The following is a 144,179-nucleotide window of genomic DNA, read 5'->3' as shown; positions in this document are numbered from 1 at the left end:
AGATGTTCCTACTGCTCTTATAGCTCAGGAAATTCCAAGGGTTTTGGGAGCTATGAGTCAGGCGCCAGGGACTAAGACCAAATATATATTTCTTACTATAAATCACAATCTCACAGGTGGTTAGGAAGAAAAACTATGTCAAGCAGATGGACTAGCATGTGGCAAGTTCCAGAGATGAGAGAGTCCATTATGCATGAGCAAAAGGGACAGATGTTCAGTATGGCTGCTGTAGAGAGAAAAAGTGGCAAGAGAAAAAGCTAGAATGGCAGAGAGTTGATATGGTTTGGGGGTGTTCTACGCTATGCCGATGAGTCTATGCTCACTTAATAAAAATAGGGAATCAAAATTCTTGTGAAAGTGGAGTCAACTGACTAGATATTTCCCAGGGTGAGGGGGTGGGGCATGGGAAGGGGACATTTTGGCTGCTGTGAAGACAGTAGTGTGACAGAGCAAGGCTGAAGGCAGAGAAATCACGTAGTCTATATTAGAGATGGTTGGTCCTCAAGCAGCATAAGTGGGATAGGAAGAAAGGAATGGGGCAGTATTTGGGGGGTAAGCTGGTCAAGACTTAGTGGCTGACTGTGTAAGAAGGTTCAGAGAGAGGGAGATGATAGGGTGTAAAAAACACAAAGGGGCAAAGAGGATTATGGGAAAGGGAAGTGTTGAAATAAATGCAGAAAAGGAAGCATGATGAACTCAGTTGGAGCCTAATAAAATTTGAAGTATTCCATTAAGCATTTAAATATACATACAGAGAGGAATCAAAGAGGCAGATGCCGATTCAGTACTGTCCTCTATACATGGTAATAGAAGCCATCGGAAGAGACAAGAGATCACCAAAGGAAAATACAGGAGTGAAGAGTTAAGTCACTGAGGACAGAAGAGGGGGGTATCCCACATTTAAGATGGTCACATCGATCCTCACAGTGAACAACGATCTCTGTGCCATTAATAATCTGCCTGTACTTCTCTTTGGCATTTATCATGTTAGCCCTATAAAATATTTGACTTTTTATTTTTGTTTTATTTGTTTTCCCCACAATTCAAGTGTTTATCAAGTACCAGATAGTATATGTATTATCTCTCTTTTTGCTCAGAACAGATTTGAGAGATAGTTGCTATGATTTTTCCTATTTGGCAGAGATAAGGCTACGCGTTCTTCAAATCTCCTCCCGGGATATCCAACTTGACCTAATGTTGCAGCTAGTCTTATATTTGGGCAGGGCCACACCTGCTACTGGACTGAATTCTATCCAAAGAAACATGGGTGGATTTGATTTACGCTACTTAGAGGCCTGGTCTCTAGAAAACCTCCCTCATGACACTCCAGGCTCTCTTTCTACCTTCATCTGCTATAGAAATGAAGAATACAGTGATGCATTCCAAGGCTCTTGTGAGATGTTGGAATTTCAGTCCTAAATAGGTTCTTGGAGAAGAGTGACCCCAAAAAAGTCACCTGAGCAGAACACACACCAGAAAGTAACGTAGGTGAGCAATATTTTTTTTTTCAATGACTGAGTTTAGGTATCGTTTGTCATAGCAATTAGCCTAATGCATCAATTTAACAAACAACAAAAAAAGGAAATTAAATTTAGTAAAATAAAAATTATTTGTTCCAGGTGACACAACTAGTAAGTACCTTTCCTGGAATGTCGATTTATATATTTGAACACACACACACACACACACACACACACACACACACCCCACCATACCTTACAAACTTCCATTCTAAAACGCCCCTTTCCTCTGAACTCCCATAATCTCAGAGAACAGAGAATGATGTCTCACCCATGGGACAAAGGCCACAAAAATGTATGTTAAAAGGAGCTGTAGTGATGTCATTCCCATGCCACCCGACGGGTCACAAAATTATGTATAGAAAATGGTCCAAAAAAGCATTGCTTGGGAATTTGCCGCTTAGAAAATGAATGTCTAAAGGCAAGCACACTAAACCAAACTTGGTTTCTAGTCTTTTCCTCCCATTAACTCATGACATTGTCATGAAAAAATAACATACAAAGTAACAGCCCTCCAAAGCCTCCCCTTATGTTTAAGAATTCTAGGACTAGGCTCTTTCCACAGTTTGGCTATTGTGGACATCTAGGACTACAAAACACTGAATTTTTAAAATCCCTTAAGAAAATTTTGTTTAAGTTACTTATTTTTCTTCAGCAATTCCATCTTGCAAACAGCACCATCCTTAACTGGGATTTTAGAAGAAGAAAAGGAATCAAACACCAGAAGTACAGGAAGAAGCAATCCAGAGAGCAGTGCAATAAAACAAAAAAGTTAATTTCCTAACAGGGCAGCTTTGCAGGCTTTGTTGCCTATCATAGTTAGTAATATCATCATTAAAATCCTATTAGTAGCTAAACAAAATGTTCAGAAGCAAAATAATCGAACAGGGCCTTTTATATGTGCAGAATTCTTCATGATTTGTTGTGAAATGTAGCACTCAGTACTAGGAATTAGGTCTGCAATTTGAAATTTGCTGCAAAATTGTCTAAAGTAACAACGGCGATCTGTTTGTCTACTGCAACAGACGTTATTCTGCTTGCTGGCTATCTAAATAAAGTTGAGAAATGTATTAAATAGGAAAAACAGAATGAAGATGAACTCCAAATAAATCAATAAATCTTCATCTATATACACAAACATAAAACAATTTCCAATAAAGATTAGTTGGCAACCTAAAACCTACACAAGCAATATTTGGATTTGGCTACAGGATAACTTACTTTACAATGAAATTAAGGAAAATCTTAATCATGCCCAAGCTAAATTAAACTGGATCAGTCTAGCATACTTATTCATGTCATCATAGTGAACGCCTAAGTCCATGATGATTAAATCATACATCCGAGTTTGAGCAGAGAGAAAGACAGAAAGAAAGAGAACTTAATCAAAGTCCCAGCACGAATGCTTGTGCTTTAGAGGAAGGTGAGAGTAATCTAAGTAGGAGAACAAGGAAAGTTCCTATTTAATGTGTAAAGTTAACTAAAAGAAAGCGTGTTATATACACGCACACATAACATAAATATTTAATATTTATTATTACCTACGTTGAGACTTAAAGAGTAAAACATGTTTTTACTCCCTTATACTTTAAACCCAGAACTCATTCAACTCATTTTTTAAAAAAATTTCCAACTAGAGAAACCTATTTTAAAATCATAGCTTTGGGGCACCTGGGTGGCTCAGTCGTTGAGCGTCTGCCTTCGGCTCGGGTCACGATCCCAGGGTCCTGGGATCAAGTCCCACATCGGGCTCCCTCCTCGGGGGGAAGCCTGCTTCTCCCTCTCCCACTCCCGCTGCTTGTGTTCCTACTCTCGCTATCTCTGTCTCTGTCAAATAAATAAATAAAATCTTTTAAAAAATAAAATAAAATAAAATCATAGCTTTTGTTACAAAGAACAAATCAAAGAGGATACATTTTATTTCAGGTTGAAGTTGGTGGACAGTGTATATTTGCCTCCTAGCTCAATAACCCCATGGCAAGGACCAGCACACAAACCACAGCTGGTCCAAACTGCCTCTGAGATTCCCGCCTTCAAATATACTCATCCAATGATTCCCATTTTATCTTTTTTAAGTAAAGGTTCTTAGGATCATAAAAAATAAATACGCCATGAGTTTGTGGACTGTTTTCTTCTTTTTCCTTTTGGCTGGTTCATGCTGTGTTAGTGGGATAATTCTTTATCCAAAGCGCGGGCACTCTGGTGCCATCAAGCCGTGATGATTTTTGCCTTATTGCATTTAGCAGCGCTTCAGTATTATGGCTGCTACTTCCTCAGGGAACAGGAGGGGGTTGGAAAAAAAAAAAAAGGAAAGAAAGTAAAGACAGAGAGAAATAATCATTGGAGAACATCCTCAGGGAGTGCAGAAAAGCAAAAGCCAAAAAAAGTAACAATGTACAGTGTTGTGAAAATTGTGTGAACCTGTTACAGGGGGATATATGCAGAATTTCAATTATTTAAGACCCTAAAAAGAGATTTTATTCATTCTGCTTTTAGAGAAGAACCATCTGCAAATTATTTTTTTCTTCCTCTTATTCTTTTTTTCCCTGCCATCTTACTTTCAATCTTCAACATTAGATCCAGGTAACTAAGGTTATTCTGCATTATTGTATTGCTTTTTTATTTATTTGTTTTGCCGCAGTTCATCTAGTTATAAATGTCAGGATGACATATTATAAGTGGATATCACAAAGTCAAGTGAATTGTAGACAGTCTTTCTGTTTTCAATTTACTTCATCTTTGCAATGCCAAATAACGCTGGGTTGTGGCTTTTTCCCCCCTAGACATCCCCGAAGATGGATATGGCTTTTGGGGGATTGGGCATTATTAAAAACTTTTTTAGAAGAGTGAAATAAGGATTGCCGCAACTTGTCCAAATTTTAAAGTTGGATGATTGTCTAAAAAGAGAGAGACTACAGTAGTTAAAAGTAGAAAAAAGTTCAAAGTGTGAGGAAGCACAAAGAGCACCCCATATAAAGTTAGTGAGCAAAGAGAACTCTAGTTTCAGCATCAGTAGGAAAAAATGGTTGTTTTTATGTCTAGTAAGCAAGTTTTTGATTTTTGTAGCTCCTTAGATGTGAGGGTGGTCATTTGTCTATGACACAGGAGAGATCGAAACCATCGAACCCCCATGGAGCTGTGTTAATCTTTGTAAAGGCTAACAACATGGTTTCAGTGGAAGATAGGGAAACAAGTTCTTCATCTTCAAGATGGGTGAGCTTTTGACAAAGATACAGAATCACAATGTGAACAGCAAAACACAAGGAAGTTTAAGTGCCATCTCCCATCCTCCTAAGACCCAGAGGAGAAGAAAGGGGAGGATCCTTCCCAAAAGAGCAGAGTTAAGCATGACATTTTCTTGGCAATCAAACCAGACTGACAACAATGAGGTGTAGTGGTGAAGTCTTTATAATGGGCTGCATGTGCCCAAAGAAACAGAGTTTTAGCTTGTTCGCTGTGGAAGGACTGATACCTCTGAAGCAGGTCCTCATAGATGCTAAATTGTATGGACCAAACAGATGTCCCATTCCTTCATGCTGACATAAAGACAATGACAGTGAGTGCTTCTGAGAATGGGACTAGCTGTGTGCTGTCCTTCCTTAATGAGGCAGAAGAAACTCAGAGTAAGCCATGGTAACACTTAGCAAAAAGCCAACCTTACATTGCACACATCACACTAGTACCTAAAGTCTAATTCATGGCATATCTATTGATTTTCTGGTCAATATATTCAGGCTGTAATTAATTTAGAGGTGTTTCAGTCACCAACAAAGTGGCATCTTCTTAGGAAGCCACAAACTCTATAAAAACAGTTGTTCCAGAGAATGCTACCAGTAGGAGAATGAATCCATACTTAATAAGGAAGTTAAGAAGCCACAAGAATCTTTATAAATTTAAGGATGCTAAATGAACTGCATAAGCTAAAGTCTTAAAAAAAAACCCTATATCAAGTTTCACATGGTATTTATCTGCTGCTTATCCTCTGTTAATAGAAAAGCATTCTCATTTTATAAGAGAAGAAACAGATTATCTGAGTGCTCTCATAAAAATATCTCATGTAATAATAATATGTTAGAAATTCTTGAAATTCTACATGGTCTCAGAATCAGGCCTGAAAAGAATAGAGTCACCAATATTCAACTCCCTAACATGTACCCGATACTAGAGAGCTGGGTGTCTATTAGGGAGATCCTTGGATCCCAACCCCAGCTCTCCCTTCTATTTGAGTGACCTCACTAGGTATTTCAATCTCCCTTGGGCCCTGGTCTTCTCATTTATAAAATAGGGTAAACTGGATGCTTCTTTGAGGGTTGCTGGGAGGCTTACGTAGAATTGTATACATTTTCATTCTATTTTCATTCCATTGCTTCCCAGGCATGGAATAAAGAGCAACCAGTGGTCTCACTTAGTCCCAGTGTTAGTGTCCTGATAGAAGAATAATATTCTCATTTTTGAGACATGGATGCCCGGGGAGGGTGAAGAATGTGGAAACAATCCTTCACAGAAATCTCAGGCCAACTGAGAATTACAATAATTTTTGTGTTCTGTTGAAAAAATGCAGAGTTGAGAAGCCAATAAATATATAAGCTTCTTGCTGTTGTGAAGAATTCAGCATGCCACCATAAACTGAGGAAAGTGGTTTTAGTTTTCAGTTTGTATAGTACCCCCAACAATTTAACATGGTCTACAGGGAAAAGATGAGCCTGTGGTTTTATTTTCATGTATTAATTAGCTACTTTATAATGATATAATCCACCTGAAAGACCTCTGTATATAGTAAGAGTGATAATGACAAAGTACTAAATGTGTCACTAAAAAATGCACTGCCCAGAAACACTGCAAAGTTTAAGAAGCTGATTGCATACTTATGATGTTCCAGGAACTGTTCCAAATGCTTTGCTTGCTTTATTTTATTTAGTTCATACTCCAACCCTACAATTGGGGAATATTTAGTCAATTATATTAAATCTTTTCTGGTGAGTTATAGAGAAAGGACTCCAGTGAAGGCAGCCTGACTTCAGAATCCATAGCCAATCCTCTAGGCTGTATGTATGACCTAATTGCAAACGGTGCAGAGGGGAAAAAGATGTAGCTCACGTCAGCCATAGGTATTTATCTCTGTGTGGAAGGTTTAGGAACTACTTTTAGGACATGGTATATTTTAACTGATGTTACACCCATCACTAAGATGAACACAGTACTCTAACAAAGAAGTTGAAGAATACTGAAATACTTAGAAATAGTTATTACAGAAAATATGCAATAAATTGTGGTGTGTGGGGGAGGAGAAATGAGCTGTATTTTAGCAAGCCTGCATTGTCATGGAACTGTAGACTCTTGATTAGCTCGACGGAACTCCAGAGAGCAAATAATTTGGTCCTCTCAACTTTATAAGTGAGGAAGGAAACGGAGGCACACAGAATAATGTAACAGTAAATGTATCTACATTTTATATTATTTTTTTTAAGGATTTATTTATTTATTTGAGAGAGAAAGAGACAGCATGAGCAGGGGAAGGGGCAGAGGGAGAGGGAGAGAAGCAAACTCCCCGATGAGTGCAAAGTCCCACGAGCGGCTCCATCTCACAACCCTGAGATCATGATCTGAGCTGAAACCAAGAGTTGGATGTTCAACCAACTGAGCCACCCAGGCATCCCCCTATATTTTTATTATTAATTAACCTTTCTGTTTCACTGCTCACTGAGTGGCCAAGCTATATAGCCAACGTTAAAAGGTGGTTAACTGTCACGCAGGGAAGGTCACTGAGAAGAGACAACATGCACACTAGGCTCCAGTGGTACTGAGTTTACTTACAGCAAGAGGAGAGAAAGTGTACACAAGATGCAGCTCCTTGCAATCTGTGCATTCCCCAGGGCCAGCATATCCACCCCAGCTGACAAAGGAGATGTGGTTGCACATATCCCACTTTCCGCAGAAGAACCTTGAACCCTCTCGCTTGGGGTCTGAAATACAGAAAACTGAGGGTGTGCCTGAGGGCCACTGACACAATTCTAGGGATCAGAAGTTTGACATGAGTCTCACCGGGCTAAAATCAAGGCGTTGGCAGAGCTATGTTCTTCTTCAAGGCTCTAGGGTAGAATCCATTTCCTTCTCTCTTTTCACCTTTTAGAGGCCACCTACATTCCTTGGCTAGTAAACACCTTCCATTTTCAAAGCCAGCAATGGCTACTTGAATCTTTCTCCCATCTCATCACTTTGCCACTGAAACCCCCATCTCCCTCTTTCACTTATGAGGACCCAACCTGGATAATCCAGGATAATCTCCCAATCTAAAGCTCAACTGATTAGTAATTCCATCTACAACCATAATTTCCTTTCGCCATGTAACATAACATATTCACAGGATATAGGGCTTAGGATGTTGATATTTGGGAGATGGGCCGTTAGTCTGTCTTCCACATAACTCATACCCAAAACATCCAGATAAGGAAAACCTCTAGTCTCTCCAGAAACAACTCAGAGAGGAAACTGGTCTCTGAAAATGGACTTAGCAGAATTAGCACAGTTTTGCCCAGGGGTATCACAGAAACCTGAAAATGGCCTTGAGATGACCTTATACTCAATGACACTGAGATTCTGGAGAAATACTTTATTACCTCTAATCATTGTTCACTCTGAAGACAGGATAGACAGACTGATGAGGAAGAAGGATTACTCTAATCCAAAACTTTCCTAAAACATTCCTAGGAAGATTAGGATTTCCGACTCCTAGACTCATCTCTCAATCTATAACACATACACTAACCACAGGAATTGAATGTCTAGCTCTCTGTCCCAGGGCTGTGCATGTAAAAAGGGTGTATATCTCAAACATAAAACATAACAGGAAATTTGATCAAGATGACTCAAGGTAGATGGACTGGCAATGATGCTAATAATGGCATCTATGGTATAAAGTAGGAAATCGATGAATGTATATAAATTAATCAATGAGCAAGTCATTATCCTGTATATACAAGGATAATGTTCCTAAAACAGCAACAAACATTCGGAGTCCAGATAGTAGGAACCTGTAAGAGCCATTTGTGGCTATAATTAGAAATCCAGCTTGCTGGGAGGTCAAACATGGTCAAGAAAATGAACTAATCAGCAAAGACTAACTCATGAGACAATGATAAGGTTAAAACTCTTTACATTTTAGTCCAAAAATTAAAGTCCCGTAGAAGACTGAGTAATGCCTCCCCCAAAGATATCTTTGTCCCAATTCTTAAGACCTGGAAAACATTACATTATATGGCAAAAGGGACTTTGCAGATGTAATTAAAGGTTATAGGTTTTGAGATGAGGAGGTCATCCTGGATTATCCAGTATACTCAATCTAATCACATGAGCTCTTAAAAGTAGACAACTTTTCCCTGTTGAAGTCACCCCTTAAAGGGGTGATGAAGGAAGAGGCAGGAGAGATTCCAAGCGTGGGAGGGACTTGACATACCACTGTTGGTACTGAAGATGGATGAAGGAAACTGCAAGCCAGGGAATGTGGAGGTCTCTAGAAGCTGGGAATGTTGCTAAACTAGCACCTAGCAAAGCTGGGGAACCTCAGTCCAAAATTGCAAGTAATCGAATTCTTCCAACAACCTGAATGAGCAGGAAATGGATTTGCCTCTAGAGCCTTCAAAAAGGAACAAAGGACTGCCATTGACTCAGTTTTAACCTGGTGAGTGGATTTTTGACCTATGGGATTGCAAAATAATAAATCTACATTGTTTTAAGCCTTCAAATACATGATAATTTACTAGAGGACAACTCAGTCCTCTAATAAAGTAGAGTGCAATCATTACCTTTATGCTCTGGAGCAACAACCATGCTGTCTACATGGATAATATACATCTATTTACTCATATGTTTGCTAACTCTTCTCACTCCAAAATTGTATGATCCAAGATCAGCCTTCTCATTCAGGAGTGTGTGGGTCACAGTTAGCTTTCAGAGCAGGAAGGATTCATTCTGAAAGACCCAGGTTGTCTCTACCATTTGATTCAGAGAAAATCGGCTGATATTAAATGCAGACTTGAAGGTAAAAATATTTCACAAATGGATGGTTTCTCCCTACGTGGTGTGTGGACAAGCAGGAGCATCCCCCTGTTTTAATTTAGGAAATCCTTGCAGATAAGTAGCTGAGTTTTGTTCCATTCTTTTCCCCACTCCACCCTCCTTGCGTCACTTACCCACAGTTACCAGTTCAGGGACTTCTTAAGTAGAGGCCTGGAATAAATTGCACCGATTTTCCGGGTCTAAGTGATGTCTACCTGGGTGACCCAGGGTTTTAAAGTGAATAGTTACCTGCCAGAATGTTAGAGGTGCTCTGCAGATTCATCCTGGAGGACACCGCATTACAAAGAAATCAAGCAGAAGGAACTTCTACTTAAACTGAGGTTTTGTTTTAGTCAAGGTATTTTTTCTTGCTTTTATTACAATCAAGCCTTCTTATGTTATGAAATAGGAAATAAAGGATATAATCACAGCTAAGCTACTCATGGCAGAGCTACCTTGGTCCAAAAATGATATTGGATAGCCCGCTATTACGGATCTTAAATAACTGACTGCAAGCACATTACTTACACTCCAGTGTTCTGGTTTGCAGATGATGCTAAATTGGGAGGAAAGGTCATCCCTGAAAAACAATCCTCAGGTAGGAAAAGAATTAGCTCACTTAAATACCTGGGCTAATAGACAGAAAATTCAATGCAGATAAATGCAGAATAATGAGTCTCGTAGAATGTAATAAAAGGACATAATATCTCCTTAATGGGATGGTACTACAGCATATTGACCTGAAGAGAGATATGAGTTATTTTAATAAAAACCTATATTAAAGATTATTCAGCTCCATTATTATTTAAAAAAAAATGCAGTGTGTTTTGTTAGACCTCACCTAGAGCAGCATATTCAATCTAATCACTGTACGTACTCCAAGAAGCATATTTAGAATGAGCCTTAAAGGGGCGATTTGTAGAACAAGCTAAATGAAGGCACTTCTCAGAGACCGAAGTTTGAAAGCAATTATAGGGAAAACTGACCACTTTCTCTTTGGTGAGTCAGACATGTTAGAAAAGGTTGGAACAAAGGGGTGTCAGGCCTGGTTTAACAAGCATATTGCACTGGGAGGACAGAGGTGAGCTGCTCATTAAATCTGCCTCTTGTTCTTCAGGAGCCACTTTTATCAATGGTCTGATAATTCCATTAACTTCTTCAGCAATTACAAACCCTGGATAACAAATACAACACAGACACTTTGCTCTGACAGTTTGGCTTGTTTGGGGCCGGCCCACTTATATTATTGAGGCTCTGGAATCCAGACTTTAAGATTTAGCCAATATCAAATGAGACCTTTGGGGGATATAAGGCTTCTTCTTTCAGATCTTCTGTCTTACGGGTGTCCGGTTTAGATTTAATTCACCTGCAGATTTCTGGAAAATTACATTAGAGAGTGCAGGCTGACAAGTATCATTCAAGATCAAAGAATGGAGATAGATATAGACAGAAAGACAGAGGATGTGGAGTGATTTGAAAGCAACCCTCAAAGATAGGCATGGATTCTCTGGCAAACATAAAAATGATCTTTCATATTCAAAGGGTAAACTACATTGCTAATTATACAACTGCCATTGCAAATAGGTGAAACTCTCTATCACTTACCTAGATAAGTTAAAATGTGCTCTCAAGTACATGTCAGACAACTAATATCCCCTCATATTTGTCTTTCATGGTGCATTTCACTCTTTCAGAGGTTCCTGGAGGAATTAAACTATTATCTTTGATAAGCAAATTAGTATAATGCTTGACTTCAGACTCGAATTGAGTAGACCTAGTTTCTAATCCTGGATTCTGTGGTTCTAGGTCACAGCTACTCACTTTCAGAACTACTGACATTTTGGGCTGGTTGATGCTTTGTTGGCCTTCTCATCATTTTAAGATGTCTAAATAGCGTCCTTGGCCTCTACCCACCAGATGCTAAACCAGCCCCTCTTCCCACTACTTACCTGAGAAAACCCCAAATGTCTCTAGACATTGCCAAATGTCCCCTCAGGGTAAAAGTGCCCCCCATTGAGAATTATTATTCTAGGACTTTGTCACATACCCTCTTTAAAAGTCAGTTTCCTCATGTGTAAAATAACAGATTTTGCCTACTACCAAGTTGTAGTCATATGTCCAAGAACTAGGAAGCAGTCCTGTGATTCTCAAAATGAAGAAACAGAGACTCCGAGTGAGTAGTTGACTTGTCCAAAGACTCACCAATCTTCAGTGGTAGACTTGGCGTTCTCACCAGGTATGTGCAAAAAACAATGAAAGGGGAATGGATCTATGAGACATGAGGATAAAAGCATTCACATTACGAGCCTCACCACCCTCTGTGCGCCTTATCCAACAGACCTAAACCTACCATGAAGGAATCACTGTGGACAACCTATTCCAATAATCCTCAACTTGAGGATTATCCTGGTTTACTTTCTATTTTCTTCAATATATGAATATTTGTCGAATCTGAGCTGTGGATTGGTTTACATATACAGAGGACAGTTTTGAGTACAGCTGGAAGAAGCCCTGAACGAAGGGACCAAGCTGAGAAAAATGTGTGTGTTGTACACTATGCACGCTCTGCAAACAGTTAAACAAAAATAAGCCATAGAAAAGGAAAGACTATTTTGTTTTCCACAAGCTTGCAAAATTCTGTATTTTCTTCTCTTTTAGAATTTTTTTTTGGAAAAACTTGTCACTCACCATGAGACTATATATCCTACCACAAGGTTTCTCTAATTTAAGCAGCCTATCTTTTACCAAACATTAAACAAGCCATAAAACAGGAACTTTGGAACTTCAAATGAAGCTGTCAGAGATTCTTCCTGCCATCAGATGATTTGCAGCTGTGTGACTCATTTGTCTCTTTATAAGAACTCAGGGAAAGAAAAAAAAGATTAGCATTTCAATTCCTGTCAACCGCTGAAACTAACTAGGCCTGAAGACATGCTGGCTTCCCGTGCCAGTGCTAAGATCTCCTGAAAACAGGTAGCAAGGTGGGAGGGACTGATGAAAGGAAGGGATGTGAGAAAGGAAGCATCACTGCTACTGAATGTCCTTGTGATAAAAAAACACCAAGTGCGTACATGAATTGTCATGCTCCGCTTTGCTCCACACAGCATGAGGACAGACTGGCTAAGAGCAGATAAGACCTGCTTCAGCCAGCGAAAAATGAAACCGTAGAAGATGACACAACATCTAGGATGGCACGGGTGTGTACTGTCTCATCACAGCCCAACGTATCTCCCCATCTACCGTTCTACCCCTCGTCTAACTCAAGTCACACCATTCCGCTGGCAGTTCTCAAATGTCTACACTCCATTTATACTCAATACCATTTCCTATGTGATTCTTTCGGCCTACAAGTCTTTTGCCCCCTCACCTCCACGTTATGAACTCCTGCTGGACTTCGCATAAGCAGATAAATGTTACTGCTGAGGAACAAACCCTGGTTCATCCCAAAAGGACACTTAGTCTTTCCTCTGTGCAAGAAACTACAGCTGAGAAACAATGATGAGCATGACAATCACTTCTACAAAACAGATGTTTCATCAATGTTCGCTGTCTAACTGAAAAATGAATGACGAGATGGATAATGAGCCTATTTTTTCCTGTACTAAGATATAATCTCTCTCAAGACCTAGAAAGACACACGTACACACTTACAAACAATTCACATGACTTCCTTTCTCAAATAGAGTCATGCTTTCTCTTAATCTGACACTACTGTTGTTCAACACATGACCTCTGTCCTGCACCTCCTGATCCCAATCACGTAGTTCCATTGTATCTGGTAATGTTATAGTATTTCTTATACTCAGGAGGTAGTTTTCATTTTTAAATAGTTTCAATACTAGAAAAAAGAAGAAACAATATAGTATCCCAAATCATAAGATATTATACAAATTCTTACATATTTATATAATATAAAAATTTCACATATAGTTGTAGGTCTGTAATGAGAACAGTTATCATGTAAAACAGGACATGAAGAGATATATTTATTTTTCTTTAAAACTTAAAATTGCCCAGATTAGATAACCTTACTAAGTGGTATGTGTGGTTGAGAAGAGAATTGATCCCAACATGAACCCTCCCCCCTTTTTAATGTGTAAAGGTTTCAAGTGGGTAGGGGTTTTTTTTGTATTTTATTTTTTAAAGATTTTTATCTACCTATTTGTGAAGAGAGACAGCAGGAGAGAGAGAGAGCAGGGGGAGGGGCAAAGGAAGAGGGACAACAGACTCTGTGCTGAGTGCAGAGCCAGACGCTGGGGCCCAATCCCAGGACCCAGAGATCAGGACCTGAGCTGAAATCAAGAGCTGGTTGCTTAACCGACTCAGACACCCAGTTGCCCCTCTAGTGGGTAGGTTTTTTAAATTTGTGGGGTTTTTATTGTGCGTCAGTAATTCTCATCTTCAAGAAAGACCTTTGGTTTTTGGTGTTTTCCTTGTGTTTTATTCATTAGCATGAAAATAATTTGAGCCCTTCTTTATTCAAAATCATACAAAAATATAATAATAAACACAGCCAGATGGATGAGATGTATACTGATTTTCTGGTTGACTTCATAGAATTCTAAAATATGAAGGAATCTCAGAAATTATCTTCATCCATAAATGTACTTTGCAAACAGGGAAACCGAGGTCACCCACAGTAATCTAACTAGATAATGGCAGAGACCAGATCACAACCAGGGTGGGTTCTCAGTATTCAGTGTCTCAATATTTCCACATGATCTAAACAGTTGGTGGGCTTTCTTATGCTGAGGTCTTCTCAGCAGCCCCATTCCTCCATGCTGTATACCCATTCTCAGGGGACAGTGCTCACAGTTGCTTTATTCCTAAATATACTAACTACAGTGTCAGATGCTAGGCTAGTGCTTTGGGCCCAACTCGCCAATTCCCTTAGTAGCACCCTTTCCTTCCTCTAAGGGATCTGGTCTTGCCAGGGGTGTCCCAGCCAAGTCTGCCTTTAATTAAATGATGTATGGATTTTGTTGAAGCATGCAAAATTCCTTTGTTCTCTGTCTCCACTGCACTGGTATCAATTGTCTGACCATTCAGTCTGAAGTCTCCTCCAGAGGAACACTTTTTCTCTATCAAGGTCAGTCTGGGGTGAAGTCAGAACAGGTACTAAAACATCTGAAGTCCTTTTACCCTTTCTTTTTTTTTTTTTTTGATTTTATTTATTTGTGTGAGAGAGAATGAGAGACAGCATGAGAGGGAGGAGGGTCAGAGGGAGAAGCAGACTCCCTGCCGAGCAGGGAGCCCGATGCGGGACTCGATCCCGGGACTCCAGGATCATGACCTGAGCCGAAGGCAGTCGCTTAACCGACTGAGCCACCCAGGCACTCTTACCCTTTCTTTTAAAACCACTCTTAACATAACTCCAGAGATTTTATTCATCTTCTTGGTCAACTTAGTGATATTATTTTGGATCTGAGTACTAGACATCATTTAAGGGATAATCAAAGCACTAGAACAAATAGCACCACATTCCAACCCCCCTAAAGTGATCCATCAAACTCAAAATTATAAATATTTTTTCCTGGTAACATTTTGCAGTGATCTCTCAGACAGGAGTTGTTTTTTTTGTTTTTGTTTTTTTTTATAATTTGGATTTAGTGATTTGAGAAAGCAATGAATATTAGTTGTTTGAAGAAAAATTTAATTAATTTATTTATTTATAAAAGATTTTATTTATTCATTGACAGAGAAAGAGACAGCTAGAGAAGGAACACAAGCAGAGGGAGTGGGAGAAGGAGCCAAAGGTAGACACTTAACCTGAGCCACCCAGGTACCCCAAGAAAAATATTTAAAACAGTATATAGGGAACTTTCGTCCATATGCCCAGTCACTCCCCATCCCCACAAACAGGCAAAACTATTATTAGTTTGTGTGAATATCCTTCTAGAGAATATTTAGGCAAATAAGTGTTGCAAATATAATATGTATAAAATATATATACATAAGTATATATTTGTATGTGTATGTGTATTATACATGTGAGTGGCATACATATGTTTTTTGTTTTCTCACAAATCATAGCACATCTTACACACTAGTCAGGTTAAATTAACCTATCTTTGATATATTTCCCCACTAGAACCTCTTTATTCTTTTTCTTGTTTTGTGTTTTGTATAATTGCATGCTATTTCATTATAGGGATAACCACAACCACGTGAGATTAACAAGACCAATCAGAAAGGTATAGTAGTCATGTAGGTGACACATGATGTGGGCCTAAACCAGAGAACCAAAGCCCACTCAGGAAGCAGAATCATTACAACTCAGTGGCTGACTAAGCTGGGGGTCAGGGAGCAGGGGTGGGAGGAAGGACTTGGGATAATGAAAGAGTGGCCTTGGGGAAAAGGTATGTGTTTGGGACACACTGAGTTTGAAGCACATCGGGATAACCAGGTAAAACATCCAGAAAGCAGATGATGTAAAGGTTTACAACCTGCAGCAAATTCAGGGCCTAATGTCTGCTTTATGATGTCTTCTGCGTTACTGAGCAACCATCAGGTGCCAAGCACTGTGCAAAGCACTTGCATGCAGTATCCCAATGTACAACCATAAAAAGAAGATGCTATTAGGGGCGCCTGGGTGGCTCAGTCGGTTAAGCTATTGCCTTCAGCTCGGGTCGCGATCTCAGGGTTCTGGGATTGAGCCCCGCATCGGGCTCCCTACTCAGTGGGAAGCCTGCTTCTCCCTCTCTCACTCCCTCTGCTTGTGTTCCCTCTCTCACTGTCTCTTTCTCTCTGTCAAATAAAGAAGTAAAATCTTATTTTTTTTATTTTTTATTTTTTTTTAAAGATTTTTATTTATTTATTGAGAGAGAGAGTGATAGAGAGCATGAGAGGGGGAGAGTCAGAGGGAGAAGCAGACTCCCCGCTGAGCGGGGACCCCGTTGCAGGACTCGATCCTGGGACTCCAGGATCATGACCTGAGCCGAAGGCAGTCGCTTAAACAACTGAGCCACCCAGGCGCCCCGCTAAGAAGTAAAATCTTTTTTAAAAAAAGATGTTTTTATGCTCACTTTAAATATGAGAAAACTCACACGTCAATCTTTTTAAAGTGGTCAGTCCTGCGGTTCATGGCCAACCGCGGGCAGCCAGGGGTATCAAAATGATGTTAGAGCCACGTTCTTCTAATGGTAGTCATATACATGAGAGAAGCAATTTTTCATAACAAGCATTAACACTAATAGGTAACTGTTAATGTACTATAAGGCAATTTCTAGGCATTGTTTGACTTTCAGAAATCACCTTTATCTGGTTGTCATAGCACAACTACGGCGGCCCCTCAGATACCTACATGCCACAATTACACTTAGCTTTGCCACTCCCTTTTTAAACAGTTTTGGACAAGACTAATTCAAATACCATATAAATTACCCATTTAAAATGTATGGTTCAATGGTTTTAGTACATTCACAGAGTTGTAGAACCGTCAACACAATCTTAATTCCAGAACGTTTTCATCACCCTCAAAACAAACTCTATACCCATTAGTACTCACTTCCCATTCCCCCATCTCTGCTTTCTCCACTCTAGCTACCCCTAAATCTATACTCTTTGCCCATTCTGGACCTTTCATATAAACCACAGAATAATACATTTCATATAAGTGGAATTGTATTGTTCCTGTGATGGACTTCACTTAGCATAATGTTTTCAAGGTTAATCTACATTGTAGTATGTATCAGCACTTCATTCTGTTTTATGGGCAAATAGTCTCCCATTTTATGTATATACCACGTTCTATTTTTCCATTTATCATTTCATGAACATTTAGGTTGTTTCTAATTTGGGGCTATTATGAATAAAGCTGTTATAAGCATCTGTGTAAAAGTTTTTGTATAGACATATATTTCCACTTATCTTGGCAATATAAACAGGAGTGAGTGGAATTTCTTGGTCACACAGTAATCCTATGTTTAATGTTTTGAGGAACTGTCCAACTGTTTTCTAAAATGGATGCACTATTTTACAATCCCATTAGCAATACATGATATTTCCAGTATCTTTGCCTTCCTACAACACTTGTTATTGCCTATATTTAAAATTATAGTCATCATAGTGAGTGTGAAGTCATAGCTCATTGTGGTTTTAATTTGCATTTTCCTAATGACTAATGATGTTGAACATCTTTTCATGTATTTATTGGGCATTTGCATGTCTTCTTTGGGGAGACATCTATTCAGATCTTCGGTCCATTTTTTGTTGGATTTTAAATTTTATTGAGTCATAAGAGATTTTTTTAAGTATGTTTGATACAAGTCCCTTATTAAACATATTTTGCAAATGTTTTCTCCAGTGCTATGGGTGGTCTTTTCACCTTATTGATGGTTTTGTTTGTGGCCCAAATGTTTTAATTTTGGTATAGCACAATTTAATTTTTTTCTGTTTTGCTTGTGCTTTTGGTATCATATGTAAGAAGATATTACCTAATTCATGAAGATTTTCCCCTATGCTTTCTCCTAATACCTTTGTAGTTTTAGTTTGTACATTTAGGTTTATGATTCATCTTGTATGTATGGGGGGTGTCTAAGGAAGGGGTTCGATTTCTTTTGCATGTGGATGTCCAGTTGCTCTTGCAGCATTTACTCAAAAGACTATTCTTAACCCATCGAATTTTTTGGCACTTTGCAAAAAAATCAATGAACCATTTTTCCCACTTCTTAATGGGGGAAAAAATCTTAATTCAGAATTTGTTGTTCTATTTCCTTTTATTTTGTGAACTCTAGTGTGACTCGTAGCATTTTAAATGTAAAGTAGCCAGTTTATATACCCTTACTCATAATTAAAGATCCATAGTATTTTACCAGTTATGGTACGCACAATGATGACCCCCAAAGACGTCCACATCCTAATCACCAGAACCTGTGAACATCTTACTTTACATGGCAAAACAGAGTTAAGATTGTAGGTTCAGTTAAGGTTGCTAATCAATTGCCCTTGAAATGGGAAGATTATCCTGGATTAAATAAATGACTCAATCTAATCATGTGTCCTTAAAGTGGAAGAAGAAGCAGAAAGAGGATCAACAAATACAGTGTGAAAGGGACTCAAGTCACCATTTCTGAGTCTGAAGATGGAGGAATTAGGCCACAAGCCATGGAATGCAGATCGTTCTAGATGCTGGAAAAGGCAAGGAACTGGATTCTTCTCTAGAGCTTCCAGAATGGATCACAGCTCTGTTGACAGTTTGATTTTATTTTATTTATTTATTTATTTTTTTTTAAAGATTTTATTTATTTATTTGAGAGAGAGAGAATGAGAGAGAGCACATGAGAAGGGGGAAGGTCAGAGGGAGAAGCAGACTCCCTGCCAAGCAGGGAGCCCGATGCGGGACTCGATCCCGGGACTCCAGGATCATGACCTGAGCCGAAGGCAGTCGCTTAACCAACTGAGCCACCCAGGCGCCCGACAGTTTGATTTTAAACCAGCGATATATGTGTGGAAATTCTCACAGAAACATAAGATAATAAATTTGTACTGTTTTAAGACACAAAGTTTGCAGTAATTTTTTATGAAAGAAATAGAAAATTAATACACCAGTATTTTAGGCTGAGTAGTTGTCTTATCTGTAGAACCATTTTCCTGGCCTAGAGTCCTTTTGTTCATGTAAAGACTGACTAATTTCTGACCAATTAAGGAGCATTGTACTGCCCTCCTTATTTTCCATTTGGCTTTCTCTCACTAAAGCAAAGTGAAAATCTCCAGGTCTGAGGCCACATTCAGAGAGCTGAACTGCCTGCCTTGCTGAGTAGACAACAACTCCAGTATCCTCAGCTGCTAATATTCTGCCACTAAATCTACTTTAAAAAACATAAAAAGAAAAATAGTGGCACACTAAGGAAAATAAATGTTTAGATGAATTCATGTGCTTTCCACTAGAGAGGATAATAATAAATCTGCTGGGCAGTACAAATTGCCCTCCAAGTTTAAAGTCACCTCGTCATTCCCAGGGAGATCAGCTGAATTAATGGTCAAACATGTTAATAGAATAATGGAGTGTCCTTAACCATTGCTAGAGGAGGAAGGAGAGGGGTGTACTGGATGCTTATTTTATGGCAATTTATGTCAGTGTAAAAGTTATAAAGATTGCCAGAAAGTAAAGGAGCATGATGTAGAATCACTGGAGAAACTGTAAAATCAATATCTCTAGGGTTTTCAACACTGTACTTGGCAGGTCCTTTCAAATCCATTGCCTGCCTGATATTTTATGTATGTAACTGGCAACGGTAATGGTGGATGATGTTCAACTCATGGAGTTGGCACCAAATCAATCATCAAAAATGAAAATGCATATGTCTCTCTCCATTTTCTATCTGCTTTCTCAGATGCTGTCTGAGATTAGATCCTAAACCCAAGAGAAAGTTATCCACAGCAAAGGCAGATATGATGGATTCTGAAAGTGTCTAAATAGGTAGAAAAATGCAACTAGCACCATAGGTTTTTCTTGGTTAAAAAATAGCAGTTTATTCAAATGGTTGGAAGGTGAGTTTTAACACTGAGACACTACTTGGCTTCCATGATTTTGGAATATATTAAAAGGATAAATATATTTTGGTAAAACTGTGGGAAAATGGAAACATGATTACTGAGAGAATATACACTGGAAAATCATCTGTGAAGTCAAAATTGGTCATTATCTAATGTGATCCATGAGCATGATCTAACCCACTATATGTAACTAAGCAGAGGCTTCTTAGAGTTTTTATATATACCTGTGATTTCCCAGTAAACTCTTTGGAACCATCATTTTGATGCTGCAAATTTATATTAGTGGTAACAAATTCCCTGATGTTCAATCCCCCAACTCATCCACAGGTTCTATAAACCTCTAATTAGCTGCATCAAAAGCATAATAACTGCAAGAATTGCTTGACTTACTGACACATCATGTCATATGGGAAACTGTTTTCTGGAAAAGAGAATCTGGAAAATGAGAATCTGGAATAGGTGCTTTGATCAGATTAGATTTGAAATCAGAGATGCTTATCTACCCATGTGAAATACGACCCTGGTGGCCAACTAAGGACAATGATGAATCAATTTTCATTATTGCATATGGGTGCTGGAATCAAGCATCTAAAGAAGGCAAGACTTTAGGGCCCAAGTTGTGATTGGAATAGAACAATTTTGTGGAAATGTGACTACATATGAGTACAAGGACTATGGAACTGACTGCACTGAAAGTTTGCAGACAAAAGTGATAAATGTGGGTATTTAAATTATCAGGCTAACACATGGTCAGAAGGGCAAAGAGCTCCTTTCTTTGATATAGAAGGATCTCTTATTTCTTAAAGCTTCAAGGTTAATGTTTCTGATCATCGCACTCGATGTTTGGTCTTTCCAATGGCTAAGTTACAGCATAAGTCAAAAGTGCAGCAATGATAAAGAAATTGTGGGATCCTGAGAATTGGAACTAGGGACATTTTGATAGATTCCACTGCCCGTGTTTGAGTATTTAGAAACCCAAAATCCTATATAGTTGCATATTTTACCAGCAAGGCAGTTCCTTCTCTCCTATCTGAGGAGTTACCTCCCCCTTGCCTGAAGCCATTTATTATCCAGAGCCAAGGAAAGTGCTTTGCAATGATGTGCCAATTCTTCCCAAGACCCATCAGATCTTACTGCTATCACACTGCTAACTTGACTGAATTCCTAGCAGAGGCAGCTAGACATGCCCGTGGCTTCCCAACAAACTCTGGTAACCACCATTCCAATGCCTGAAAAGTGGTACCAACTGCAGCAGCTTTCCTCTTGTTCAATTCCCCTCAGCCCTCCCAATGGCTGCATAAATCTCTAATTCTCTTTATTAAAATACATACAAAGTTTGACTCAGAAGGAATCACTATCCAAATGGAAAGAATCACAAAATTTGTATTTATATTGGCAGAACCTTGCTGAATATGTGTGGGGATTGATCCTGAAGGTGTAAGACCAAGGATAATGAAACTGTTAGATCATGTCAAATGTATCAATATATGTGCACTGACCAGAGATTCTGGATTTGGTAATTTAACCTAAGGAATGAGAGATTTTCACAGATTTTGCTTAGTTGATTTGCTAAAATCTAGATTCATAACCTCTACACTAAGTACAGCTGAGAGACCAGAACTTCCTTTTCATACTATGGTAAGAGGAACCTAAACACTCAGAGTGGAGTGTTGGGGTTGGATTACATGTGGTTGCTTATCCATCCCCTAAATATGCACCTTGGGAAGACCCAGAATACACACCTTTCATCACAACATTGAAAAATACATTGGGGAGGACAGCACAAACACTTCTAAGTAGCTTTACAGAAGCTGGCCTCTGAAAGCCAGGGCTGTTAGATAGAGATGGTAAAACTGAAACAGACTTTCTGATTCCTCAAACTCAGAAATTGAGAGTTCAATGGCAGCAGTGAACTGCCAGAGACAAGATGGGTCTGGCTACTGTAATAGAAAGCAGGATTGGAGAACCCAAAATGGCTTAACCACAAAGATCTCTTAATTGGGTTACTGGATTGTGGTGTTTTCAGATCAAAATAGATTGGAAGCCCTTTGAATTCACACTATGTCTACATAAGTAAACATCCCTAGGTCATGAACAGAGTCATATTCCCATAATAGACTTACAATCTTTCATCCCATATCAAGTCTTGAGTTTATTCACAGATCCAGAAACCTTTAAATGAGGAGATAGGATAGTTTCCTTGAGAAAAATGACCCCACAATCCTACCAAAGCTATAAAACTATTTCTTAGCTTTCCCTAAGGGACCTTTGACTATTGACCAGGATAACTCTGCACCGAAGAAAGGGAAACTCCCAGAGTTTTCAAGGATTACTAGCTCTGAATTGAAGATATTTTGGGGGATGCAAAATCTACTGTATTATACCAGCTAAGGAAAGACTATGGAAGTCAAAGAGGGAATGAAATTTTCAGTTTGCCTCCCTCTGGACAAATGGTCCAGAAATGTATTTCTCCATCCTCTTCAAAGTTAGGCATGGCCACATGGCCTGCTTTGACTAAGAAGATATAAGTGGTATTAATATGTACCACTTCTGGGTAGAAGACTTCAAAAGACAATGTGTGATTAGCTGTGTTCTCTTCCCATGCCACAGTAACATGAAACATTTCAGATGATGTTTCTTCTATTAGCCTCAGTCCCAGAGCAAGGGCATCATGGAGCAGATCTCCCACTAAGTAGAGATGAAAATGTATCATGGTTAAGAAATACAGCTTTGCTATTTTAAGTCACTAAGATTGCTTGTTAATGTAGCATAACCAACCCTGTCCTGACTAATAGACTATGAAACATGATTCAGTTACTAAAGAGAGAGGAAGATATGCATCCAACATGGAGATATCCAAGGTAAATAAAGTTTAAAAAGTACATAAAAATGTATATGAATAAAATGATCTATCAATATTAAAACAGGCGAACATAGAAAAAATGTAACAAAAATAATTTTTGCAATGGTGCCTGTTTGTGTGAGATATGTAACCGTATATGTATAATAAGCACACACAACTAATTCACAATACTGCTTAGCTATATGGAGAAGTGATGCTTCCAGGGGCAGGGACAGGTGGGAGGATGTGAGGAGGATTTTCCCTTTTTAGTCTGCATGTTTCTCTACTGTTCGACAATAGACATATCTCGCATTACTTTAAAAATTAATTTTAAAAGTATGAACTCAAAAAGAGGGAGGATTTCAACCTTTATGACGAACATGATAAAAACAAGAAAGGCAAAAAAAAAATAATAATAATAACCATATTTAAAGTACATTTTTCTCTCCTCTGGGATCTCCACAGGGCAGGTTATTATAGCTGAAGTAAACCATAGACACCAACTCGGCCCAAGCATGTGTATGAAAATGGAGAGTGGCAATACCAGGTAAGTTCCAGTTGCAGTATTTTCTTTGAGCAAAATTGGTGTCGTATTTTCCTGTTCCAGAGACATGCCCCTCCCAAGGGTGCTTGGCTCCATTCTGGGCAATTCCTTTCTATTTCGTACATCAAAGCTCATTTTTATTCTTACTTGGAATACTCTAACTCCACTGTTATCAGGGAAATATTGTGTCTGGCTACAAGAAACAGAAACCCAATTACTGCAAGTTAACCAAAGAGAGCTTTTATTTTACTTCTACAACTAGAACCTTGGAGGTGGGCAGATTAAGTTAGTACAGTTGTTTGAACAGATGATGGAGAGAGTAGCTACTCTGCAGCATATAACTTTTCCCCAAGTAGTCTCCACTTAATTGGAAATTGGTTGATGCACCTCTAGCTTCAGAAAGGCATTTCAGGCAAGAAGAAAAGAGCCACAAAAAGTAAACAGAATTTATACCAAAAAGACAACACTTTCCCAGAAATACTGAACAGATTTTCTATTTCCATCTCTTTGGATTTATTTATGCCACATGCCCTCCACTCCCCTCACCATAAGCAGGGAAAACTGGACACTCTGGTTTATTTTTCTGGAAATAATACTGAAAATGGCAAGGTTTGTGTTCTGTTTTGAAGGAAGGAGGTGATAAGGACTGCATTGTTACCTAGCGGTATCTGCCATCCCTTACCCTCTCTTCATCTGAACTCCTAACTTGAAGTTCAGTTTTGGTTTAACATCAGAGATAAAGCCTTCCCAATTTATTGCTGACTCCACTGATTTAACCCTCTTGATAATTCTGGGACAATTATTGTTTGTTGCTCACATTTTGTGAATTGTATACTGCAAGGCAATATTACTTAAATTTATTTTGTCTCCATACTGCATTGTTAACTCCTAAAAAAAAAAAAATAGGTATGCCTCAGTAAGTGTAGAGTTCTAGGCATAGGAAAGTTAACATTAGGTTAATTATCTAATGGATGACCAGGGCAGAATAAGTAGTTGAGGGAATTTCCAAGTAATAAAACCAAGCTTACTGGATGCATACGTTAGATTTGGAGGCTTTAAGCAGTATTTTATGTATAGGTTGTGTACGGTAAAATATATTGATTTGTTTTGTAAATCATTCCCCTTGACATCTTCTGATGACCTCCAGGAGCTAGAATTATGAACATGAGTAGCAAAAGTGGGGAGAAAACTTATATAACAATTTAATCTAATTGCATGTATCTAGTCCCTGATATATGTAAACAGAGAGTATGCTGGGTCCAATGTACAAAGCTGAGAATTGTTCAGAGGAGTCCAGAACATGTGGTTGTCAACGGTACACTGAAGCAAGGAAATAGTGTGTCAAGGATGGAAAGACATGCTAATAGAAGTACAGAGAACACACTCATTCTCCCCCCAAAAGCACTGATGTTTAACAGAATACCAAAATAATACTCATCCCTTGTCCTTCAGCATATTACAGTATGGTCCTGATCTTCTCCCAGGAGAATGGGAAATAAACTTTACTAGTATATTTCCTCTTCCCTTCAAATCCTTCAGAAAAATGCAGCCTTTTTTTCACAAAGACATTAAGGCACTTGAGGAAGTCATTCTGGTCATAAAACACAGCCCCTTCTTTTTGGCATGTTTTTAAACATTGTTTATGCAACTAAAGATTGGAAGCCTGTGATGTTACTCTTACTCCACTTCCCAATTTCTGGCTCAATCCTTTTCTTATTTTGATATTTTTGGTAATGGTGGTTTAAATACGACTAAGGAGGGAGTGCAGAGGAGGCTGACCTTTCCGCCCTGTCCTGACCTCTCACTTTCCATCCAGGTAAGTCTAAATGTGTAGGTCCGAGGTACTGCCAATACTGAAGAAAAGGACACAAGGAGCTTAAGACCTGAGGTGAGCAGACTGATAACCAGGAAATCACTAACTTTCTGACTGCTATATCATACAAAGGTGACTTGCATGAGAAACTCATGAATGGCAATTTGTTAATTTCATAACCATGCTGGGTACCCAAATGATTGTGCTTCATTCAAAGTAGTGGTTTTCAAACCATTTTGCTGTTATCATTATGGAAAACATTTTTTTCCAAATGAAATTATGCATCGCAGCTCCAATATAAGCTGTAAAAGCAGATCTCCTCTATTTGAATCGTAGCGGGGAGACACACAATCCCCCTGCTGCCAACTCTTTGCTCAGGGACAGCCTTTTTTACTCTGGAAGGCAATGAGTAAGGTGATGATATAAACTGAGTTACCCAATAGAGCTCTGGTTTACATCTGTGGGTCTGGTAAATTTATAAATAGTGCCCCATCTCACTCCCAGAATTGACCTAGTTTGAGCAATAAATTATATAGCATTCTTATCTATGAGGTATCTTAGGGGAACCTTGGTGCTTAAGGATTCATCTGGAAAACCACTGGTAAATTGAAATAACTACAATTTATTTGATATAAAGAAATAACTTTGGATTTACTTATTTTAGCATTTAATATACTTATTACGGGGAGATTTGGTGAGTCAAGTCATAACATGGTATTTTTTTTTTTTTTTTAAAGATTTTACTTATTTATTTGACAGAGAAAGACACCGCGAGAGAGGAAACACAAACGGGGAGTGGGTGAGGGAGAAGTAGACTCCCTGCCGAGCAGGGAGCCCGATGTGGGACTCGATCCCAGGACTCCAGGATCATGACCTGAGCCGAAGGCAGTCGCTTAACCAACTGAGCCACCCAGGCGCCCAACATGGTATGATTTTTATTGACAGCTTCAGACATGTGAATGTCAGTGTTTGGACTTTCTAATGAGTGAAATATCAGTATCCTTGGTAGCAATAGTGCCTCTTCTGCTAATTACTCCTGTGAAATTGAAGAGTACTTTGCATATCTGGACCTGTCTCAAATATTCTTTTATTCTGTGGAACTGGACATACATTTACTTAGGAAATCTACTCTGTTCCATTTGTTGATACAATGATAATAATCAGTTCTTGCCTGTTCCGGCAGATTTCAGGAACAATTTGTATCACTTTGCAACTCTTATTCCCACAGATAGGGAACAAGGGATTGATAAGAGAAAGCAGTCCCCCAGAAAGTTTTCTCAAGTAGTAATTAACTTGAGTGTTGAATGCTGCCAATGAGATGCATTTGAGAACAGAGCTGGTTTTCTTCAGACACTTATTTCACCTGGCCTGACGCTGAAAAACCACATTCTATTGAATATAGTTAATGCTTCTCTAAATGTTTCCCAAATGCACTGGTGGAATGCTACAATGAAAGTAGATTACTTTAGAAAATACTGCTTCAAATAACCACTTTCTTAGGCAATGGCGTAATGTGGGCACATTAGAAGAACAAACAGGAGAAGGACTTTATGTAAATCTTATCTGGCCACCAGTATGAGTAGTCATTACCTTTATAGATATGGTTCCTCCATCTAGGAAAAGGTGATCCTCAGGCATAGTCCTTTAGTGATGAAATAAATTCTAAATATGTACATAAAATGAAGACCCTATAAATCTGATCACCAAGTCCAGGAAAGAATCGAATCCCCCAGGCTTTGAAGCATATCAAGTGGCCAATGTCTGAATGCCACTATGTAAGCATGGGTCTAAAATTAGAGAAGACAGACAATCTGAGGAAATAATTTTTAAGGATACCATTCAAAGGACGTGATGAGCTACATGGGAATATTTCCAGCCAGCAGTGCTCTTTACAATCCAATGCATTTACAGAAACCATTTTGGCTGCTGGGTGAGAGTATCTACCTCTGGAGTCATTTGGAGAGGCCACCATAAAAACTTCTGAAAATTGTGCATACCAATTATTATAGGAACATAGAAATAACTACTTTTATCTGCAGAAAAATTTCACAGTTTGCATAAATCTGTATAGTTATTCAGGTTTTCAGTCTCAGGGCATAAAACTGAGAAAAAAAATAGAGGAAGAAGTAGGTAAAAATAATTACTTCTAAATGTTTTTTTATTATACTTTTATGTATTTGTTTGTTCTTTTTATGTTAATCACCTGCTTTTAGCATAGCACTGGTTTCTATGTATTAGATACGCAAGAGAAGGTAATGACAGAGATTCTCCACCAGTCAGAATAGACTAGATTAGGCTGAACTAAAATTTTCAAACTGTAAATTTCAAACTGTAATGACAACATGTTTATTTCTTGTCTATAGGTCCCTTAATGGTTTGACTAAGATCTGCTCTACACCTCCTTACTTTGTTACCTCATCTACTAAGCAGGCACCGCTTCTAAACCTGCTCAGGGGGAAGAGAGTTCTGGCTCAGTAGTAACAAGCATCTCATCTACTCAGAGCTGTGTCTAGTCACATGCCATTACCAAACGACAAAGAGTTCAGGAAGTAAATCCAAGCATATGATCAGATGGCAGAGTGCTGGAAATAATAAACAGCATTAATGATAACCAAAGTCTATAACCTTCTGGTCACAAAATATTCGTATCACATTCCCTCCTCAGACAAAATATATTTACTTCCTTTCCAAGTGGGACAATCCAAAAGGTCTCATTTCAGGATCTTATGGAATGTGACATTAATAGTACATCAGGGGTGGGTGTGTAGGTGTCTTTAATCAGGTCCACTTGATTAGGAAACCTATGTATTTGAAAGATGAGTTAATTGCTTCTACTGTGTCACAAACCTTAATGAAAGAGAAATAAGGTAATCACAGAAACAATCCATTTACAGAAAGGGAAGACACACAAAACTATCTCTGGTCTGCAGCACTTCTAAAATCCTCTTGGCAGATATAGTGAGGACCCTATTTTGTGAGCGGGAAATGTAACCACTCCAGTACAGGAAGTATCTGCTCATAATTCATTAGCACATCTTGTGCCAAGGCCCATCCAGCCACAATGGGGACAGAAAGTGAAAATTCCCTTTGTGCTTGAAAGGTAGAGAGCCAGAAATCCTTGATGAACAGATTTCCTTTCTTTAATATTTGGCAAGAGAAGACTAATAAGACTACCCTAGGGACATAAAATCTAGATTATCACTGGAGGCAGCGGAAGATCACTCTAGCCTAGTGATCATCACAGGGCGTTTCAACCCTGCCTCAGCTGCTCCTCCATATTTGATGATGTTGGTAAATCAGATTCACTGTTCCAAAATTTTGTTTTCTTATCAAGAGGGGACTTACTTGTCCCAGAGGCCAAACAAGGAACATTGATTTTAATAGCCTTTGCTTCTAGGAATACAGAGTTAACTAAATGATTCAGGAAGACTTCTAGGAGAAAAGTCTTGTTGATCAATTTGTAAAATCTGATGGGGTAAAGTGGTATTTCCCTAGGTTAGGTCCCTTCCCACCTCTCTCTGGGGCTTCCTTTATCATTCTTCCCATCCCAGGCCCTTTCCTTTTTTTCCACAGTTTCTATAGAGATAGGAGACAGCTATGCTCTGTGTCCCTAGAAGTTCTATTCTTCTGAAGAGGAAATGCTTTCATTAATAGGGCAGGCCTGGACCCCAGTGGCTCCTGTGTACAGATATTAAGAGGAGCATCTCTGCCAATGTACTTAGGCAGAACAATAAAGCATCTTTACAGCCCATACTCACCAGAGCCACTATTGATTCACTGGCATGTGCTCTCTCAATAGTAAAAGGCTGCCAGGATTTACTCGCTCAGCTTTTCCCTTTCCTAGGCCGTCATTATTCAGTGTAAAACTCCTTTAACCTGGTGGAGTTGTTGCTCTTGCTAATACTGTGTTAGCAAATTATTGATCCCAATGATGAGAACAGGAATCGTTTCTTCTGTAGCAGGATGTGCAATTGGATCTACATTCTGCCCTGGTTAATTTTCTCTATAGATCTTCCAGGGGGGCTAGACAAATGAACCATTAAAAAGGGGTAGGGGTGGGAGGGAGCTGCCTGAGGTTGATGGCACATTTGAGCTAAATCCCAACTTTATTGGTGTTTTTCAGCTTCTATTTGAAAACTTATAAACATTGCTCTTTGGCACTTTATGATTTTGTTTTGTTTTTGGTACCTTTATTTGGCTTGTTTTTAACTTTCTCTGATGGCCAAGGAGGAATTTTCACTTCCGAGCTTCTTCTGAAGTTGAAATCAATATAACCAACAATTTAGGGAGGTCTTTATTATAAAGGCAAAACAAGGTCACTGACGTCTTCAGTAAAAAGGAAAAGAAGGCAACACTGGTATTGACAGTTGTTAAATTTCAGCCCTGGTGGTTGGAATTTAGTGACACCAAATCTTCATTAAGATTTAGTGTTACTTCATCACCTCTTTGCCTTTCACCTTCCCATTTTCATTTCAGATAACCACTGGGTGACTATTAATCCAATTATATCTAACAAAGATTCAGAGTGTCTTCTGTGGTCCTAGCCCTGTGGATCCCAAAGAAGATCTAAACAAAATAGAAAACTGAGTTCAGTGGTCTCTCCTGAGGCTTTAAGGATGACATATATATGTTTTTTATTTGTTGAGAAATGAAGGTTTAAGAGAGAAATTTGAAAATAAATTTTTCCAAATTTAACCAACCGATTTCCACGCCCCCCCCACCCCAGCATACACTCTGGAAGTGAGAGCAGAATCTCTTATTCATTGTATTAGAGTCCACAACTAAGTTTTGGGTGTGAAATAGTGCATGACTGAGCTGAGAATTCAAAGAACACCGTAAATGAGCAGGGGGCGGGGGGATACCCATTCTGTACAAAAGTATTAGAAGGATGTTGACATGTCAGATGGCACATTGCTTTCTATTTTCTTTCTGAAATGTACTGAAGGATATCAAAATCCTCAAGGCTAATTGTTTATTTGTTTAATATGGGTTACTGACTTAAATATGTTTCTGAGTGCAAGAAAGAAAATTTGTATCTCCAAGGTCCCACTTGAATTTCACATCAGGAAGAAGTGCTTAGTGAACTGTTGACCTTATACTGCTCATTAGGTAAGGAAAATAATTAAGGAAGAAAACTTTCACTTTACATTACACAGCATATGACAGGATATGTAGGATATTTTATGTAAGCAATCTTCTGTCCCAGGTTATAAATTCCAGAGACAGTTACTCTTCTGAAATGAAATTTAAGATTTAAGTGTTCCTTTATCAGGCAATAGCATACAAAACTTGATTCTCAATTTGTGCACATATTAGAGGTTACAGAGATAAATGCCCATTTCCTGTTGAGATGATAAACCCTTGAAACCATAGACCTTGACTTCTCATTTCTGTATTCTACCATAGCAGTAATTACTGTGGTTTATTCAGTATTTGTTTTTGGTAGAGATGGGACTTTTCACTAACAGTTATTAGAATTCTGGTTCCACACAGTACTCAACTGACATCACTGGATCATCCAACCTTATTATTGGTTTATCTTTCTTGCTCTGGAGATTGAATGGAAAACTAGAACTGAGAAGAAAACAGTGGGAAGGTTGGAGGAAAAGAAGAGGATGTTGGGAGAGAATTAAGCTATAGTCTATTTTTTATGCTATCATAATACCATTTAATATTTGCATTATTCATTTATTAATGACTGAGATTTGCAGAGTGCCTCCTATGGGCCCAGTACCATAGTAGATTCTGAAAATGTAAACAAAATACAAAATTGAGTTCCAATGTCCACCATGAGGAATTAATGATGGTTATTAATTTGAACTAGAACTACAGAAAGGAAGACTTTTTCTGGATCTTGAGGGAAAAATTGTAAAGCTACTATTTAGAACAGACAATATGTGAAATATATAGGTATATGTGGGTGTATACATATATATATATAAAATTAACCTTGTGAATTACTTTAACAAAATGCCCTAAATGTATTTTGATGCACATCACCAGTTTTCCTATCCTAGAAATATTAGAAAATATTTCATATTTAAATATTCTAATCAGTGAAGTGACATTGATTTTTTTCCCCTATTTTTTAGTAAAATAATGTTTGTATTCTCTTGGCTTTACACTATGGTTTCTTGGAAAATTTTAAAACCTAGAACATCCTAAAATAGTCTCTAATGGATGTCAGTAACTACAGAGAAAGTGGTTTGGATGTAGTATCTTTGCTGCTGAGAAGACCATTAATGTATAAAATCAAAGTAACATATACTTTATGAATAATAAATAAGCAATCATGGGGCACCAAATCTGATCTTAAAAATAAAGCTGTGGATGCAAATACCGTAATTGAAATTCTTACAATCTATTTATGTGCATTCATGAAAAGGAGTGAATACTCTTTCTGCCCTATCCCAACCCCTCCTTCTAACTAGAGGCAATGAATATATCACTTGTGAGGCTTAGCAACTGAGGTTTAGTAAAACATGCTTGATTAATTTTTACTGAGATTTCCAAAATAAAATGAGAAAGAAATCACCCCTTCATTATGCCAGAGAGGGGAAAGGGATCTTGATGTTATCTGACTGTATCCAACTGATCAAATGACACTCAAGCCAACTCCAGAAATGGATTCCTCATATGAATTGAATTTCCTTCCTGAAGATGAGAATTCAAGCATCTCAGAAATTCCAGAGGTCCAGCCTTTTTATCCTACCAGCAAAAAAATAGATGAAGAATACCACAACAACAACAACGAAAACACTCTGTATGGAGATGACAAGGCAGAGAGAGACCCACAGTTTGAAAAACCAGCAGCTGCAGTGAGAAAAATATCCCCAAGAATTATTACTTCGGAGGTCATTATTAACCTTGAGAAGATGGCATAGTCATAGATTTATGATGGGAACGAGATATTTGGATTATTGTTATTTTATAAACAATTTAAATCTCTACTATACTAATAAATTAGGTACCATGCTCTTCAATTGCTTTGATTCAATTTGATTTTTTAAAATATTTCAATATAGTTATTAGTAGACAATATTAGAACTCAAATTCATAACTCATTATTGCAAGACTGCTTCCTGAAAGCATATACAGCCAAATATAAGGCAAGAATAGAGGAGAGAGATAGTGTTCAAGCTTTAACAGACTTACTGTTTTCAACTTTCCAAATAATTTTCCAAGCTTCTAAAAAGGAGTGCATGAATTTGTTTCTCTCCTTTAATAGCTATCAAGTGTTGCGACATTTCTATATATGCTGTACTCTACCAAATGCTGGCAATGTGGGCAGTGTGGAGGGATATGAAAGTTGAAATGTGGCTCCTGTCCTCAGAGGAAGCAAAAAATCTAAATTGGAAAACAAGACGAGCACCTGTATGTACAATAAAAACACACAATATAAAATTTTAAGGTTATTTTTTTTGGCAGAGATTATAGATGTTTTATGATTTTCAGGCTAGCTGAAATTACTATGGAATAGGAAATACTCAAATAAGCAATAGAGGTGGAGGAGAGAACACTCTTTGCAAAGTCAGCTTGGAATTCCTGCTAATTCTTTAGGGTGGACATTTAAAAGAGCTTCTTAAAGGAAAAAACTGAGGTACATTCCTTCTGATTTGATTCTACCTGCTTTGGGTTTTGATTCTGTTTACTTTAGGGACCTAATTTTGGACCTTTTCTTACATCTTTTCATATTTCCAATGCCACTTGTTTTAATTTGTTCGTTAGACTCCTGATCCAAGATCAGGTTACCTTTAGGAACCTCACCATTGGTAGTTACCAAGACCTTAACTTAAGTTGGCTTGCACTAAGAACAAAATTTGAGATAGAAATTTGCATCCATAAGATTTATTGGGGAGTACCACACAGGGACTTCCCTTTTATGCAATAGAGGAAGAAGGAAGGATAGGCAGAGGGAGAAAATGAACTGTGATGTCCTTTCAACAAAAGCCTCAGATAATCCCATAGGAGCTCTGAAGATGGTGGCCCTTAAGAAGTGTCCCGCCCTTTCAGATAATCCCATAGGAGCTCTGAAGATGGTGGCCCTTAAGAAGTGTCCCGCCCTTTTGGGAAAGAATTCCAGGTCTTTGAATCCTATCATTCAATGGATGTGGGCTGTCCCAGGGAAGGATGTGAAACTGAAGGAAGCTCACTTTGATGGAGGACGATTTCAGGGAAGAATCCAAATCTGAATAATCAGCTGCTAACGGTTATGACAACTGGAGGAATAAGTGTGTCAGGGCTGAAGGGGAGAACTGGGTAAAAAGTAGATGGATTGCTACATGTGCATTAAGAGCACTGAGCCATTTGGATCATTTACAGATGGCTTTTTCTAGATGGTCACTCCCTGAGAGATGAAAGATGTATCTGTCTTTTTCTCTGTCATCCTGCCAGTTTACAGCTATAATTGGCACATAGTGGGTGGGCTCACTAAATATTTATTGAAATAAGTAAATTAATTAACAAATGACTAATCAATATACAGTATTTGTGGGCTGCTGGCTTCCAAGGTGGAAACTAGAGGATTTCCATAGAATCAAGTTTGCCAGCAAATCAAAATAAAGGACTAGATTTTTGTATAATAGCTCATATATTTTGGAAATACCTTAGTTGAGTACCTACTATATGCCCTCAACTGAGTAAATGAAAATGGTATAAGACACGATCACGCAGCAAATGCTAAGAGCTAAAACTGAGATGCATTTTGTTTTCTTTTTAAAAAAACAAAGAGATGCCTTTGTTTACTCCCTGAGAGTAAAGAGTTCCTCTTGATATTGCCCTTTTCCTATTTATTGAGACTTTGCATCAATATAATTTCTGATACATTTAAATGTCAAATGATAGTAAATGGATGAAGCTGTGAAAAAAATGGCAAAGGAAACTTTACATCCATGTGTGAATTTGAATAGAGGATAGGCAATATTTTAAATGGAGATTTAATGTGGGTTAGCACATACACTGACATATTAATGGCCATAATGCCCTTAACTCAAAGATGTAGTTGGGTAGGAAAGGTACATTAATTTAAGTGGGAGGGGTATCAGTTTCAATCCAAAATATAGAAGTTGCCCACATGCTATAATGGTGTTTACCTTCACCAACAAAAGAACAAAATGAAGAGAAACAGGACACTGAATAGAGACAATAGATCTGTGAAACCAGTCAGCCAGTAATTCAAACTAGTAGCTCAAATAAGAAGATGAATGGAGGTTGTAGCTTTTACCATTAAGGAACCAGTTAGAGTTCCATTTGGTGCCAGAACTGTTCTGCCAAAAAGAACTTTCAGTTCCAACTAGCTCTGTCAGTCCTCCCCATAGAAACATTTTTGGCTTACACACGCAAACAAAGTGACGATGAAAGTTCGTTCCAATGACCTTGTCTTTGAGATGGTAGTGACACATCATAGAAGAATTAGAAAGTTACACTGGGGTCTGTAATGCTGCTATAACCCGCTGGGAGCCGATCCAATGTGGGTGAGATATTTCCTCCACCGTGCTCTCAGAGTGACGCACACAGCTAATTGTAAATATCTCATACAGAACTGCCACCTGCTTTCCTGAGTTACATCATTCACAGTTAATTTATATTCAGGTGGCACACGCATCATTTTCTCTTAATTTCTACATAACAGTTCCTTTTCTTTAGTTAGAATCAGCATTTCTCCCACAGCGTTTTGTGAAAGTACAGCTTTACTATACATAACCCATACAAAAGTCCCAGAATCCATGACAGATCTATTAAAAGGAACATAAATAGTAACAGAGAAGGAAGACTTCCCAATGAAGACAGACATTTAAAAAATACCTAGATTCCTGGTTTGAACACGAGGCTGTCCCTTTAAAACAGAAATGCCACCATTTCATTATGTATTCTCTCAGTGTCCTGGTTGTGAAGGGAGGGCTGCGACGGGGGTGGGGGGGTGGGGGGGGTGGAATACAACCTTAAATTCTTCAGAGCTGTCCTGGTTGGTTTATCTACTGTGATTTACTGTTGTGATTGTTGAGTAGCTGACCACTGATTTTAACACTAGGGTATAGAGGAAACAGATTGACATGGGTTTCATTAAAATTCAAGAAACTCAACTCCATAGAGAGCACGACTAACTTCCTTATACATGACAGGAATCCCCACAGATGGTACTTCACCCTTGCTAAAGGAATTAAGTCTACCAAAAGAATCCCTGTCTATAAGCAGCCAATTCCCCAAATCTACAGGCTCATCTGCACAGATATTCTTTATACTGTCATTCTTAAGTACCTTAGGGTAGCTCTGAAAGACAGGGGGCCGAGAGGGAGTAGCCGCTGCTGCCTTCACTACCCCTCAAGCATGCTGGTGGCATGGGGATGATGGGATTATAAAGTAAACATAATAAAACACAAGACCAGGGCATCCGGTGGACAGAGTCTATTTGCTGACTCCTCTTTGCTGGAAAGAGCTGAAGATGAAATTCTTATTACAATTACACAGAATCCCTGCACCAAATTGGCAGTTATTAAACTATTAGGCAAATTCACAAATGAGTATTGTATTTGGTTCCTGGTCCAATTAACTTCCTTTCTTCTTTTTCTTCTTCTCTCTCTCTGCTCTCTGGCATTATGTTCTTAAATTCCACATTTCATCTTCAAATATTTAAGTTGTCAAGGAAAAAATAAACTAGTCATCACACATTCATTATAGTGTGTCAAATAGGACACGGAGACAGCTTTTTTTTTTTTTTCTGTCCTCTGCTCTTGTCAATCAAAAGCACAGTAATTAAATGGGGATGGAGATGCTTTCAAATTAAGAACAAAGGAGGAGGCACTTAATAGGAGGGAGAGAAAAGTAATTAAAATAAATAAATAAAGGCTCTAGCTGTGTCTATTGTCCTCAGATGAGCTGTCCTGAGCTGTGGTTCTACCAGCTCACCCCCCACTTCACCCCCTCCCCATTCACTCCAAGTTTCTGCTGAGAAATCAAGGCAGACAGTGTATGTAATACACACTGCTCAGTGCATTCTGGGAGTTCAGTATAATGCCATACACTGGAATACAGTAATGACATGTACTAAATTGTTCTCATTTTCCAGATTAGACATGGTTAGTATATGCTGAAAGACATATCCATTTTGCATCCATACAGTCATCAACATAAAGGCATTCCATAGTCATGCAGTTTTTCTTGGATTAGGAATATTGTGCCACACCTATATAATGTAAAACATAAGTCCTCATCCCATTCGCTGCCACCCAATCATGCCTCCTTCACTGTGGCTCAAGTTATCGTGGCAAAGAGGCAAAGGAATTTATCATTCTTCTGCCAGATTTTGAATTTCCATCACCATCTCCCTCGGCCAATAAATCTTTTACTGGTACGTCTTTCTCATGAATGTTCTGGAGTAGAAAAGAAGAATATTCTCTCCAAGTTTTGGGATTCCTGGCAAATAGGGACTACAGGTTTCTGTCCTAGAGAAAGTAAATGTGACAGTTATTCACAGAGGAAACCCTGGTTTATAGGATTGCATTAGAATCACTCTTGGTGTTCATTGGTGTATGTATATATGAACAATGTAATGATTTCTCTTTATCCTAACTTCAACATTACATGTCAGTTTTTTGTCATATGGATATAGCCTTATAATGCACATTAAGATGTTTATCAAAATACGTACTTTTTAGTAAAACAATTTGTATAGGAGGGGTCTGAAGTAATTATGTACATGTACTTGCATCCTTTTCATCCTTTTCAGACTCAAAACTCAGAGAACCCAGGAATCCTACTACAATCTTTTCCCTTTAGAAGAAAATATGAACAAAGTGCTGTCTTTTCTCTAATTATTTGAGAATATAGTATCAAATGATAAGAAGCCCTGGCACAGGGAAAACTTACATTTAAAAATATTCTAAGGACACCTGGGTGACTCAGTCAGTTAAAGCGTCTAACTCTCAATTTCGGCTCAGGTCCTGATCTCAGGGTTGTGATATCAAGCCCCGTGTTGGGTTCTGTGCTGAGCCAGGAGCCTACTTAAGATTCTCTCTCCCTCTCCTTCTGCCCCTCCCCCCATTCTCTCCCTCTGTAAAACAAACAAAAAAACCCCTAAAACTAAAATGTGACATTGCTTAATTAATAAAGTCTTTCTTTTCTTACATAAAGTAAGTACTAAAAATGCTTATAGGAATTAAACAGAAATCCTTGCCATTTTTGCTTAAGTACTACAAATTCACATAGGAATCGATGTTAAAAAAAAATGGTTTCGTACTATAGCAAACTACAGCACAATCTCTAAGCAATAATGCATATAGTGCAATATCTTACAAAACAGTGGACTGAACATAAAACTATTGCTAACAGAACTTTTCATTCCTGTGACACTATATTAAGGCCAATTAGGAGATTGGGGATGGGGCCCAATTTTGAATTGCCTTTCTATGCTGTAGTTATGGTACTTTCATGCCTATTTATCTGGGTAGTTATTTCCCCTGACAACCGTAAAATGAGTTTTTTACATAATTTTGTGAGAACCATGTTATAACAATGAATTAGTAACTCCAAGATTCCAAGTGGATATTTTGCAGCTTTATTACAAGGCTTTGTGTCAGAATTCTGGCTAGCTGGGGCCTCTGGAAGGAATGGCAATTACATAGATGGATTTGCAAACCTGTCCTTATTGAGCTCAGTACTAACTCCAAATTTCTCTCACTCCTGCAAACAGCCCAAGTTTGAAGTCAGCAAAAATTATGGTGAAATTTTGGTTCTTTTCACATGAAGCCCTATAATTTTCAGGAAAAAAAGGGAAGTGATCACATAAGTACATCTGTGACTATAGTGGTTATTCCCCCTAGCTCAGGGTATATTTAGAAACAAGAACCTTATCTTGAGAGTTTCTTGCCTCTGCCTTCAAGGACAAAAGAGAGAGAGAGAGAAAGGATTATCCTGAATTTTGAGCACGGTGTCACCCCTGCCAGAGAAGTACATCTCTAGAGCTACTGGGCCAGAGCGCTGTCTACCACTGAAGTAAGCATGTTAGGTGCCTTCTGTACATCTTCTCTGTGCAAAATGCAAAGTCATTTTTCACAAAGAGGGGTGTGGCTGGATACAAGTTCCAATCAAGGGGCTTAGGTATTCTTATGAGGGAAACATTTAGAACATGACCAGAGTCCTGATGTTCTGCTTGAAGGAAAATTCTCAGGCTTAGTGTACCACAGAGATATTCATTCTCCAACTGAACACCAAAAAGGTCAATAAAGAAGTTAAACAAATTATGGTTGACTCTTATTATTTGTAGTACTTATGTTCCATAGAGTTGTTGCAAACCCTGAATTAACAAAATACTGAACCATATAGGGTTAGGTTCCTGTGAATCTCTGGTCACAGTTTCATCAATCAATCAATACATAACCTTGTTTTGTGTGTGTTTCTGTAGAAGGACACCTTATTTAATACATATTATTAATTCATTAACATTGAAATCATGGCCATGGCATCGTAACTCCTAAATTATAGTTACATGCCTAATAACTAAATAAAGCTTTTCTGACGCACATATTCTCTTTAAGACACACTATAGCCTTCTGGCATTTAGGAACTCTACACGGCACTTCAGTCTATACTAGGGGGCCATTTTAAACAGAGAAGTAACCAACAAAAGGTACAAAATGAAAAAAAAAAAAATGTGGTACTAAAAAGACCATGAAAAGGACACTTGTTTACAGCATGAGAGCTGACACAAGAAAGCAGACTCTTGTCTTGTTCCACTCACTTGGGAATGTGCTGATTGAGTGACCTGAGTTATTCAGCACCCTGCACGTGCCCACAAATGACCACAAGTGCAGCAAGTATTAATCTGGGGGTTAAGGACAGATTAAGTGACTAAGTAAATTCACGAATACAGAATCCATAAATACAGAATCCACAAACAATGAGGACTGACCATATATTCTTATAATCTTTCAGTCACCCCAGCCTCCATCTGGATGTCAATTTAACCTTGTGTTCTGTGTAACCATGTCATCCATAAGTAGCAAAAATAACAAAGCCACTCTCTTACAGCCTGTGTCTCAGTCATGTACCCCCCTCCCCACCAGCCACACATTCATTTTCATTTCTTTGTATCTATACCTCCCCAAACAAGCAATACTCTTCCTGGCCTCTCATTAGACAATAACACATCATAGCATTTACATAGCAGCTTTATTTTGTTCCCTTTGTAATGACAGCAGATAAATGGGCAGGAATCCTGGGGTCTTCCAGGAAATCATCATCTCTTTTAGAACTAGAAACTGTAAAATTATTGGAAAGTTGAGGAAGAGGGAATGCAGGAGTGCTGGCATTCATGGCTACATGGGTTCAGGGTGTAGTTCTAGGGCAATGAATCCCAGGACAGCTTGTTAACGATAGAGCCTTTGGAAGCAGAAGGAACCCAGGGGTTGGTTAGACCCTGGTTTCATGCTCTACCTCTAACATGGTTTCAATTCTCAATTCTCAGATGGAGAATGTACACAGACCCAGTCTGGCGAGCTGAGGAAGACTGAGGCAGGAGAGATGAGGAAGACTCTAACTTTCAAGACCTCATCATTCTATTATTTCTGAAACTTAAAATTAAGTGAATATGATTAATGATGGATTTCTTATAGTCTCATATTTCCTATGGGTACTTCTCAAATCTTAACTCATCCATGAAATTAAATGCATATTGGGGAAACTTTATGATCTTGTATAGTTAGACCATATTGGGGAATTTCCAGATTCACAAAAGCCCCAAAGAAGGAATTATATGATCCATTTTCTACTCCAGGTCTTTTACAGGAGTGCTTTGTAGATGAGCACTCATATATAGTGTGAGAACCCCAATTCTTCTAATGTTTAATGTCCTCTTTGAAAGAAATTAGGTACTTTATGATCAGCCTCTTTCCCTGAGAGGTCCACTCATGGGCCTCTCAGGTATTTACAAGGAACTAACTTTCCATAGGACTTCTACCATCTACTGAAGTTTAGCAACTTGCATACATTCCAAGGCAAGGAGGATCCATCTCCATGATTTGAGTAATAAGCAAGTTCTATTTAATAGTGTAGAAGCAAACACAGAATTATCAGGGTTCCTAATTTAGGTTAACCTTGAGGACACTGTTGCTGATTGAAGACCATATGTCATACCAGAAGTTCTCACTGGGGGTTACAGGATCAACATAAAGTAAACATTCAGACAGAGACAACTTCAAATACTCTGAGGATTTCTAATTTATGGAAAGAATCTCAGGCCAATCCACATTATTTAAACACATCTTGTGAGATCATTTGCTCCTAGGATATAATATTCACAGTTTTAGAATAAAGATCATATCTCTTGGAGCTTGAGTACAAAACCATTATCCCTTCATGACTCGATGACAAAACAAAGCAGTGGCTACTGTGCTTCCTTCTCTCTTTCCTTCCTAATTTCTTGCTTTGAAAGTTGGAGGAAAAGTCAAGAAGGAAATATTTAGGCACTATTTAAAAAATAGATTGGCGTCTTTTGATCTTTTCCAAAATAATAATAAACATTGATTTGCTTTATTAGCCTGTCCTAAAAGAAAATGTGTAATCAATTATTTCCCACAGGATTTCTTCACTTGTTTTTAGATGACAATAATATTCCCAGGATATAGTATGATATCACAGAAACTTAGACCCTTTCCCTTTCAACATTTTGAAAAAAGAGGCCAATGTTTAAAGGAGAAAGAGGTGGGTAAAAGGGAAGAGAGAGCTACTGTTGTTGGCCCATTAGATAGGAAGTATGATTAAAGCAATGAACATGAATGATAATGCAAGGATAGAGAGGCCTTAGGATAAAGTGTTGGTACATTTCAGGACATTCCATTAAGCTTACAGAAGTACATAAACCAAAATATTTCAGTGAAAACTATTCTTCCCGGAATGAATCTTTATATAAGTTAGACATAAGCACTATCTAGTTATAAATTAGTCATTAAACAGGGGGTGCAAACTGGCAGACCAAAGACTGAATTTTGTCCTAGCAAAACAGTTTTATTTGAATTTGCTTTATTTGGGAGTTTTGTTATCCACCCTACTGTTACTGATTTCCTAACCAGCATTTCCTTTTACATTGACCAGCTACCTTGTTCGTCTGGACACTGGAAGCATTTGTACTTACAAAACGTGGGTTAACACTATCAGGCAGGAAGACAGGGAGTCAGAATTAATCTTTACAAAAGCATATAATAAAGTAGAATAGATTTTCCTCTCTGGTGTCCACCTTCTGCCATTATGTTAAGAATTCTAGGAGAGATTTTTGATAAATCTTAAACTATTAACAAAGGTCAAAGTAGCGATACTGTACAAGTAACATTATCCACAGTCATGATTTCTGATGAGTTGGATGCACTGATGCAAAGGAAAAGCAGAACAAAACCTCACAGTACTCAATTTTTAAGACCAAAGTTTAATTAAGAAAGAGAAAGCACTTCATGTGGAGAAACTGAAGAACAAAAGAGTTCCTAAGCTCTGGAATGACTTTTTGGGTTCAATTTTGGGTTGCTTTAAAAATCTTGCTGTTTTATTTTCAGTAGTGGTTGGGGTTGGGGGCATATTATAGTATTTTGGATGGATGAGTTTTGCAAAGTGCCAGGCAATAAAACATCTGTTATAAAACATGTGCTATAGCTTTAAGGTATGGACTGAAATCAGTCAGTATTGTTTTGAAGTGAGAGAATGAATGTCCAAATAAATGAGCACAGCCTGCTTATTATTATTTTAAAGAACCATTTAATCTAAATAATTTACTTTCCCTATAAATTGCACATTTTACAAATATATCACCATTGCTGCTATTTAAAAGTTTTCTATTATTCTATGGGATAGAAAACATGTATATATTATACCCTAATCCTCCTAGTATTTCACTGACTGGACATATTCTTGGAAATGGTACAAAGAAGATTCTAAACTTATTCATTTAAAATATATTTTATTTCAAAATACTCATTGAAAATAGACTGTAGGTGCCAAATTGAGCTGGGTGACTTAGTGAAATAAAAGGAGTTTAGTACATCATCAATATCTCTAAGAATTTGAAAATTCTTAGAAAGGACAAGTTTTCTTCTCTTTTTTCTTTTTTTTTGCATAAAGTTAAATAAAAGAGAATAGTGTTCAAAAGACCCTAGAATCCAAGGATAATTTATCTAATTAGAGAGGAACAAGAAAAGCACATGAAGCAGTAGGAATAATGTAATAAATATTAAGGAGGGGGAAATTAGCATTTCATGAACATGAAGCATATCAAATATATACTAGTGTCGTCAGGCTAAGCTGTGTTATAAAATATATGTATATATGTATGTATGTGCATATGAATATGTTATGTATGTGTAGGTATATGCAATTTGTGTATATGCATACATGTGTGTTTTAATATACACATGGTAAATGTAGTAACATATCTATGTATTATATGTATGCACAAATATACATATATAATGTACATATACGTGTATATATGTATGTATGGGTGTGTATATATCTTTATGTTATAAAGATATATACATACTTACCTTTATGTATGCACACACATACAGACTCACACATACACACACACTATATATATATGTATGTCAGGGGTTTACAGTTATAAAAATTTGTTTCTTATTCTGCCAATAATCACTGAAGGACTAGGCAGTTCTCAAAAGCAGATGTCCTTCTTGTGATAGTCTATATCCTAGGTTGTTTCAATTTTGTGGCATCTTTATATTAACACATCTTTTCAGACTAAGGGAAGGAAATATAGATAATGACATAATGCCTCTGAAATGTTCACCAAGAAATAACACATGTCACTTATGCTTATATTCACTGACCTAACAAGTCATATAGCCATTACTATGGTCAAAGAAAGATACCTGGAAGAAGAGGACACCTAAACTTTACTGATCACTATTTGTATCTACCACATCACTGGATTATGGATTTGTACATTTTATACACTATTCAATGCAAAGTCCATGCTAGTAATAATGACTATCAATCACATAATGTTGGTCTAAGGAATTTATGCACAAAATTTCAACTGACACTCCAAATGTAGTATCAGTTTTGGTTGTTAACAATGTGGTGAAACAGATATGCAAAAATACTTCCTCAAAAAAACTTCAAACAATTCTGGAAAAAAATGTTTTTAAAAGGATGTTTTTAACTGTATTCCTGAACCCACTGAAAAATAAAGGAAATTCTTGGAGACCAGAAACAGAGAACAATTACCACTGGAGGGTACCAAGAGCTAGTGAATGGACTGAGGAGCATTTACAAATCTCTTACGGTATACAAGTAAGTTTTAACGAGCCATTGGGGATAAGTGACATCATATATTTTCAAAAATCTGCAAAATCAGAACTGCAAACTAAGATGACAGTCATTGGAATTATCAAATAAAAATGTCATATACATCTGTCTAATATGAGGGCATCAAAAGTAGTTAAGGAGCAAGAAATTATCAAAAATGGTGAGGTGGATTTAACACAGAATCAACTTCTAGATGAAATTCATAACTGAAATTAGGCACTAAATGGATGATTAAACAGATTAGACATAGCTGAAGAGGTAACTGGGGAACTGGATGATACATCTGAAGAAATTGTCTAGAATGCAATCAGCGATGTGCTAGCAATACTGCTTTTCCAAAAAAATAACCTTTGATTTGCACAATTTGCCAATTCTAAATGTTCTCACCATAGCCATTTTCAAACCAATGATGGTTTAAAAATGGCTCACAAAGTTTCTGAATATTTAACAACTGGCTCTTGAAAGCTGGTATAAGGCAGTTTTATTATACCACCAAATGAATATAGAGAACCAGCAAAAGGGAAAATATAAAAGAATATAGACAGATGACAAAGTGAGAAAGAATAAAATATATCTAAAGAAATTATAGAAGAAGAAACTATTTTTAAAGATAAAACAGATAAGGAGTTTTCATAATAGATGATACACTGTGTTGTAATTCAGAAAAAAATGAATCCCAAGTACAATAATTTTTTTAAAAAACCCTGCAGAATCTAAAAGAAAATAAAATATCCTAGAATCAGCCAGAGAGATCACCTGAAAAGCATGTTAATTATACTGACAGTTAACTTCTCAAAAACACAGAAAGCCAGATAATAGTAGGTCAATATATTCAAAGTACTTATAAAATAATGACCAACTATGGTACCATGTTCCTTCCTTTCAAGCAATGCAGAGACTGTATTGTACAGTTCTGTTACCTATTCCCCCCTTGCATTAAGTGAACAACAATAGAGAGTGGAGCCCTCTTACATCTAAAGAGTAACAGTAAATTATGGAGAGAAGGAATATGGAGAAGGGGATCCTTAACATCTGTGCATTGAGTCTGAGGCAAACTCTTAAGTAGCCTGTGTGCAAAACTGACCAGATTTGGAGCGCCTGGATGGCTCAGTCAGCTGAACATCCAAATCTTGGTTTCAGCTCAGGTCATAATCTCAGGGTTGAGAGATGAACCCTGCCTCAGGTTCCATGTTCAGTGTGGAATCTTTCTCTCCTTTTGCCCTTCCCCCTGCTCACACACACACACACCCAAATAAATAAGAAGGAAATCATTAAGAAATAGCCTGACAAGAATCAACACAATGAATGCTTTGAGAACTGAACTACAAAGGGGAATAGGACCAAGGATTCAGATTGGTCTCTGCAGGACACAAGTAAGGTAAACCATTATAGCACTGCATAAACTTGGAAAACTACATTAAAATCCAAACCACAGCCCATAAAATGAGCCAGGATGTGCACTCTAGACCTAAAATGGCAGATAACATGCTAAAATAGATGTCAATGGGGAATAAACTCCCATAGGAGTCAAAATGTCCAGGAAAAAAAAAATTTAAACTGCTCATTATACTTAAAACTAGGTAAATCTTAGCTAGAATGAGAAAAGGCTATCAACAGACAGAAATGCCAAGATAACACAGATGTTGAAATTTTCTGACAAGGACTTTAGAGCAAATATCACATAAATACTCCAACAGGCAACCACGGACACTTGGGGAAAAAAATGCAAGTTCAGCAAAGAAATAGAAGTAGATAAAAATAAAAGCCAAATTATATTCTGGGACTGAAAAATGCAGTAACAAAAACGAGAAAGAAACACACTTAATGGGCTCAAAAGCATAACACAGATAACAGAAGAGGCAGTCAAATTAAATATAGATTGATAGAAATGATTCACTCTGAACAGAGAAAAATATATTTTTACAAAATGAACAGAGTTGAAGAACCTGTAAGGCAGTAGCAAAAGGTCTAATATTTATATCATAGGAGTCCCAAAGGAGAGTCAGGGTTGAAAAATTATTTAAATAATTATAACTGAAATTACTATAAAGTTGATGAAAGGCATAAATTCACAGATTCAAGCAAATCCCAATTGGGATAGAACTAAAGAAACTCATGACTTATCAGAATCAAATTTTTGGGAACTAAAAAAATACCTTGAATGCAAACAGAGAATCAACAAATTGCATATAGGTCAAAAATAATGAAATAACAATAGAGTCCTAATCAGAAATTATGGAACCAGAAGGATTGGCACAATGTTTTGCAAGCACTGAAAGGAAATAAAACCACTGTCAACTCTGAATTTTATATCCAGCAACAATACTTTAGGAAAAATAAGTGGAAAAAAATACATTCTTAACTGGAAGAAAAATGAGAGAATTTGTCAGCAACAGATTTGCTGTAAAAGATTTGCTGGGGGCACCTGGGTGGCTCAGTCTGTTAAGCATCTGCCTTTGGCTCAGGTCATGATCCCAGGGTCCTGGGATCAAGTCCCAATATCAGGCTCCCTGATCAACGGGGAGTTTGCTTCTCTCTCTCCTTCTCCTTCTGTGTGTGCTCTCTCTCGCTCTCTCTTGAATAAATAAATAAAATCTTAAAAAAAAAAAAAAGATTTGCTGAAAACTGTCAGAGAGAAAAAAATGGTGAAGAAAAGGAAGCTAAGGACATTAAAGGAAATCTATACAAGTCACAAGTATTTATGTAAACATAATAGAAAGGAATTATGAGCAAAGAACTGATAAATATCAGGTAATGATAACAAACTGATTATATACAATAGCAATAATGCTTAATTTATGAATTTAAAACACAGAATTCAAATAGCAAACAAAAGGAACAAATAATTTGAGAAGGGTAATCAGATAAGGCTCTATCTAGCAGTTTTATTATTCTGAAAAGGAAAAAAATGTTGACCTCCCTTAAACTTTATAAGTTAAATAAGAATATTAAAAGTGTTAGGCAAATCATTAAAATAATGGAAACAGACTATATAATGTCCATATTATTAGAGGGAGATCATGGATAAGACAAAATGTCAAACAATCTAAATCTAAAACAGACCTTCTCAGCTGTGGGCAATGTTGCCTCCCAGGGAACATTTATTCGGCAATGTCTGGAGACATGCTCTATTGTTGTAACTCGTAAGGGACCGGGAGGAGTGTTGCTACTATTGACTACTGTTACTAGGTAGAGGCTAGAAATATGCTTAACATCCTATAATGTACAGGACTGCCCCACAATAAATACTTATCTGGCCCAAAATACCAACAGTGCTGAGATTGAGAAACCCTGATCTACAAGGAGAGAGAGAGAGAAATTGAAGGAAATAGAAAGGACAGTAGTAATAGATCTGAACATAGCAAGATGTAATAAAATAAAATTTTAAAAAGTCAGCTGTATAACAGAAGTAACACTAAAAACACAATAACTCAAGAAGAAAAAAGATGGAAGACACCATAAATTTTCTATTACTGATATGACAAAATAGAATTTAAAGCAAGAAATATTACTAAAAAAATAAAGGGTTAATTACATGATGTTAGGAGATTTAATTTTCAAGGATGATATATAATCCTAAACTTGTAAGAATCTAATAAAAACACCTCAGAGTACATAAATATTATCCAAATACCAGGAAAAATAAGAAGGAAAAACATTCTGAGATACATTAATCCCCCCTTTTTTTATTAATATTATCAAGCTGAAAAAAGGAATAAAGAACATTTAAACAACACAATTCAAAAGCTAGCCTACATGCTCAGAACAGTTAACCCCAAAACTGGAGAACAAATAACCTTTTTAAAATACACCTAAGGACAGAGCAAGTTTCAAAAAATCTCCCATACCCCCTACAAAAAATGATCCCTGATCACAATGTATAAAAAAATGATAAAATGATGACATAAGGTACTATATACTTGAAATTTGCTAAAAGAGTATGTTAAGTGTTCTCATCAACACCCCCAGAAGAAAAGGCAATTATGTGAGGTGAAAAATGTGTTAATTAACTTGACTTCTCAATAACTCATTTCTCAACAACTCATTTCACAATGTATATGTATATCAAATCATTACATTGTACACCTTTAAAAAAATCACATTGTACAACCTAAAACTACCTTACTGTGTCATGATCATTACCATTTTCCGTGGTTGTTCTTCTTTATGTATTTACTAGAGCTGGAGCCAAAGTTATAGTCTGGTCCACAAAACTTTCTGTGATAACTCCCCCACATACTTTTTCTTTCATGCTCTCCTTAACTATTGGTTATATGAATTAAACTTTTTGTTGTTGTTGTTTTCCCATTCTCCAGTACTATAAATCTTATCTACATAGCCATGGCTCCATCTTAATCTCAGTAATTACTTTTTCTCAGGGCAGGGACAACTTCTAATACCTCTTGAATCTAACATAATACCTATCCCATCATAAAAACTATGTTAATACAAAAGGAAAGGGAAAGCAAGGAATAAAGAGAAGAAGGAAGATGAAGAAAGAGAATAAAAGGAGAGAAAAAAAAAAAAGCAGAGAGGAATCTGAATCCAAGTGATTTTATGTGGATTGAAGTATTCTCTGCAGAGTCAAGTCCAACTTTGTAGCTTTCCTATATGAATACCACACTTCGAAGATGAGTGATCATTCTCACTCTCCCTGTAGAAGCATCCCTCCTTATTTTGAGGAGAGGGAGAGTCTGCAAGCCTTTGTTACTTATTATACAAAGAGAGACATTACAAAGGCATAACGTAGAGAAAATGAGTTTGGACTGGATCTCTCTCTCCTCCACGGCTGCCAGCAGTGGGGAAGGAAAACAACAGTATTATAAATGTGATTTTATTGTCCTTTTACTATTAGGCGTGTAGCACATTTGGTCCCAACACTTACCCAGATTGTTAGTAAATGAAAAAAGAGAACCATTCAAGGTTGGGAGGAATCCAATCAGGCCTGTCATTAGAAAAACACATTACCTTTGTGCTCTGATTCCATCAAGTCCCAAACATTGATTTAGCTGAAACATAGGGGGAAAAAAGTCTAGGGCTGGGTTCTCATAGTTAAGGGGTATAGACGAACTGAAATAAAATTGAACACTTGTTTTTTTCCTTTATGATACCATAGACCTGGCCCTATGTTTCCACAGAACCGGAAAAAGCCCTGGATAAAAGTATATAGAGCCACTGAGTTGACAAGGAAATGGAAGCTCAAGTTTCCTTTATCAATCTCAAAGTCTGTGTGATGCCATTTCCCATGGGATATGTGTTTGACTATCTTCACTTCAAATCCATTTTCCTTACTTCCAATAAACCTAAATAAGAATAGCCACTTCCAGTAAGCCTTGGAAAGAACTCTCTCTATAGTTATGCTCATTGAAGTTCATTCCAGATGGTTTATAGAAGGGATTGTGTGGCTCCTCTTTAGTTTATATACTTGTTTAGGAGAGATGTCTGTTCTCTGTACCCACCTTTCCTAGAATAGTGCTAAGCATATAGCAGATGCTCAAACATCCTTAGGAATTAGTCCTGGGAATGAAATTTATGATTTTAAGAGAGGAGAATTATACCATGATCAGAGGTTGGAGTTCTAGAAAAGTTGGCCTCTGGGTTCTGATCTTATAGCTCAAAGATACCTTCACAGAACTGCCTCAATTTTGGGGTCTCAGTAGCCTTATCTATTCATTAAGTTTAATTGGAGATGCCTCAGGTATTTCGCAGGGCTTTAGTGAGTAAGAATCAAAAGCAATAATTATTGTTAAAATTTTGGTGAATTATAAAGTGCTATACAGAGGTAAAAGAATAAGAACAGCGATACTAGTGGTAGCAGTCACAAGAAGAAAAAAAATATTATTAAAGGGAAATAAGAAAGAACCTGAAAAGACACATTTAAACCAATCAGTGAAAAAAAGCTAGAATCTATCAAAAGTGACTATTTCATTTACAGCCAAATAGCTTTAAAAATATTTGAAATTGAACACCATAAAATTTTGAAGAATTGAATATAAAATGCCATTTGTCATTTCTATACAAGAAGCCACATTATACTAAGTCTCTTTCAAACCATCATACACAACAGAATATGCGGTAGAAAGCAGGACCTGTTCTTCATTGACTATCAGAAATCCTTCAGTAAAAGCCCGTTCAAAATGGGTTGGATCTGCATCAATGTCTGAAAGGATCCTAAAGATCAAGGAGAGATCTATGAAGACAGGTGACTGTACTTCTATATCCTTCATGGATATGAGCCTATAAATCCTGTAAAATAAATCAACCAATATTGTCATAGAAAAGAAGTTTCTAAAGTTCAAAATTCTAATTATTTTGTGAAGTTTTCTATATTCTGAAATGTAACCATTAGTAGGTGAGAACTTCTGTTAGTTTCATTAAAGATAGCCATTGTTTAATTTCTGTAACTGTCTAGTCCAAAATCTGGAATATAAACTCAAGCACCTGTGTGTATGTGGTTTGCATTTAATGACTAGGAAAAGTTATATAGTAAACATCCCAAGTGGCTTTAGTAAGATGTAAAGGTTTGATAGAGTGACACAGAAAGTAACAATTAATCTCTTCTGCACAGACACAGATTGCATTTCCTTCTTCCTAACAGTAAGTATATTATTGTTAGAAAACAATATATAGAGTTTTCACTTTCCATCATTGGATGATCCACAGATCAGAAAGATCATCTCAATATCCAATGAAAATTAACATCACATATTTATTGAGAATTAACTCCTTCAAATTATAGGAGTGGTTAGAACCCTCTCAGTATTATATTGGTACAGCTACAGCTAGTGCTTATGAGAAAACTGATGAAAATCCAGAGTATGAATTTGTAATAATCACAAAGAAAGAACTGAGAATCTGAATAAGCATCTCATAAAACCAATTAGGCTGGTAGAGTACGTTAACCCAGGAAGGAGAATGAAGAGGATCAGAATCAGGGCAAAAAGATGTTAAGACCCAAGTACAAACGTTCCTGTTAGTCTGACTTATCTAAGGATTTCATCAAATCTCTAGTGAAAGATTTAACATTTATTAGTCAAAATCTCCTTGTACATTCAAATGTACACTTTGAAATGGTGAGTTTTATGTGAATTGTATTTCTCAATTAAAAAAGTCTTTATTTACATTATCTACAGAAAATACACATAAGTATATAAATATATTTAATTCATAAGTATTTTCAAATTGAGATATGTAATTCCTGTAATATAAAATTATATATAAGTATATATTTACTTTTTATCATTGTAAATGAGTGAGCCTGCATCATTTTAACAAAAATCTATAGTATTCACATAACTATAATTTTTCATTATTGTAACAAGTATCATTTTATCAATATAAAATTTTTATTATCAAAATAAAGTTTTAATCCAAGAGAATCCTTACAGTTATCATTAGGTTATGTGCATAAGCCAAGTGCATCCCACTGTAATCAAACTTACGTAACAAGAGTAGGCATTTTAGAGGAACACAAATTCCTCCAAGAGAAAATAGTGTCAATACAAGTACTGTGTCTGATTACACCACACACATTTCACTAACACATTATAAGAACCCAGTTTATCTTATGAAAAATTTCTGATTAAAACAAAGCCTCGATCCCTAAAACTCTAAGAATTATCTATTTTATAGGAGCATTTCCAATAAGATCCAAGCTATGGATTAATGTGACCCTTATTCTTTCCATAATATTTACAGAAAAAGAAATTTTACTAAAATGTAAATTAAAAAACAGGCAGAGCTGAAGTCCCTGGATCCAGTTGCACTGTTCCTGCCCACCTGAACACTATGCTTCAATTTACATTTTCTATTTGTATAAAGGAGGGATTTTCCTTATAGTCAGACAGTACTCTGACTCTAATCTTAACCTAAAAGAGATAAACTGTGAAATGAAATAATTTAATTTCAGGGTAGAGCAGGTAAAAAGAGGTTGATTAAAACCAAGTACACTTCCGACAAAAAGATGTTTTAACTTTTTGGCAGCATATGACTGACACCCATCCCATGTTCCTTCATAGAACAGTGTGTTTCTTGACTCCCTGGCAACCAAATCATCCTATTTCTTCTTCTACATCTCTGTCAATATATCCTTTGCTGTTCATCATCCTACCAAATTTTAAATATTAGAGTTTTAATAGACTAGACCCCAGGTCTTGTCTTCTTATTCCCTACTCTCTCCTTAGGTGATCTCAGCCATGACCTCAACAGCCACATGGGTGATCATCTCCAATATTTTGTACCAGCCTCGTTTATTTCAGAGTTTAAAATTTATATATTGCTAAATGTCTGCTTAATATCTCTACTAGTTCTCAATCTGGCTACCTCTAATTGTAAACTTCAAAGACACAGGAATCAATCTTGGCATCTTCCACTCCCTATTTGGTTCATTTCAGTGCATGTTACTTTGCCATCTAAAACACTCTTAAACACACTCTTACCCAAATCTTCTCATCTCTATTGCCACTCTGAGTTAAGTCAGCGTTGGCCTCCTAATATCCTATCCACTCCTGGCCTCAAAGATTCACTCTACATTGCAGATTGAGTTATTTTGAAAGAACAAACCATGCTATACCCCTGCTTAAAATCCTAGATTTCCATTGTTATTAAAATACAGATCAAAATATTTGACCTATAAATCCCTGCAAAACTGAACTCTGCTTACCTCACCATCCTCACCTTGAACAATGGTTCCATGACTCTGTGCTGTAACTAAATTGGCTTTCTTTTTGGTCTCCAAATATTCTGTGTTCCTTTTTGCTTCAGAATCTTTTCTTACTTTGTCGACTCTGCCTGGAATGATCTTCCACACACACATTCTCATTTACTGAGTTAATTCATCTTTTTATGGTTTGTCAAATTTCCTTAAGAAAGCTTCTGGAGACAAGAACAGGTTCCCTTGTGTTTTAATCCACCTGGGTTGCTCTAACAGAACACCACAGCCTGGGTAGCTCCTAACAAACAGAAATTTATTTCTCACAGTTCTGGAGGCTGGAAGTCAGAGAAGAGCGTGCCAGCACAGTTGGGTTCTGGTGTAGACTGACAACTTCTCACTGTGTCCTCACTTAATGGAAGGGGCAAGGATGTTCTTGGGCCTCTTTTATAAGGACCCTATTCCCATTTATGAGTGTTCTACCCTTATAACCTATTTATTTACCAAAGGCTCTATCTCCTAATACCACCACATTGGGCATTAGGATTTCGACATATGAATTTTGAGAGGGACACAAATATTCAGACCATATCACCTTGTTTTATGTCCTCTTAGCACTCTCTGCTTGACTCCTTTGTATACTTATTACAACTGTACTTAAACAATTGTGCTATTAATATTTGTCCATGCTGGAATATAAGCTACAAGAGAGCATTTCTATCTTACTCACTGTTTTAACCTCAGGGCTTTCTTTACCACTGTATTCCAGGGGCATGACAAATAAGATCAAGAAATATCTGTTGAGTTAATGATTAAAGAAATAAGGAAAATCTTTTTCTTTTAGAACATTTGTAGAAAATGGCAGTCCACTTGCTAGTATGCATGAAATAAATTATCATCAACAGGTAGAATAAACTGGGTGACATTTTACAATCATCCCTTGATCTAATCTCCTAAGAATTCTCTCAAGAATAAATCCAAAGCTAGTTTCCCATTTTATTTGTTCCTGTTCATGTAACTCTCAGCAAAAGCCCTATTTTCCAGGTTAAATCAAGGAACTTACGTTTAGAAGATATTGCTCCAGGTAATTAGAAAACTGAAATAAAAATTCAAGTATTTAATTTATATATTAAAAAAAGCAATACCACTCCAACTTGTGAAACTTGTCTCAGGAGTGTCTACGGCAAGCAGTAAAGGGTCATAGATATGTTATAGCATTCAGTGCAGTAGTAACCAAAGTCATCGAATATCACCCCAAAACTTTATTAACTTGGGTATATTTTTCAGAAAGCCTCCAGGAGCAGGCAGATGGCATTCTCTTATTTGCACTATTCCACTGCAGAGAACTAAAGTTATACTATCAGCTACCTGCCATTTCTGGAATTGCTGCAGATAAAAACTCTTTGATGATTTCAGTTTTCTGCTGCTTGCTTGCAGGCTTTCAGAAAATAATTGCTACCATAAGAAACACTACTGAAATTGACAATAAACTGAATTTGGCTGGAAGTACATTGTAATTCTGTTCTATATTGGTGAGCTGCACTGCTGGGACGAGTGTTTGTTTAAAACCAAAACACCAAACAAAACCCCAGCTTTAATGAAAATGTAGAGAGAATCATCTTTGAGATATTTATGGCTACTACAATTGAAACTGTTTATTAAAAAGATAACATTAACTGCTTCTGCAAGTGGATTATTTGGGGAGTGTAAACTGCTCCCAATATACTTAAGACATGTTTGGAATGGTATAGAAAAGACAAAGAGAACAAGTATGAGTAAGGCATTTTGTGGAAAAGAAATAAAGACAGGCATGGGTACAGGGGGAAAGTGGGAAAGTAGGATAGAAGTGTAGGGAAAAAATAAGAAAGTTAGATATGAGAAATAACAGAAAATAAGCTGAGAAAAGTTATTAAAAGAAGAATAGAGAAAAGAGAATAAAGAATAGATCAATATGTATGCACGATCAAAATAGTCAAGCCCAATATGAAATAAATGTAACATCACCACCAGGATAACATCTTCCCCACTAGAAGCCATTACTAATGAGTACGGAGGTTTTGATAAGCAATTTAAGGCAAGAAGATAGAGAACAGTCTATTTTAGACAATTCCAAAATATTGTGCTGATCCCACAAGATCAGTTAAAATTGTGGAATCTTGCAGATAGGGCTGAATCCTAGCTTAATTCATACATAAGTTTCATATAAAGGTTTGCTTCCTTGCTTAATTCCCTACATACCACTGTTGCTTAATTCCCTACAAGTTTACCAATGTTCCAACATACATACCATAACAATGTATATACTACAGTAAGCAACCAAAATATTAAGGGAAAGGAAGCAAAAAGAAACCTGAAGACAGCAAATTTGATTTTATCTGGACTTACTAGGGTCTCTACCTCCTGCTGATTGATGTCAGATATTTGTGATATACAGAACATGTCCATAAGCAATAACATTTTTTTAATTAAGTGGATCGTATCATGGTAAGTTGGTACCTATGATATTGCCATTGTACTTTCCAAAGTCTTGATAAATCAGAAACATACCAAAATTATTCCTACGTTTATTAACAAAGGAACAACTCAAAGTAAAATTTTCTGAGAGGAGAAGAAAGGTAGATTGTCACAAGGTAGCCCTGATTTAACAAGGATAGAAGATAAGAGGATACAAATGTATCTATCCAAGAGAACAAAGAGGTAAGGTGCATTAGCAAATATAGATTTGAGTTTTTCCTCTCTTAGTTTAACTGGGGTGTTCATAGAGCTCCCCAAGATATATTGAAATCCCACAATTTTCAGTTACTTCTTAATGATCCTATTCTATTATATTCACCTGATCTTCAAATGCAATTAATATTTGCTCAATACTCTATGCACTAGGTGCTTCAATGAGCACTTTCAATTATATCACATATCTAATCTTCCCAACAAACCAATGGAGGGTTAGTAATCCTATTTTACAAAAGAGGAACATTTAAGGCTGAAATTAAATAACTGGATCAAGAGTAATAGCTATGTCGTGTTGGGGGTGACTTCTGAAATGGCTAGATGATGAGCACAGCAAATCCTCTCTTTAAAAAGCAATGATAAAACTAGGAAAAAAACTGTCAAAACAACAACTTCTGGACTCTGTACCTTGGCAAAGGGCAAACAGTGAATTGAGAAGCATTTATTTAAGGAAAACTCTTGAACCTTAGTAAGAAGAAAGATCTGCTGTGTTTTAGCCTGGGAATGCTTCCATAATGTTGAGATAGAATAAGGATATGAACCACACATGGGAAAAGCATTTGACAAAATTCAATACCCAGGAATAATAAAAACTCTCAACAAATCAGGAATAGAAGCAAATTTCCTCAACTTGATAAAAAATTTCACAAAACTCTGCCACTAAGATTATACTTAATAGTGAAAGATAGAATATTTCCCCTAAAATCAGTAACATGGCAAGGATTTCAATTCTCATTACTTCTATTTAACATTGTATCAGAAATTACAACCAGTACAACCAGGCAATAAAATGCAACAAAATCAGAAAACAAGAAGTAAAACTGTCTTTCTTCACAGATGATATAACCTTGTACTCAGAAAATCTTAAAGAATCCCTCCCCCTCAAAGAAAAAAAAAAAAAACTCAGAATATACGATAAATGTAAAAAAATCAATTGCATTTCTATACACTAGCAATAAACAATCCAAAATGAAATTAGGAAAATAATTTCAGTCAAAATAGCACTTCAAAAATAAATATTTAGGATTAAATTTAACAAACAAAAGGGCAAGGCTTCTAAACTGAAAACTATAAAGTATTGTTGACAGAAATTAAAGACGATCTAAATAAATAGCATGGTATTCTATGTTCATGGACTGGAAAACTCAACAGCATTAGCATGGCAATTCATCCCACACCGATCAACCAGATTCAGTGTAATCCCTATCAAATCTCAGCATGCTTTTTTGCAGAAATTGGACTCTCAATCTGTATATGGAAATGTAAAAGATCCAAATAGCCAAGACAATTTTGAAGAACAAATTTGGAGGTCTAATATTTTCCAATTTTAAAATATATTATAAAGCCACAGGATTCAAGACAATGTGTTACTGGCATGACAGAGACAGATCAATGGAAAAGAACAGAGTCTAAAAATAACTCATATTTATGGTCAATTGATTTTTTGAAGGTGTCAAAGTAATTACATGAGGAAAATATAATCTTTTTAACATATTGTATGCTGATATTCACACATGAAAAGGTTAACCTAGATCCTTACCTCATATCATATACAATAGTAACTCAAAATAGATTCTAGACCATATTAAAGACTTAGCTGAAATTATACAACTTTTAGAAGACAACATAGGAGAGAGCCTTCATACCTTGGGTAAAAATCTCTTTTTTTTTTTTTTTAAAGATTTTATTTATTTATTTGAGAGAAAGAATGAGATAGAGAGAGCATGAGAGGGGGAAGGTCAGAGAGAGAAGCAGACTCCCCACCGAGCAGGGAGCCCGATGCGGGACTCGATGCCGGGACTCCAGGATCATGACCTGAGCCGAAGGCAGTCGCCTAACCAACTGAGCCACCCAGGCGCCCCTGGGTAAAAATCTCTTAAATAAAGCAACAGAAGCAGAATTCAGAAAAGAAAACAGCAATTTAAACATCCTCAAAATTAAGCACTTTGCACTTCAAACCACTATGGGGAAAAAAAAAAAAGCCGCACCACAAACTGAGAGAAATACTTAACAAATCACACAGCTGATAAAGGGTTTGTAACTAGAATTTGAAAGGTAAAGCATACTTGCAGCTCAGCAATAAAAAATAAATACCTGAATTTTTTTAAATGGCAAAAGTTTTGAAAAGAATAGACATTTTCCTAAAGGACATATATGAATAATAAAAACATTAAAAGACAGCATCATCACTCATTAGGGAAATGAAAATCAAAACCACAATGTGATGCCACTTCACGTCCACTAGAACGGCTCTATAAGGCAGACAATAACAAGTATTGGGGAGGATGTGCAGAAACTGGGAACACATTCACTTATTGCTGGTGGAAATGTAAAATGGTGTAGTCACATTGGAAAATAGTTTGGAAAAATTTTTAAACATTAAACAACATTTTACTATACAACTCTGCCATTTCTATTTTAGGAGTCTGCACAAGAAAAATGAAAAGAAACATGCATACGACAACTTGTACATGAACAGTCATAGCAGTATTACTCACAATAGCCAAAAGCAGAAACAACCCAATATCCATCACCTGATGAATAATTAAGCAAAATATATATCCATGCAATGGAATTTTATTCAGGAAAAAAAGGGAACTACTAATACGTGTTACAGCATGGATAAATCTTATTTGAGATTATGCTAAGTGAAAAAAGATGGATGTAAAAGAACATATATGTATGCATTCATTTATATGAAATGTCCAGAATAGATGAGTCTATAGAGACAAAAGATAGATATTGGTTGCCTAGAGCTGGAAATGGGAACAAGTGACTTCAGAAAAGTATGAGATCCCTTGAGGCTGGTGAAAATTTTAGAAAACTGGATTGTGCTGATGGTTGCTTAACTTTGTAAATTTATTGAAAACCATTGAATTGTACCTATGAGTAAATTTTATGGTATATAAATTAGCCCTCAACAAACACGTTTTTAAAAAAGAATAGCCACAATTTATTAGCCACATCTTTTTTCATGCAAATTCTAAATAAATGTTTTAAACATTTTTTTAATCCTCAAGTCTTCAGAAATATTTGTTATTTTCAGATAATGAAACAAACTTAAATAACATATTCTAGGGAAGTTAGAATTTGAACTTACTTGTGGGGCACCTGGGTGGCTCAGTCGGTTAAGCGTCTGCCTTCAGCTCAGGTCATGATCTCAGAGTCCTGGGATCGAGGCCCACATCGGGCTCCCTGCTCAGCAGGGAGTCTGTTTCTCACTCTGCCTTGACCCTCCCCTGGCTCATGCTCTCTCGCTTGCTCTCTCTTTCTCTCCAATAAATAAAATCTTAAAAAAAAAAAAAAAAAAGAATTTGAACTTACTTGTGAATCAAAACTCCATGACATTAACCACGATGTTATACTGCTTAGTCTCAGAATAATTCCTTAATGGGCACCTGGGTGGCTCAGTTGGTTAAGTGTCTGCTCAGGTCATGATCCCAGGGTTCTGGGATTGAGTCCGCATGCATTGGGCTCCCTACTCAGCAGGGAGCCAGCTTCTCCCTCTGCCTGCCACTCCCCCTGCTTGTGCTCTCTCCCTCTCTCTCCATCAAATAAATAAATAAAATTAAAAAAAAAAATTCCTTAGTTCTGCTAAATAATAAGTCTAAGTGAAGTACAGTGCTCTTTTTAATACACCATGGTACTCTTCCGTTACAGGCTGATGACTTGTGTACCCTACCCCAAATTCATAGGTTGAAGCCCTAATTCCCTGTATCTTAGAATATGCCCTTATTTGGAGATAAGATCTTTAAAGAAGTGATTAAGTTAAAATGAAATCTTTAGAATGGTTCCTAATCTGATCTGACTGATGTCCTTATAAGAGGAGGAGATTAAGATACACCGGGAGACCCTAGGGGAACAGAAAAGAGACCACAATAAAAGATAGCGAAAGGGTGGTCATCTGCAAGCCATGAAGAGAAGTCTCAGATGACACAAAGCCAAGGGTATCCTGATCTTGGACTTCTAGCCTCCAGAACAGTGAGAATATAAATTTGTATATTTAAGCCACTCAGTTTATAGTATACGGTTATGGCATCCCTAGAAAACTAACATACCCTCTAAGGCCATAATATCGTGGGGGCCACAAAGCAAAATAAATATTGAAAATTACTGAGTTAAAGATAATTTAGGGGATAATGTCTTTATTCTTTTCTTTTTTTTTTTTAAGATTTTATTTATTTATTTGAGAGAGAGAGAATGAGAGACAGAGAGCATGAGAGGGAAGAGGGCAGAGGGAGAAGCAGACCCCCTGCTGAGCAGGGAGCCCAATGTGGGATTCGATCCCGGGACTCCAGGATCATGACCTGAGCTGAAGGCAGTCGCTTAACCAACTGAGCCACCCAGGTGCCCTATTCTTTTCTTTAAATACCCAGTTTTTCTACTACATGGATAGAATTTGATTATCATTCATTACTATCACACATACTAAATTTGGGTAAATGAATATTTTCTGAAGACCTAAATTAATGAATTGGTGAACAAATATTCCAAACACCTCATTTCTTACACTCCAATGTAAATATTTATAAATTTCTATGTGTTTGTTTTCTCCATATTCCCTACTTATTTACTTATTTTATATTACCGAGGTACTACTGGGTAAATTTTGGCTGTTGGTCTCAGAAGCAATCCAGAGGGTTAACTGAGCATCCATTATACTTCCATTTTACAGAATTTATCACTTGAGAAAATATATAGAAAACCTGTATACATAAACACACACACCTCAGTCCTTTGCTGTGTCTGTATCGATTTCTCCTATAGATCTCATTTCAAAATGTGCCCTGAAAATTAAATCATCTATTTAGTTCCAATATGACCTAAGAATTTAATTGGATTTGTAGGCAGTAATTTATGTAATACTAATGGATACTTTCCAAAAGTAGCTAATTAACAGCTGACCTTTAATTTCCCTTTTAAAGAAAAGGAACTGAGCATAATAAAAAAAAAAGGAAAGAAAAACTCAAACCCTTTTCTCCCCTCCTAACAGTGGTGTAGATTTAATTAGCAGAAAGAGCATCCATCAGGGATGTTTGGAGAGCTGTATGATACGTTATGTATCTGATTACCTTATGCCTGTGAAAATGGCTAAATAATTTAAATGCAATTCAATAAAAATGTATTTTCAATGGAAAACTTAGGAGTTGGGTGATAGATTAAAAGCTTCCTATAACACAAAGATTTTATAAGATATTGCTATGAAAATTCAGAATAAAAGATTACATTTTGTTTCCCCTTTTATGTAGCTAGATTTCTTAGTTTTGTGTTATTTTCCTAACAGCCTAGAATAAATACGTATTACATTATCTGGATGCACTGTGAAGAAAGTATAAGAATTCAGCATTACCATTACAGTTAAGACACAGACAGAATTGCCTTCTTTGTGTGATCACTTTTTTTTTTTTTTTTAAGATTTTATTTATTTATCTGACAGAGAGAGACACAGAGCAGGAACACAAGCAGGGGGAATGGGAGAAGGAGAAGCAGGCTTCCCGCCGAGCAAGGAGCCCGATGTGGGGCTCAATCCCAGGACCCTGGGATCATGACCCGAGCCGAAGGCAGACACTTAACCGACTGAGCCACTCAGGCACCCCGTGTGATCACTTTTTATGAAAGTTTGATTCTAATGTGCCCAAGACCCTACCAAAATGGGCCAACCTTTCATTCATCTACAAAAGATTAATGGCTTTGTTTTCCTCTAGCCCACAGTCCGAATATTTAGCTCCTCCTAGAACTGATTTTCCATGTTATGCAAAGTATGTTGGTGGGCTTATATAATTCCCTAGTGGGAAGGGATTTGTCTCTGAACAAAATACTGAAACCATCTTCACTAACTGTCCCTTTTGTTGGCAGGCAAAGCAGAGAGGCCAAGGACTAGATGGGCCATGAAAATTTAGATACAAGCTTCATCTAAACGCTGTCTCTGTAGGTCAGCAATGACGCTAGCTGGTCCAGGCATGACTCTCTGCTCTAACAGAATCTATTTTGTGGATAAATAAAACAGTGCTATTTATCTTAAACGGTGCCTAATAATGTATCTCCCTCATTTACTATATTATCTCACTTACAAAATTAGCAGTAATTATTCACCTACATAATTACTAATTCAAGATCTATATAGATCAGTTTTATGCAACATGAGGTCCCGGAATCACCTGCATCAGTTTTACTTTTGAGTGCCTGTTTAATATGCAGATTTCTGGGTCCTGCCCCAGAATCATATTCTGCCTTTAGAAAAGGCCCTGGGGGTAAGCCTGAAGCATGCTGAAGCTGGGGAACCACAGCTTTGGATGATATTTAAGCTGTATGGGGTCTTCAAAAGCTCTTCTCAGAGAGTAGCTGCATCTTGTGCTTTTTAAGCACATAAATCTTATAACCAAATGTCACTAAGAAAAAGGTTGAGAATTGAAAATCAATATCACAGAGTTTCCCCTGGAACATCTTAATGGTCAACCCATTTGATTTCAGCCTCTTACCATCACACAGATTCTTGAAGGAAATTCTATGATTGTTCTCACTTTGACAGTGGTCCATTAACACCGGTTTATTGATTTGAGGAAGCTTTAATTCCTTGGAAAAAAAAGTACTTGGATCCAAAAGACATGGATTCTAGCCCTGGTTTGCTGTGTACAGTCTCTGAGGTCTCGGGCAAGAAAGTTCCTCACTATGTGCCTCCATTCCCTCACCTGTAAATTTAACTTGATAAGTTACTTGTCTAACTTATGTTTACACAACTAGTTAATTGAATTATTTAATATTTCTTAGTCTCATGCTAATGATTTTTCCCGTTTCCTAAAAAGATTTAATATAAAAATACTGTAAAATAATTTTGTAATATTATATACACTTATAAGATAGAATTACTAGTTTTCTCTTTTCTACTCTGTTCTATATAGACTGATAGACCTAGTCCAAAATGTCAGTTTTGAAGAAAACTGCTGGATCCTTTTTCCCTATTGGTGTTGCTTAATTGTTAGTTTGAGGTCTTTTTTGGTTGTTTTCCTTAGAATGAGGAGGGTTGCTCTTCCGGAGAATCTCTTGCCTGCCACAATGAAACAAAGTTGCATTCCTGAGAAATTCAGCATTGAGGAAAAGAAATTGAACTACCACAATACAATCATATTTACCTTCAAACTAATCTTACCATGTTTCTCCGGGAAAATGGGTACAAAAAATCTTCTCTGTCCTAAAAGTTTGTTATTTACCTAAATAGTACTACCATTTAGATAAGAACACAAAATAGTCACAAGTGCAAATATCAGACCACTGAAAAATTTGGCAAGGAGAAAAATGACAGTAGGCTAAGACATTTGGCTAGTAAAAGCAATCTTTCATGCATCTCAAAAGATTACTTAATAGGGGCGCCTGCGTGGCTCAGCCATTAAGCATCTGCCTTCGGCTCAGGTCATAATCCCAGCGTCCTGGGATCGAGCCCTGCATCGGGCTCCCTGCTTGGCGGGGAGCCTGCTTCTCCCTCTCCCACTCCCCCTGCTTGAATTCCCTCTCTAGCTATGTCTCTATCTGTCAAATAAGTAAATAAAATCTTAAAAAAAAAGAACAAAAAACATTGCTTTATATAATTGGATTAAATTTCTGATGATATTTAAAATGTGAAGTCTCCCAGGACAGACAATTTTTATATTTTGTATTCTGTGGACCTCCTTGTAACATGACAGCTTGTTCAATGAATGTCTTTGACATTGGTTATAAATTTATGCTGAAAATAATTATCTCACTTTAATCACTTTGATTTATCTGTTTTTAAAGAAACTACCCAGCTATATTGACAAAATAAAAAGGAAAAAGAACTCAATTGTGTTATATTTTTTCTCCTTTTTAACTTTAAGTCCAGCAGAAGAATTCATAAAATTAGTTATGCAGCTAAGCTGAATGACTAATACTCTCAACCAAGTGAGTCTCTGCCTACACCAAATTGGGAGCACCAAATTGGGAGATCCCAAAAGTACACAGGAAAGTTCAACTGATCCCATGAGAATGCTCTGTGACAGATGCACTTCTTGGGGGTCTTTTGGAGTGCAATTCATGATCCTTAACACAAATCTATCTTTGAAAATGGGAAAACCATCAGCTCAGTCATAGGCTCTGGATTGAATTCTCCACAATTCAGATATGAAAACACAGTGCCATTCGTAATTTTCAAGGGTGTTTGGTCTTGGGTTTATGGAAGAAAATGGGACTGGCCCTTCCTTCCTAAAAAGTACCAAGGAGACCTTTTTTTATACGTTCATGCAAATGAAGGAGAAAGTAGAATATTTCTGAATAAAGAGAAACACTGGAGGAGACAGTCACTCACTACTAGCCTTTTAATCAGGGACCCAATCGTTCAAAATTATATAGACCGAAAGGGGTATTGACTGCTGTGGGGAATCCATTGTATTTGAATTCATCTGTATGCTTACAAGTTTGTATCACATTTTTATGAATTAATCAAATAAACAGTTTTTAAAAATAATGAAAATATTAATGGGAAGATTAGATTTTAAAAAGTACAATACAATCTTTTCTTAGAGTCAATGTGACTTTTCTCCTTTTTATATCCTTTTTAAAGGACAAATGTTCATCATGTTAATATTCTTCTTTCTACATTACTATACTGTACTACATTAGTACTGTCTCAAAAATCAGAACAACAGAAGTCAACATGTTCAATTAAGGAATTAAGTCCGAATAAATAGATCACCATTTCAGAAGCTCAAAACCAGCAGCAAGTGTGTCAGTAACATGGTTCAGGTAAGCTGATTTTTTTATAAGGCAATGAGCTAGGCTTCAATTGCCCAAATTTTTAATAGGTTCCTTAGCACAAAGGTGGCTATCAGGAGTGGACAGCCATAAACAATTTGTTCCCAAGCCAAAAGAAGAATTTGGCAACCTAGTGCTGTCATCATTGCTATTGCTGTTGACCTTACAAATGCTTGCCAAAACTCCCCAAATGACCACCTTCTCTGTATACTATGTTTTTGTTGTTGTTGTTGTTGTTGTTTTTTAACTGTAACTCACCAATCTGTGTTATCTTGGTAAATCTCTTTCTATGTGTTGTGTCATGTTTCTGGCTTATAAAACAAACAAACAAAAACCAAACAGTGTTATTTTGGAAATGGGTAACACACAAGGCAGTGTATATAGCCATAAATGTAGTAACTTTTATAATTATAAAGCTCTGGAGGGAAGAACAAACTTAGATTAACTATGATCTACTCTGGAGAGTTTTTTAATTACCAACCCCAGTGCGAAATGAGTGGTGACATAAAACAAAACAAAAAAACCCCCCACCAATCTAGAATGGACGTAAGTTTGGGTATTAATAAGAACACTTCCACCTAAGAACAGAGGAGAGGTGTATGATGGTGATGCCATCTGCAGTCATTAGAATATGGATTAGCTCTCCAGCTCTCTTTCTGTCAGCCTGAGTGATCACAGAGATACTTGCTTCTCAGTAAACGAGCTAATTATCATACTAAAAGTCTGATTTTCTTAAAGGACAACTGAAAAATCCATTCCAAAATTAGAGAGATTTGTAAGGTAATATTCTTTTCAATCCTTTCAGGATTGGAGGGGAAAATCATAATTTTTCTTGACAAGTATATACTCTAAACTTCAACCCACACCTCCAAATATTCCAAGTACCTCCAACATGCAATCATGAAGAAATGAACTTACAAAGATAGATCCTTTTCTTTCCAACTTTTCTTCCCCAAATGTCTCACATTATACAATTCTCTTTCAGCAAACAGTTTACTCCAATAGTCAATACCTTGCAACTTTTTCAGTGGTTTCTCTGCACACATTTAGAGCACTAATTGCATTGATAAATGGTTAAATTCTGTCTTTCAGTGGGGGCAAATTTCACTAACTGTGCATGGGAACAGGAAACTGCTGTCCTGCTCCAAAAAAATTTCCACCAAATATTTTAATTTTTTTAAGATTTTATTTATTTATTTGAGAGAGAGAATGAGAGAGAGAGTATGAAAGGGGGAAGGGTCAGAGGGAGAAGCAGACTCCCCGCTGAGCAGGGAGCCCGATGCGGGACTCGATCCCGGGACTCCAGGCAGTCGCTTAACCAACTGAGCCACCCAGGCGCCCTCCACCAAATATTTTAAAGAAATATATACAAATAATTCCATTCAAGTTTGCTGGAAAAAACAAACAAAACACAGGCATACTGTAGTCCATTAAGAAGAGCACAGATGCCGTAGAACAGTAAGCATGCACTGCTCTCAGTGTTCAATCACAGACTCAACAAAAGCAAAGTCCTTATGAGATCTGCATGAGATTATGCAACCATCCTTTACTAGCCAAAGAAAGGTAACATTTTAGCCTAATTCTCCTGGGTGCCTTACCTCTGGTTGAACGAAATTGAGCCCCATTTAGCTGCCTGTTATACTGCTGTTCATAAATTGCTGTTCTTTCTCCACCTCCTCCTTAATTTCCTCCTGTGTGTTCAGCTAATTGCTTGGGAATGCCATTATTAAAACCCAAATTAGAACTTTCCCACTAACCCAACACCCTCTCAATTCTCAAAACACCTGGGCTAAATGTTGCCTTCTCTACATTTCACTTCAGAGATTCATTCTCAGATCAGCTCTAAAGCAACTCTGACCCTGACAAACAGGGGTGGGGGGCTTGGGGGTGGGAAGGAAGGTGTCAAGAGATCGAAACAAGCATCATTTGGCCCCAGATAACTTTGGATTTTCTTTCTTTCTTTTTTTTTTTTAAGATTTTATTTGTCAGAGCAACAGAGAGCGAGCAAGCACAAGCAGGGGTTAGCGGCAGGCTGAGGGAGAAGCAGACTCCCTGCTGAGCAGAGAGCCAGACACGGGACTCAATCCCAAGACCCTGGGATCATGACCTGAGCCTTCAAAATCCCAGTGCTTATCCAACACCCCAGACCAATTAAGCTCAGGATGGGTAGTGGGACTCAGGCATCAGAACTTTATAAAGTTCCCCAGATGGCTACAAAGTGCAAAGAAGATGGAGAGTCACTGCACTGGATGCCAATCTATTAGGAAGAGAGGGTGATCCTTCCACCTTCTGACTAACAGCACAGGGTTTTAGTATACCCTGTTTCCTACAGACACTGACAAAGCTTCACCCATGAAACAATTTAAGCTAATAGACTGCGAACTGACTGAACATTCTTCTTCCAATAGAATCCCTAAATATTTTATTGGAAGTTATTTTCAAACTGACAAAACAAGGTTTTACCTGAGTTATTTTGACCCAAGTCTGGACATTAATGCTGATCAGATAGATATGAAGGATTTGATTTCACTGAAAAAAAGATAGCTTTCAAGTCTGCCTCCACATCACACACTTTCATGTTAATTTACCTCCTATCAGTATAACTTTGGGCCATTTTGACTCCCAAAGACACCCCTCAGAATTTTAATTGGCCCATTTGTAACCTAATATCATCTGGGAACATAGTTTGCTCTTGTTTATCAATATGCCCAAGCCAAATGGTAAATTTTTGTTTGCATTTAGTTCAAACCCTACTGTTTCAGCATATGTTTTATAATCGAATGGTGCCCCACACAGTCTCACAGGTAAATAGAAATCCTTGGGTATCAGCTGCACATGAAACCATTCACTTTAAAGTATTCATTTCCTGATCCATGAATCCCAAACAATGAACAGGTTTGAGTTTATCAGCAGACAGCCTTGCCAAAGGGTTTGCAAGAATAACCAAATGGAAACCAGCAGACGATTCAGGAACACCTGCCTGATGCTTCTGTTGTTGGTTGCTTGCCCAAGTCAACCATTTCAAAAGAGGGAGTGTGAACTACAATTAGATCTCAAGATTCGACATGGTTGTTGAATTGTAATGGAAAGCCATACGCCTACTCAATCTGAGGAGAAAATCATGTCATGCTGAATTAGATATAGTGCTGGTTTTGTCCGGATTTCCAGAGAACTAGCAAACCATGTTCACTTTAACATGTCCATCAGTTTGGACAACTGGATGGCTTTTATGATCTACTCCTCAGACACCTGCCCTTCTGTTAAAGCAAAATCTATCACATAGCCTTAAAAATAGCTCTTTAAACTAAATTATATTTAGAATCTTATATTTGAGGAATGATTCATGGGGAAGTTAGGCTAGACAATCACAGAGATCAGAATTCCAAACAAGCACTATGTCAAAGTGGTATACAGTTTTCTTCACCTAAGTCTTTTGTTGCCCTCCTATTCTTGTATCTCATAAAAGGACTGCATCCATGAAATAATTCAAATCTAAGGTATAATTGCTTTCTTATTCCTGAAAAGATAGATTTCCCAGCACACCTTCACCCACCACTCATCCAAACAAACTTAGTTGTATACACATCCTTAGCAATCTCTCTGTGAAAGACATAGCACTTCGAACATCCCATTTGCTTTCCTGCATTTCCCAGGATGCCTTGTCTTTAGGTAGGGGCCATGTAACTACTTCTGGTCAATGAAGTGAGGGAAGTTGATGCATATCACTTCTGATTGAGATGGTCAAGTGCTCTGGAGTTATTTGGAGGTTTGTAAAGAACAGTAAAATCCTTAGTCCTTAGTAGGAAGATTCTATATAGTAAAATCCTCTCATGTTCGCAATAATGGGTAAAGGTTGGTGATAATTGTGTTATTTTATTATTTTTTCCCATGCTACTGGTCAGAACTACTTTTCAAAATTTTCCCCAAAACTACCTACCTATAGTACATTGAGAGAAAAGTCATCTACTCACTCCTCCATCTCCAAGCTGTGTCCCAAATAACTCTATTCCAGAGAGAGCACAATTAGTAATAAGGGGATTTATTCTTTTCAAGGGCCAGGTCTTGAAATGCCATCATTCATCATTTCTTAGTTGGAATCGTTATCTCCCTTTCGACAGTTGTAAACTCAGTATCTCATGGACTAGGTCATCTGTGAGTGCTTAGTGAGGTCACATTATAATTATGCAAAATTAAAATGAATCTGAATACTTCCTCCACCATAGCAGGAATTTACTATATAACAAAGGAACTCAAAAAGGGTCTGGCTTGTACTCAAAAGTCAGTCTATCATATGCATCTTCCACATTATTTCTTGAGTGTCAATGGCTGGTGTCTCCCAAACCCTTGGAAAGAGCCTTTATGCTAACAGTGCTGACAGAGGAGGAAACGTGAATTTCTATGCAAAGGGTGTAGTTTTGTTTTCAAAATCACATATCTTCGTGGTAACAGAATGCTAGATTCCATGAAAGAATGAAGAGAAGAACCTCATGCCCATAGTAAACCTTGTCTACTGGTCAAGGACACCATTGTTCATGGCAGTGTCTCCAAGCTGACCATTAATTAGTTGTTTTTAGATCTCTTCCTCTAACTATAAGGGATCAAAGTGGTTATACAGAGAACAGATGTGAAGAAGTCACACTCTCAGTACAAGGTACCAAAATCTGAATTCCTGATCAACCAGATCAAATGTCCTGATAGATATCTCAAGATTCACATTTGATTCTTACACAGAAAGGGAAGGGAAGCTGCCAAAGTCACATGCCCAGGAACGGTTGGCAATAAATATTGCTTTTCTCATACATCATGAAAAATTTGATTTTCTCATATATTCTCCAAGCAAGTCTCCCATTTTGTTGTCAAGAGGAACAAAGCCAAAGTGAAAAAGACTATAGCACTGATAGTATAAGACGGTCTATCTTCTCTTTCCCAGTGGAAGTGGAGAAGAATGAACTTATGAGTACCTTCAGTTCCTGAATGAGAATTCAAGGGGTAACTGGGGGTAGGAAATGGGGAACAGGCAGAAAATAAATTATTTTAGATTGGCTAAGAGAGATTGATTTGTCTCAAGGCCTGATCTGATACACAGCTTTGAATGAATACCTTTACTAAGCCCAGTATTTTCCATTTGCCTGACCAGATCTATTTTCTACTCTCCACCCTATTCTTTGCTTCCGGAGGCTGAACCCTTTGGACTGTATCAACCAGACTCCTTTGCACTCTGGCTTCTGTTTGGGTGTCCTCAATGGGAGGAAGGCAGGAGATAGACTGGAGAGAGGAGACAGAAGTCTGGGTATTGACTGACCTATTCCCTTCCTGCAGGGCATGAGATGGCAGTGGCTGTGTTCTTTTATAAGGTCACAGCTCCTGTAGGGTTGACTTACCTTAACAGTCAGCTGCAGCTACAGCAACAGATCTTGCTGCAACTTTTTCTGGGTTCTGATAATTCTCTCCCTTGTTCCTCGGGGCTTAGCCTCTGAGTGCTTTGCCATCTCCTATTGATTTTTCTTGGCCCTACCTATGCCTTTGTGAATAATCCATTAATCTCCTCTCAATTATTCATTTCCTACCCTGACTGATACATTTACCATGTGTCACTCTGGATCCCGCACTTGGTTGTTGCAATCATGGTTTTTACAGGGTGTTCAGCTGAGGGCACGAGTGGGATTTAAAATCCCAGATCCTGTTCTCTTACCCAGTAGTGGACCTGTGAGCACAGCTCCTCCATATGGAGGGGTGAATTTCAGTCACTTGCAAAAAGCCCCAGGCAGGCTAACAATGTCACCGGTAACCTTGCTCAGCAAATAGAAATGCTCTATTTTAGGTGCCTTGCATCAGGCCTGGTAATGATGACTGGATAATTTTCCTGAGAGAAAAGAAAGAAGTTGCTGTACAAATGAAGCATGACTAAGCTAGAATTTTCGCTAACAGTGAAAGGAGTCCAGATTCTGCAGGAAGCAGAGGGAAGAACTGTTAAGAGCTATGCTTGCCCCTCCTTTTAAAGGACAAGTCATTATCTTCTACATACTCCATTCCCTTCAAACAAATGATACATGGTCCAGTTTTAAGTAATAATAAAGCTTGTGGCAAATTGTCTTCTAGGCCTTCTTCTAATCTTTTCCTCAAAAAACTCAATGATATATATAACCTACTTCTAGGTAATTTTCAAAGCCTGTGGCAAAAATGTCTACTAAATCCCCCAGCCTTTTCCTCATAAAATTCATTTGTTATACTTTTTTTTTTTTTCCCAGAGACATATGCTACATAGCCAAATACTTTATTTCTTATTGGAAAAGTTTCTAAATATTTAGACAAAAAAATATAAATATCTGTATTCCTTTTTTTCTGTAAAAATTAAGCAGACGTCATACCATATGATTTTTGAGAAAATCCCTTGGTTAAGGCTGGAACTTTATATATTTATTCCTCAGTACCCCGATATGATTTTGCCATCCCAAAGCTTAGAATATAGGGGTGCCTGGGCAACACCTGACTTTTGGTTTTGGCTCAGGTCATGATCTCAGAGTCTTGAGACTGAGCCCTGTTTTGGGCTCCACACTCAGCATGGAGTCTGCTTGGGGCTCTTTCTCTCTTCCTCTCCCTCCCCCCACTTGTGCTCATGTGTGCGCTCTCTCTCTCAAATAAATAAAGCATTGCATTTTTTTTAAAATTTCTATTTACTTATTTATTTGAGAGAGAGAGAGAGAGAGAGAGAGAGCATGAGAGGCGGAAGGGTCAGAGGGAGAAGCAGGCTCCCCACTGAGCAGGGAGCCCGATGCGGAACTCGATCCCAGGACTCCAGGATCATGACGTGAGCCGAAGGCAGTCGCTCAACCAACTGAACCACCCAGGCACCCCAAAGCATTGCATCTTCTTCTGATCTTTTCTTAACCTATGTTTTAAGATCATGCACTCTATATAACTGCCATTCTGTTTGCCAGAGTGGATTACTTGCTTTTACCCCTCAATAATTTTTAGACAATTCCTTCCTTTTAAAATAGAATTGCTTAAGTTTTCAGAATTTTGAAATTTGGATTTGAAAGTTTTGATGTGAGCACCTGTCATTTTTGAAATCCTCAGATGTGATCTTGCTTTATATGAAAATTTATAAAAATTGTACTTCCTAAGACAAAGTCTGTTTTCTTTCCAGTGTCTTGTCAGAGATGTAATAGTCCCTCAAGAGTCAAAAACGATTTTTTACAAACACGATCAGAAGAACTGATTGCAAATCTATAATTGCTTCCATCTTTATGGTTTATTGAACAAACTGCTTGTTTTTGTCTTTGTTTTATGAAAAAAATAGTTTTATATTTTTAAAGAAATGGGGAGAGTGACACCTGCGTGGCTCAGTCGGTTAAGCGTCTGCTTTCAGCTCAGGTCATGATCTCAGGGTCCTGGGATCGAGCCCCGCATCGCATCGGGCTCCCTGCTCAGCGGGGAGCCTGCTTCTCTCTCTGCCTGCCGCTCCCCCTACTTGTGCTCTCTCTCTCTCTGACAAATAAATAAATAAAATATTGGGCGCCTGGGTGGCTCAGTTGGTTAAGCGTCTGCCTTCAGCTCAGGTCATGATCCCAGGGTCCTGGGATCGAGCCCCGCATCTGGCTTCCTGCTCCACGGGAAGCTTGCTTCTTGCTCTCCCACTACCCCTGCTTGTGTTCCCTCTCTCGCTGTCTCTCTGTCAAATAAATAAATAAAATCTTAAAAAAAAAAAAAAAGCCAATTAGATCTTCAGATTTACTGTCCTGAATTTAAATAAATAAATAAATAAATAAATAAATAATAAAATATTTAAAAGGAAAGGAAAAAAGAGAGAAAAAGAAAGAAAGAAATGGAGGGAAATATAAGAGCTATTTCTGATTCATTTTCCCTTCTAGAAGTATTTGCATACAATATTCCACAAAATAAAATATAAAGCACACTGTAACAAAAACAACTCATTTATAAATCTGTTCCCCCTTAAATCCCTAATCACCTTTTCCTGCCATTCTTTCTTCCATCTCCTAGAATATGTTTAATTAATAATCATGTATTTGGGTCTTATTTAGACTCACTCTCCCTACTTCTGGTTTCTCTGAACACCTATTCATCTAGATGTAACACCATGAATCATATTTCTAAATACCAAACTTAGTAATACGGTTCTTAGTTTACATTGTGCAACATTACTTTATCAGGATCTAGAGGTATAGGAAGAGAATAGAGTTAATATTTTTCTACTCTTTAGGTTTGAAGAGGAGAGTCTAGTAGTAGACAAGTTTTAAAATAAAGGATATCCTGAGGATATTTTCAGATTCAATTTATAGTTGCAACATATTCAGACAAGTTAAAGGTTATTATAACATGTGGATACTTCACTGAATTGAACCTCAAAAAATTAAGAGCTCTGCCCATCAATAAGGTAGCCTCCCTAGGAAATTTTATTTTTAACTGTTACCTCTTTGAAGCTGGGTACCTGATTTTTCTAAAGTTATAGAAACATCATAAAATTGAGCTATTTGTGACATATTTCCCCAGTGAAAAGTCAATTACTCATGTTGTAGCTCTTGAAGAATGTTTCTGATGTCTAGAAAACATTCAAGGAAAAGAGAAAACAGGCAAACAAATTTAAAATTTCCAGTTGAGATGGATAGTCTCATGATTAACAGAACACATCTCAGTTTCTTTCCTAATAATGGTTTGAATTAGATCTATGTTAAGTTTTCGTGGAAAGTATTCAAGTATGCTTGCTCTTAGAGGTGCCTTTACCATAATAGAATACTTTGCAGTTTTATAAATACAGTATCAGTCTTTAGTAACACACTATTACTTTATAATCTAACTGAAGATTATGTTAAATTCCCATGTTTTCATGAAAAAGAGGACCAGTAAGTTAAGACATGTATCATTTGAGTCACCACCATAAGCAAAAATGGGGACACTGAAATGGAACTTTCACTGGTTTCCAAAACCTCAAGATTGTCTTACGTTTCAAAGCCTTAAAACTCAGAAACAACGGGAGCCAAAAACAAAGCAACAAGAACAAAAAGAATAGCACTGAGGGTCCTGAACTCGCAATACACCCAAGTTCTCAGCACACTATAAAAGGATAGGATATCTACTTAAGGGAATTATAAATCCCCCTTGCTCTGTGGCACCTGGGTGGCTCAGTCAGTTAAGCAAATGCCTTCCGCTCAGGTCATGACCTGCTCAGCAGGGAGTCTGCTTCTCCCTCGCCCTCTGCCCCTCTATTTGCTCATGCTCTCTCTCTCAAATAAATAAATACAATCTTTAAAAAAAATTCATCCTTCCTCTGAATTAAATAGTGTTAGAACCAGTATGTGCCAGGTTTCATTTGCCATCTGAGTTGAATATATAGTAACACTCCAAGTTTCAGATGGTGAGGCCCTACTTGCCTCTATCGAAAAGTGTAGTTTCTAATAGCATCAAGTTCAGGTCTAATCGAAGAAATAGACATCTTCAGTAACTAGAGAGAATTTAATGCAGGAAATTTATTACACAACAGCAAATCTGAGAAGCCATGTGGAAATGGTAAAGCCACCCAGAGATTACATCAAAAAGAAGCTCTTGCCCATAGGCTGAAGCAAGAAAGTGTAATATGAAACAAAGAAGCCTTCCCAGTGGGAGATGGATCCAAGACATTATTTGATCAACTCCACAGATGTCTTTTAATGCAAAGAACAAGGGGGAAAACAACCCAACTGTGCTCTTTTTCCTGTCCTCTCACCTTTCACTTTTGCTTCCCATTGGCCAAACCCAGCTGGAATTTCAGTTGTCTGTAGAGTCTGGGAAGCCAAGTCAGCTGGAGTCACCCCTTGTGATAACAGGAGGTACTGATAGGGAAAGGGACTACTTAGAATTAGTAGGTCCACAATCAGTACAAATGTAGGATTTGATGGTACTCTAGGCCCCAGAGAGTGTGTGGTCAATTGAGGCAGGCTTATTTCTGTCATTCTTTTTCTGCTGATACCAAGATCAGGGATATATGGAGAGAGAGAGGAGTTTGTAACCATAATCTCAATCTTTGTGTTGCCAAGCACACCTGATAAACATTTGAGTAAAAGCAGTAAATTCAGTTGCTCAAAAGTGACAGCCTAGCCTCTCTTTCCCAATAGATTGTCACCTCTCACTGCTTCCTGTAAGGACTTCAGTGGTCCCTGGACATGAAGTCCCAGCCAGCTTCTCCCTCACTCATACTTTTACACAGAATCCTTGTTGTCTTTTATTACAATCCAGATTCCCTTAGTGTTCTTTGATTCATTGAACAAGTCTCGGTATAGCTGAACTCCAATTGTGGAGAGAGATGGGAATTATCTCCCACCAAAAGTTGTGCCACTTACCACTCAAGAAATGCAGAACACTAAGTTCTTGGGACATTGTTAGTCCTTAAGGGGGTTGGTCTTCATAAAACATAAAGGAGTGGCATTACCTCCTTCACACTCTAGGCAGATTCTCACCAGTGATCCTTTCAAAATAATGGTCTTAGTTTAAGCTGCTATAACAAAAAATACTGTAGACTGTGTGGCATAAACAACAAATTCATTTCTCACAGTTCGGGAAACTGGAAGTCCAAGATCAAGGTGGTGACACCTTGGGTGTCTAGCGAGAGTTCACTTCCTAGTTCATAGGTGGCTATCTTTTCACTACCTCCTCACATGGTTGAAGGAGCAAGAGAACTCTCTGGGGTATCTTTTATATGGGCACTAATCCTATTCTTGAAGGTTCCACCACCATGGCCGAATTATCCCCACCTTCTAAGATCATCACATTGGGGAGGAGAATTTCAATACATGAATTTTGGGAGGACACAAACATTCAATCTATGAAAATAACCATCATGGGGGTTTGAGAGCTATAGTCTCTTAGGCAGGAATCAAACCTCTTAGGTCACTGTCTGCCCAAAGCTTTCAGTGGAGCCTAGCTGCTCCACATATGGCCACGTAGCTCTCACACTGTACAAGATACCATTCTGAGGTGCTGACAGTGCCCCAGGGACTGTGCATCAGGGTGACCTTGCCTATGCACATAGAAGGTGTTAAATAAATGCTTGTTAAATGCCAAGTGAATCAGAAGGTTAGCAAAGCCTTATGACACAGAGCACGGCAAATATCATTACATGGAAATAGGTTTTATGGAGAGATGGATATTGGTAAATTATCCCAAGAATTTTGCTGGTTAAAAAATTGCATTTTGCTTGGATAATAATAGGATATGAAATTGCCAGAGGAATGCTATTAATGAATTAGGATCCACATACTCTACTCAATTAAATTATATAAAAAGACATGTTGAACATAATGAAGCATCTAATTAGAAGGTTCAGAAAGGTCTTTGAAAATCAGGGATATCATGGAACCTTTTGCCCTAGGACACTGTCATCACAAGTGTCCTTTCTGCCCAAAATGATCATTAGTTTTTACCCTTAATTGCAGAGATGTGGGTGGGTATGTTAGACATTTCCTTCCCTCCCTCTCAAGCAGAAGCAGAATTTCTTTTCATTTTCTCTCCTCTGCTGGTGCAGTATGAATGGCCATTAATTCTATATGGCCTCGCTATCTAATCTTGCATTGTTGATCTTCCTAAGCTTTGGTCAATTTCTTACACATAACTTTCATCCTTTGAGATGCCCATCTCAGCTGAATCCACTTTTGTTTTTCCTCTCCTCCCTTCATATTCTTTTATCACCCAATCCCTAAACCCAGGCTGAACACAGTAACATTGAAAGGTATCTGGCAGACTTGCCAGATGGAGGGATATTGCAGGAAGGTTGTGGTGTTGCCGTGAAGATGTCAACTCCTGAGTGGCCAAGAGAAGTCGGAGACTACATATTATCTGTTTATGGCAAGACATACATAACTAATAAAATCAGCATTGTGTAAGATATGGCCCTTAGTGTTGAAAGGAAAGAAACTATTTATACAGCACCCCAAGGTTGAACAGATACAAGCATGCGTATTTATACTCTCTAATCTTCTGTCAATATAACAATTGACAGTAAAATAATTGCCAAACACCCTGGATGAATATGTGCTCTGACCACCTCAGTCACTGATTGTGAAGTGCTACATGGGATGTCAAATTATAATCAGAAATTTAATTAGTGAACAGGGGAGTAGAAAATGTTGATATTCTTGACATGAGGAAGAGTAGATCACACCCCTGAATCAGGGCACCCTACACCCTAGGGGTGGATTTAGATAAACATTTCTAGTTTACTCCTCCTTTATCTGAGGTCCTATTGCTGACTGCTACTTACTCCTTTTTTTCCCCTAGACAACTTAGTCTTCAGTCAGACTGATTCTGTCATACTAGCTCTGGACTCATTAATATGTCTATGCATTTTTTTTACTGTGAATTATGTATTTATTTTATAGTTTAGGACCTGAAAGCCAATTTTGCTTCCCTTATTTTAAAGTTCTTGGGGGTATGAACTGTTGCTCCAAGTAATATACTGATTTTTGCTGGGGAACTACAAGGATCCTAATAAGATACATTAATAAATTCAGCATTATTAAGAGAATGTAGAATATTACGTTTGAATTAATATAACTAAATATATATCTCCAATTGCACAATAGAAGAAACTCCTAAGTGCCATTTAATTAACTGTGCTATTGTACTGTAATTCTATTGATATCTAAATAGATATGGTTGCTTTGTTTTCTTCTCAGAAACAGCTGTTTCTCCGTCTGAGAACTTAAAACATTCTTAAACTTTAAGAATAGCTCTTCAGTACACAGAAAAGTTTTCTTTCAGTGAATGGTCTCCTGGCCAGCCATATTCACAAGTTCTAGTTCCCTCTCTTAACTGTTATTTGTTAGCATCTCTTCTGTGAAACTCTGGAATATTTTACTGCTCTTTTCTCCATGTGTCCTTTATTCTGCCTAGCACCAGTCCCATCTCTCCTACAAAAAAAGAAATCTCTTTCTCCATTCTATCTTAGATATTCAAAATTCTATTAAACACATCAAACAGGATTTTAAAATATGTATATGGATGTACTAATGTCAACATTTCTAAGCGAATACATACACAGAGAAAAGAGACAAAGTTTATTAGGAGTTAATTTCTTTGGGCTTGGGATTATGGGTTATGTTTGATGCCTTCTATTTTTTCCTTCATTTTTTAGACTGTATACCATGAACATATACTTTTAAATAATCAGAACCAAGAGGTGTTTAATTTTTCTTTTATAGTACATGAATATATGAATGTGCATGTATGTGTATGCTTCTTTTGGGAGGGAGGGAAAGAGGAAGAGAGGGGAAGGAGGAAGGAGAGGGAGGGAGGGAGAGAGAGAGAGCTCCTCTCCCCATTAGTTCAGATCAACCTATTTCATCTCTTAAAGGCAGCAACTTCCATGGAGTGCTAAAGAAAGGATTTGAGGAAGAAAGACAGGGACATGTCCTCCTCTTTAGGAATATTGGGAACCAAAGATATTTAAAAGCTGAAGAACTTCGCACTCCAGCGTGTTCTCCTCTTAGGCTGTCAGTCTTTTTTTCCCTGTGGACGCTCAGTACATTTTCCCCAAACATAAAAAAGAATACTAATTTACATTTATAATATGAGACATATCTATAATATCATTAGCATTTTATAAGACTGAATTTCTTTTCAATATATGCTTTTAAGAGATTTACTCCATTCTTAAGTATGATTATATTACATCTTAGGGTTAAGTTGTATTTTGTTTACTTCTCAAAAATACATGCTTAGTTTTATAATGGAAATCAGAAAACTAAAATTTACTGCTCATAATTCAAAGCATAGCTATGTCTATCTTCAATATACATATGTACACATGTGTACATTGTTTAATTTCTGTATATGGAGACATAGCTATATTTAACTTTTTTTAACGTTTAAATAGGTAATACCAGTATTCTCAAAAATACACTGGTGGTATTTGCCAAGTAAAACTTAGGGATGCGCAGTCTGACAAAAACAGGGACAAAGGCCACACTACACAGAGTTAGACCTGCCTTGGGAAAATCAAGAATTATACAGCAACACACGTCCTATGAGTGGTATGTCTGCGGGATGACTTTTCCTCACAAAGCTATAGTTCTTCAGTGAGATCATTTGAAATGCGAAAACAAAATGTAGTTAAAAATTTGATAATACAGCTTTTGTTTTCTACCACAGTGGTTTTCATAACTAAAGCTCTACAGATCGGTCAGGTTCAACAATTTTGATAGATTGTACCTTGTCTGAAGAAAGGTAAGATGCAGGATATAATACCACTGGCCACCTGATGGGCGTCCTATTGCACTGTACAAACTCAGCACAAAGTCTGACCAGGATTGACCATACATGTCAAATATGAGGGTGACATAATGAATGTCTCCAAAGTGTATACTCTGGTTTTAGAATCTTCAAGTTTAAATTCTTGCTGTACCCATTACTAGCCATGTAACCATGGTGAGGTTATTCAGGCAGTCTAGCCTCAGTTTACTCTCTACAAGATCACTTGCCTGTAGGCAATGACAGCCTCAGACTTTCATCTGCCAGTTTATCCTCCCTCCTAGCAGACACAAGCAGATTAACATATCCCCAAGAGGCTGATGTCTTTAGTTGCCAAAGCCACTCGATACTTATTACCTGACAGTGTTCTATAGTGAGACTTATTTATTTATTTTCAAATGCTACCTGCTAGGATATCTTCATGACATACCTGTGTCATTTTCGAGGGGAGCCCCAGGGGGACAACAGCTCAGGGCTTCTCAGGTTGCCTGAAGCTGTCAAGACTTACCAAGCGTAATTTGGTGGTGGCCCTTATCCCTCTTTAGACTCCAAGTTCAGACCCAGTTTACTCTGTAAAAAGTAATGTGAACTATAGGGAGTGATACGGCAGTAGTTGGGGACAGTCATTGGGGAGCTCTAACAATGTGAAAATTTTGGTCCTGAAATGATATAAGGTGGCTGTCTACACAGACTTAAATCTCAGGATAATTGTCCTTCTTCATTTCTTTGTGACAGAGTCTTGGCCTCAGCAGCAGAGCGTGTCACTCTAGCAACTTCTGCCACTTTGTTGGTGTGATTGTGAATTGATGCTTGACACTGATAAGGTCTAATTTCCCAGTGGACTTTGGGAAGGGTCTGACAGTGGTGTGGATCACTGTTCTTGCATACAGCAGCTATTTATATCATTTTTCTTTCTGCTCAAGGACACTACAGGCAACAGTTATCTCTGTGTGTGAGAGAGAGAGGAGAGAGAGAGAGAAATGAGTATGGGTTTTTGCTAATCTCTTATTTCGTACCAGAATTGCCTATGTTAATATTGGCAACACTGACACAGGATGGGCCAAGCCTAGACTGAAGAAGGGAAATGGGCCAGCAGGTGAAAATCAAGCCTGTAGCTGCAGAACACCTTGGGCTTGCAAAGCATTCTCCTTTGTGCATCACACCTCTTCGAGGTATATAAGAAATACGGTGCTGTGATCAGTCCAGTATTTCAGATGATGAAAGTGAAGATGAGAGACAGCTGATCACATACTGGAGTCATCTGATGGAAGCTGGAGACAAAATCAGCTTTTTCTGATTCCGACATTCCTGGACCAAACCTCAGAGATCTCATTGTGCAGTGGGAGAATTAAAGAAGTATGGAAATAAAAATATAGGCATTATCAGTACAAGAATAGAACTATGTAGAAGGTTTAGTAGCAGAGAAAAAGAGAAAGAGAATAATTCACTTGGAGGTGGGGCAGTTGTGATCAAGGAAGATTCAAATAACTGAACACTCACTTCGAAATTTCCTGGAACTAAAAGGAATGTAGGCATTTGACAAGCTTCATAAAACTATACTCCAACATAAAAAACTGCTTTAGTTAAAGACCAATGGGGAAGCTGTATTTAACATTATTGTAATAAACTTTGTGAGAGTTTTCCTATCATGATTGAATGTAATTATTGCAATGGATTGTGAGGCATTATGATGGATTCCAACAAAAATGAGAATCTGCACACCCATTATGACTTTCAAGTATGATGAATTTTTAAACTACATAGAAATGGGACAGTCAGTTGAAAGAAGATTGTCATTACAGATATTCATGGCTTAGGAGTTTGATACAAGCAATGAAGAAGCAGGTTGCAGCAGGGCAGTGTGTAAGCTGAGCTGGTGGTCCTAGCCCTTATTTCTGTGTTTGAAGCATCTACCTCCCCAGAGAAAAACATGGAAAGTCCACAGGTTTTAATATCAGGGTGGTAGAAAAATTATATTTTAATGACCTATTGGGTCTAAGGAATCTGTAGCAGGGGGAGAGAAGTCTAGTTTGGGTAGCATAATTGATACATTGATCTTCAAAAACACCTGACGATCTCTACGGATGGTGAAGTCTAGTCCTGGTGCCTATTACTGGGTTGCATCTGGTTACACCATCAGGATGCTACTACTTTCTAAAATGTCTTTTTATATCAGGAGATTCTCACCTCAGCAGGTGGACCAACCACCAAACCACCAGACAAACAGAGGTTGTGAAAATGTAGCAGAGCAGCAGTACTGCAGAATTATTGATGGAGTATCTAAGAATCAAAGTGAGACCCTGGAATTTTTTTAATGTGATACAATTATCACTACAATCAATGAAATTTACATCCATAGCTCCAAAATGGAGGCCTTATTGAAGGAGTTTGCAAAATACCTGAAAGCCAAGCACAACCCAGGCACTTACTACTCATGGGGCTAAATATCCCAGATGTACATAATTCCTTCAGTTTCAATGGTGTTCCCTCAAACCAAATTCATTATTCTCTCTTTCAAATACAAACTAAATACAAGTCTGTCATCCAGTCTCAAATGCTGAAAGCCATCTGAGCTTGTTTCTCCCACCTTTTGAGAGCCTCACAACCAATTCTATCTACATAATATTCTTATAATTCTTACATCTGTTCCACTCTAGTAGTCAACTCGCTTCTTCAGACCCCCAGTACTCCTCATTTTGAGACTACAGTGATCTCCTCACGGAGCTCCATGCCTCACTGCTCTACTGTCATCACCCTTGACATGAGCCAATACACATTTAACCTGCCTAACATGAAAACTCCAAATGCTTCATTTCTGTGCTTACATAGCAAAAACAAAACACCAGAACACCAACTAAACTACAACAACCACAACAACTAAAAAACAATTTTACTTTCTGCTGATGGCTGAATAGAATTTTGTTTCTTACGCTAGAGTCCAGAAACCTCCAAACACCAGTCCAAAATACCCTTCTAGTTTCTTTTTTCACTACAGTTTTTCATGTGCTGTACACAAAAACCATAGCAAAGTGATTCTCTGACCTTGACTTGCCCTCATTCTTATACTGTTCTCTCACTCTAGAATTTAGTCCTACCCTTCACATGGACATACAACATATTAATTAATGCTCAAATCAAGGGCTACTTATTAAGAGTGGCACTGGGAAGTGAAAGAATTTTTTAGATGGAATATATTTTAATGATGAAGACTTCAAGTCCTGATGCTGCCACTTCGTAGCCGAGTGACCATGAACAAACTACTTTACCTATATTTATCCTACCCATCCACAAAATGGAGATAAGAAAAGTATCTCAGAGGATTGTTGTGAGGATTAAGCTAGCTAATATACATAAATTGTTTAGAACACTGCACACAGTAAGCAGTATGTTAGCATAATTATTACTGTGAAACTGGAGCACTTCCAAAATTTCCTTTGGGGTATCTTATGGACAACTACTTATTCCTTTTCCCCCACCATGCTCTTCATCACAGACATAAGGCATGAAACTAGGACTAAAATGATATATATATAGGCATTGCTATTGTCATGATTTTTAATTCTCTTTTGAAAGTAGTCCGTGAACTCTAGTTCTCCCAGCTCATTTTCACATTTTGGAGTGTGAGTAAATGAAAGGATTTGACTTATTCTAGTTGGTTCATTCATTCATTCTTTCAATTATTTACTAAATGCGTACTGCATACTATATTAGTTTCCTATTGCTACTGTAGCATATTGCCATAAACTTAGTTGCTTAAAACAACAGAAATTTATAATCTTAAACTTCTGGAGGTCAGAAATCTGAAATGGGTCTCACGGGGCTAAAATTAAGGTGTCAGCAAGGGCCGCATTACTTTCTGGAGGCTTTAGGGAGAAATCCATTTTTGTGGTTTTTCCAGCTACTAGAGGCTGCCCACATTCCCTGGTTCAGGGGAAGCTAGAGATAGCAATGGCCAGTCGAGTCTTTTACCCATCACATTAGGCTGACACTGACTCTTCTGCCTTCTCTTCTATATTAAAAGAGCCCTTTTGATTATATTGGACCCCTCCAATAACCCAGTGTATGCTCCCTATTTTAAGGTCAGCTGACTAGCAACCCTCATTTCATGTGTAACCTTAATTACCCTTTTCCATGTAACGTAACATTTTCAGAGGTTATAGGCGTTAGGATGTGGACATCTTTGGATAGCCATTATTCTGCCTGCCATACATAATTTCCAGAAATCCTCCATTTTAATGAGCGAAAAGCTGGAAGAGAGAGACAAGACCATTATGCAGTTGTGTTCTAAATTAGAAGAAAGGGGAAGAATCAGGGAAATTGTCACCATTTACAGGATATTTCCTTTCTCTTAATGAGTATATTGTTTAGTTCCTTTCTTGTGAATGAATTTACAGACCTTTATTCCACACCTGAGATTATGCACACTCACCAAGTAAATACAACATTACAGAGCATCTCATACATGCTCATCTTGTCCTAGATGTTGGCTTAAATAAAAAAGAAGATAACAAATATCATGATATGAGGGAAGAAAGAACCAACATCTGAATCAGAGAAGTATATAAAGTCTAAATGTTAAAGGACTAAAACTGGTATTAATCAAAAGTCACAATACACAGAGAAAATACTTTATCCTCTGATTTTCTTCTTTTCAAAATATGGGTTATAAGAAGGTAATAAGAATTTGTAGGGGATTTTGTGTCCAAATATTATATTTCTGCCTTTTTTCTTCCCAGATATGACTGAATGCTTCAGTTTCCACAGCATACCTTATTAAAAATTTCTTTGGAAAAAGCACAGCATATTCAGAATCCTTCAGATGCATTTGCTGCCTATGAAATGAGGATGCAAGTATTTGTATCTTTCCTTTTTGAGACATGAGGATGGATGGCAAAATCACTTGTAAAATACTTTAGATGTCTTGAAAAAAGAGTCTATCGAAATGGAAATTATTATCATTGGAAGAGTCATAACAGTCTTCCAACTGTCATTGTTATAGTGGAAAATGGTGATTCATTCTATTTTCCTTCTCCTTTGTCCCAGTGGATGGAAATCAGCTTATTAGTTTCTTCTTGTAACTGACAGTCTCTCCTTTATAAAACCCATTCCTAATTCACATTTTCACTGAAATTTTAATCCAATGAATTATATTTTCTTCCCTATGTTGCCAATTCAAAATCATTCTTTGGTGACTGGGCTCGCTGCCTTCTATTTCTCCTTGGGGAAGTAGAATGACTCTGAGAAAAGAGAGCAGAGCCCTCCTGTGGACATTCCGGTCCTGTGCCTTTAGATATAGAAATCTAGATCTAGAAATGTATAGCCCTTATGTTCCCAAAGAACAGCCTGATCTAGAAATGTATAGACCTTATGTTCCTAAAGAATAGCCATTCATATCAGGGTTAGGCAGAGAGGAGGATGGTCTTTCTATTTAGGTTAGGTCCATCTCCGAGTTACTAATCCCTCATTTGCATCAATTCCAAATGTTAGAGTCATCACTGTGGAAATAAGGAGGTATTAACCTCCTCGTGAAAATTAGAAATTGACACTAAGGAAAGTCATCCATCCTGATGCTGGCACGGTGCCTTCAGGGAGAGAAACAATTACACAGCATGATGGCTAGCTGCTGCCTCACAGAGTCTCATATAGGTCAGTGTGATGTGGGATAACATCCAAAATTCCCTATGCTTTCATATTCCCTATGCAGAAGATAGCTGAAAGCAGGCCAAAAGACCTGAAAAAGACAAAGACATGTGTGGGCCTGGTGCCTGGGAAGCTGAGAGAGACACAGACATTCCATGTGGAAGCAATCAAAGTAGAGACTGATGATCAATGGGGACTCTTCATCAGAAAAATGGGGAATTACAGTATCCACCTCATTGCGTTACAATGAAAATAAAAATACAGTACACATAATGTATAATAGCAACTGAAACATAATAGATTTCAGTAAACAGTTATTATTATAATTTTGATTCTGTTCATCGTTATTGCTGTTGTTGTTCTTATATCACAGAAGAAGTCAATTTGGAGAAGCTTATAATTCATTAATAAATTCTATCTAACCTAGTGCCTTGGAACTTATCTCATTCCAGAAGAGAAGGGAAAAAGAAAGGGGGAAGAAGGAAACTCTTCCTAATTCATAGAGTTTATCTCAAAAAGATGGCTATTAGACAGAAATGACTACTGAATTTACTCTGAATTGCAAGATTAGGTTTTCTGTCATCGGCATAATTATGGGCTTGAGAAGTTACTTCTACAGGTTGTTAAATCTGTGAAATTCATACTTTCTATATCTGTATAGTATTATTTTTGCCAAGGCACAGCTTACTGAATATTTATTGCTTCCTATTATTGGAAGTATTATTAAATGTCCAAAATTTTAGACTTAAATTCCTTGGGGAACTGATCCTCACTGGATTTCTATCCCATGGCACAGTGACCTGCAGGTTGAAAGAAAGAAAAAAATGAGGGAGAAATAGAGAAAGAATGATGAAAGACACAGGGGAAAAACAAACAACTAGCTAACAGTATGTACCAGACACTATATTACCTTACTCATGAGCTGTACACTATTACAGATACTGAGAATATTAAATATTTAGATACAGTATATGGTAGTTGCTTTCCACTTTTGGCTGGGAAATTGAAGTAAATTTCCTCAAGTTCTCACAGCTAGTAAGGAATAGGACCAGGACTTTATTCCGAGCCTGCCTGAAGTCAAAGTTCACACTACTAAACATGATTTCATACTAAATATGGCATTCTCCACCAATTCCATCAATAGTTGTTATAACCTCCCTCTTTAGAAAGAACTCTAGAATCATATTTCAGTAGGTGTTCTTATGACCTGCTCAGGACTTTGGATAAGTTATCCTAAGTTTCTGTTTCCTCATTATCTGTGGTATCCTTAACTGTATAGAGAATTTCATCTCAATTAGTCAAATCCATCATTATTTCCTAATTATGGTTTGTTGTTTTATGTTTTTGCTTTTGTTTTGTTTTTAAGATTTTATTTATTCATTTGAGAGAAAGAGAGAAAGCACATGCACAAGGGAGGGGAGGGGCAGAAGGAGAGGGAGCAGCAGACTCCCCACTGAGCAGGGAGCCTGACATGGTGCTCCTCCATCCTAGGACCCTGAGATCTACCTGAGCCAAAGGCAGACACTTAACCAACTGAGCCATCCAGGTGCCCCCATTGTTTTATGTTTTATATAAAAAATCTGTGTGCCTGAGGGTTGTTGTTGTTTTTTTTTTTTGTTTTTTTTTCCTGGAATTCTACAAGGCCACTCTGTGTCTGGCCAGAACTGCCCAAGAATTACCACCTTTGCCAACAGTTTTCAAACAATGACTTGGTCTGTAAACAACCTAGCTCCCTTGCTTTGTGGATGGGATAATTCTGAAGCATGTTTCCCTGAGGTGCCTGGTAGAAGTAAATTCTAGTAACCTCTGGGCTTACTAGCTTCTCTTCCCTGCATTATTTCCCACTCTGGCACCTCCCAGATGAACCCTGTGCACTTGAATCCTTGTCTCAGGGTTCACTTCTGTGGGAATCTACCTAAGACAAAGATCAACTACCCTACTTCTGATCACAGAAGTCCAGCATAGCCTTTAGGGTTGAAATCAAAACACTTTTTTTTTCCCCATTCAAGGAAAATGAATCTAAATCTACCTTCATCTAAATCACTTTGGTGTCCCCTTTCTGATTCTCTAAAGTACAGCTTGCTATTACTGCATAATTTATTATGTCATGGTAATAATACTGATTTGAATTGTACAATGCTATATGCTTGGTCAGAATGCTTTGAGCTACAGAATCTATTAACCCTTATCTTTTGCTTTTTTTTTTCCCATGTATACAGGCTATAGGCTCTATTTACTCAGTGATATTTTAAGGTCCCTGATGAAAAGCACATATAGAAAGAATTGTGATATATACATTAATTACTGAACATTGAACATGTGATGGATTATACCAACTTGAACTGAACTGTGTTACATGCACACAAGTAATTAAAGAATAGAACTTTAGTATAAAATTCCAATAAGAAAATCACATGCCATAACTCTTAAACTGCAAAGCATATTCTGTCCCCACATACCATGTTTCCATTTGTCAGAATTTATCATATTCCTAATTTTTGCACATATTTTTACAGACAGTAAAAATAGCAATATCAATATAAAAGGTGGTTCTCAATATGTAGCTTTGCTCTGGGAGACAAAATAGTTATTTACCTCTTTGGCTCATTTGATGTTTAGTACTGTGTTTCCTTTCTGCACAAAAGTTTTACTTCCCTCACCCCAAAATACAAATTTCATCCTCTAAGTCATCCAAATAGCCAACTGTACCGTGTGGTGGCAAGTAGAGAATTTGACAATTCAGGGCGTAATGGCTGATAAGATGGGGTGAAAGGTAAGATACGAAAGGAATGAGGTCTGGGAAAGAACTGAGTTGTTAGATGATCAAAATGAGAAAGAATACCTGATATATTTTATAGAAGTCATTACTTTTTTTTTTTAAAGATTTTATTTATTTATTTGACAGAGAGAGACACAGCAAGAGAAGGAACACAAGCAGGGGGAGTGGGAGAGGGAGAAGCAGGCTCCCGCTGAGCAGGGAGCCTGATGTGGGGCTCGATCCCAGGACCCTGGGATCATGACCTGAGCCGAAGGCAGACGCTTAACGACTGAGCCACCCAGGCGCCCCAAAGTCATTACCTTTTTTGTCAACAGATACAAAACCAAAAATGAATATCCATCTCTCAGTAGGAGACATGCTTTTGGAGTTAGTTGTGGGCAGAATTTGTGAAGGGATGTAGGAACCTAAAAGATACACCATATGAGATTGTCTTAGCAAGTACAGATGAAACATTTTAACTGAAAATGTCTCTTTTATAAAGAAAGAAGAAAAACAGATACAATTAGTGAAATAAATTATTTGTTCAGGTAGAAATGTTAAAATCATTAAGTCTGGATAAGAACTACACCTCTCTGCAAATTGATCTTTTCCCACCAAGTAGACCTGATGCTTGATGTTGTGGGATTGTGAATCATGCGTGAGGGCAGAATTGATATTGCTAAAATACCATCCAGCATGGGGTAATGGAGCCATGCGTTGGCTATTAAAAACCTAGAAGCAAGAGACTCTGAATCCAATTTCCAATAACCAGTCCCCTGAGACATCCAATTCTGCCGTTGAGCCAGTTTAAAAAAAAAAAAAAAAAGTGAAGAATGTCAACAGCAGTAATATTGAGATGCATTAACTGTAAAATTGTGCTGGTGCACATAATGACAGTCATAGGACTAATAACACTTTGCAATTAAATAGCACTTATCTTCCTAGGAGTTCAAAGTGCTCCAATACAATACTGAACAACCTTGTGATGCAAAGAGGGAAAAAGCTTCCACAAAACTCAGGGAGAAAAAAAGCATTTTATGCTTACACCACTAGGATATGGCTTCTCATCAAAAATTACAGGAAGTACCACAATGACTGGACTCAGGTCCCAGCTAGCCAAGAGTTTCCTCTGACAGAGACAGTAGGGGGCACAGTGAATGAAGTGTGGCTGTCCACTGCTATCTTAGCTCCGATCTATTGCTGGTTCTGCACTAACTGCCTGAGTAATGAAGTCTGCTTTTCTAACTGCTTTTGTTTCCTCATCTTTAAACTGAAGATAGCACACCCTGAATATGTGTGCAGGTAACATGATTCACTTGAAGAGTCCATTTGTTGTTGTTTTGAGCTGGATTATCATTACTTTTTTAGGACATTTATGTAGAAGGGTATATGTTGTTTGTAAGGCTTTCAATTTTACAAAATCACCATTGTCATTTAACTAGTGCTATTGCCAAACACTACAAATCTCTGCCTTGTCAACCTCACCAGGGTGTTTTATCAAATATCACTGATAACTGAAAGCACTTTTGAAAAAGTACAGAGTATTAGATAAATGAGCTGTTATTCACCTAATTTCCCTTCATCACCCATTATGGGTCTATCATCCATGGATTTATTACATAGATGGGATAATAAACTCAGTATTGGTTGCACTAGAAAAGGAAACACAAGTCCAAAATGAGAGCCCTACATGCACTGCCCCCTCCTTGGAATATTCTGAGTATAAATCATTTGTGGAAAACTCTCATATCCTACTATGTCTGCACTTTCCTCTAAATTCACAAATTTCCACGTTTATTGATGGAAATAAGAGGGTGGAAGATAATTTGCCTCACTGGTGTCAAAATGGGTACTTCTAATTTAAATCTTGAATTAACAATTCTGGTTTCTACTCTGGCTTTATTGCTATCTACCTGTGGGATACTGGCAAGTCACTAAACCTTTCTGCTAACTTGGTGATCTCTTCCAGAAAATAAAGTTACAATCCTATAAAATAAAGTGTGAACATAGTTTACTGAATATAAATCATTATAGACAAGCAGATGATTGTTCTTTGGTTTTCAGATGGCTAGCTAGCCAACACTTCTAATTAAATCTAATACAAACACAGCTAGAGGAAAGTGGAAAAAATTCAAAAGCAATTCTAGGAAACGTTTTCAAATGGCACATAGTATCCTAAACTATCCTGGTTATCTGTGTGGATCTAGATAAAGTAAATATTTCCCAAATGTACAGACTATGTATGAGAAGATTTGTAAAAGGGTTTTGTAACTCGTAAGAGATTGGTCTGTGTAAGTCATTATTTTTATGTTTATAAACCAGCATATAGCATTGATTAACATCCCATATGGATGTTCACACTTGGAAAATGACCATCCATAGGAAAATTTATCCATAAAGTTAATTTCATTGACACCGTTTAACTACTGAGCTCTATGAGTTTGAGTACTTGAGACTCATTTTTTATTTGTACGCATACAAACAGAGCCCTGCCAAGCTCACTGACCAGCTATTTGATATTCTCTTCCCTTCAATGTGTCCTTCAGAAACACTGTTCCTGGACAGAATTCTCTGTAAGAGAGAATATCTCTGTCATTTCTTTTTCTCTGGGTATTTTGGATGTGGGAGGGTTAAAAAAAAATGATTATGATGCTAACTTGAAACAACTCAACAAGGTAACTTTGGGCTGCTTTGGTTTAGTGGAGACTTTAAAAGCTTTGAAAATGCTCTTAAAGTTATATGGATTTTTTTTCCTTTCTACAGTCAGTCAAAAATTATATTTTAAAACTCTACAGTTCAAGGGGAAAAGCAATTATCAAAATGCAATAAACTTCTAAGTAAAGTACAAATTGCTTCCGTGGCCTTAACTATTAAAATAGAGAGCTTCTGGTAATGTGTTTCATGAGTCAATCAGCAGGATTATTCCCCCACATTCTGACACCCAGGGGAGGGGGAGAGGTCAACACAGAACTTTAAGAAGATGCTCATGAAGAGCCAGACTTGAGCAAATGGTGAGAAGTTAACATTTGGCTTTTTTTTTTTCCTCCTCCTTTTTTCGACAGCTTTTTCCCTTGGTTACTTCCTTCCTGACACCAAGCCTGATTCACACTCTCAGAGATCAGAGAGTAAGTAGGAAAAGCAACTATCTTCATGGTGTGAGATGAGAATCCTGGCGTCTTGCACACTGTAGAAATGTAGTAAGTATCTGTTGGTTGATCGCTTCTCTTAACTTATTTATATTCTGTTCCACACTACAAACCATTTAGGGCCCTAGAGGCACAGAACTGGGGATTTAGAAAGGATTTTGGCTGACATCTAATCCAACTTCAGACAACAGAAGGAGTCCTTTCTACAATATCCCAGGCTGATTTTCATCCATCTTCCCTTTGAACCCTTTCAGCATGGCAGAAATTACTTCTGAGGCAACCTATTCCATTCATTATTAGATAGTCTTGTGCTTACAAAAAATTAGTAAAATCTTCATCTTTTAAAATTCTACCCATGTTTATAGATCTGCCTTCTGGTGCAAACAGACCGAAGATTTCCATTTCCAAAGATTTGCATGAGTTGAGGTAGAATGAAAAATGATGGATCTTCAGAATCTTACAGGAGTGAGTTGGGTCTGGGCTCTACCACTTACTGCTATGGGTGGTGTTTATTCCACTTTATAATAATACTGTTTATTCCTCACTTTAATTTGTTGTTGGCTTATTGGTTTTGATATGTAAGATTGGTGACAAAATACCTAGCTCACAGGTTCACAGTTTGTTGATAAGTTTACATGTGATAAACTCTGCAAAATGCCTCAAAGATATCATTCTCTTCCTCTTCCAAGTACTCTAGTTTGGCCCTTAAAATAGTTCAATTATCACAGGAATTTTATTAGATATTCTTGTATTATATTTTCCCAGGCCAAAGTATCAATCTGTCTTACCTGCCACAGTCCCTACAATGTCACCTCTAAAGGTCCATATAAATATTTGCCATAAGTATTTGCTGGTTTATTAATTTTCTAATATGAAAATGCCCTTGGAGAAGTAACACAAAACACCACCAACAGTGAAAAATAGATGAGTTGAAATCAATAGGAAATCAAGTAAAAAAACAAAAAAGCAAATCCAGAATATCTTATAGACATTCGTCCCGAGAATGGTGAGAAAGAAAAGAGATAGATCTATTGGTGATGATGAATAGGAGTTTATGGGGGGGATGAGCGGGCATCAAAGATAATTTTCACTTCCTTCAATTTTGCAAAGACATTGTCCTAAGTTATCAATCCTTATTAATATTTCCAAGTTCTTAAAGCTCATTTCCTGGGGCGCCTGGGTGGCTCAGTCGTTAAGCGTCTGCCTTCAGCTCAGGTCATGGTCCGGGGGTCCTGGGATCAAGTCCCACATCGGGCTCACTGCTCGGCAGGAAGTCTGCTTCTTCCTCTCCCACTCCCCCTGCTCGTGTTCCTGCTCTCGCTATCTCTCTCTCTGTCAAATAAATAAAATCTTTAAAAAAAAAAAAAATAAATAAAGCTCATGTCCTTAGGCACAAGTCTCTAATACATACATATTAAATACAAGCATCCACACATATATAAGTAGTTAATGTATCTCTACTATGGGTCAAAAGGCAGATACGTAAATTACTAAAACTGGATAATAACCATACTCTTCTTAAATATCCTTTACCTGCCAGTTGGATCACCATTCTTCTCGCTCAGCTTTTCAGAAAAATTCCTCTTTCCTAGATGTTTCTTTCTTGCTATCCACCTACATTCCTCCACCCCTGGACTCTCCTCTCATCTCATGCCCCTTCTTCTCAGTTTAGTGGAGTCCTTCTTCTTTGGCTCATGACTGCTACTTTTGCAAATCATCCCCTCTTCCTTGATCATGCAAAACAGTTTAGCTCTACATTTTTGAATAAATTGCCATACCTTTTTTAATATCCAAAGGTTTACTAACATGCTAGGTGAAATAAAGGGGTCAGTCTACTCTAAACCTCACCCCTCAGGCACACTCACATGTTGGAAAAAAGACTTTGACATTTCACTTTCACCTTTCTCCTTCCCCTATGAAAGGAACTTGTCAGTTGGCCCAACCCAACAACATAAGGCCAGGATATGCAATTCTATTCTGTGCCTGCCAGGAGAACAGCACCAATAACTACCACGTTTAGCAGAGGTTATAAAACTGAGTGATGATTCATATTCACACTTCACTCTGTGGGCTCCAAACACTCTAACATCCTGCTCTAACCTGCTGTAATAAATGTTGGTAAGTGCTAGAGCAGAGATGCCTAACCTGATTATGCCTAAGAATCATCTGGGTAGCTTTTCAAAAGTGCACTGCTCAGGACACCTCCTACTTGGGTATTATTCAGTAGGGAAAAGTAAGGGTTTTTGAAAAGCCATCTTGATCTATAGCTAGCTTTGGGAAACACTGATTTAGTCAGCCTGTACTATTTTTTTTCCCTCACTTGTAAAAATGAGATCAGTGTTATGGAACCTAGCATGATCAAACCTAGGGTCCTCATAAAAAATACAGTTTATCAGATCCTTTCCCCATAAAAATCAGCTTCAGTATGTCCTCAGGCCTTGGTACTCAAAGTCTGCAGATGAGCCAGCAGCTTCACCTGAACATTAAAGATGAGAAATAACTTCCAGCTCAGAAGGGCTCAGGAAAGTATTTTGAAAAAGCACATGGGGAATTCTTGTAATCAGAAGTTTGGGGGCCTCAACTAAATAATTGATTATTAAATAATCAGCTGTTTTTTTCCTCCTATTAAATTCAAACTACTTGAAGATGGGAACTGTATCTAGTATTTCTTGTCATCCCTAGTTGCAAAAAAAATAATGTATTATGAATAAATCTTATTGATGTGAATGGAGAGAGGGATGATGGAGAGGATAGGATTTTGTCAGCATAGAATTTAGAGAAGGGTGGCTAATCTATCCCAGGAAATAGCAAAACTCACTTGGAAAGAGACTGTTTCCTATTCCCTTTTATTTCTCCCCACAGTGCCGTACAATGGGTTTATTTACAGTGAGTATTAAATATTTGTTAAACTGATCATGATAAAAAGAAAGTCAGAGATAAGGAAAAGAATCTAGAATAAATAATATTATACTATAGGCATTTTGATTATTGGGGGGTATTTTCATTACTTTGGATAGCTGTTTTTCACAGATAAATCAAAATTCAGTCTCAATTTTTTTTCAGATAGTGAAGGAGATGTAAAAAACTAAACTCTTGTTTACATCAGAAGATTAAATAGGCACAGTGTTAGAATATTCAATAGAGGAACCATGATAGATAAACTGTCAAAGAGAACTTCAGAAACCACTCAATGATTTTTTTAAAAAATAAATATACAGCCTTATCTTCTAATGTGAAGACTCTTACAACTTCACTTTTGAATATGTATGACTAAAACCTTACCACTTTATCCTAGTCTTCACAGAAAAGGAAGCTCTTTTACAGATGGCTTGTAAACAAGCAGACTGAGAAAGAAAATGAAGTCAGGACTCGTTGGTGTATGTGTGTGCGGAAGAGAGGGTTGATGAATGATATTGAGCTAAAAGCAGCCTTTCTTTTACAGGAAGATTTCCACAGTCCTGTGTAGTCCTAATGTGTAGAATTCAGTGTCAAAAGTCTTACTTATCATCAAGTAGACAAATAAAGACAAGAAAACTGAAATCTGAGCATTCAGAATATCCAGATACTTCAAACTGTTTGCGGGCAGGGTGGAAAAGCTAGAAGCTTTATTTCATTCTGGTTTGGATGTTTGACTTGAGGTAGACAAACAAAGGACAGCAGAGCTAACTAAAGATGAAAGGGTTAAAAATATCCCAACATATGTTGATCCAGTGTCATTATATTCAGGGCCAATTTTAACTTTCTGAAGTGAGCAATTTAAGGAGCAGTTTAAGGGCAAAAATGGTATTTTTTCCCCTTCACAAAGTCTGTAAGCTGCACAATTGAATTTTTCCATGAAAATCGCATTTTTCAGCATAGTGATGCAGTTGTGAAGGACAGGGCAATTGAGTGCACTGGGAAAAGTTAATGTGTTCCACTGACATGGCACTCAGAGGCCACACAGATCAAATGCTTTTACCCCCAAATTTAGTGCCTTCCTTCTATAGACCAAGGGGAGTTTTTTACCAGGAGGTTTTAAGATGCACAAGCGACCGCACATACCTTAATATGAGCTAGTGTGTATTTTGGTAAGGAATGCCTTCGCCCTCTCTCCATCTACTCTCCACCTCTTAATCTAGACTAAAGACCACTGCACAGAGAAGTTAGCAGCTCTGAAAACCTGGGCCAAATAGTATACTCTAACTACAAAATAAATGTCCAAAAGACTTTTTTGGAATCCGTTAATTTGACCTAACGGAATCTTTCTGATCTTTCATTTAATGTTGACATTCTTTTTTATACTTTCTTTAATAAATTTGATCCCGATCCTTCTTTCATGTCCATTCAATCTTGGGACAACCATTATAAGGCCTTGACTCAGGATAAAAGTGCTGATGGACTCAGCCAACATTTATTGCGTAACTACTGAGTACAAAGCAAAACGGAAGAAACAGGACATGGAGTTTGCTTTTTAGAAGCTCCTTTTCTAATACCTAAAAGCATTTTTTGTCTGTAACATAATGTTTGCCCCTTAATCATGTGCTGTATTTTCACATTAATAGCTTAATGAAAGTGGATTCTGTTTTCCTAACTGAAGAATACATTTCATAAGGCCAAGTGAATTGTGTGGTATTTTGTGTTTTAATTTCCCATAAGGTCTAGCACATAAGATGGGATTAAAAAAAAAGTTTTTGTATTCTGCTCAATTACAAAACCATGTTTTTGGATACCTTTTTCAAAATTAAAAACATTTGGATTAAGAAAACTAGAGCGTTTTTGGTTTTGTTTTTGTTTTTATAATGATGGAAGAAGTTGCAATACATAACAAATGCCAGTTAAAGGTAGCTTATTTAGTCTTTGTTAGATCAGAAATCCTTGGGTAAAATAAGGCTTTAGAAAAATGTGTGCAGATTATCACAGGTTAATTCCTCAGCATGGAGAGAAGAATATGTGTAAAATACCACCTCAGGGATTTTAAAGTAAAAGGAGATGTTAAACTTTAATGGAAATCTAAATATTAGGATAAATGGGTAGACTTTTTAATGAAAATGATGCAGTTATACTTTTTTTCTAAAGAAAATATCTAGTAAGTATTGCTCAAGTGCAGCATATCAGAGGGGAAAAAAAAAAAAAAAAAAAAGATCATTTAGAGCTTGACCTTGATGGCACATTGCTTCATCTGGAGAGAGCAAAAGGTTACAGAAAATTGGTCTCAGAGCCACACCTTAAAGCAACTTGCATTCCTGGCAGAAACTTCTGACCTCATCTCAGGGAGGTGGTGAATCAAGAAGCATTTACCCTTTGATAAACTGAACTTTTTTTCTTATGTATGACTGAAGGATCCTAATGGCCTTGATAAAATCCTGGCTCTTAGATATTTCCAGTGCAAAAAAATCACATGTGGAAGGTGACTAGTTGTAGCCTAATATCCATTCTTTACTTAATTTATACTAATAGCATTTAGAGAGGTACATGACCATCTAGCTAAAAACTATATTCCCGGGGTGCCTGGGTGGCTCAGTCGTTAAGCGGCTGCCTTCAGCTCAGGTCATGATCCCAGGATCCTGGGATCGAGCCCCGCATCGGGCTCCCTGCTCAGTGGGGAGCCTGCTTCTCCCTCTCCCACTCCCCCTACTTGTGTTCCCTCTCTCGCTGTGTCTCTCTCTGTCAAATAAATAAATAAAATCTTTAAAAACAAAACTATATCCCCAGCCTTCTTTGCTGCCTATTATGGTCATATGACCAAGTTCTGGCCAATGATATTAGGAAAATTGATGTGTACTGGTGCCAGCTCTGGCCCGGGGGGGAAAAAAAAAATTGGCTGTGTACACTCCTCATTTCCTTTTCTTACCAGCTACGCAAAAATGGCGAGAGCTGGAGAATTTCCATATGTTAAGAATAACAGTACCACTGCCTGCCCTGGACTTGCAGAATATAACTCGATTGTTACACGATGGAGAAATAAACTTCTGTTTCAGATACTGTATTCCTGACTTTATTTCCTTTCTTCCTCACAAACCTTAGCTACTATTTCAACTAATATCAATAGTTTGCTTTCTCAGTTAATGTCATACAACACAGAGTGTCAAGTGTGTTAATAGAGTATAGTGTTACTCACTGAAGACTGAATCATAAATACATCTGTGAATGGCACGCATACATTGCACTAGATCACATATTAAGTAATGTCATATAATTTTATTTAGAAGAAAGTGGTAGGGTCAAAATGATGATCAGAGAAGAAAAACGAAGGGGTTGTGAAGAAGAGGATTAAGCTAATAAGATCCACATCATTATCAAAAGCTATGAGTTGCTTTGAGAGGTAATTTAGGCCTTGAAATGTTTGAGGAAAAGCAGAGGAATTGTGGCTAGATGCCAATGTTCACCATTTTTAGTCAAGTAGCTAACAACAGTGTCTCCTTACCTTCTGTTGAGAGTCAGGAGTGTACCAGGTGGTATACTCCTACCTACTGTGGTCACTTTAAAAATGGTGAGGATTTGAAAAACATTATGCCTTTGAAATATCAGTTGGGGGTGGAGGATTTGGTTAGAGGGCAGCAGATGGGCAAGAAAAATTGACAGAAACCCAGCTGTGCCAGGTAACACCTCAGACCCCTGAAAGGTTAGGCCTATTTAGATTTTAAGAAGTAGAAGTCAATCTGTCACATCTACTGCCTAAATTTCTGTGTGAAGTCAGTAAGATGACTCTACTATTCTATAGGAGAATGAACATCTAGTTGATTAAATCAACAGGGGGAAAAATGTTTCTTTCCTTGCAACTGACAATGTGATAGTCCCACTTAGCTTCTCCTCAACAGATTAACTAATCACGTATTTGCACATGAGACTATGAATATCCACTACCATGAGCAGTGCATTATACATGACCCCGAACAAATGCATGACAAAATAGACATTTTCCATGTCACCTTGGAGGCAATATGAGGTAATGGCATCATCTCTGACTTGGCCATAATGAACAGCAGGTTTTTCTTGCAGCCTTCTGACCTCTCCTGATTTTTGACTAATATCTGTGGGCTCAAGGCCCATGAGCAGCTTTTGACTCAACTCACATGCCAACTTATTCACAGCCATTGATCCAGTGATTCCATTTAGAGCCTATATTTTCCTATTATATTCATAGAGATATTTTAGATTCCCAAAAGAGGTGCTTTTCAGTGAATTCAACCCCATGAAAAAAAAATGTGTTTCCCACAAAATTTAAAATATAGGACACTGGGCAGCTATAATGAATTAACAACTGTTTCCTTAAATATGATAATGTTATTTATGTGGCTTCAGATTTTAAAGTGGGTAAGAAATTTATGTTTAGGACAGAAAAACTGAGCAACAGAGAACTTGGTGGAAAATGTACATTTCTGACAATTACTTTCACCTGTTGAAGCCTCAGTCATTCTTCAAGACACTGCTCACTTCTCATCAATATCCTGAAGGCTTTCAGGCACACAATCTGCAACTTTTCTCCCTTCTGTGAATGTCTGTAACATTTATGACTCCCAGTTACCACTTATATGGTTTTGGCACAGTATTGTAATTATTTCTATACTAGTTTGTCCTCGGCTACTACACTTAAATATCTTACAGAATCCTGTGGGCGCCTGGGTGGCTCAGTCAGTTAAGCGACTGCCTTCGGCTCAGATCATGATCCTGGAGTCCCGGGATCGAGTCCCACATCGGGCTCCCTGCTCAGCAGGGGGTCTGCTTCTCCCTCTGACCCTCCCCCCCTCATGTGCTCTCTCTCTCTCAAATAAATAAATAAAATCTTTTAAAAAAAATATCTTACAGAATCCAATATTCATTTTTTCTTTACATTTTACATGCTTTTCTCAAATTCAGTATAATAGAGACAGATAATTGTCTCTCTATATCCACTTTCCCCTTCTTCTACAGTAACAGAGGTAAAGATGGAATATGTAATTCTACCTGCACCTATGATTCTGAGCCTCTCTTCCAGCTAGGTTTGTTCATATAACCAAACTATCATTAATGGAATATGAGCAGATATGAGATGTGAACTTCCACTTCATTTAAGATGATTTTTCTGATCCTGAACTTCCTATCTTCTCCCCCTGTGCTAGCAGGTATGCCAATGAACCCAGTTACTTTAGAGACTGAATATTAAAGATAACAGAATTCCCATCAGCTTAGGCCCCTGGAGTTGAGCCATTGACATCCTGAAATCCTCACCTTGGACTGTTATGTGAAAGATAAATCAACTTCTCCATTGTTTTCTTAATCACTAATTTTGGGGCATTTCTGTTAAAGCTTCATCTACCACTCTACAACTAATGTGTAATAAGTACTTGTTTGAAAGGATGGATAGATGTTTTCATAGATGGATCCATGAATTAAAGTAGGTGGAGTCTAAAGAATTGTGGCTAAAGGATTGTGCCTAAAGAAACAAAAATGTTATTAGACACTGATTCTCCAGAGGAGCTTGAAGAAGAGAATAAATGGACTCAGAACTAAATTAGAAAGACAAAACAGAGCTTCTTAAATAGACAGACTACAGTTTGTGCTAGAAATGGCTAATCTGATAAAATAGAAGAAATTAATTCATTAACTATTGAATTCTTCCAAATATTATCATCCCATATGTAAACCAAGCACCAGGACAAAGGGTATATCCTGGAATTCCTAATACATTAAGTTAAAGTCTTTATTTATTTATTTATTTTTTTTGGTACTAAAACTGAATGACTAAAGTCTGATGCTGCTAATTGCTTCCTAATAATCGTATGTTGAATAAATAATGGGCTGGGACAAAGAATCCATGTTAGGGAAATGTAACACTTAGGGTGTTAGGATAATATACAAAAGGGAGAACTAATATCATCTTAAGGCTGAGAAATTTTCCCTGAAGTTTGTTTAAACTATGGATTAGAGGATAATTTAGGCACATAAAGAGACAGAAGAAGAGCTTTTCAGGGATAATGTACAGTCCTCGTGATAGAGGAGATGGAATGGCTATCTTGTAAGGAAAGGCCAGTGGGGCTAGCAAGAGACAAAGAACAGCAGGAAATGAAAATGGCAAGATCAGCAGAGGCCAAAGTTCTCACGATCACTAAACTATGATCTACAGTAAAAATTACATTTTATATTGAAAGCCCATATCCATGCACATATGTGTACTTAGTAATTACCCTAAATAAGGATGGTGTTCTTTGGTATCTTCTATTTCTTTTTTTCCTGTTTCTTTTAAAATATTGTATCATAGTTCACTAATGGGTTGCTCTCCAAATATTTAAAATGCTCTTCTAAATTGTGGTAAGAATTATTAATTTCATTCTAAGAACATGGACATTAATTGCAGGTTTTAATGTGGGGGTGGGGTGGGAATTTGGCGGAATCAGATTTGTTTTTAAAACAATCTCTATCCACATTGTCAGAATGGACTGGATAGAATCAAGAATATATTCAGAGAATGATTTTAGATATTCTGAGAAGAGATGATGGTGGCCTGTAATAGGATGAAAGCACAGATGAATCAGGTGAATAGATAAATGAGGTAAAAAGGAAAGTCTGAAGAGAATTAAGCTACTGGGCTATGTTTCAAATATATCCTTGAAATACCCCTCTACACCACGTGGGTAGAGACAATCATTTGTTTATACATGCATTCATGAATTAATCCATTGATAAATTCATTCCTTTTGTCAATGGCCCATGCCTTCAAGGACCTCAGAGTTGAGGAATGCAGATATATACTGAAACACTTGCTTGCAAGCAAAGTGATATGTAATAGACAAGAGCCTTGTACTTGACAAAATGAGAGCATAAAGGATAAATAATTCTATCTTATAAGTGAGGTGGTTTCTTTCTTTGCATTTCAGCCTTATGGAATACCAGAATTTCAGAAGCAGGAGAGGAAAAGGGGCTAGGAAAGGGACCATACTGATTAGGGGATGAAGAAAGAAAAAGAATACGGTTTCACAGTTCTAAAGAGAAGAGTTCAAGAAAATAAGAATACTACGTAAATACTCCTTGAAAATTAAGTATATATACTACATATCATGGGATCTGATTATCAGGAGAAGTTTGTAAAGATTTCATTCTCCCCTTGAATACATGGCTAGTTCCTAATGACGACAAATATCTAAGTTTTTAACCCAATCCATGGCACACATCTTAGATTCCTTCTTTTTTACTTTTCCATTCATTTAACCTATCACCTCTGTCTCTTCACCAGTCTCACTCCCAACTTTTTGACTTTGATTCCATTTTCAGTTTTATCTATGCTCTGTGGACATGATAAATTTTCTTACTCAGATTTCAACCATAGATGGTTCCCAAGTACACATTCCATTCATTTTCCAACTTCTTCCTAAGTGCCCAGGTAACCACCTTTCTCTGCCATGCAGCAGCACCTACAACCATACCTTGACATAGCCTGCACTGAGGGGAGAAGGAGAAAGAAACAGGGTCTTCAACGTGTAACTCACAGGTATACTCACAGATCTATGGGATTCCCAGCAAGAGGAGGAAGGTAATGGTTGAGGTGTCTGAGTGGGTGGCAGTGTCAATGAGTAAAGAACATTAATGAATTCAAGAATCAGGTCATTATACTCCAACATGGTGAAATGGGGATGAGAGAGTTCTGAACATTCTTGGTGTCTCTTTAATGTCTGCAATTCTGCCTACCTCAAATGGTCATATTTCCCACTGCTGTACTCTTTCATACTCAGCACAATTCCTCTGTGACCCAGGTTTAACTGGTCATCCTTCTAGTACCACTGATTCACATTTCATGGTTTTAAACTTTAGGAGAATGTTCTCTGCAATTCTCTCAAGCTAATAAGCTCATCCAAGCTTAGGTCAAACTTCACCCTTCAGGAAACCTCCTACAATCCTTTTCAACCATCATCAAGCTCTCCGCTCTTAGAGTAACTGTACTACCTACATTAGAACACAGTATTTAATCCACAAATTGTGCACAAGTTCATTATTTTTGCTGATAATTTAATATTTATACATATAGTAACCTTCAATTAGGTTTGTTAGCCATCTGGAGTAGAGTGCATGTGTATGTGTGTGTACATATATATATTTCCTGTATCGAAGAAATAAATATGGAAGTTTAATACCTCTGTTTTTACAGACAAACAAAATGGGGTTAAATTCAAATGCCTTGCATAATCTCACAAAACTACTTAAAACTGGGTCTAAGGCCCTAAACTCATGCCTTCCTTCAGAGTGCCCAGGACACTGCTGACCGTGTGATAAAATCTCAATGTGTAACTCTTGGCTTGAATTTAATAGCTCTAAAGTAAAAATTAGTTTTCCTCATGACTTAGACATCTGATTTGGGATATAGGCAATAAACTTTGGGGTGGGAGGTGGGGGGAGTTGTCCCTGAACCTCTGCCTGCCTGTCTCCCTTACCAATAGCTGCTATGCATTCGGCTTCACTCCTGTTGCGTTTTCTCTCTTCCTGTGTCTCTGCTCTCTCTCTCAGCTGGCAACCTCACTTTCTTCATTCCCATTGCTTTATGGGTTGTTGATTCATTTCCTTTAAAAGCACTAACACTGCTCCTTCCATTATTTATTGATATTATTGTTACAAATAGTGTTATTATTTGACTTGCTCTCAGGGAGATATCAAGTTCTGGAGTCACTGCACATGAGTTTCTGTCTGCATATCCACTTGCCAGAATAATCCATATGCCTTCTTTTCTGAAAATTCCCACTAGGAATGTTGGAAACCTTACAAACCTTGATTGAGCTGCCCCAGGTCAAATTGAACATCTGGGAAAGAACTTCTGCATCAGCCGCAGTTGTGCATCCTTAAATACCCTAGTGACCAAGTTTTAGGAGGAGGATTGGCGTGGGGTTTCATTTCGTGCAAAATGTATGGATATATTTAAACATTTCATTATATGGTCCAATTAGGCTGTGTCTACATGGGCACATAATAAAGTAAAAATTTGGCAATTATCTGGTTCATTTCGTCAAGTCAACAGCCAAAGGCATAGATTTAGTCTGGCAAAAAGGTTTTGGAATGGAGAATGGGGGAGAGTCAAAATAATTTGAATTTGGAAATTATATTCCTTGTATGTGTAAAAATGTGTACTTCATTTTATTTTTCCCAAATGGATTATAGCTTAAATATAGTGAGCCTTAATGATCTCTACTACAATGCTATATATTGCAAATAAAATACATATAAATTCTGCCCTTATTTCAGGTTCTCTTCCATTATCCTGGGCATATATATCCAGTCTGAAGAAAAAATAGCCATCTGAAGACTAAACTCAGACTTGTCTATCTCATAAATGGATGTTTTAGATTCCCCTCTAAATTGTCTTGGTCTAATTAATGAATTATGCCAGTCATTAGCATAAAAGGAAGAAAGGAAGGTAGGGGGGTAGGATGGGAATGAATTATGATAAAATTGTGTTACAGTGTCTTTATGGGCACTGTTTAAACATGTATAAAAGTCACCTACTCAGCATCCTTTTTTCCCTATCCTTTTATCTAACACCTCCCCCTTCTATACCTGCCTGTTAAGTCCTGTTAAAGCTTTCCTTCCCTTCTAGGAAAACTGTGTACCTTTAGGCTCAGAATTCCATACAGGCAGCCAGAAAAGCTGCTGAAAACCATGAAATAAGGAATACAGTGGATACCGAGCACTAATGTAAACTAATTATACATCCCATTTTGACAGTTTCCTATTGTGTCTCTGAAGTTAAGAGGTAGAGATAAAGGAGCAATATAGATATCCAGAATCTGTGATTTTGTATTTAAATATGACATACTTATTCTTCCTGCCTATCTATTTAGGTTTTTTTTTCTTAAAGTAATGTGTATACACTGATCTTGTCCTAAATTAACAATACAATTGTAAATCTGTTGCAAAGGCATTGCCTATGTGTCAGAAAGGATTGATTTACAAGAACCAAGTAAAATGCAATCTTCACAGCTCAAGGGAAGAGGGATATGATTATCATTTTCAAACATTTGAAAGGATTAAAGACTGGTGATGGGTGAATCTCAGAAGGCCAGAGTTGGATGCTTACCCAGAAAACTTTGGAATCACATCTCAGAGTCTGCAGAAACTGATGGAAACCTATTGAGGATGTGCTTATGACATTTTCACTACTGTTTGCTTCCAGCCAGCCTGGAAGCCCCTGCCTTGAGGTCTTGGCACTGAAGCATTAATACAGGCCCTCTTAGGGAGTAGAAGGTGGGTATGATAATTACAAGTGGAGGTGGCCTGCAGCAAAATTGGAGAATGGGTGAAGTTTCCTTTGGCAATTTTCCACCTACACTCTCAACTATTCTAAAATCCACCAAGTCCTTAGCTTGTAAAGGGATTTTGATTAATATACTTTCCAATTACATTTGCATTTTAATGGGAGATTCTGAGAGAAAACAGGTAACAAAAGACTCAAAGCTCAAATGTTATATAATATTAGGTGGCAATGAGTATTAGAATTGCCCCCTAACCCCCACCAAGGGGGGATTTTTCTAATGTTCTCCTTCACTCCTGACTCCTCCTTTGTTTTGCATATTGATCTGGACCACAATTCGTCTTTGGCCACATCTCAGCCATACTGAATACTCTGTTTTCTGAAATTGACAATCTTTTGTCATTAACCTTTTCATATGTGCATACATGCTCTTCCTCATATATTGCTCTCGTACTTCTTAGTGGAGGTGCTCAGATGAGATAGCACTGCCCCAAGCCTGAGGAAGGTCTCTTGCAGTGGGATTCATAGACATTTCTCTCGACTTGTCTCACTCACAAAGTAACTATAAACCTGTATTTTAATTACCCATTAAGTTGTATTTATCCTATGTGCTCACCTAGAGCAGGAATAATGCTACCCCCCAACCCCGCATTTTCACTATTTTCTCAGGGCCTTACACAAAGTATTGGGTATAAGTAGGTTACTTAGTATTTGTTGAATATATGAAAAAATATCTACTCAATGTTTCTCAAGCTTACTGGCCCTTTCATACTCTGAAGAAGCATAGAAGATTTGAGGCAAAGGTTTTAACTGAAATATCCTCTTTGTCCCTCCCAAACAGAAATTTTATAGGCAATTATGACAGAACAGATTTGAATGAGGTGGGATGAAAGTATATAGACACTGAAGTGACAATTTTGGATAATCCTCAAAAAAGCAGTGTTACTCATGAAAATTTCTCAGATTGTGAAATAATGTTTTTATTGAAGTGGTGGGTACATCAGTTCCTTTGGACAATTATAAGCTTGATTGGCCAAGACACTGAGCATCAGGCAGAGAATAATGCTGCAATAGGAGACCCAGACACCAACATCCAACATTGGGAATTGGTAATTAGGTGACCTGAATTCCCTTCCCATCTTTTGAAAATGGTTGCTCTGCCTCATCTTTGTTTTGTTTGCCTAAAGTTTAGTTTAGACCCTGGTATCTCCAACCCTGTCCCAGTTGACCATAAAATTCTTACTGTAGCACTTAAAACTCTGGGCATTTCTTGAAATTTTAATCAGACAAGAAAAAGGCATTCCAGGGGCACCGGGGTGGCTCAGTTGGGTGAGTGTCTGACTCTTGGTTTCAGCTCAGATCATGATCTTGGGGTGACTGAGCCCCAGGTCAGGCTCCACGCTCAGTGTGGAATATGCTTGGGATTCTCCCCCCCTCCTTCTCTCCCCTCCCCCTGCTCCTTCCCCGACTAGTGCATGTGCACGCTCTCTTCAAATAAATAAAATCATTAAAAAAAAAAAAGGCATTCCAAAGTGATATATAAATTCAATTATTTTTTTTAAAGATTTTATTCATTTATTTGAGAGAGAGAATGAACACGAGCAGGGGGAGGGGCAGAGGGAGAAGCAGACTCCCCACTGAGCAAGGAGCCCAATGTGGGACTCAATCCCAGGCCTGGGATCATGACCTGAGCCGAAGGCAGACACTTAATGACTGAGCCACCAGGCACCCTCAATTTTTTTTTTTAAAGATTGCGATTTATGGTAAAAACAAACAAACAAACAACAACAACAAAAAACCCTCTTCCAGGAGGCCATATCCTAATATAAATTCATCTTTTGGAAATTTAATAGGTCTGAGACTCATTTGCTCATCCACGATATCAGGATGTTAATACCCACTTCTCGGAGTTATTGTGAAGGTTAGCGATAATGATTGTAAAGGGTTGGCATTTATAAATATATTTTAGTGTTCTTTTGCTTGCGGTATTTTATAATACTTTGTGATTGCATAAATTTTATTATGCTAATAAAGGAACTCTTTTCATGCTACTCTGAGGGCAGCATTTATTCTACTTATGTATCTCCAGAGAAATTTAAGGGACACAAAAATCATTCATTCTGCAAGGAAGTATAAAATACATACTCTGTTCCAGCTATTACATTGCATGGTACCAGGAAGCAGTATCTATCTTTAAGGAACATGAGTATTCACGAGAAAGAGAAGTATTTGCCCTGTGTTACAAAGGTGGTAATAAATATTCCAAGGCACCTGCTAAAGGGGTAGGTCATTGGACAGAATTTCTGTGACTTTCGCTTAGCCTGGGAGGAGGATAGGGGCATTCAGTGCACAGGCTGTTGTTGAACAGGCAAAAGAACATTTATTTGAAGTTTGGTGTGGTGTGTGAGAAAGGAAGAGGGAAGCAGCAGAGAAGAAACTTCCCATGTTCTATAGTATCAGAGGAAAAAAAGTTCTGCTGAAAACCATGTTTGCCCTCTAGGAGAAAGAAGATTGCTCTCCTAGGCAGAGGACTTTTATTTAGATAAATCCCATGACAGACAGATTCGAACACAAAAGGGGAAAATCCCAGGGAAGAGTCTGGTGTTTTGGAATATGGATTTCTACCATATGATATAAATTATTTTCTGTGGTGCACTGTGATACAATCACTTCACTGCAACCTCCCAAAATTTTAATAAAATCTGTGACACACAGTCAAGTATCAGTGGTATTTTGGGAAACAGTTGCATCTAGTATGGTGTGGGAGCATAAGAACAGGGAGGACATAGATGGAGATAAGAGAGAGCTAAGACTGAGATACCAGTAAAAAATACCAAAAACACAAAATGAATAGCAAAGCAACAGGATCAGAGTTGAACATGAGGGAAAAAAATCTGTAAGTGATTTCTTTAGATGGGAGGCGGGAAGACCAAGTTGTGATTGTCCTGGTGAATCGGTGGTGATTAAAATTGAATATGGAGATAAATAAATGAACAGAGAGATGCAAAGAAGGAAGCATCAATAGGATACGGTATCAATAACATACAGGGAAACTGAATCACACTATGTTGTACACCTGAACCTAATGTAGCATTGTGTGTCAACTATACTTAAAAAATTTTAAAAATAAAAATCTACATACATTAATGGTCAAAAAACAAAGAAACAGACAAAAACAGGACATGGTACCAAAAGTTTACAGGTTGAGAGACCAAGTATATGGATTTTAGTACCAAAAAGAAGAGTTTGAGGAACACCCAAGAGAATAATTTAGAAGATAAAAATTAAGGAATTCACAATGAGTGCTAATCCTAATTTTATGTTTGTTTCTGTTAACGATGATCTTCTTTCACAAGAGTGTTCATTCCAACTCTGCTTAGAGGAAAACTTTTGTCAATACTTCCTCTAGTACCTACACGCCATGAACTATTCCCAGTTAAAGGATGGATTTATTAAATATACAGGATGCTCCTCCCCTTCTGCTAAAAATTCCCTAAGGCCAGTACCCAAAGATGCTCTTTGCTTCTCCATTCCATAAATTATTTAGAATACAAACTACCCTAATACACTTTCATTTGGTTTACAAGGCTACTCTGGGTTACTCATCTATGTTAATCTGTCTTCACTCAAAAATTACTAAAAGGATCACCCCAGCATACTGCTACTAGTACTACTGACACTACTTCTTTTATTACTACTACTACTACTCCATCTCTAGCAGAAGAAATGGAAGAGAAGTTATATTCAAAGAAACAACTGAGAAGTTTCTAGAATCAAAGAAAATTATATATCCTTAGGTTGAACTGTCATACAGTTAACTAAGTAATATGAGGAATCCTTCCTATCTTGAGCCATTAGATCTTGGATAAGACAATTTTAAAACTAGGACAACTTTATTACTGGGATTGTAAGGGTTAGAAGCTATCTGTAAGTTCTCTGATGTCCAGAAGAAAGGAAAACAAAGAAAAAGGGGAAAGAGAGAGGGGAAGGGGAAAAAGAAAATAATGTGAGCTATATCCAGAGACAGAACTGAAACAGTTACACAATAAGAGGTAGACAGACAAAGGGTATTGTTGCCCTGAAAGTAGATGCCAACAGCACCACTGAGATCTTGATACTGAGCCATGGCCAACCAGGGAGGTATGGAAATTGAGCTCAGAACACCTATATGCTAGGACTCTCAGTTGGAGACTGAACTGATGTAATCAGAATTCTCTGGTGCCCAGAGGAAGCATATGCAAATCCAATCTGGAGGAAAGCTCTGTAGAGTACGCATGCAGGTTTCCATGGCTTACTATCATCTGATGAGTCCACAAGCAAAGATCAACAAACACAGAATTAGAGAAGCCAAGATGTATGAGTATCAGAAGAAGCAAAGACAATAGTGCTCATAAGGAATGAATAAGGATAACAAAAAAAGGAAATATCAAAGAGAAATTAAGAGGTCTAGAGAATGAAGAGACTTAAAATGCTTCTAATGGGATCCTGAGGAGAAGACAATAAAGAAAATGGACATAGGGCAAATAAGAGACCATCATTCCAGAATATTCCAGAGTTGATTAAAAGCAGAAGTACCTAGATGCAGAAAGTTGAATATATCCCAAGCAGAATAATTATAAAGAAATCAGGGCACCTGGGTGGCTCAGTCATTAAGCATCTGCCTTCGGCTCAGGTCATGATCCCAGGGTCCTGGGATCAAGCCCTGCATCGGGCTCCCTGCTCAGCGGGGAGCCTGTTTCTCCCTCTCCCACTCCCCCTGCTTGTGTTCCCTCTCTCGCTGTGTCTCTCTCTGTCAAATAAATAAAATCTTTAAAAATATATATATATCAAAAATTATAGAAAAAAAATAAAAAATTATATAAATATATTTTAAAACTTAAAAATTAAAAATAAAATAAAATATCTACCATGTAAAAGATAATTCTAAAGTTAGATTAAATATAGGTAAGGAAATATACCTATATGCCTTCAGTTAAAACATGAGGCTAAAGATTCAGTGAGCAAATATTGATCAAAAGAGAGCAAATATATTTACCTTGAGCAAAATAGACTTTAAAATTATTTTGTTAGTAGAGATATATAGAGGACAGTATATAATAAAGTGTTCAATTAAGTAGATTTAACAATGCATACATCTAATAAAATATCCTCAGGTTACAGAAGTTTTAACAAAGATTGGAAGAAATGGACAAATCCACTATCATAATGGAATATTTCAAGATCATTTTAAGAACTTGAAAGTCAATCAGCTCCCTACCCCTCCAAATTAAAAGTACAGATACTGTGAACAGCACAATTAACAATCTTCACCTGCTTGACATGTACAGAAGTCTTTACCCACAAGCAGTAAACACACATTTTGCTTGGGCACACACTGGACAGTTATAAAAATCAACATGAAATAAGAGATAAACTTGTCTCATCAATGTCAAATACTTAATATAATTATATACCATAAAATTTGAAGACTTAGGCAAATAGATACCTTTGTAGAAAAATTTACCTGAATAGAGTCAAAAAGAAATAGAAACCCTAAATAGTCTTATACCTATGAAATAGTTTTAATGAGTTTTAAACTACCCAGAAAGAAGGGATTAGCTACTGACATTTATATAGATCAAATAAACTTTCAAAAAAATACATGGAGAATATTTCCATAAAAGTCAGAATTATTTTATGAATACAGTTCTTAGCAAGCTGAGAATGGGAAGGACTCTCAATCTGGAAATCTGTTTTTTAAAAAGCAATCATTTTCTTTAATGGGAAATCCATTAACACTGCTTTTATTTCATCATACTTAACTGGAGGGCTTAGCTAGAAGTCAATACTCTGTTTTGGTTGTGTCTCCCCCCAACCCCCTCACCATTCTGTTGTTTTCCTTATTACATCTCCTGATGACCCAGTGGTGTCCACCCTTCTTAGAAGACAATCTCCACAGTGTTATTAAATTCTCTTCAACAAGTTCGTCATCTATATTTATATTGTTAAGTTACCTGGTAAAGCTAGAACCTGGATCCATTGCTTGGGAAAATCATTTGCCTTTGCCCTCATCTCTCTCTCTCTTTTTTTTTTTTTTTTTTTTTTTAAGATTTTACTTATTCGACAGAGAGAGAGAGAGACAGAGCATGCACAAGCAGGGGGAGTAGCAGAGAGAGAAGGAGAAGCAGGTTCCCCGCTGAGTAGAGAGCCTGACATGGGGCTTGATACCAGGACCCTGGGATCATAACCTGAGTCAAAGGCAGATGCTTAACTGACTGAGTCACCCAGGCACCCCTCATCTTACTCATTTTTAACCTAGCCTCAACTCTTATTTTAGAGGTCATTTTTTCTCAAATTTACCACAAATATTCCTTGAATCTAAAAAGTATTAGTCTGGGGCGCCTGGGTGGCTCAGTTGGTTAAGCGACTGCCTTCGGCTCAGGTCATGATCCTGGAGTCCCGGGATCGAGTCCCGCATCAGGGCTCCCTGCTCGGCAGGGAGTCTGCTTCTCCCTCTGACCCTCCCCCCTCTCATGCTCTCTCTCTCTCATTCTCGCTCTCAAATAAATAAAATCTTTTAAAAAATAAATAAATAAATAAAAAGTATTAGTCTGCTAAATGCACCGTTAGACTCCTGAAGCCTTATTCATGCTCAACTTTTCATCATAGCACTTGTATCTATTTAACAATCAGTAAAAATAATATTCTTGTCCTTGATAGCTTTTGATATTTATGAATAGATCTTCTTTATAAATTTTTTGTATGCATTTTACACAGCACCTCTGATGGTAGTATAATAGATCTCTAGCAGTTCAATAGAGCTAAACGAACTATTTTTTCCACATTTCCCTTCTCTGCTTAATTCTGAGATTGGATGGACTTCAAGAAACACTGAGATTTGGAAAATGAAAAGAATTTTAAGTCTGGAGGGTCAGTGCAGGAGTACCAGAACTGTTGTAACTCAAGTACACTATACTTATTGATGGGTGGGATCATCTTGTTGGTGTGGGTGGGGCAATCACCGGGCCTGCAACTCCTTTGGCTTCCACTGGTTATTCTGTAGTTTTACCAACCTCTGGACCAGATATGTGTTTTGTTCCATGATGAAGGGTACTAAGATTGCCCACATCATTGAGGCTTGGAAGTAGTAAGAAGTAAACAGGGATTCCAATCCATCCTGTGCGTTCTATTTCATTCTCATGATTTCTATTTTGTCTTTGCCTTACCCTACTTCACTATCTATCATCCCTTCCTGGCTGCCTGACAGATTTTCAAGCTTAGATGCAAAGAAAATAACCTTATTATCAGTTCTCAAAATTGAATAGGGTCAGGTTCCTATTAGAGGTGTGTCTGTCTGTCTCCCCACCCCGTCTCCATATATGTATATATGAATATATCATTCTCAGTGGTTCTGTTTTCTGATCAAATACTGATGCAGTTGGGGAATAGTTTGCATGCTGCTATAAATCCATAAACACTTTGCATTCTACCTAAAACTTGATCCCATAATTTCAGTAAATACCCTGTCTCAAGATTCCTCTGGTGTCCCCAAGTGTAATCACCATCTTAACTTTAGATCATTTCTCTTGGCCAAAGAAATAGCCTACTCTTCTGTTAATACTTAACATGCCTTCTGCTATGGATAGCTTACACATACTCCAATAAGCTAAAGTTTGCTCAGATATAAAATGAGGATGATAATGCTTCTTACTTCACAAGGCTGCTGTGGACAGCTTATTTGTAAAAATGGTAATGGTGTAAAATATATAAATACAAGCATCAATACATCTTTTCTGTAAGGTAAAATGTTTCCTCGCTCTTTAATCACTAGGCTAAGTCTCAGACTTAGATTGGAAATTTGAATTTGGAAAGAGTTTCAATTGCTTACTCAGTATTATTTAATCATATTTAGAAGTAGGATCTAGTTCATTTGAAACTTGCTTCAAATTGCTAGGGTAGGACACGGGAGAAGCTAAAGGGAATCTTAAAATATGTCCTACCACCCAGATAAATAGAACCAAATTACATGTATTTGTGCTGGAACCAATGATACTTTGCCTGCTTCCAGGTGGTCTGAATGCTGCTTCACTCAGTTGATTGTAATTGCAACTAAAAGCTCCTTGATATGAGGAGAAGAAAAACTGAAAGGCTGTCTGTTGAGTGTTGATCAAATCACGCCCTTTGATCTACTTTGTTTCATAGCTCTCCTCTCCCAGTTGTTTGCACCTTGGCTCAGGCTTATAAAGCTAACCTGTTAATAATTTAATATGTGTATCTAGTTCATTTTATACTGAGGGATCTTAAAATAACAGCTCTTAAGTGCAGCTACATCTTGACCATAATAGTTCATCTTCTTTATTGGTTTCAGGAACATTCCAGAGTGATTAGAGATGTATGCTCTCACCTACTCTGATTTGGAAATTATGTGTCATTGACAAAAGAGTTCCTTGGCAATTGTAAGTCTCTGCTGTTGACTTTTGTTAGACCTTTAAAAGTGATTTCCTAAGGGTCCTTTCCAGGAATGAGAATGCATGTGAATTTCCTTAATAAACAGTATTATTCTGATTTAGATGTTTTCAAGAAACTGGGAGACTATGTAGACCATCTTAATATTATTCCATCCCATCTCATTTATTCTATCATTTGGAAACTATGTACTGTGCTTACACTGTACTTGGCATGGTGCTCAGGATAAAAAGGACAGAACCCTTCTTAAAGTTCACACATTCAGTGTGAAAATGTAACACATTGTGCTGCAATAGAGTTAAGTCTAGGGTGCTACCAAAGCATACAGGAAGATAAGTCAGGTCTTGTTGTGTTTGAGAGATTCCCAAAAGGAGCTAATTCTAGTGGAACAGTGAAGTATAAAGAGAACTTGCTAGTGAGTCCCTAACATGAACTTTTACAAAGTCTCTTTCCTAACTCTGGACCAGAAGTATTACGTAGAGAGACACAACAGCTACATAATAATATCAAGGCAATTTCTCCAGGATGTACATCTCATCTTCTACTTTGCCAACAAAGATTCAACAATACAAGCCTTCCACCCAGAGCGCGGTGACAGGTAGGATTGGAAACATAGTGGAAGATCAATGGCTAGAAGGGAAGCTGTAGAATAGGAATTAAGGCCACTGAAAACAGGCTGTTCTAACTTTACAATTATGTCTAAAAACTGGTCTTATATAGGTCATGATCCATAAGGTCTTAGAATTCCCCAGTCTTGTTATTTTAGATACAATGTAATAGTATGATGTACTGGAAACACCATGGATGCTGATCCTTAGCTCCAACCTTACCACCTTAGAGTTTCAGTTTCCTCAATTCTAAAACCTAGCCATTCCAGACTAGAATTTTGATAAGAATCACATGAATGCATAGAAATACACAAGTTTTATTAACTTTAAGAATATAAAAGATGTTGCTATTAATTTAGTATTATAGTATTACTAAAATTAAAAGGAGTAGACTTCTGACTTAACTTGCAAGAATTACTCAATATGCCCCTTCACTTTCCAGATCAGGCACTTTCATCAAAATCAACTCTCTTTGCTTGAGGGAAAGAGTAAAGCTAGAGTAAAGCTTCTTTAATTAACAACAATTAATGACTCCTATAAGAGGTATGCTGCAATGTCATACTAGGACAAAAACAAAAGTTATCAGTCAAGAGGAAAAGAAGTGAAATTGTGAAAGTGTGCCATCAGAGCCCCATTTTTAGTAACTTCAGTAATTCTTGTGATTTGGTGCTTAGTAAATGTTGCTTTATATTTTTGTGTACTAGTATGTTTTTCTTATCCTTGGTTTTAAGCTGAGAGTAAAATTGTCTACATCTTTTTATGTCATTGAATTCTCATAGGATCTTGCATATAGTAGGTGCCTAATTAAATCTTGTAGCTGCTACTGATGATAGTCAGGACCCCATGAAAATTAGCAATCACTGGCAAAGGCAATAATGCCCAAGGATTACAAAATATTAAATGTAAAAGTGCTGTTCTGCTTGAGTTTAAACCCATGAAAAAATTATAAAAGTTTCCTGCCATTCTGCTGATGGACTTAAGAAAACGAGCTGAAAGCAGATGATCAGTGGCATCTGTTAACTGGCATTCACACTGCCGTGTAGGGCAGCTGTCAATCATTCCCCTTTCTTCTACTTTTCTTTTCAGAATTAATTAGCACTGTGAGACACTCCAGCACTCACCTAGTTGCCAAGAAGAACTTGGGATGCAACTCCTGGAGAATAACATGGGAGGATCCTCCCCCTTTCATAATGCACCTTGCTCTAGCCCACTTCTGGCCCCAATGGCATCCACTCTCCTTGGGTTTGGAATGAAGATAGTATTTTGAGATCAAATTTAAAAATGAGATGGGTAAGGCTAAACAAAGACTAACAGTGGCCTTGGAAGCATAAAACATGGACTCAAAACTCTGTGGCTCCAGCTATAAAGTAGGCAAAATGCCTGTTTGGTTCAGGTTCGTAGTAAAAAAAATAGATCAAATTAAATATGATATATTGGAAAAAGAAAAATGCTTCATAAATGTGAAGTGTTATATATACAGGAGAAAGATTAATGAAATATAATCAATTGTTACTGCTGTAAGTGTATACATAAATATACAATATATATTGAGCATAAATGGGGCATGGGGAGTTTGAAAGAGGAAGTTGAGATCAAATTGTAGAAAAAATGTGAATAAACTCAGAAATCTCTTGATGAAGACTGCCTTAATGTTCCCCTAAGCTTGACTAAACTTTAGACAGGTTTCTTCCTGACTAAAAAGTCCTCCCTTAGAGTACTTACTTTAGAAAACTTGAAATTGTAAATTTTCTGTCCCTTTGAGATGCAAATCTTCTACAACCTAGAGATGTCTTTCTCAAGGAGCTGGGTGTCATTCTTTTGAAATGCAATCATTGAGGGAGACCACACTTGCTAAACCAAATTACAGTGGGAGGGTGGGAGCCTAACTTCAGTAAGGAAGAATTAGCAAAAACATAGATGACCTAATCACACCAACCAATCCCTGTAGACCTAAGGTCCTCTAGTACTTTTCCATTAGCTCACTCCCCAGCATTTAAAAATATTCTCCCATAAGATATCACTTTATACGTGTTAGAATGGCTATTATCAAAAAGACAAAAAATAACAAGTATTGGAGAGGATATGGATTAAAGGGAATCCTTTGTACTGTTGGTGGGAACATGCAGTTTCTTCAAAAAAAATTAAAAGTCGAATTACCATATGACCCAGCAATTCCACTTCTGGGTATTTATCCGAAGAAAAAGAAAATACTAACTCAAAGACATATGCACCCCCATGTTCATTGCAGTATTATTTATAATAGCCAAGATACAGAAAGAACCTAAGAGTCCACTGATGGATGAGTGGATAAAGTAACCAACGCGCATGCGCATGTGTTTGTTTACTGGAGTATTATTCAGCCATCAAAATATGAAATCTTGCCACTTGCAACAACAGGAATAGATCCTGAGGGCATTACGCTAAATGAGTAAGATAGAAAAATACCACATAATCTCACTTACACGCGTAATTAAAAAACAAAACAAAACAACCCTACTCCCCCCACAAAAAAAACACAAGCTTACAGAAAAGAGAACAGATTGGTGGGTGCCAGAAGCAGGGGATTGGTATAAGAAAAAAAGGGTGAAGGGTTTGGTTAAAAGGTACAAACCCTAGTTATAAAATATAAGTCATGGGGATATAGTGTACAGTGTAGTATATTAATTATAGTTAATACTGCATTGCATATTTGAAAGTTGCTAAGAGTAAATCTTAGTTCTCATCACACACACACATCCTCTCCCTTTTCTTTCAATGGCAATGGAGTTCAATCTCTCTCCCTTACTATAATTGTCTTGAATAAAGTCTGTTTAACTCCATCTGGTTCAATGGTTCGTTATTATTATTTTTTTTTTTTACACTCTGAAGGGCAATGAAGAAAATGATAATGACAATGTGAAGATAGTATTTGAGGGAAAGGTCTGCCAATTATTTCCACTAAATAAAGGAAACTCAGGTACACGCTCAGATTTCCAAGGGCAAATTTAAGGTTCGAGATTCCTGGTCACTGGGCTGTTTCCGGTCAACAATCGACATTCCTAACATGGCCTAAATGCTCAAAGTCATCAGTTCTGGTTTAGCTCACAGTATCAGAGTCAGATCTTGGGGAATTTAGTAAATTTTGGAAGGTATTCTTTGATGTTGCTTCACTTCCCCTTTTTACCTACTGGTCCTTGAATTGCCCTACCAAAGTACTGTTTTCTCTGAGGTACAACTCTCTCCTATCCCCAACTTTTCATAGCCTTCTTTGAGGTCCTACTTTCCAGTCTTCTGAATCAATAATTCTTTTATATATCCTGTTTTCCTGGATTTACTCTAGCTCTGTGTCAATGTTATAAGCCTTCCTAAAATTTAAATGACTGTAAATGGCTTAATGTTCCATTACTTCTAGGTAAAGGATTTGCATTTTTACAGAGACATTTTAGAAATAATACCCAAAGGAATGATTCTCTAACATCAGCATGGTGGTTTAGGGGATATGCATACATTTGGGCAGTGAGATTACCTGTCACCCCTCAATCATACCAGCAGACAGGCACTTACTCAGCCCTTGCCTGTAGCTAATCCTATAGGGCATTTAAGTCCCATTCAAAAACCCACTCAATCACAGCACTGAATCTCTCTTTGCCATATGCTTCTCTGGCTCACTACTGGGGTGAGTAAATGTTCCTGCTTTTTCCACAGGCAGTTACCTATGGGAAGAAAATTAGGTTTGAGCTTTGCTATACTGAACACCAAAATATCCATACTTTAATTTTGTTTTCTCTTTAGTTTCCAAGTGTAAAATGGAAAAGCTTTGAATTTTGTTGGGCTAAAAAGTGACATTAGTTCAACCTGCATGGCCAGGAAAGTGCATTTATATATCAGATCAGACAGTGACATGCCTTAAAAGGTAACCTAACTGCATTTGCTATACTGCAACAAAGGATGGGCCTCCATCCTAGATGCCAGGAGGCTAGATGCCAGGAGGCTGATGTCCTGTGCACCACAGACAAGTGTCAGATACAAAAAAGCTGACGGGAAGTGTTTGCTACGCTTCAAGAGCATTCTTGACAAAGCAGAAGGCTATTGTCAAAAGGGTTCATAATACCTGAGACCAAATGGTTTGTAAATTTTGTCAGGTATGTGCCAGGGATTTCAGGGAGAGGTTCTAAGTTGTATATCCCCTGAATATCAGGAGTGCTGGAGTTTTCATGGGAGGCTGGCAGTCTCATTAAAAGTGTATTTTCTTGGAGAATTCACAAGGGCTAAGATGCATGGTCTGTGAAAAACATGAGCAAGCACTACATGCCCTTGGCAATATACTGGATGGGGGACAAGTTCACCTTCAAAAGAGAGATTTGCGTTTAAACCTGATGGAAGACAAGAGGCAGAGTCAGAGGTAGAGGATTATTGATTACATGGTAGTAAAATGTCACTCATGTTTTTTTGTGTCCCAGCCTTCTTCAGGTCAGGGTGAGTCTGACGAAGAGGTGGTAACAAAGAAAAAATCAGGTGAAAACCTATACTACTGGAGTTTATGTGTGAAAAATGAGGACATGTGTCAGTTCTGCTCTGTAGCATAAGGCACTCTTGGTAGGAGAAGGGCATTTTTCTTCAATGAATCAGAAAAATCTTCTGGAACAGAAAGGAAAACACTAGGGCAATTTTTAGTGGAAAATAAAATGGACTGAATAAGAACTGGGTTCTCTGGCAGAGAAACCTTCAGTTATAATAGGAAAATTTTGTCAGGATGGTAGCCTCTAGGGCACATGACCTTCTCACTGCAGAACAGCTGTGCATTAATGTTTTACTAACTCATGATAGCTATCCAATGTGTCTAGCGCCTTTGAACTGGAGGAATAGCAAAGAAGGACCCTCCTGTACAACCCACAAAGCTACTTGCCTGGGAAGGGCGTGGGCTAAGAGCAGATGAAACCACTGAGTTACTACTACATTCGTACTACCGAGAAACTCTTTTTCTTTCTATGCTGGCTCGGCCTGAAAGGAGTCTTCCACATAGTACAGTTGAGGGAACTGAGTGTTCATAAGCTGGAAAACAGAAGAATGCTGAGGCATAATAATTATCTTAGAATAGTTTTAAGGGATGTCTGGTAGAATAGATTTATCCTGTTCTTCCAGAGGGCAAAGTTAATACAAGGCAGATTTACAGATATATAAAACTGATAGATCTATATCCTTCCTACCTCTAAAAGTGGTAGAAGTCCAAATGACAAAAATAAGTAGAAATTGCTTAAGAACAAAACCAAAAAGTGGGTATCATTTCTATCTAATTCATTCTTCATTCAAACCATGTTCAACAGATAAATGCCTGATCCATTCTAAAGAAGAAGAAAAAATGAAAGTTTGTTAAGTTTTAATAATCAGAAACTTAAATTTCAAAATTACCAAGACAGACTAAAATATATATAAATACATATATATTTTATATATACAATATATATTTTACATATATAATATATTTACATATATAATATATATTTTACATATATAATATATATTACATATATATTTTTTACATATATAATATATATATTTTACATATATAATATATATATTTTACATATATAATATATATATTTTACATATATAATATATATACTTTTATATATTATATATTTTATATATATAATATATATATCTTCTCTTTCTTTGTTATTAATACTATGGTCAGGAGAGAAATAACACTTGTTTATAGGGTAAGATGAGAGTTAAAGTGTGGTTTTACTGTTCATTATGAACATAATCACAATAGACAAAATAGGCTATATTAGATAGCCAGATGAATGCATAACTGAATAAATCATTTATTTTTGAGATGTTAAACTATATCTTCGATATATGTGCAATCAAACTCCATATCCAACAATCTGTTAGTGTATATAACTCCACAATTTAAAGACATTTTTCCAAATGTATAGTTAAATGTAGACCTATTAAGCCACAAAAGCAAAGTTAACACTGACATGCATTCATTTGTTTACCTGTCTTTTTAACCAGTTTTGATGACAATTTTTGCCTTTACTTCCTGTCCAGAATATTACTGTAGCAAAGTAACAACTCCACAAAAGGAAGAACTTCAAACTTTGTCAAACTTTGTCTTAAATATGAAAACTTTTGCTTTCTTTTTTTTTTCCTTCTCTTGGTAACCTTGCAATTTATCAACTGCCAATCTGTAAACACACTTTGAACAATCTAGTGTGTGTATGTGTATATGTATGATGCATAATAAACATTACTTTAAGTTTCAACTGATTCATAGAGAAGTGTTTTATCAGCTCAAATGAAAGAAAATACTCAAGAAATCTATTTTTATTCTGTTTTAAAAGATTATCTTTCAAGATTGCATTCAAGAAGGATTTGAAAGCCTAGGAAACATACTGATTATGTATTCAAAACCAGGAACTCATGACCATATGGGCAAAATAGTTTTATTAATATTTAGGGAGAAAAAATATATAGCCAATATTTTGACCTCATTAACCAGGAAATTTAGCAGAGTTGATCAGTTAGTGGAGTCACATGAAACTATTCGTATTCATTGTTAAGAGTAAAATAAATTCTTCCATAAGTTGTTCTAAACCTGCATCCATATTTTGTCTTAGAAGATAATCTTTTCCAAGGAACTAGTCCTAATTCTTCTTTATAGTATTTCCACCATTGTGCAGCCTTGCTAAAATAAGGAAGTAGTTCTCTCTTCTAATTATCTGGATCTTGTAGCAGAGCACTTATACTCCAGCCAAGGTGTTTACTTTGGGTGCAGCAGCGAACCTGGAGAAAGCACAGGTAGATGGAGGGACCGTAACGGGAAGAACATTCCTGTGTCCCTGCAATCTCTTGTTCCTGTTCTTAACAGTAGTAGGCATATGGCTTTACAGAAGCGGGTCATCTGTTACTTCTGGAAGCCCTTTCAGAAGAACTGATCATGCCTACAGGTTTCAGCATATAGCAACCTTTAAGCATGTATTAATAAAGGAGCTACACCACTCCTAATAAACTATCTTGAAGGGCTGGTGTTAGCTAATGATGTACTTCCTATATTCAACTTCAGCTGCACTGCTTTAAAATGTAGTCCTCAACACAATCATGTCAGAAAAAGGAAAACACACAATCAACTATCCGTGACCCTCAGGATTTGAAAATGTCACAATTGCTGAGTTGCTGGTTTTAACTGTCCTTCACTTGCTCACCGTCTCTCCTACACCACCCCCTATCTCCCTAAATGTCTGGGTACTTGCTGTCTCTTAGCTTCTTATTTTTTTCTCTCCTCAATTTCTAAGCCTAATGAGGCTGAGCTGAGTTAATAATGGATGTAATAAGTAATGACTCATTGTTTTGGGGCCCATGCGTCTGTGTGTGCTGAGGAACAGGAGCCAGGACTCTGATGCTATTTGTTCTGCTATGTCACTTGCCACCAAGCAACGCCACTCATCAATAAAAGGCAAGATGACGGATGAGTTCATTTAATGGAATTCCTCTGAGTGAGCTACAGTCCAACTCTTCAATAGGTCTGCTACCATACTCCCTCCCTCCCTTCCTCCCTTCCACCCTCCCCCTTGTGGCTTTTTCCCTTCCTCCTAAATCCAGGACAGTTGGAAAGCACGCTTGGCCGAGAGGGCCACCATTTGTGCCAGGAGCTCCTTCTGCTCCCGACAACTGCTATCCTGAATCAGACCAGCAGCTCTGTGCCTGGAGATTAAATCCATGACACCCAAGAGCAGTGGCACCCATAGCATTTGGCCACGTGTACTCCTTGCCTGGGCTCATTTATTTCCTCGGAGGCTAGGGAGTAGGTTCACATCCTGGGGCATCAAGGTTTAAGTCTTCCATGTTGTCCTTTGAAGCCTAGATACCAAAACCCAGCTGCTCTCTGGGAGAGTCTGTGGAGTAGTCTCTCCCCTCACCATGTTGACCCTCTGTTTGCAGAGCCCCCACCAACTAAAGTGTGCTGCTTCATTCCATGATCTGGGGCTCACCCACAGTGAGATCAACACTGATGCCAACTTACAAACAGGCAGACTTTCCAGAGTGAAAGAATGGAGAGGACATTTGGGAACCCGGATATCCTAAAACTGAGAAGCATGAAAATAAATCAGGTATCCAAACAAACATGACAGCTGCTAATGTCCACACACTGTTTTAAGATGTCAAATGTTTTTTTTAATGAAGAGTAAAGGGCACAAATACAGGAAATCAAATATAACCGTCTTGTAGAATTAAGGAAACAGAGTTGAAATAGAAAGAGAGTAGTTAACATCTCTAAACTGAGTTGGGATGATAGAATGTAGCCTCAAGATTTCCCATTATGCAGAAGTGACATAAGGAGGAAGTAAAGTGACAAGGTGGGAAAGAGAATTACAGGATGTTACAGACAGCAAGGTTTACAGATAAAAGAAAATGAGGAGATCTTGGGAAAAATACTTTTTAATTTATCTTATTTGGGGAGACAAAATGGAGAAGTTCTATTTATAAGCTAATTGGAACATCACTGACAAGCTAACAAAGTCATTTAGGTCTAATCTCTCTCAACAAATCTACATAAATAGATTGAATAAATTGTGCATACACACACACACACACATATTTAAATCGTATTTAAATCCATGGCATGTATATTTAAGGGCATGAGGCATTTCTCTACCCCAGAAACACAGGAACTCTGCATGGCTTTGACAGCGAATGTTTTCTGAGCCTCGGCTGGGGATGGTTCTAATAGGCACTATCCATATCTAACATTCTTGATTTCATATGGAGCAAAAAACGTTGTTTCTCTTGATGCTGACATTATATTTCATATTCGGGCCCTTGCAGAGCTGAATCCATTCACAATTAAAGTCAGTGTCAAAATAGGAAAAGTGATGAGAAAGGAAGAAACACAGTGTAAGGAACTAAATGAGGAACAAAAGTGTATTTTAAAAACCTACAGAATAAGGACAGCCAAGAAATAGATTAACAGAGCATTACATTTTATTGTTGAGCACAAATGTTCCATTCCTTTCTCTGAGCTCCTAATCAGCATTTTTCATTATTTTCCTTCCACTGTATCTGGCTCCTATGCATCAGTGCCCATAGCAACACCTCTAGTATTACTAAAAATTTCCCCTTATACTAGGGTTACCGGCACAAGGAGCCTCGCCAGGGCTGACCTTCCCCCACTTAGACGGCCACACTACTTGGGACCATGAGTTAGGATGAGAACTCTCCCTTTGAATGCGAACCATTTTAGGAATGACTGTCCTTATTCATATGTAGGCAGGAATGATCTACCTTCCTAAAGAATACATTTTTTAGGAAGGGGCAGCTCTCAATGTCTCCTTATCATGTTTTTTCTGGATGCCCTCCTGGACCCTTCCGTTTGTTCCACAGACTTTACAACTCCTGGCTGGTAAAAGCGTTAATGGCAACATGGTATCATTGAAAGACAGCTTCTATGACTATTTTTGCCTTAAATGTGTTAAGTATGAACCCAGTGATTTCAATATCCTTATACAGAGCTTGCCCTATGAGCACTGTATTTATCATTTCTAGGATCACAAGGACAAAGGAGAAATAATAGGCAACTTAATTATTCAGGCCAGAACTGTGCTTAAACTTCACATAACCATACCACCTAGCACAGAACCTCTGCTGACTAGATGCTCATTAATACATGTTGAATTTAAATAGATTGAATAAAATCTGGTCTTTATCCTCTGTGCTTACTTTCTCGTCTCTTGTTCCAATTATTCCATAAATACGTTTTTCCCTTGGTTTTAGAAATTTGGCAGGTGGCACTTTAATTTAATCTGTTCTTAAATATTCTGACTCCAACAGAAATTAAAGCCATATGTGTACCGTGGTAGGCTAAGACCTGCAGACATAAATCAAATTTGATTTTGCAAGTATTTGTTGGTGACCTACTATGTGTTTAGTGTCCTACACAGCACAGTTGTGGTCAAATACTAGCTATAAACAGAATAAATTATTTCAGATCCCTTGACTTCAGGAAATTAAAACTTTCATATTTAGAAAGTGACTTAAGTTCTAGAATTTAAGCTATAAGAATGGATACTTTTGAGAAGGAATCTAAGAAATGTGTTAGTTCTAATTCAAGCCCCACCCCATACAATAAACTTGAACCGCAACCTTCAAAAGACGCATTTTACCTGTTTGGACACACCCCAGTCAGGAATTTAACTAGCCTGCAGGAAACACAAGTCTCCTGATCAACATTTTCTCTCCCTAGTCTATGCTGGCTGTCCCATCCATGGGTCCTAAGGCCTCTGTGTCATAGGCGAAGGAGGATTGGCCTTTTTTCTACCCTTCTCTAGAAGCTAGCACAATAAGAGCATGAGACAAATTATGAGTTTAGAAATGTAGTACATGGGAGAGGCAATGGCTATTCCTATTCGGCCAAGTATTTTACAGGTACCACTGCTGAGCTCAGATCACAGTGAAGACCTTCCTTCTTGCCACCCATTCAAAATAACTGTATTCCATTTATCAGGAAACTCTGCAGTTTACAGACTGAAAATCAACACAAGAGGAGGCGGGAAACTGGAGGTGAGCTATCAAAAGGGATTAAAGGGAGGTCTCCAATGGGTGATCACAGGCTGGTCTACATCACAGATGTATCCTATTTGGTCTCCACGATGCACTGTTTTTGATTTGGGGGATTTATTTGCAAATATATTTAAAAAGGTAGATATTTCAACTATTTTTGAAATGCAGAAGATCTAGCAGCACTAGATTAACATTTCCAGAGGCACAAATCAACTGCAGTTGAGGACACGGGCTTCTTGAGATGGAGCATGGAATCTCTTATTCACCACAGCCTTTCAAGATTCTGCTTTCACTTTTACTGCCTGGCCCCCATAGGCACCCAGGTTCTGCCTCTCTGGCATAATAGGACTCAGAAGACATGGAAAGTAAAAGAGGGCATAGAAGGTTCAAGATGGAAGTACTTTCTCCACCAATGGATGAATGGGATCGGGGTGGCTACATGGGATCCCTGAAGGTGCCAACCAACGCCAGTACCCTTCCCCCTAAAAAATCAGAGTCACATGAAACCAGTAGAAGGCAAAGTGACTCCAAAGTAAACCACTGCTGTATGAATGCTTTTTGACTCTGATTGTCAGTGACTGGCTAGCAGTAAGCCCCTGCCATAGTGGGCTCTATTGCTGGGTTACACCAGAATGTTATTTACATTGTCGTTTTCTGTTTACTTGTATGCTGAATATTGCATATATCAAAACAAAACAAAACTGAAAGCATGGTATTGTTCCAGGTACTGTGCCCACCTCTGGATATATACTGTTGAATAAAACAGAGTTGGTTACTGTTCATCAGCCATGCTAGCTCAGCCTCACCTTGTAGATCTAGTGGAAGTGGTGGTACCTGGCACATATAAGTGATCCTGTGTATCACCGGAGGACAGAAGGGCTAACTGTACTGAGGAATGGCAGTGGAGAGTAAGAGATTCTTTGTTAGTACAACAGGAGAGCCCATAAAACATGGATAATTACCATACCTATGTGACGTATCAAAGGACTACTACAGAGGAGTAGTTTATAATTGGTAATTCTATCTGACCCTGTTCCTTCCATTCAAACAGATGTTTTTAAAAGCCGTTTTAGTGTTCTTCGCACATATTCACAATCCTCAGCTAATTTAGGCTTTGGAATTTTTAGAACTAATTACACATATTTTTGCTACATATTTGTATTCACATTTGCATTTACATTTTTTAATAGATCGCTTTTAATTATCTGATCATCAGAGAGCTCCATGTACAATGTGAGTGTAACTGTATACAATAACTTTTGAAATAAAGTTTGGATGCATATACCATAACTGGATTAAAAATGTAAATTAAAAATATCAGTTATTCCTTTAATTTTACTCTACCTTGCAGAAACTAATTTACTTATCCTTTATCATATTTTCATTTACGTAGACATGACATACATGGATATACATATATGTATAAAGAAATAGCTAGACTCCAATAAGTCATTTAAACTACTTGTCCTATATTTCCCTGAACTTTATACATTCACGTGTCTACGAAAACTGACCTAATGGTACTTTAATAACTTCATCTGCAGCAGGTGGATCCACTATATTCCATTAAAGTGTCTGATCTGAAGAAAAAGCCAGTTTCATTTGCTCCTTTTTCTTTGAGCTAAATCTCGTACACATAAAGCAGGTCATTCTTTTGACACTTTAGATTGAGAAATGTAAAACTAGTGCATATTGCCTAGTCTGAGTATATATGACATGATCCACATTTTTCCCCAAAATATGACAATTTCAACAGAAAAATATTAAAGATAATGCTTCCTATTTGTATATACCATGTAGGATATCAAAGTACTTAATAATCCAATACAATTCATTTTCATGATGACTCTTTGTAACTTCATACAACTTTTAGGAGAAAAAAATCTTAAGTTTTAGGGAAAAGTGAGAAGCTGTTAGTCATGATCTTCAGGAAGATTTTAATCATAAGATACCTTTTGTGAAAAAGCAATTCTGAGAAAATACAGTATATAAATAATGTAATTAAAATAGAAAGTTAGAATGGTCAAATCTTACAGTCAAGAAGGATCTTGGTCATTTAGACAAATCCTGTTGTTTTCCTCTTCACCCTCACTAGTCATTATGCTTCGTGTATTCAACCTCTATTTGGATCCAATATCTAGAGTCTCACTTCTTTGATCTCTTCTACAATGAACCTTTCCTCCATTCCATTTTATTTACTAACTCCCATAGCCACATCCCAAACTTTATCAGCACCAAAAACCACACCGTAAAATCAGGAGCCCAACCTCCTACTCTTCTAAAATGACTTCTTATCCTTCCAACTCACTTGATCAAAGATTTGCTCTGGAATCTTCCTTAACTTACAAAAGCTCCTTTTCACTCCTTTCTATATATATATTTTGCCTTTCCACCACCCTGCTTTTATAATCTCTTTGACAATTATTCCCATATTCCATAGTTAATACATGTAATTAACCTCAGTGACCTGATCTCCATTTATTGTACTTTCCCTACAAAACCACAATCGTAAAATCAACCACCTGCCTTTTTTGGTCTCTGCACACATGCTCAATGGAGCACTGTTTCAGACTGTAGCTCAGTCAGGCATGAGGGTATCACTCTAATAACTTATTACAACCAAATTCAAATGGGCACATAGCTGTACACAGCAATACTATACTACTATATTTTCTAAATTTATTCTATCATCAGGAATGCTTTTGTTATCTTCCTTCCTCCAACCTGAACAACCTGGATAATGTGTGAAGGGCCTTACTAACAAACAGAGCCATGATCATCCTGCCACCACTATCTGTAACCAGTTTCTCCTTCTTCCTCCTCTTTGTAACAGAGAAAGTGGCTCTGTTCTCGCCAGAGATCAGTTTCTCTAAACGCAGACCCTGCTTTCCCAAATCATGTGTTCCTTCAGGTATTCCCACTGTAGCATCTTAACTTCTGTCAACTGGATAATTCCTGCTAACAAATAAGCTGTAATGCCTCACATCTTGAAAAGAATACATATTTCCTGAAATCGCTGTCTATACCAGTATCTCCAATTATTTATGCCCACTATCATTATCAGCCCTTTTCAGTCTGACTCCTACCACTCTACTCACATATCTATTGCCAAGGTTCCAAAAGACATTTTTGGCCCTTATCTTTCTAAACCTTTTAACACCATTCAGCAGTGTTGAACATTCTCTCCATCTGAGAACACTCTGATGAGCCATAGGTTTTGGATTCCTCTTTCTTAATACTCTTTATGAAAATCCTTTGTCAATCACTATTCTTTTAACCAGGATTCTAAAAAGTATAGTCATCTTTTCTTAGATAATCTAAATAATCCAACCACCCTATACCTCTCTCTCATCTCATCTTAGAGAACCTAACAATTTCCATATATTCAAGTATTGTAAGTACATGGAGAACTCTGAAAATTACTTCTTGCCTCAGACTTAAATATCCAAATGTCAACCTGTCATCATTATGTGAATATCTCAAGGTAATCACAAATAAACATGCCCCAAAGTAGTAAAATTCTTCTATTCTTGCCAACACCCATCCCAGAACTTTTGCCACTCCTTCCCCATCTCAGAAAATGCCATTACTCTTCAAAAGGCAAAGAACTCATTCATTACTGGCAATTTTGTCTCCTATCATTACTGATGCCCATCCATACCAAATTCTGTAAGATCTATTCCTAAATACATCTCAAATCAGTCACTTTTTCTGTTGCTACTCTTCTGTCATTTTTTTTTTTTCCAAATCCCAATCATCTGTCATCTAGACCATTATAACAGGATAAGTGGTTTTGGGGTGTTCTGTCTTGGTAGCTTAATCTATTCTCCATTAATGCACGTATTTACTTATGCATTTAAAGTCATATTGTACTCTTGTTTATATAACAGAAAATTGAGACCTTTTAGAGAATAAAACCAATGTTCATCTAGTCTACAAAAAAATGTATGATCTCACTTTGCCCTGGCCCTCCACCTTATTGTTTGCCTTTACCTAAAATTCCTAGAATCACACTTGTCCTCTTAAAATTTCTTCTAACATACAAGACTATTTTCTTCTTTCTACCCCTGCACACCCAAAGCCCTGCACCTACTATAGATGTTTATTAATTAGTTATTCTACCTTCAATTTATCAAATGCTTAATCCCCTTCTATAGCATTTCTAATTCAAATCCTGGAATTCTCCTATGAGAGAACTTGGACTGTATAGCGTCAACTTACAAATATTATCCTTTCTGAAGCTTGAAAGAAACACAGGAAATTATGAGAGTAGTAGCTTTAAAAAAGAACAAACTATACTATAGAAAATGTTGAACCTGTAGTCAACTACGGTATATTAAATCCATGCATTTTATTTATAGAAAGAGATAAAGTGTCTGAGACCTAGGCATGAGGTAAGAGACTATCAAGTGGCACCTGTGTTGGAGCCCAGACTCAGCTTGGAACAAGCCTGTAAACCCAAGAGGACCTGAAGTGGCACATAACCTTTTACAACGTCTTCACTATAATATAGTTGTCGTATCTTGGTTTTTGGAATAGTATAAATGCTAAACAGCATATAAAGTATATCCTTAACATATTTAATATTTCCCACATTGAACTCTTACCAATAAAAGCACTTCTAAAACTTGTGTAAGGGTCTAGATAAAATAAAATTGGCCAGGTTTTGACTATTGAAGCTGGGTGACAAATGAGTGTATAATGTACCAGAATCTTTACTTTGGAATAGATGTTTAGAGTTTTCCCTAAAAATATCTGTTTAGAGTTTTCCCTAAAAGTGTCTGTTAATACTTATAAAACTTAAAAAAATTTCCAAAGTCACCCAAGTATACTCTTGGTCGTATCATAGTATCAATGCCTAGCTCATCCTCTTCCTGGTGGCCAGAACATAGTTATAACCCTTTAACTTCTGTCACTTTCAAGAATTCTAGATTGTTCATTTCTCCTTTTCTGAACCTGCCTGTATTTTTTTCCCCACTCAGTGTTGAGATGAAATGCAATTCTTCCCCACTAGGTTGCTAACAAATTGCATACAAGGCCTACCTTCATTTTGTCTTACCCAACAACTAGTGCAGTATTCACCATGTGAAAGATCAATAAATTTTCATTGAAAAACTAGGATTCACAGAACTTATGATATTAACCAGCTGTATTTGTTTATCTTAAGAGCAGGGAGCAGATTCAGCCAACATACTTAACTTTGTTAAATTTGTCAATTTACTAAGTTAAATACCTAATGGAAAAAAGACACTCTTTTCAATAAATGGTGCTGAGAAAATTGGACAGCTGTATACAGAAGAATGAAACTCAAACCATTCTCTTACACCATACACAAAGATAAACTCTAAATGGATGAAAGACCTCAATGTGAGACAGGAATCCGTCAAAATCCTAGAGGAGAACATAGGCAGTAACCTTTTCACCATTGGCCACAGCAACTTCTTTCAAAACATTGTCTCCAAAGGCAAGGGAAACAAAAAAAAATGAACTTTTGGGACTCCATCAAGATAAAAAGCTTCTGCATAGCAAAGGAAACCGTCAACAAAGAGACACCCACTGAATGGGAGACGATATTTGCAAATGACACTACAGATAAAGGGCTGGGATCCAAGATCTATAAAGAACTTCTCAAACTCAACACCCAAAGAACAAATAATCCAGTCAAAAAATGGGCAGAAGACATGAACAGACACTTCTCCAAAGAAGACATACAAATGGCTAACAGACCCATGAAAAAATGTTCAACATCATTAGCCATCAGGGAAATTCAAATCAAAACCACATTGAGATACCACCTTATACCAGTTAGGATGGCAAAAATTGATACGACAAGAAACAACAAATGTTGGAGAGGTTGTGGAGAAAGGGGGGACCCTCTTACACTGTTGGTGGGAATGCAAGTTGGTACAGCCACTTTGGAAAACAGTGGGGAGGTTCCTCAAAAAGTTAAAAATAGAGCTACCCTATGACCCAGCAATTGCACTACTGGGTATTTATCCCAAAGATACAGATGTAGTGAAAAGAAGGGCCATATGCACCCCAATGTTCATAGCAGCAATGTCCACAATAGCCAAACTATGGAAGGAGCCAAGATGCCCTTCAACAGATGAATGGATAAAGAAGATGTGGTCCATATACACAATGGAATATTACTCAGCCATCAGAAAGGATAAATACCCAACATTTGCATCAACATGGATGGAACTGGAGGAGATTATGCTAAGTGAAATAAATCAAACAGAAAAATACAATCATATGGTTTCACTTATTTATGGAACATAAGGAATAGCATGGATGACATAGGAGAAGGAAGGGGAAAATGAAGGGGGGAAGCAGGGGGGGGGAGATGAGCCATGGGAGACTATGGACTCCAAGAAACAAACTAAGGATTTTAGAGGGGAAAGGGGTGGGGGGAAGGGTGAGCCCAGTGATGGGTATTAAGGAGGGCACGTATCACATGGATCCCTGGGTGTTATATGCAAACAATGAATCATGAAACACTACATCAAAAACTAATGATGTACTATATGGTGACTAACATAATAAAAAAATACAAAAAAAAAAAGAGAAAAAAAATAAACTAAGATTCTAATCCAGCTTTCCTAGATATATAATCAAGCATCCTTACTGCTAACCTTACTACACCTATTGATCATAATGCAGGAAAATGAACTGACCATTATTAGCTACACTTTTCTCAATAATTTGGAAATTTTTCGTTGTGATTGACAAAGCTGTCAAAATGAAGTCCCATATTTTTTCATAAAAAGGATGGTTTTTCAGTCAAATACCTTTGTTCCAATATTTTCCAGTTTTCATAAATCATCCTTTCCCCCCTTTATTTTCTTTATTGAAGTTGAACATTATTTCCTGTATACTAAATTCAGTATTAGAGTGTTTGATTCTAAATGACCTGAGTATCTTAAGTCCATAAACCAGCCTGCTTTCCTGAGTCATTTTTTGAAGTTCCAAATGATCTTATATTTAGAATACTACTTCTTCTGCATATAGAAATATGAACTGAAACCTAAAAAATGGATTTACTCCTTTTCTTCTTAAAAGCTATTCCACCAGGTGATACAGTGTGTGAACCTGTTTTACTCCTTTATATTTCCACATTCCTTATTTCCAAAATAATTACTTGTGACCCCTTGCCCTTTATTTTTATTTTTTAAAACTCTAGGCCAAAATATAGTTACTCAGGAAGAAAAATCATAAAAATATAGTTTTTACCTTAAAATCTAATTTGCAAAGACAGTACTTGAGAGTAATTTTATAACTTGTCACAGAAAAATTGAACCTGTAACGTTTAGTTTTTTCAAAATAGATGATTCAGTAGACCAGTGAAAATGGTATATATTTTTATTCACTAGTGTATCTTCCCCCACGATTGGTATAATAATTCAATAAATACTCCAGTGAACATACAGATGGATAAGTTATTAATATGCCCTTACCATAATCTTGAGACTAAAAACAAGGTAATTCAGACTGAAACTTCACTTAGGGCTCTGTTGGCCCACATAAAACATAGCAACTGAATAGTAATTAAATAATTTCCATATATTCATTTTATTCAAGCATTTAAAACCACAATTAATAATCTCAGTCATTCACCATTAATTTTCCATGTTTCTAGTCCTTGAACAATTTCTTAGATTCGTTAATCAAATAGACTCCAGGATGGCCACAAATCTCAAATGGCCATTCAATACAGTCAAGACAATCCTAATAAATCTCCCAAGAATATGCATTTGCTCACATTACAAAGTGATTATTTCATACCAGTTCCTTTCTCTTCAGACCCTTGATCTTCCTTCCTCCTCTAGCTCATTTGCTGACCACATCTCATATTTCATTCAGAATATAGATGGTAGTTGAGAAGTAACTAATTTTCTCGCTAGAAAATATGTCCCGTATTTGAATCTAGAGCCTCATAATCTGCCCTTCTGTAATGGAAGATTTACCTCTCTTCGGTCTAAGGATAACTCCTTATGTGTACTCTCTATCCCATACTTTCACCTCTTCCAGAATGCTTCTCTAAAATCAGCATTTGTTTCATTCCATTAGATGATTATTATCAGTGTATAAATGTTCCTTAACCCTCATTTTATATATATATAAAATCTTATTTATTCTACCCTCTGATTGCAACCCCATTTATTATCCAACCACTTTAGTGGTAAAACTGTTCATGAGGGTGGTTTATTCTCAGTGTCTTATTTCTCACCTTTACTTCCCTCCATTCTATCTAATCAGAGTTTAATCTCTACAGCTCCCTGAAAAGGCTTTTAATTTGGCAAATTCAAAAGTTAATTTTCCTTTCCATCTGACAGAGCTGAACTCCATTTCTTTCCTGAAATACATTCTTCTCCAGATTTTATGTCATTGCCCATTCCATTTATTCACCTCTTCACCTGTATTTCTTTTGCTGGATGCCCTATTTTGTTTGAATCTAAATGTACTATCTATCCTAAATATATTCTTCTTCTTTATTGTCCTACCCTCCCCATTTCTCCCAATACATTTATATTAAAGAATAAAATAGATAATGGGAAAATGCAGAAAAACAAGTATATATACATGAATGATTATGAAATCACCCCCCAGGCCAAGAAATGGAACACTACCAGATCCCACAAGCCACTCTAATAATCTCTCCTAATTCATCTCTTTTGTATGACTTTTAACTTCAGTATCTTCCCTATTTAAAAAATACATTTTTTAAAAGATTTTATTTGAGAAGAGAGACAGAGAGCACAAGCAGGGGGAGGGGCAGAAGGGAGGGGCAAAGGGAGGAGGAGAAGGACAAGATGACTCTGGGCTCAATCCTAGAACCCCAAGATCATAACCTGAGCCAAAGTCAGACAACCGACTGAGCCACCCAGCCATGCCTAAAAAATAATTTTTAAATTATATAATCATTAATAAATATATAATTTTGTATCTGGCTTCTTTTGGTCAATATGATGTTCGTGAGAGCCATCTGGTTTGGTATGTGCACACATGTGTACACACAGTAGCAGTTTGTTTATTCTCACTACTCTGTAGTATTTATTTTTATTACTAACATTTATTTACCCATTCTACTGCTGATAAACTATAAGCAATCTGAGTGTCTGATATTATAAATACGGGCTATAAGCATTCTTGTACATGCCTATTTGCGTACAGATGTGTGGAAGTGCTGGGTCATTAGATGACGCCAAACAGAATTCTAGTGTACTAGTTTACCTCTCCACCAGCAACCTAGGAGAGTTCTAATCACATCCTAACACATTCTTCCTATCACCGGTAGTGGTAATTTTAGCCTTTCTGATGGATGCAGAGCGTGTTTCATTGTAGCTTTAATTTGCAGTAAGAAGGTTGTATAATTTTCACCTGTTTGCTTTTGAATATTTCTTTTGTGAAGTGCTTGTTCAAAAGCTTTGCCCCTTTATTTCTGTCCTTAGGTTATAAAGATATCTGCCTATATTAACCTCCAGAAACTATATTGCCTTGTCTTTAATATTTAGGATTTTTATCTGAAGTTGATTTTTGTTTGTATTACCACACAAACTTGATAGGAATCAAGTTTCAGTTGTTCTTCATTATGGATGGCCTGTATACATTGACAGGCAGTATTTTCCCACTATTTTGCAATGGCAACTTTGATGTAAATCAAGTACCCCTATATACACAGGTGAGTTTCTAGACTTGCAATTTTGTTCTACTGGTTTGCTTGTGTATCTTTGTTCCAATAGGACACTATCTTTTAGTTACTCTAACTTTTGTAGTAAGACTTGATAACTGATAGTCATCCCAGCTATTTCATCTTCAATTTGGCTTAGCTATCCTTGGCTGTTTGCATTTCTATGTAAATTTTATAATCATCAATTACCAAAACAGGTTTTGGTTGGGACTGCATTAAATATACAGATCAGTATTGACTTTAAAATGTTGGTCTTCCAGTCCATGAACAGGAAACCTTCTATCTATTTAGAACCTTTAAATTTTCCTAAATAAAGTGTAATTTCCCTTCTAGAAGTCTTCACATGTTTAACTTTCTTCCCTGTGTATTTTTATGCCATTGTAAATATTTTTTAAAAGATTTTATTTGAGAGAGAGAGATAGTGAGAGAGAGCACAAGTGGAAGGCGGGGAGAGGGAGAAGCAGACTCCCCGCTGAGCAGGGAGCCCAAAGCAGGGCTTGATCCCAGGACCCTGGGACCATCACTTGAGCCAAAGGCAGACACTTAACCCACTGAGCCACCCAGGCACCCCATTGTAAATATTTTTAAATTTCTCTGTTTGTTGTTGATATATAGAAAGGCAGTTTATTTTTAGATATTCAACCTACACATTCATTTTCTATTACTATTGCAACAAATTATACAAACTGAGTGGCTCAAAAGACCACCTCTTCATTATCTCATCACAAGTCTGGGCACAGCAGGGCTTAGTTGGATCTCTTTCTAGAGACTCGGAAGATAAATTTATCTCCCAAACTCATTCAAGTGGTTGACAGAATTCAATTCTATAGAGCTACAGATTGACATCCCCCACTTCCTTACTGGCTTTCATCCAGGGATTATTCTCCACTTCTACAGGATACCCACAGTCCTTGCTCATGGGCCCATTACTTAATCTTGAAAGCCAACAATGGCAGGTCAAGCCCTTCTCATGCTTCAAATGTTTATGACCTCCCTTTCATTCTGCCTCATCTCTGTCTCCCTCTCTGTTGCATCTCTGACTTACTTTCCCGCTGCCTTCCTAGTCTTCTTTTAAAGGCTCTAGGCTCATGTGATTAAGTTGGTCCCAACCAGGTAACACAGGATAACCACTATTTTAAGGTTAACTGATTAATAACCTTAATGCCATCTACAAAATTCCTTCAGAATAGAACCCTGAATAGTCAGGAGACAAGAACCTTAGAAGGGCATCATTAAAATTTCACCTACCACACCTTCTATCTGGTTACCTTGCTGAACTTGCATTAATTAGAAGTATTTAATATATTGTAATTTTATTGATTATAATAATTAGATTAATTCTAATTATGCGTATATTTTTTAGATGGGTTATAATTATATCATCTAAAAACCTGAAAGTTTTGGGTGCCTGAGTGGCTCAGTCGTTAAGCATCTGCCTTCGGCTCAGGTCATGATCCCAGGGTCCTGGGATTGAGTCCCATATCGGGCTCCCTGCTCCACGGGAAGCCTGCTTCTCCCTCTCCTACTCCCCCCTGCTTGTGTTCCTGCTCTCACTATGTCTCTCTCTGTCAAATAAATAAATAAAATCTTTAAAAAAATAAAAAATAAATAAAAAATAAAAACCTGGAAGTTTTATTCATTTCAAGTTACATATGTTTTTTTCTTCTATGTATTGTGTCAGTAGTTAGGATCACAAGCAAAACATTGAATTAAAGTACTTTCTACCTTCAGATGTTTTCAAAATCTCATCATGAGATATGTGTACTGTGTGTGTGTTTTTTTTTAAAATCAGAGTAAGGGAGATCCCTTCTATTACTAATTTGCGAAGAATCTGACCACTAAATGATGCTGAATTTTACCAAATGTAATTTCTGAATATTTTGAAGTCTATGAATCTTCCCCTTAATCTGTTAATGTGAACTATAAATAGTAAATCTATTGAATTTCAAATTACTCTTGTACTCTAAAAGCAAACTCAACTTAGATATATTGGTTTAAATTTTATATACAGTGTGGATTCATGATGTTAAAATTTAAGAATTTTTAAAATGTTTGAGGCAAACTGCCCAGTAATTGGTTTTTTAGAAGAAAAATACCACTGTCAGATTTTGGAATCTAAGTTTTTGGAAACAACTAAGTTAGTGATCATTTTCTTTTTTCAATTGTTTAGAATAGTTTGTGTAGGAATAGTTATTTCTTCTGTATGTGTTCAGCTAAATTTACTGGTGAAGCCATCTAAATGATAAGACAGTTTAATTATACATATTATTTCTTCAATAGTTATACAAACCTCCATGTCTTTTTTCCATTTTCTTCCAGGAAATTTCATCTAAATTTTCAAATACACTGTTGTTCATAACATCCTATTACCTTTCTAATATCTGAAAGATCTGCAATCAGGTCTCCTTTTTTCATCTGTGTGCTACTGGTAATCTGTTCTGTATCATCTTCCTTTTCTTGATCAGATATACTAAGGGATTTTTCATTTATTGTTTTGAAAGATCAACATTTTACTGATTTTGTCTATTATATCTATAATTATTAATATTGCTATATATTAAGTTTTAATTTGACTCATATCTGATTAAAATGAGCTAGGATGTAAATTGTGAACCTAAACAAGTTGAGTATCTGCTAAAATACAAGAGTTAATATGAACCAGTCTTATAATACTCAAAATGTTGAGCATACTGAGTAAAGTTACTGGTCATACCAAGAATCAGGACAATCTCAACTCCAACAGGAAAACAACAGTCAGACAATAACATTCAGATGACACTAATAGACAAGGATATTTAAACTTTCATAAAAACACTCCAACAAGTAATGATAGACTCTTGCAGAAAAAATAGGAAGTCTCGAAAATAACAGAACATAAAAAGTACTAAATGAAAATTCTAGAACTAAAAAATATAAATGCAAAAAATCTCATTGGATAGGCTAAATTGTAGAATTGAGACAACAAATTAAAGGAGATTATCCAATTTGAGCAATGGAAAGAATTTTAGTAAGTCTCAGATTTTTTGCTGCACTTGAAAAAATTCATAACATTCATATCATCGGAGTCCCAGAAAGGAAGGAAAAAAATGTAGTACTGAAAAAGTATTTGAACTAATGTCTAAAGCTTTCCAAATTTGGCGAAATACATAACTATGCAAATTTAAGACGCTGAGTAAATACTGGACAAGATAAACTTAAAAGAGTAGAATCAAACTTCTGAAAACTAGAGACAAGAAAAAAATAATGGTGAAATCAGCCAGAGAGAAATGACAAGGTTTCTCAAACTCAGTACTACTGACATATTGGGCCATATTATTTTTGTGGAGGACTGTTAATGCATATTTTAAGATGTTTATCAGCATACTTGGCCTCTATTTATTAGATCACTAGATGCCAGTGGCACATAGCCCTCAGTTGTGACAATTAAAAATGGTTGCAAACATTGTCAGATGTTCCCATTGTCTCAACTGTTCCCAGCTGAGAACCGCTGCATTGGATTTTAAATTCACCATCTTACTATTTGATTTCTTTGTATCCTGCCTGGATGATGCTTTTTCCCTAGTACATTATTACTGGAAACAGAAGTTGTCCCTCTCCTTGACTCTATTCTTAAGATTATTTTCATTCTTAAAAAAGAATATATCATTGACTCTAGATTCCAATGTTCACCTTTAGTATTTTTTCTTCAACTTCAAATTGTTATTCCCCAAGTCCACTCGGATGTCAAACAATTCTCACAGTTTAATATGTCCAAAATAAAACCCATAAACTGACGTTCTACCACCACATGACCTACACATTGTCTCTAAACATGGTTCTTCTTCAGTTCTACCCTTCTTAGTAAATTAGACTATCTTCCAGCCAGTAGCTCAGATCCAGGACCTGAGAGTAAAAATAATTCCTTCTTTTCACTCAGGAACTCAGGAAATAAATGCACCTTGCATACCCTGTATCTCTAATCCATCTCTTCTCACTACTGACTTTTCCAAAGCCTTGTTCCAGATCCTGTGTTTTATTGCTGTTTTCTTTGTTCTTTTCTGACAACCAGCAATTATACCATCTAACAGTCAAATGTGCCCCTCAGAATGTAAATCAGATCTCAACATTTCCAGATGCAAACTGTGCAAATACAATAAAATAAAAATATATTTGCCTTACGAAGCCTTCTGTCATCTCATTCATAATTTGGGACTTCCTCAACATTTCCCATACCTAAAGTGCTATTTTGGTAGAATTTTTGCGTAGCTGACTCTTAATCATTTAGTTCTCAGGTCTCTCTTCAACACCACAGAGAGTTCTCAACTACCATAATAAAGTCATTCCCATTGCCCATTGTTCTATTGCTTATTTTCCTAATTTTTTTCTCTATGTCCATTTACCACTATCTGATGTTATATATATATATATATATATATTTTTTTTTTTTAACAGTGAAACACCCAATAAATATGGGAGTACTATCAGGTCAGAGGTTTTTGTGTACCCTCTTTTGATGTCTCAGCACTAATTGGTAGACTCAGTGTTTATATTTCTAGTTCTTTTCTCTTCTACCCCATGTAGTGTTGCACTACCCCCGCCCCCCCACCACCATCAAGCTTCAAGTTAGTCATGGCCATCTGACTGAAGCTGCCACTTTAAGGGGGGAAAAAGCCATTTAAGAGATTGTGTGCCCTCTGCCAGGTTTCCTTTCCCTGCCACAGAAACCAAAGTCCTTCCAGACTGGACAGTCTCAGTGTTATTTCCTGAATGAGGCCCCTTGAACAGAACACTTGTGACCTAGAATGGGTATGGAGCTTGGAGAAATATGCGGTGTTTTAAGGCAGTATGGTTTTCTGGCTAGTTGTTCTGTAGCACAACCTAGCCTGTCCTGATTTAAATGATAGAACATTTAACAAGTATTATAGAATGAATAAATTCAACTTCACTATCATACGTACAAGACTATATAGTATAGCTCAGTCAAGAATCAATTGTAATGCATCAGATAATTGGCACTTATTATGGAATATGGAAGCAGTGATCTCCCAAATATTTGATATGCTGAACATCCTTTGTCATAGGTTGTCTCTTTACTACCATTGTGCTTAACATTCCTGGACAGAAAAGAATCAAGGCCAATGACCAGCAAAGCTCTGTGCATCTATCTTAGGAAGTAATTTAAAAGTTTTTTTTATTTTTCTTTTTACCCTTATTGCAGGTTTTTGATGTTCAAAATAAATATGGATTCCCATTCCCTCCTCCTCCCCCTCTCTTTTTCATCTTTCTCATTTTTCTAGGTAATGGAGAGCTATCAGAAGTTTAAAGAAGACTGGTCATGCAATTAAAAAAATACTTTAGCATATCAATCTGTTGTCCAACCTTCCATAAACAACTTATAGTATTCCTCAAAGGAGATTTTAATTCCTTTTTCAATTATTTTAAACTTTTCTTGAAATACCTAAAATACACATGCTTCAAATCTCAAACACTACATTTCTTTCCAACTAGTCTTCTCTTCCTTAAGCAAGATAATATAGTAATTCAAAACAACATCTTTCCAAATCTAAAAGCATGCTCTTATTCACAATTCAATGCAGTCTTTTTTATTTTGCTGCTATGAATTTCCTTGTTCTGTTCTCGCCTCTGGAACGGCCTTCCCCTGTGTCTCCACATTCCAATGGCCATCCATTTTATAAGAAACACTTCACGTTTCCTACTTTATGGTGGATCCCATGGTAATTCTAGTTCCCACTGATCTTTTCCCGTGAGATGCAGTAGCACTCAAAATTCACAGACTACTCTCTGCACTTTGGCAGATTTATGTTCTGCCTGGTAATGGTCTGTAATTGCTTCATATATGCTAACCTTGCCTCCAAAACTAGTTTTTGAAGATTAATGAGACAGGAGCTTGACTCTCCCTTTCTGTGTAATTCCCATAGCAGCAAGACAAATACTAGACACACAGTAGGCATTCAAAGAAAATGTGTTCATTTGAATTAAACCAATTTGAGCTTAACAAGATTTAAATGAAATTGTCTATCTTGTGAAAAGTGGCAACTTACACCTATGCAAAACATTAAAGGAGCTCAGGCTTTCTTGCCTAAGTTTTATGTCCAATTTGTTCCAGTCCCAAACCCCTCGACAAAAACAAAATCTTTTAATTTGTTTGCAAAATATTGCTTCCTTCCTCCCATCTTGCCACTGCAACTCTGTGATATACTGCCTTTGCCTATTACCCCTTTATAGCTGTTTTGTTAAAGTTCATACCGCAAAGACCTGTAAAAGAAATTTACGGCTCTAGGGATTTCAGCAAATTCTAAATAACCATAACAGGAACATGAAGCATTAATTAAAGACACTAGAGTCTAAGTTATAACAGGAATCCTGACATTTAAGGCCCTGGTACCATGTAAATTTAAAACAGTATGACAAACAGAGAGTAATTTGATGGTCAGGAAGTTATAATGGATACCTTAATACCTTTATCAAGAAAAAGTGCCTGTCCTTGCTCTAACCCCTATCAGGGGCTTCAGGGGCTTCCTTCATAAAACACGGTGATGCCTACTAAATATTTTTGCCATAACTCATATATAAGCCAGTCTTTTCTTTAAGTACACCAGAGATTAAACAGTAACCCCCAACATTCACACACCAATTTTCAAAGAAAACAATCTAATATTTAACATGTATTTGCTGCAAAATGTCCACTTTTTTTAGTTTACTGCAGGGCTGTATTTAAAGCCAGGGCACCAAGGATCATGCCATGATACATAAGAGCAATTTTTCTCCAGGGAACAGGAGGATTCTTGTCTAAAGACAGGAGCTGATATTCCTGACTCACTCATTCAAATCAAGCAATGGAATAGGCTTTGCCTAACTTGAAATAAAAATGAAACAGTAGCAACTCAACCTGCTTTAGGTGTTCAATACCTAATTAATTCCCTTCTTAAAATGTTATGCATATTTGTTGATATGTATATGTTGATATGTATATGTTGACATATAACGCATATTTGTTGAATGTATGTCCACACAAGGAACACAAGCTGATCTTCAAAGCACGAATGTGCAGCAAATATCTGTGTCCCATCCTCACCTGCACCTCCAGTAATTTCTCCCTAGAAGGGTAAACATTTTCCTCTCTGTGAAATTCTTTGGCATATATATTACCATTTGTGATATGCCATTTTGTCTTATATTGTAGATTTTGTGTATATGGTCTTATTCAAGTAAATTACAAGTACTATAATTTATACTTGTATCCTCTACAACACTTGGCACTGCCTTAATGTATTAGACTTTTAATAAATATCTCTTGGTTGATTAATCAATTTACCACACCTGCTAATTGCAAAGTGACATCATTTGTCATTAACAGACACATAAATGAATTATCAAAAATCATGTGAATTTAAATATAATCAGATTAAGCCCAAAATTAGCATTGGGGAAGCCAACCCCCCCCTCCTTTAGGCCCTCCTCACACTTTATATCTACTTATTCCTCACTTACAATTCAGCTACTCGCTTGCCTTCTTTCTCTTTTCAGCTTTGTGCTGTTATTTAATATCTCACCAGTTGTGTAATTTCAGCTCCCAAATTGAATAAGACGTTCCTTCCAGTGGAACCCTCACCTTGACAAATAGCCAAATAGTAATTATTATTCCTTTCAGGGGTTGAGCTATGGAATCATGCCTGCAATATCCCAAGCTTGAGTGCCTAGAAATTTATGCTATACTTCCCTGTGTCAGAGTTTCCATCTGAGATCGTATTTCAAGCCCTCTCATTTTTTTTTCCAATGTGATTAAGATAATTCCTTTATGAAGTTGGAGGCTCAGAGAGATGTTCAGAAAGAAACTTGATGTTTCATATTTTTGCAAACTTGCTCTCCCCATTTCCTTTCCTATCATTTTAGCCATACTGAGAGGGAGGATTAATTTTGCAATGGTCTCTAATTTTTTTCTAAATGTGTGACCTCCATATTAATAGGAGCCAGAGGACTCATTCATCATATCTGGTCACTGTGAAACTGACATTTACAGGGTGGAATGTTTCTCGCTCAGGATAAATGGGTATCATTTGTAAAACATGCTGCACCCAGTCGTAGGCTCCCATGGCTCTCAAACTACATTTTTAAGCAACAATATAAACCATTCCCCAAACTGAAAGGTCTTTTCAAATATTTACTGCCTACCTATGGAATTTTTATTCTGCTGGCTGCTGCCATCAATAATCCTGGGAGCTCCAAGCTAAGTGCTGTGTGTGACCTCCAAGGAAAGTCTTAGGGCTGCAGAATGGGGGATGTGGGTTCTGCATCCTGCATTCTTCCTTCTGTCACTTTCTAGGGCCTATTACAGAGAAAATAAGGATTGCAGAAGGCTTATTTTTAGGTTTAGGATGAAAGCCCTCAACCTTTGCATTTGCAAGTAAGCTCAATATTTTTAAGCATTTTCTACATAAAGGAGGATATTCTTGCCCACTTTCTCCATGAAGACTTTGGATTACCCCGCACACTGTAATCTTATAACTAGCCTTTTGCTTCTATTTTTTTTAAAACCCAGTCTTGAGTTCAGGCTCCCTGTCACTTGACAACTTGGTGATCTTAGTTCTGGCTCCTAATTCCATCATGAGCACCAGACCAACCCCTCCCCTTAGATAGCCACGATTTGGGGAACTTTTGCTTTCTCAAAGTGGGCTCCGTCTCTTTCTTCTACATTCACACGCTGTTCTGCCTCCTGGCAGGAGTGCACAGAACAGCTCTTCAAACGGTTCCAGCGACAATGTAAAGTCCCTACACTGAGAATTTGGTGTGCTTCAGTCAGTATTGCAAAGTTGCAGATTCTCTTCTCTTTTCCCTCTCTCTCCTCTTCTCTCCCTAGAATCTCTCCCCTTTCTTCTCTCAACCTTCTAAAAAGCAAAATATTTTCCTTGCCTCCTATAGAATATTTTCAATCCCTTTCTCAAGATGTGGACACAAGTTCAACTTTCAAACTTTACAAGAACTCACTCTATTTAGGATTTCATTCCAACAACAACAAAAATCTGTGTCCCTCGTTAGAGGAATTTATGAGGTGGTAAGACTAAAACTACATTCATCTTATGCCATTCCTAGAGAATCCTTCTTCTTTCAATTAAAGTATAATTGCTCTATCTTGAACAAACAAATGGTAAGCCTGGGCAGATAGTTTATGGTGACCCATGTCTGTCACTGGTTATAAGCTTACCGTGAGGTCAGAATTTAAACATGTCCATCCAGGTACTGCACTTAATAGGAAACAAGATAGATGGATCTCAACCCTCACAGAATTTACACTGTGAATGAATGGGTCATAATTAAAGGGAAATTCTGTAATAACCTACCTGAAAAGCTAAATGTGATGATTAAAAAGTAAAGACATGTAATGTATTTGGACAGTCTACCAATCACAAACATTCAATAACTGTTAGCTACAACCATCCCTCTGGAGCTATGCGTCTTGGATCCTCTTAACAATGCAAACAGATGTTACCACCATTTCACAGAATAAGATACTTAAGTATGAGAGGTGATTAATCAATTGTCTAAGGACACAGGCAAAATGGAGAGGAGTTGAAATTACAATAATGGTTGTTTCTGAACTTAAAGCCTCCTGCGTTTTGGTTTTGTGTGCAAACTTCGTAATTCATACAATAATTATTTACATATGGAAAGTTTCATGAAACATTAATATAGAAATTGAGGTTTTAAAAAAGTTACCACACTTAACCATCATCCTGAACAAAAGGACTATTCTCTGTACCAAGAGGCCTCCTTAATGTCCCTCCCCAACACTTCCCATCCTTGGAAAGGAGCCATTATAAAACATCAAATCACTTGCTTTTATTTGTACTTTTACCAAATAATTATACATTTCTAAATAATACAGATTACTTTTGTTTGGCGATATTCTATAACTAGAATCATAGCCAAAACTCCTTACTATTACACTTGTCATTAATCAGTGTCAAATGTCTACAATGGATAGGTATGTCACTCCAGGCTTTTTTTTTTTTTCTTTCTTTCTGTCTATTTAATTACCTTTGAGCAATTATCATACTGTCTCAACTACTGCAGGTTTATAATAAGATATACTTTCTGGTAGTGTAAGTCCAACCACCTTGTTTCTTCTTCAAGAATGCTTTGGCAGAAGACACAAATAGACATTTCTCCAAAGAAGATATACAGATGGCCAACAGACAAATGAAAAGATTCTCAATATCACTTATCAGAAAAATGCATATCAAAACTACAATAAAATATCACCTTACACCTGGCAGAATAGGTAAAATCAACAACACAAGAAGTGTTGGTGAGGATATAGAGAAAGGGGAACCCTCCTGTACTGTTGGTGGTAATGCAAAGTGGTGTAGCCACTCTAGAAAAGAGTATGGAGGTTCCTCAAAAAGTTAAAAATAGAACTACCCTACAATCCAGCAATCACACATCTAGGTATTTACCCAAATAATACAAAAATACTAATTCAAAGAGATACATGCACCCCAATGTTTATAGGAGCATTATCTACAATAGTTAAATTATGAAAACAGCCCGTGTCCATAGCTTGATGAATGGATAAAGAAGATGTGACCATATATATATATACGGAATATTACTCAGCCATAAAAAAGAATGAAATCTTGCCACTTGCAATGACATAGATGGAACTAGAGAGTATTATGCTAAGCAAAATCAGTCAGAGGAAGACAAATATCATATGATTTCACACATATATGGAATTTAAGATGTAGAACAAATGAGCAGAGAAAGAGAGACCAAGAAACAGACTCTTAACTGTAGAGTACAAACTGATGGTTACTCGAAGAGAAGTAGGTGGGGGCATGGATTAAATAGGGGATGGGAATGAGGAGTACACTTGTCGTGGAGCACCTGGGTGGCTCAGTCAGTTAAGCATCTGACTCTTGATCTCAGCTCAGGTCTCGATCTCAGGGTACTGAGTTCAAGCCCCACACTGGAAAAGAAAGAATACACTTGAGATAAGCATGGGGTGATATACGGAAGTGCTGTATTACTATATGGTACACCTGAAACTAGTATTATACTGTACGTTAACTGGAATTTAAATAAAAACAAAAAAAAAAAGGATGCTCTGGCTATTCTTCACACTTTGCCTTGTCATATACATTTTAAGTTCATCCTATTAAATGTCATCCCATAACAGTAAAAGATCTGGTTTTGTTCACTATTTCATAGTGTCTATAAATGAAGGATAATTGACACCTGTAAAATATTGAATTTCCTAATCCATACAAATGGAATACTTGTTACTCTTAGATCATCTTGATTATTTCTCAGTATTTTTTTTTTTTTTGTTTCCTCTAGAAGTCTAGCACAAGATGTTAGGATTTCTAGAAATTAAATGTTTAAGCTATCTTAAGCTATCTTAAATAGCCTTATTTTAAGTGTTATTTGTGTGTTTGTGCCACTATGTAAGATACAATAATTTTTGAATAAACTTGTTGAATTCTTAATTCTAATAGTTTTCTGTAGATTCCTTTGCACTTTCTACATATGGACATGTGTAATTTGCAAATAATGAGTTTTTCCTTTTTACTTCCCTATATATTTTTATGTACTTATACATATCGATGTGTCTTATTTATAATTTTTATTTTCTTTTTTTTTTTAAGATTTTATTTATTGACAGAGAGAGGCACAGCAAGAGAGGGAACACAAGCAGGGGGAGTGGGAGAGGGAGAAGCAGGCTTTCTGCTGAGCAGAGAGCCAGATGCGGGGCTCGATCCCAGGACCCTGAGATCATGACCTGAGCTGAAGGCAGACGCTTAACAACTAAGCCACCCAGGTGCCCCAATAATTTTTATTTTCTGTACATATTTTGACATCTTAATTTTTCTGGCGAGGGTGAGACTGCCCCTTTGGCGGCTGTTCAGCTCTTAGAGAGGGCAAAATTCTCAACCAGGAGCATGCCTTTGATATGCAAACTAACCAATCCAGAGCAGTACTTTCTCTCTCAGGCTCATACTCTCTGGTGGCAATATGGCTCTGCCTTAAACAATCCAGGACCAGTTGCCAAGCTATCAGGGACCACCCTATGGCTTAGAGCCTGTCAAATGTATTCAAACTAGCCAATCCAAGTGTTTACCCTACCCAGCATGGCCTTTCCCATAGAAACTCCAAATAAAGGGCAGGGCCTAGAAACTCTCCTTGCTCCTGCCCTGCTATCCCCTGA

The sequence above is a fragment of the Mirounga angustirostris genome, unplaced genomic scaffold (assembly GCF_029215605.1).
Source record: "Mirounga angustirostris isolate CCGP_5_RB_7025 unplaced genomic scaffold, mMirAng1.0.hap1 SCAF_14, whole genome shotgun sequence".
Taxonomy (NCBI): Eukaryota; Metazoa; Chordata; class Mammalia; order Carnivora; family Phocidae; genus Mirounga; species Mirounga angustirostris.
The sequence above is the reverse complement of the archived record's forward strand: the minus strand, read 5'-3'. Positions refer to the sequence as shown.